This window comes from Ahaetulla prasina, chromosome 3, assembly GCF_028640845.1.
Source record: "Ahaetulla prasina isolate Xishuangbanna chromosome 3, ASM2864084v1, whole genome shotgun sequence".
NCBI lineage: Eukaryota > Metazoa > Chordata > Lepidosauria > Squamata > Colubridae > Ahaetulla > Ahaetulla prasina.
The window spans coordinates 179060055-179192424 of record NC_080541.1 but is presented as its reverse complement, the minus strand read 5'-3'; the positions used below and the strand labels follow the sequence as shown (position 1 = coordinate 179192424).

At 39.6% G+C, this 132370-nt stretch overlaps 2 protein-coding genes and 1 long non-coding RNA gene across 3 annotated transcripts; 2 read left to right on the top strand and 1 right to left on the bottom strand.

The window, feature by feature from the left end:
- Positions 1 to 25415: 25415 nt before the first annotated feature.
- Positions 25416 to 72953, top strand: SLC6A17 (solute carrier family 6 member 17). The gene is made up of 12 exons (XM_058176984.1): positions 25416 to 25956; positions 38413 to 38822; positions 49494 to 49651; positions 53330 to 53456; positions 54134 to 54315; positions 55467 to 55577; positions 56778 to 57019; positions 58196 to 58388; positions 60118 to 60310; positions 61552 to 61711; positions 61956 to 62118; positions 63576 to 72953. The coding sequence occupies exons 2-12, from the start codon at positions 38543 to 38545 to the stop codon at positions 63942 to 63944; spliced, it is 2178 nt and encodes a 725-aa protein (XP_058032967.1). The 5' UTR covers positions 25416 to 25956; positions 38413 to 38542; the 3' UTR covers positions 63945 to 72953.
- Positions 42185 to 83099, bottom strand: LOC131195229 (uncharacterized). The gene is made up of 4 exons (XR_009154382.1): positions 82981 to 83099; positions 61237 to 61330; positions 53627 to 53779; positions 42185 to 42941 (listed from the first exon to the last, which is right to left on the bottom strand). It is a non-coding gene; the product is annotated as an uncharacterized LOC131195229 (long non-coding RNA).
- KCNC4 (potassium voltage-gated channel subfamily C member 4) lies at positions 83038 to 125768 on the top strand. Its single transcript, XM_058176985.1, has 4 exons — positions 83038 to 84411; positions 99241 to 100183; positions 107195 to 107380; positions 121894 to 125768. The coding sequence occupies exons 1-4, from the start codon at positions 83764 to 83766 to the stop codon at positions 121911 to 121913; spliced, it is 1797 nt and encodes a 598-aa protein (XP_058032968.1). The 5' UTR covers positions 83038 to 83763; the 3' UTR covers positions 121914 to 125768.
- Positions 125769 to 132370: the final 6602 nt, after the last annotated feature.

The following is a 132370-nucleotide window of genomic DNA, read 5'->3' as shown; positions in this document are numbered from 1 at the left end:
GAGGGAGGGGTGGGGTGGGAATAGGCAGAATTAAAATTATCACAGTTCTTTTCTTGGCCCAGAGAGCAGATCTCTGGCAGACCTATTTGTTCAGTCCTGACTTAAAGAAACTTACAGTCAAGCAAGACGTATTAGTTGTCCCACACAAGAACACAGAATGCCAGTAAATGCAGGAATGATTACTGGGTAAAGGAATGAATTGACTCCAAAACTAGAATTTACAATTTATATATTATATACATTACCATTCTTTCTCACCCACTCAAGTTTGGGGACATTTTTTCCCAACTCTTATCATTCATTAATCATGCAGATATTTGGAATTGGGCCTTTCTTCTATGCAAAGATGAGATCTATATCGAATGAACTGGAGTGGAACTTGTAAGCATTTTAGTGGGGTGGAATTGGTTAGAGAGAATTATCAGAGCTGTTCTTTCTGCATGTTGTTACTGTGTGTAGTATAAATATCAATCATGAGAAGGCCTGCAGAATCATTGTTCTTAAGGCTAGAATTTTGAAGGAGTTCCTGTGGAAGAGACAGATTCCACAGTTTGGTATAAGAGCAAAAGACAATGTCCAGTCTCCTAAATCTGGCAGGGGAGGGGACTGGTTGTTGCTTCTTTATGGTATTAGATCTATGCTAGTGTGAGAGATCTGTTTGGAGAATCCTTTTTCACTTTCTTCAGAGAATCAGATTAAATGGAAAAAGTTCATGGAAGATGGCCGGATAGCTCTACCTTTATCTCTTGAGATGAGGGAATACTGCACAAAAGATGGTATTTTGTAGGGTAAGGTTTTAACAGTATGTGAAAAGACTAATCCTTGTGCCATTTTCTTTCATTGTATTCAACCATACCAGCATTTTGGATGGGGCTACTTGAAATCTCAAAATATTTTCTTTAATTCGGTGGGAATAGAAAACACCTCTCTTGGCCCCTGAGGGCCTCGGCGGCGGCCGGATTCGGGCGCTGGAGGCAGGAGAAGCCTTCCAGACACCTGCCGCACGGACGGCTCGCCAGGGGTCTCCCAGCCGACATACAGGACTGTGGGGACCGATGCTGGCGCGTCCTAGGCTCGGCGGGGTTCGGAGGCCACAGGCCGCGGCCATTATTTTGGTCGTCGCCTGGGCCGCTGTGCCCGGTGACACCGGGGCATTGGATTTATAACTGCAGCAGCCTGGTGGTGAACAGGGCACGGAGAAGAATTGAGGAGGAGAAGGGAAGGGAATATCGGTAAACGTGAGTGGACTGCTCCGGAGTGCGGGGGGGTTTTTTCTCCCCTGCGGTTGGAAGGAGCACGAGTTATTCTGGAGAGAGGAGAACTTAAAATAAGAAGATTACCGGTTTTGTGGAGCTCTGGAGAGAAGAGGTGATGGAGAAATTTAGGAGGGAAGGTTTGAGGCCCCTCCTTCTGGGGAACAGTGGTGGCGTCCAGCTTCCGCCTTCACTATGAGAATTTTGATGACATCACTTCCCTTCGGCTTCCTGGTTGACTAACTGTACTCTGGACTCGTTGCTCCTGTGAGTGCCCCCTGGTGGATCCGGAGGAAATTACAAGGATACCGTGCCTGCCTGAGGATTTTGTATTTTTTTCCTTAATGGCAAAAGGTCAGAGACCAACTGCTGGAGAGATGGAGAGAATTTTGGAAAAGTTATCTAATATGGACAAGAAATTGATGAAATAAGAGCAGAAATTGTGACTATCCAAAAGGATTTAAAGGATACTCAACAAGTTTCAGCAGAAAACAAGCAGAAAGTGGAAGGTTTGGAGGGTGAGATGCGGCACTGCAGAAAAGAGAGGAGACGACAGGCAATGCTGTGCTTGGACTACAGATGGATAAAATGTCTTATTTCCTTAGGTTTCAAAATTTGGAAGAAGTGGACCAAGAAGACTTGAGAGATGTTGTGACTAAATTGTTGGGAGAATTTCTTGGGAGAGGTGTTGATTTCATGAATTGGGATGTGGATCGAGTTTATAGAGTTAATTCAATATGCACGCACGCATGCAGTTCCCAGAGAGGTTCATGTCAAATTTGTGAGAAGAGAGACGAGAGATGAAATTCTTAGAAAACATAGGAGTGGGGCACTGATTTACAGGGGCAGGGAGATAGCCATTCTGAGGCAGATTCCCAGACAGGTACGTGAAAAAAGAAAGAAATATTATTTTTTGTCAAGCAAATTGTACCAGAAGGAGTGGGCTTCAGATGGCTGATGCCAGAGGGATTGATGATTTTCCGGGAGGGCATTACGAAAAAAATCAGTACAATTGCGGAGGCTACGGCCTATGTGGAGGAACACAAAGCCTTCCTGGAATCAGATGACCCAGGAATTGAAGAAGGGGAGGTTATAGATCATGGGGCTGAAGCGGCTGGCGCTGTTATGCCCTGAGTTGGGTCAGGCTGAACCCAGAGTTCTGAGATCCAAAACTAGGAAGTGATAAAGATATTTGGGATTGTGTTGGTTTTCCTTATTCTCTTTTGTACGATATTCTGTTTATTCTTGACTCTTCTTTATTACGTATTTAAAATTTGCAAACTTAGCTACTTCGTGTCACCTGCTTGCCTTATGGCTGTTGTATGTGTTAAAAAATTTGAGTAAAATTCTTATTTTAGATAAGAAAAATGAAAATTTACCATACCTGATATGTATTTGTATAAACCTTTTTTGACTAATAAAAACTTTTTGAATAAAAAAAAAAAAAAAAAAAAAAAGAAAACACCTCTCTTGAACTTTTTATTTTGATACGGTATCTATATTAGCCCTCTCCATAATGTTTCTTGTTCAGGTGTACATATAATAAATTATGTATGGCTTTAATATATTTTGGAAACCCCTTATCTTCCCATGTCTTCCTTCCTTGGAAACTTAGCTTCAGCCAAGGCACAATTTGTTTTTTAAAAGTGTGTCCAAATCAGCCCAAGTCATTTTTTTTTACTGAGTTTAACTAAAGTGTATGGAATCTGTATGCCAAGTGCAGAGCATTTTGCTTGAGGAAAAGCCTCTCTTTCTGCTGCCTATAATCTTATTTTCTCTTCTTCCTCCTCCTCTTCAGCAACAGGCTCAGGTTTCAAGAGCCACTTTACTAGGTAAATTGGCTTCCTAATTATAGCAATCATGGTGCCACTTCTGCTTTGATTCTGAAATTACACTCTCCCTTATTTTCAATCCCATGGAGAGAAACAATTGAGTAGTAAATTTCTAGGAATTTACACCACCAATTACCATTGGCCAAACTTTCAAAATATAACCTTAAACACAATTTCTTTTATAGCTGGTGTTGAGAAATGGAAGAAAAAAACAACCCAGCATTTTGTTCACTTGGGTTAAGTATTACAGTTTACGTATGCATTAATCCTGAACCATCCTTAATTATTCAGTTTACAGAGTATGAAAAGAAGGTGTCAACATCAGGCTTTTTGGGTGTGTGTGTGTACAGTTTCCCTGTTTTATTCACAATATTTTAAGGACGGTACAAATGACTTTTTCTTCTGTTAGCAATCCATTTTTTTCAGGGGGCTTCCTCCCCATCTTTTCCTCTACTTTCTATTAAGAGCTGGCCAGACTAGAAATGACGACAATGTGAGTTCTATTCCTCTATGCATGAAATTGACTGGGTGACTTTGGGACCATTATGTACACAGTTTTGTGTTCTAAAAAAATAAAAGAAATACAAATCGAACAAGGATGAACAATCCAGAATATTTTTATTGTGACTGTTGCGGGTTGGCCATCCACAATCACTCCAAATGATGTCCATATACAGTGCTAAGCCAGGGCTTCTTCTGAACAAGCTCTGGGGCTTGGTATTCATATAATATAACTCTAATAGATTATATGCACGTTCATTTATTGTGTTTAGGTAGAGGTGCATGACCTAAAGCCTCAGGGGCCCCATCAATTCTTTTAAAATTGCTACTAAATTGTAAATGTTTGTGACATAATTAGAAAATTGTTAAATATACATAGACATGCTAATTGTAATTTCAATTAAATGTAAATGAAATCAAAATTTGTCCTGGCTGCGCATGCTGCTTTGCCTTGCCTCCTTTAGTTTTTGGTGCATAACTCTATCCTATTACTCAAAATCCAAGTCAATATAGTAGGTTTTTTTTATTTGTTATGCACCCAAAACTATGTAACAACTCAAAAGAAGTTGTGAATCCTGCTCTCAGCTGAACACAAACTCTGCTGATTTAGCAGTGTGTAGGGGTACTTATTGTGTTTTGCTTTTCTGAAATTGTCAATAATGATAGAACTAAAGTTACATAAGACAGGGAGCCTATGGGAACTAAAAGAAAGCAGTCTTGTACACAAACAGAACATTGCTACAATAACTTTGTTCTGTTTACTTTGGCCTTACTTTTTTATACCTTTGAATAGGAAATGAGACTCTTCTCTTTCAATATAGCAGTTGAAACAGTAGGCTGAAAAAATACTGATATTTTATGATTAATTAAAAATATTGCCTTCTCTTATATATTCATTATTTATGTTCATTCATTTAAAGAACTTTCATTTATTCTTTTTATAAGGCTTTAGTCAGGCATCGGAGGGTTTCTTTTATTATATCCTTAGTAGCTTCGTTCATATCTTTAATGGGAGATATGATCCACTTGGATTTTGAAAATCCAAGTAAAGTTTATAAATTCAGAATCACGACCATTAAGCTAAATCACTATCATTTGCTTTTTCTGTGCCTTTTCCTGCTATTAATTTTTAGTCAAGGACTGTCTGGAGCCTATCAAGCAAAGCACTGTTGATAATGGGGGTTGGGGAGTGATGTCAACTCTAAATGTCTGGAAGGAGAGGATCTCTCTTGACCTTAAGAATTCAAAAGAAATAAATGTTCCTGAAAATCATGCTCTTTCAAGGCAAAGTACTGTAAGGAGAGACAAATTATCAAACAATTCTATTGGTCCTGAATCCATCCTATACTTAGTGAGACTTTAAAAACAGCACATTGTATCACAGAAGCAACCAGCAAACCTGATCACAACCCAACCCACTCTGTAATATGAGCTCTTTCAAGTTCTAGTGAAATACTTTGGAGCATCTGTAAGGAAGATGGTGCTGCAATTGCCGTGGGGAGTCTTGCTAGAAGAAACTGGGTTAGGATCTTCAACATAAAAGAGATACAAGGTCTAACAAGTTGATTTTCGGCCCCTAAGAGGAGTGGTAAGTAAAGGCAAGCAACTTAATGTATGCAGGAGGACAGTGCTAAGACTATTGATAGTATGAAGCACAGGGGCATGTTTACATGCATAGGTAAACTGTCTTGTCATAAAAGGGAGCTGTTTGGAGGAAGCAGTGTGTCCTTTGAATACTTTTCTCCAAGGGATGTATGTTTCTTAAGTTTTCCCTGTCAATAGGTACTTCAAAGTCCATTCTTCCAAGCTTATCCTCTTGGTGAGGGATCAGCTATTATGGTGAGCTCATCATATGTAACTAAACAGATCTGAACATATGCCAATAAATCTTGTCATATTAAATGAGGAACACAAAAGAAGAATAGGTTAGCTGTGTGACACCACTGCATTCTCTAATGGCAGTTTAATTCTATATATAATGTGTCGGTGTAGGAGAGTCAGTGATGGGTTTCAAATTTTTTTACTACCGGTTCTGTGGGTGTGGCTTGGTGGCTGTGGCATGGCTTGGCGGCCATGGCAGGGGAAGGATACTGTAAAATCTACATTCCCTCTCCAATCCAGGGGAAGGTTACTACAAAATCCTCATTTCCTCCCAATCAGCTGGGACTTGGGAGGCAGAGAATAGATGGGGGCGGGGCCAGTCAGAATTTTTACTACCAGTTCTCCGAACTACTCACAATTTCCACTACTGGTTCTCCAGAACTGATTAGAAGCTTCTGAAACCCACCTCTGAGGAGAATCCACATTTTTTTGACGAAGAATGCAGTGTTTGTTCCCTGTTTCCATTGAACATTTTATATGATCGTTATAAAGAATGTACAGGCTGCCACCTTTCACTCTCTCAGCCTTTCTGTTACTCTGATGCTTATATGCACAGTATATATACAACTTATACATCTGGGTACAACATCAGTCATCTTAGAAGAAGAGAAATTGCCCTCCCCCGCTTCCCTTCCCGAAGAGATAAAGACTTTGTTCTTTTAAAACAGTATTTCTGGGAATGAAATACAAGAAGATGGAGGAAATGAGACAAATTTCTTCAATCAATAAAAGAAAAAGGTACACCAGGTTGAAAAAAATGAAAGGAAGCAGGAGATTCTGGCTTCAGTCATCAGGTCATCCTAAGAAATATGAAATATGAGAAATATGAACTCAAGTCTAATAATTGTGTATTAAATTTAATTTTTGTTATTCTGTGTGCTGAAGTCACTTTTTGTGACTTCACAACTTTGAACTGTCACTAAGCAAACAGTCAAAGGCTACCTGTATACTGATACCAATATTAGTATGCTACCAATATTAGTATATTAATATTAAATATTTCCAGAAAAAATTCTGGAAGAATAGGTATACTCCAAGTCCCTTCTATTCAATATTGTCATCTAAGGCAGGGGTCTCAAATCTTGGTCCTTTTAAGACTTGTGGACTTCAACTCCCAGAGTCCCTCAGCCAGCAAAGCTTTGCTGGCTGAGGGACTCTCAAAGCTTTGCTGGCTGAGGGACTCTGGGAGTTGAAGTCCACAAGTCTTAAAAGGACCAAGGTTGAAGACCCCTGATCTAAGGAACTTAGACTGGGACTAAGGAAGCATGACATCTCTATCATGGCCAACATCCTCTGAAAAAGCAACCCCCTTCCCCCATCCAAGATTTCATCAATGCCCTCCCTCTGAGTGTTGCAAAACACCTTAAAATCCTCGCTTTGGTCCCAGGCCCAGGTTTCATGTGTTTATGGAGCCCCCTCACTGATTCTATTTGATGTTATCTGATTGTGTTAGTCCAGGTTACCTATTTGTTTTTAACAGTTTTTGTTGTATTGTAAGCTGCCCAGAGTCTTATCAAAGTGGGCAGCTATAATGAATTTACAATAATAAACTTGACCACACCATATGAAATGAGTCATCATTGCTCTCAGTTGATTCTGAGCACATTTGTATAATTGTCAGCCTGTCACTTTTTAAAAACCACACTAAACACAACCTTGTGTAAGACTGGCTGGTTAACTTGCAGTATAACAATCAGCTCAAGTGCATCCAATTTTCAGTTGCTTCCTTTGCTTGATGTTTCAGCTGGTCCCCACTGATCACAAATGCAACTTGTTATCCCCAACCTCTGGGACTCTCTTTGTCAACCAAGCTGATTAGTTTGCAAATTCCTTCCTGCTAATGGTAGGGGAAGCTTGCAAGGGTAAGCAGGATAGTAGGGAGAAAAGAAGGTAAGAGTTTTCACGATCTATCTATCTGTATCAATTCTGATTACAAATGAAAGTATAACTTTAAATGATTCTACCAGTGCTTTGGAGGAGTTAATGACCCTGTTAAGAAGTACCTTAATAATGTTAGAACAGTAAAGAGTCTAAACTAGGTTTTCCAAAATAGGTGTACCTCCTTTGGAGAGGGGGCGGGGAATGGAGTCCAGCAGAAGTGTGAACAACTTTTACTTTTTTATTTTGTACATTTTTATTAAAAAAATAAATTATTCATATTGTTCTCAATGTTCATTTGTGTTTATTTTGGATTTTTAGGGGAGATATCTATATTAAGATTAAGCTAAAATATAAAAGTTTAGGAACCCCTCGTCTAAAGTTTCTCCTTTATTATCCTGCTTAAAAATCTCTTTGGGAGGGAAGGCATTCATTCAACTTACATTGTGCCTACCTCATGATGATCCTAGACAGCTCACAAGAATTGATAAAAACAGAAGATAACATCATAGTCCAACACTTGGAAGGGTCTTCCCAGCCTGCTAAAAGAATAAAAGGTAGCAATTCCTTGTGGGAAAGTATTCAAAAAAGCTGGCTATCAAGAAGACACTTCTCTGAAGTCCTATCGTATGACAACATTTAAGGGAAGAGCTCCAAAGCGCATCCACCCTATCTATCCTAATGGGATAGGTTGACAGCACCACCACCAGATGGATTCGTAACTGGCCGACCAACCGCACTCAACGTGTAGTCCTCAACGGAACTACATCCACATGGAGGGAAGTATGCAGTGGAGTACCCCAAGGCTCTATTTTAGGCCCAGTACTCTTCAACATCTTCATCAATGACTTGGACGAGGGGATAGATGGGGAACTCATCAAATTTGCAGATGACACCAAGCTGGCAGGAATAGCCAACACTCCAGAAGATAGGCTCAAGTTACAGAAAGATCTTGACAGACTTGAACATTGGGCGCTATCTAACAAAATGAAATTCAACAGTGAAAAAAGTAAGGTTCTACATTTAGGCCAAAAAAACAAAATGCACCAGTACAGTATATGTGGTACCTTGCTCAATAGTAGTACCTGTGAGAGGGATCTTGGAGTCCTAGTGGATAACCATTTAGATATGAGCCAGCAGTGTGCAGCAGCTGTTAAAAAAGCCAACACAGTTCTGGGCTGCATAAACAGAGGGATAGAATCAAGATTACGTGAAGTGTTAGTACCACTTTATAATGCCTTGGTAAGGCCACACTTGGAATATTGCATCCAGTTTTGGTCGCCACGATGTAAAAAAGATGTTGAGACTCTAGAAAGAGTGCAGAGAAGAGCAACAAAGATGATTAGGGGACTGGAGGATAAAACATATGAAGAACGGTTGCAGGAACTGGGTATGTCTAGTTTATCAAAAGAAGGACTAGGGAGACATGATAGCTGTGTTCCAATATCTCAGGGGCTGCCACAAAGAAGAGGGAGTCAGACTGTTCACCAAAGCACCTGAGGGTAGAACAAGAAGCAATGGGTGGAAACTGATCAAAGAAAGAAGCAACTTAGAACTAAGGAGAAATTTCCTGACAGAACAATTAATAAGTGGAACGACTTGCCTTCAGAAGTTGTGAATGCTCCAACACTGGAAATTTTTAAGAAAATGTTGGATAACCATCTGACTGAGATGGTGTAGGGTTTCCTGCCTGGGCAGGGGGTTGGACTAGAAGGCCTCCAAGGTCCCTTCCAACTCTGATGTTATGTTATGTTATGTTGATACCTGCAAGCAAAGGTGGTCCTACAAATTATGTGGCTTTTTGCCATCTAGGGCAGGGGTGTCAAATGGAGCTCTATTTTCACTGGCAGAAGCACTGCGGGCCAGTCCTTCACTGTTTCCAGGGTGGCCCCACAGGCCAGATCTAAGTACCCCGCAGGCTGGATCTGGCCCCCGGGCCTTGAGTTTGACCCCCCCCACAATCTACGGCCTTAAAAATAATAATCAGAACCTTGAACTGCAACCAGAAAGCAACTGGAAGTCAATGGGAGGAAGGAATAAGGAAGAGATCAATATGGAGGAAGAGTGCAAATGAGTGAGTGAGTGAGATGCATACCTGGGCAGTTGCCCACATTGTTCATTGAAATGACCCCTTGGGTCACCAAAGTTTGCTCTCCTGAGTACTCCAATTGTTGCTATGTCCTTGGACATGCTCCAGCTAACAAAGTAAGAAACTCGACTCCTGGTGGCTCCATGGAAAAACAACCATGTACTTTCCTTGGCATCAGCATTCACATGGCTTACCCAAGGTTTATTGGATGAATAAGTGATAATAGGATGGATTTTTAAACACTCCAAAGTGTAAATCTTCATTTACATTTTGCCATAACATGAGTGAACCCAGTTTGCTTTTGTAAGGTAAATGCCATGAAGAGTCATATACTTTGTCATATTATAAAGAAGCCCACTGCCTGGAGAATCCTGGGAGTTGAAATTCACACATCTTAAAGTTGCTGCGGTTGAGAAACACAGCTCTATATAATGCAGTGCGTAAGTTGTCTGATCTACGGAACATCCAGACCAGAAGCAGCTGTGGTACAATGCCCTTGCAGTCTTGACTAGCCTGGCCGATAGTGCAGCTGAACATAGTGGGAATTAATAATTCAGCCATATGGTTGGAATGGAAGTAATAGTTCCACCGTATCTGCAGGATCAAGAGCTCCTCACCTCTGTACAATTTAATTGTACAATTTAATTTTTATATAACCTGAAGCAGGGGTGAAATCTAAAAATTTTCCCTATTTCTGTGGGCGTGGCTTAATTGGTGGGTGTGGCTTGGTGGTCAGATGACTGGGTGGGCATGGCCAATAATAAATAATAAAAATAATTAACAAAGTATAAAAAACAATAAGAGGTACCAAAAACCAACTTTCACACTTTACACACGCACAACACAACACAACACAACTGACTCACACACAATGTAAAAGCAGCTGTACTTCACACTTCACACAGTCACAAAAAGCTCAAAAAGCTCAAAAACCAACTTTCACACTTTACACACACACACCTCACACACACACACACACACACACACACACACACAATGCCACATACAGCTTTCTGAGATTTTGTGTGTTTGTGTAGGTAGAGTGAAACACTACAACACACACCAAATCTCAGAAAGCTGCACAAATATTTTATTTTATTATTTTATTTTATTTTATTTTATTGTGGACTTCAAATCCCAGAGTTCCTCAGCCAGCAAAGCCAGCCAGTTGATCACCGAGGAAATAGATTAACTAAGCAATTGATTCTGTCTGGCTGAAAGTGAAACTGCTTTCGGGCTGGAAAAAAAGCCATGCGTTCATCAGTAATCAGGGAAGTGCCTTAGAATCTCTACTCTTACTTATAGAAAACATGTTTTCTACAAGTAAGAGTACAAGTAAGGTTCTGCTGATGAGGAACTCAGGTGAGATCGCCAGAGGAGACTTTAATATATTTTTTTTAAGTTTAAAGTCTCTGCTGATCTCAGCTGAGGGGCGGGATCCTCAAAGGCTTTTTTTACTTTTAAAGGCATGTTTTGGCTGAAGCAAAACCGGCTTTTAAAAGTAAAAAAAAAAACCTCTGCAGATGGTGCAGTTCAGCAGAGAAAGGGGGCGGGGCCAGGGATTTTTGCTACCGGTCCTCCGAACCAGCAGCCACAATTGCTACCGGATCGCGTGAGCCGGTCCGATCTGGGAGCATTTCACCCCTGGCCTGAAGTAATATAAGAAGCAACCCAGACCCGACTTTAGACACTTGAAAAGGATGCATGCTGATATAAGGTATCAAAGGAAATGAGCTTGCTATGTGCCTCTGCTCTAATAACAGAGCTCCAGACATTGGTAGCAGTATTATACCTTTCTTAGCATCATCAAACTATGCAACTTTTCCTAGGAATAGAATTAAATTGGCAGCAACTGAGTAGTTAATTAGCATGCATTAATTCTGTTTGTAAACATCAAATCCAGTAGAGTACATGCCACGGTAGAGACCGAAACCGTTTAAATGAACCAAATGTATTTTTTTTTTTAAAAAGTGGTGCAGATTGTTGATAATTTAAATCAAGTTCTGAGGCAGCTGGTCTAATTTCTGTAGCATCATAACCCAAGCATCAAAACGGCACAATAGAAGAGAACCTAAATGCAAGTCCCAGCATGGCAAGCATCCTTGGCTTTGTCTCAGAAGCTACATATCATGGGTAGATAACCAGCTGATGTGTACTATAATGAGCCCAAATCTTCAGATTCGTTAATAGTTGTTAGTCTCTATTTTCGAGGCAGCTCAATTTCTAGGAATATGATCAGCAAGTTACTCAAAAGAATACAATCCCAATCCCGACACAATTATTCCATTTAATTCCAAAGATACCATTCACAAAAGGGACTGGTCTGAGACATTTGGTACTGGCAAGGATGCTTCCCTCTTCCTTCCTTCGGAGACTGTGTGGACTAGCGGGTAACTCTTATTCCAATTCTGGCAAGCAGACTGGGCGGGGAGCTCTCCCTTTCTTACTACTGCTTGCTGCTTACACCCTAGTGGGTTGGAGGGAGTACAAATAACAAACGTAATAACCAAAGAACAGATTGGCTTTCTTTCACAATAGACACCATTCTTCAAAATGTTTCATTTTTCTGTTGATTGTACTAGCTGAAGGCCAGCCACTTGAATAAAACCAGATCAATCCAATATTCCTTGTTGATTTACGAAGTGACGTGGATAGAGGAGCTGGGTGCCTGACACCTGAAAAACACTCCATCTATAAACACTTGATATTGGGAGGTGGGGTTTCTCACTGAAAACTGAATAACAGAATCAAGCTGTCAGTTAGGAAGAGCGCCAAGAAGAAAGATGGGCAGTTGGATGAAACACAAATTGAGAAATCTGTCATCCCAGCTCTCACCACCCACATTTTTCTTTGCTTTTCTTCTCCCGAAATTTATCCACATTTAACTGGAGCTGGGATGAAGCAAGGTCAGGCATCAGTAATTACCATTCAAAGCCTTTTAGCTATTGTATTTTTATATGTTTGTAATATTTTACTTAGGTAGTTTTATCTTTTTAACATTGTAATCCACCCAGAGATACCTTGTGGTGAGATGGGCAGCCAATAAATCAGATAGATAGATAGATAGATAGATAGATAGATAGATAGATAGATAGATAGATAGATAGATAGATAGATAGATAGATAGATAGATAGATAGATAATGATGGATGAATGGATGGATGATGGGTGGGTGGATGGGTGGACAGATGGACAGACAGACAGACATGGATAGATAGATAGATATGGATGCAGTGGTGGGATTCAAATAATTTAACAATCGGTTCTGTGCCCTAATGATTTCTTCCAACAACCAGTTTACCAAATTGCTCAGAAAGTTAACAACTGGTTCTCCCAAAGTGGTGCGAACTGGCTGAATCCCACCACTGTATGTATATATGGATAGATAGATGATAGATAGATAGATAGATAGATAGATAGATAGATAGATAGATAGATAGATAGATAGATAGATAGATAGATAGAAAGAAATATATTGATTGTGTGTCTGTGTGTAGAGAGAGGGGGGAGGGAGAGAGAGAGGGATGGAGGGAGAGGGTGGGAGATAGAACTGAGCAGAACTTTAGTTGTGACTTCCAGAACATCTTGGCAGTACATTTTACTGTTGCTGTCCTTTTGCTTACCTTCTCCAAGATTTTGATTGAACTGAATAAAAGAAAGTAGAAAAAGCTTGATGAAAAAGGATCAGCTTCAACTCACTTCACTTTCCTGTTGGGCAATAGTCTACTGTGAACTAAATCTAGAAGAAAAGGAAGCAAGTAAATGTACAGCAGTGACACTGCAATGAGGAAGGTCCACTTGGAAGTTCAACTCACAAAAGAATTTTGGCCACTGATTATTCAGATTATTAGCTGGGGAAACCTGGAGGAAAATTTTACCTAACTTTGTACACATGAAACCTTTCCATACTTCCACCTCTTACAATACTAGACACAAAGTATCAACAGTAGAGACCTTCAAATTTCTAGGTTCTACCATATTGCAAGATCTAAAATGGACAGCTGACATCAAAAACGTCATCAAAAAAGCACAACAAAGAATGCTTTTTCTGCACCCACTCAGAAAGCTCAAACTGCCCAAAGAGCTGCTGATACAGTTCTATAGTGGAATTATTGAGTCTGTCATCTGCAACCCAACAAGACAGACACAGACTTCAGAGGATAATTAGAACTGTAGAAAAAACAATTGCTACCAACCTGCCTTCCATTGAGGACCTGTCTACTGCACGAATCAAAAAGAGGGCTGTGAAAATATTTACAGATCCCTCACATCCTGGACATAAGCTGTTTCAACTCCTACCTTCAAAACGATGGTACAGAGCACTGCACACCAGAACAACTAGACACAAGAACAGTTTTTTCCAGAACACCATCACTCTGCTAAACAAATAATTCCCTCAACACTGTCAAACTATTACTAAATCTGCCCTACTATTAATCTTCTCATTGTTCCCATCACCCATCTCCTTCCACTTTATGACTCTAACTTTGTTGCTTGTATCCTTACAATTTATATTGATATTGTTTCCTGATTGCTTATTTGTACCCTATGACTATCATTAAGTGTTGTACCTTAGAATTCTTGATGAATATATCTTTTCTTTTATGTACACTGAGAGTGTATGCACCAAGACAAATTCCTTGTGTGTCCAATCACACTTTGCCAATAAAATTCTATTCTATTCTATTCTATTCTATTCTATTCTATTCTATTCTATTCTATTCTATTCTATTCTATTCTATTCTATTCTATTCTATGATGAAAATCTAGTAGAGGTGGCTGAGGGCTAAACTGCCTGATTAGATATCAGGAAATCATCCTTCCTCAATCTGATGTCTTTCAGATCTGTTAGAGTAATTAATTGACTGACTGACTGATTGATGATGTGCCATCAAGTCATTATAGACTCTTAGATTTTCTCCACAGCAGTCTGTCCCTAGCCTAGTCTTTCTGGTCTCCCAATGGTGCAGGCATTACCGTTATAACTGAGTCCATCCATTTTGATGCTCTTCTCTTTCCTTCCGCCTTCTCCAGCATTAAATCTTTCTCCAGAGAGTTGGGTCTTCACATAATATGTCCAAAGTAGGATTATTTGAGCCTAGTTGGTTTTTGATTTTTTTTTTGTGTGCCTCAAATAAGAACTCTGGTTTGAGTCAGGATTAGCTGCAAGAATGTCCTCCTAGCTTGATTGCAAGTAAAGGATTGCTTTTTAAAGTATTTTATTCACTGGAGATTACTGCTCGTTAGCATATCTGAAGGGGGGGCATGATGACTCAGCAGTTAAAGACTCTGAGCTTGTCAGCTGGAAAGCTGACAGCCTGGATTCAAGTTTTAAGTACCTTGCAATGGGGTGACCCCCTGTTATCTGCCCCAGCTCCTGCCCACCTAGCAGTTTGAAAGCATGCAAGTTGCAAGTAGATAAATAGGTACCTCTTTGGTAGGAAGGCAATAGCATTCCATGCACCTCAGCGTATAGCCATGCAGGCCACATGACCACAGAAATGTTTTCAGACAAAACTGGCTCCCTTGGCTAAGAAGCAGAGAATGCACCGCCCCCTAGAGTCGGGTACGACTGGACAGGGTAATCCTTTACATTTAGCATAGCCAGGTAAATGGCATGCCCATTGTCCATGCTTGTTGAGAAATTCTGGGAACTATACTTTCAACATATCTGGAAAGTACTAGAATATATACAGATCTAGTTATCTTTTTGGTGCAATATGAATAATAATTGCTACTGAGTTCTCCTTTCCCAGTCTCTCACTTCCCCCACTGCTTTCTCATGGCTTATTTTGAAGCCATGTCCATGTTTCTTTTCCCCTTCAAAATCAGGAGTGTAGTATATTATTTAGATATTGCTCTACTTCAGCTCTGAGTTTCACCTATTATTGTACAGTACATAGTATTTGGGGCAGCAAGATCTGGAGGAACCCAGATTCCAAATCTCTTTTTAAAAAATTCTCGCTAAAATTCTGCCTCAGAAATAGTTTGATTGAAGTCTCCTGATAATTAAAAACAAATCTGTTTTATGCTCATTAAGTGGTTAAGGCTTAGCTTATTTTATTAAGCATATGTCTTATTTGAAGCAACTTTTGTCCTTCAACTCTGACCACATACTAAGAATAAGAAAGTTTGGTGTGGTCCTTCAGAATACAAAAGGGTCTGATCAAGGAAGGAAATGTCCTTTCCTGCTGAGAGAAGGACAAAATGGAAGTCAAACGTAAACTTCTCTCTTTGCCTATGTTGTAGTTTATCGTCACCATCCTTAGTGCCTTGAAATGAGAATAATAGAAAGAGCAAGCTCAAAGGTTGCAATCTAATCCCTGAACACAAAATAAATCCTGTTGAGATGGAGAAAAGTGTGACGTCAGGGAGAGGCTTAAAATATACTAAGGTGGGGGGGGGGAGTGAAAGAAGAAATCACATGATGGTTGTGTGAAACACGAGCTGCCTTTTTGAAGCATAATCTAAGCAGGAAACCTCAAGATGAAAGAAGGCAAAGAAAACTGCAGGTTTTCAGACAGGAAGATCTTGATTGCTCTCCATCTTCTTGTCCTTTTCCAAGGACATTGGCAGCATCTAGATCACCAGCATGAAATAATTTATTCAGCATGGACCTCCTGTACAAGTACTACATTAGTTCCCATCTGCTTTGCTTAATGTGCCAGTTAGTTAGCAAAGCAGGAAAAGAAACACATATAAAAAAACCATGAGCTGTTTTTGGAAAATAAAACAGTAGCCACAAAACTGGTTCACATTTCATTGCCTTCACTTGTTAATGATTGGAGTTTAATATGATGACCTTCAAATCGCTTCTTTCTTTATTAACTATGAATTAATTCTGGGCTTTTCCTTTCTATCACATTAACATCATCACTGCTAAATTATTCTTTATAGCCTCATATGACCTTTAGCAATGTAAGTTTGAACAGAACAAAATAACAGAGTTGGAAGGAACCTTGGAGGTCTTCTAGTCCAACCCCCTGGTCAAGCAGGAGACCCTATACCATTCTAGACAGGTGGCTGTCCAGTCTCTCCGTAAAAGCCTCCAGTGATGGAGCACCCACAACTTCTTAAGGCAAGCTGTTCCACTGGTTAATTGTTCTCACATTTCTCCTTAGTTCCAGGTTGCTTTTCTCACTGATTAGTTTACATCCATTGTTTCTTGTCTTGCCTTCTGGTGCTTTGGAAAATAGGTTGACCCCCTTTTCTTTGTAATAAACCCTTGTGACTGTCAAGGACCAAATGTGATTTTAAATGGAACTTTGGCCTGTCCCAACAAGGCATTGCAATATTTATAGGTAGCTTGCTGCACTTCCTGGTCCCTATTCCCACAATCATACCCTGACTGAGTTAAGCTAAATGGGGGGTTAGATAGTTTGTGGTCCAACATATTGTAGGAAGACAGCCATTATCTTAGCATGTTGTATGAACAAAGCCATGACATTAAATAATATCTCTTGTTTAGGCAGAGCATGATATGTGGACATAGGAATCATTTTCTTAACTCCGTTTTAGAGTTTAGTAGGTTGAGTGAATGTGGCATACAGTATATGGTGAAGTGATATGATTCTTTTGCAGGTTTCAATTACTGGAATTAGACCTGTGAATGCTTTGATATCTGAACTGAAAAACCAAGTTTTAGTCCTACGCTGCATGGGGTTAGATCTAAAGCCCATCTAGTCCAGCATTGTTTTCCTTAGACAGCCAACCAGGCATCTAGCAAAAGTACAAAAAGGCAGAAAGGAGGAGAATAGCACAATTTTTTACACGTAGTTGCCAGAAACTGTTACTGAGATGTTTCCTATTATAAATTCCACAGCACCAGTTTCTTACATCTTGCAAAGTCTGAAAAAGGTGCATTGAACCTCCATGTGAGGCTTTAGATGAGATTATGTATAAGAGAATTCACTAAATATTCTTTGATCTGCCAAAATGTTTAATTTAAATTGATTCTACTCTAAAAGCAAGGATAGCAAATGGATTCTCAAATCAATCTGGAAACATTTAGGACATGCACAGTTTGAAGCAGTTTATTATGTATTTTCTGATAGGTCCATAGGTTGAAACCAACTCCAGTTATATCCCCTAATCAGTGAAAATGAATCTGAGACCAGTATTAATTACAGATATAATCAGTATAAAATAATAATATACTATGATGATCTAATCTTGGCAATTCTCAAACACCTGATTCTTTCACCCCTGATCAAACAAATTGTAATTTAATGTATTTTCTTTGATAGCATAATTGTAATGACTGGAATTTGGAAAAGCCGCCATATTCATATGTTGCTTGTCACTTTCATAATGATGAAGTCCAAGGCCAATAATGTACCTGGGAAAGTGATTTCCTATTTTGCCATTATGTATGAACCAATTAGATCTTATTTACTACGTATCTATCTGCCTTTCCCTCACTAGTTGCAGTTATCCAGGCATTTATCAGGATGTTTTCATTTGGCTTTTGCAGTTCCCATTGAGAGATATAGAACTGCTCTCCTTTCTTTCTGCATTTCCTCATTTCCTGTCACTTTGCGGCAGCTGCAGCCACATGAAGGCACTAGATTAGGAAAAGGCTCACACTAGACTAGAGCAATATCAGGAAGGATAAGTAGAGCATTGATAAGAATTTGGAGGCAGGGATGGAAGTGGCTCATCATGCACTAAATGCGAGGTACGCGCATGCATGCAGTACACACCAAAAGGAGGCATGGGGTAAGTAGAACAGCGCATGGGGGGTGATCAGCTGTGGCGCACAATCTTTTTTTTAACTTTTAAAAGCATTTTTTTACAACCTATTTGGCCGAATAGGTTTTAAAAAAATGCTTTTAAAAGTTAAAAAAAAAAAGGCTCTGACCATCAGGCAGCTCAGCCTTTTTTTACCCTTATAAAAGCATTTTTTAAAAGAAGTGGCAAGCAGGCAATTGGGTGGGCATGGGCGGGGGGGGCAGGGATTTTTGCTACTGGTTTTACGAACCACCTGCCACCATCGCTACCAGATGGGTCGATCCGGTCCGAACCGGGAACATTTCACCCCTGATCCCATCCAAATAATTGGATGGTGTGGACTTCCCTTAGAAAAGACCTTCATGTGTATCTTTAACATGTTTAATAACTTGGTTGTCTTATAAGCAAGAACCAGTGAAGATTAAAGGTCATCAGATAGTAGAAGTGATTGCCTTAGATTGCAATCTCTGTCTCAACTTCTCTCTATAATTAAAAAGCTTCAGATTGGTACAGGCAAGGAAACTGGAGAAGCCTCACTTTTCTTCCCATTTACATTTAAGGGGCTCTTGGGATTAAGATCTGGTAGTCCTCACTCTAAGAGTGAGATTATTATTCTTTTTCTTACCTGAAATTAAAAACATACAGCACTTCTTCCTTAGTGGTATGTATACAGAATATTAAAGGATCAGTGCTTTTCTCTTTGTGTTTTGAAAGTTGTTCTTGACAATTTTGAAATGTTCAGTTTTCAATGTTATGTGTTCCCTAACTCCTTCCCCTCCTTTCTGTAAAAAAATTGCAATGAATGAATGGTGGATGGTCATATGATTCTATTGCCATGGAGACAAATGGCAGCTGCAAGATTCAAGAACCAGGATGACAAAGAGGGCGGCCACATATCCTACAAATTATTTATAAGCTGCTATTTGTAAATTTATGAACCTGCATCTCAGTGTTCTGTTTAATTGTCACCTTGTCTTAGGTGGATCAAGGCATAGGATTATTTTTACAAATGTTGTACAAATCCTCGAAGTTATGCATAACACAGTGGCAGGAAAATGATTATAATATATGCCTAGATTGGGCAGTGTTGTGATTCACAGCAATGTCCTTTCTCTTCAACCCAACTTCTTAGAATCCTGCAGATGTGCCTTTTAGGCTCACACTAGTGGCAGAAGATTGCTTGAAGATATTTTGCTATTTTTAATAGAACTGCACCCTTCCATTTGAATTTCCATCAGGTGAATTCAAGGCTGCCTGCAAACAACCATCATGCATTACATGATACACTGAATAGTGGGAAATTCCACTTCAGCAGGTTCAAATGCAAAAGGGCTAAAGCAAAACTATATTATCTGTCCATCAGGTAACAGGTAGAAACAGCTGAGACCTAGGAAAACTAAATGTCAGAGACCAAATCTGGAGGATGGGATTTCTCCCTCAGGCAGGCTTTTCAAAAGAAACAAGAGCATATTTCTTTTTTTCTTTAGGGAATTGTGTTGTGCCTCAGAGGCTGGCTAAAAATGTCATCAGAAGAAAGTCCCCAGCCAGCCACAATTAGGTCTGGACTAAGGGGATTTCACAGCAATTAGACTCAGCTCTGGTATAGTTGATAGAGTATGGCATCCATTTATTCATGGATTGATAGCTGGGCACATGTTCTGGTGTGTGCAGGCTTGATGGACACTAGGACAAGAAGGGCATTGGTCTTGGGTCAATATGGACTGAATCAACCTGATTAGAAAGTGTTTCTTCTTTTTTTTTCCCTTTTCAACTTTCTTCTTGGTCTATGAAGTTGCTAATTTAGCACCCGCTCCCCCATTCTAAAAGAAAGGGGTTGCAATTTACTTCCTTCCTGGTAAATCAGTGGCAAAAGAGATGCTCTCTGGAATAGAGTGGATGGTGGCAACATACTTGGCTGCCTCTCCCCAGAACTGCAGAAGAGTTGTTGCAAGAAACTTTGGAGACCTGACAGGGAAATCAGTGTGGCTCAAGCTCCCGTATCCCATGCAAATGCATACATTACAGTTGACCAGCATTTATTGTTCTTCAAATCAGATGGCCCAAAGCATCATTTGCAAAGGTGTGAACTATTAATAGAAGGAAGGAGAAGCTACATGACAATCTATTTTCTTCTTCTTCAGCTGTAGCCTTTAGAAATGGGGAGGCATGTAAACCGAATAACTGAAAGAAGAAAGACTGGAAAGCATAAAACCTGGCAGCAGGGGTGTGTGGGAGAACATACATACCAGTGGTGGGTTGCTACCGGTTCGCCTCGGTTCAGGTGAACTGGTAGCGGCGGCGATGGGAGGCTCCACCCACATGCCCAGATGTCATCAAATATGGTCTGCGCATGCACAGATGTGGTATGTATGTGAGCGAAGCAAGAGTGTGCGAGCGAGCAAACCAGTGCAAAGATAAGTGAAACCAACCCCTGGTACATACTTGAGTGTGTAGTTGAAAATCTCAGGGATATATAGCACCTGCAGGCCACATTGACTTATGGCACCACTTCCACCTAATAAAATCATCTGAATTTTTAGAATGGTTTGGAACGAGGGTTGGCACTGGTGCCCCCTCAGCTTTGGCACTCTAGGACAGGGGTCTCCAACCTTGGTCCCTTTAAGACTTGTGGACTTCAACTCCCAGAGTCCCTCAGCCAGCTTTGCTGGCTGAGGAACTCTGGGAGTTGAAGTCCACAAGTCTTAAAGGGACCAAGGTTGGAGACCCCTGCTCTAGGACAATTAGCTTAATCCTGTCCCAGAACTACCAAATATTTTTTTGTCTTCTCACTTGAAATCTTAAGAGATGTTGGTATCTAGGCTTGATCCATCAGAGTTATTATCATATTTTCATGTGATCAATGAAAAAGGATAATATATATTTACATACAGAAAGACACATTTTGAAAATGTGCAGTTCTTAACACAGCTCCTCCCTATTCCGAGTGAGACTGCTTTTGGCTACGTCATGGGGAAAATATAGTTCCCATGCGTACTAAAAATATATTTAATTTACTTTTGTATATTGCATTTGCCAAATTCATGCAAATATGACAGGGAGATAAAATTATCATTGTGTGCAATAAGTACAATGTCAACTCTTAAAGCATTCCTGGTCTATTTTCTTTCTGGCTAGGTAGATAGTTTCATCTTATCCCATCTCCATTCTTGGTTAAAAAAAAAGCTCACAATTTGGCAAATAGTTAAATCAGAGGTCTTCAAACCTGGCAGCTTTAAGACTTGTGGACTTCAACTCCCAGAATTCTCCAGCCAGCTATGCTGAAGTCCACAAGTCTTAAAGCTGCCAAGTTTGGGGACCCCTGAGTTAAATGAACGCATGTATATTGTAGTAAATATTGCCAAGTAAATAATCTTCTCTCCATTCTCTCCTTGGACGGTCTTTATTTTTGAAGTGTTAATACGTCTGCATGTTGAACCTAGTATCTAGTTTTTAAAGCAGAATCAAGAAATTGTCTGGTGATGCTATTATTGTAAGAGATTTTGGCTAGATACCCACAAGATATCAGGCTATTCAGATATTTCTCCATTTACAATCGTTCATTTAACCACCTTTCAAAGCTACAATGGCACTGAAAAAAATGACTAACAACTGGTCCTTGTGTTTCAACTCCTACCCTCAAAACGACGCTATAGAGCACTGCACACCAGAACAACTAGACACAAGAACAGTTTTTCCCCGAAGGCCATCACTTTGCTAAACAAATAATTCCATCAACACTGTCAGACTGTTTACTGAATCTGCACTACTATTAATCGTTTCATAGTTCCCATCACCAATCTCTTTCCACTTAGGACTGTATGACTATAACTTGTTGCTGGCAATCCTTATGATTTATATTGCTATATTGACCATCAATTGTGTTGTAAATGTTGTACCTTCATGAACGTATCTTTTCTTTTATGTACACTGAGAGCATATGCACCAAGACAAATTCCTTGTGTGTCCAATCACACTTGGCCAACAAAAAATTCTATTCTATTCTGTTCTATGTCCATTGCACCATCCCTATGGTGCATGTGATTAAAATTCTGGCACTTGGCAAAAGTTTACAAAAGTTTATTTACAAAAGTTGCAGTGTCCCAGGGTCACGTGATCACCATGTGTGATCTTCCTATCTGGCTCCTGAGAAGCAACTGCAGTGGCATGGCAAAGAGGATGTAAAATTGGGCCCCACTCACTTAATAACCAACTTGCTTAGCAATAGAAATTCTGGTTCCCGTAGTGGTAGTAAGTGGAGGACTACAGGTGATCCTTGATTTATGAGCACAATACAGCCCAAAATTTCTGTTGCTAAATTGAGATATTTGTTAAGTGAATTTTGCCCTATTTTATGACCTTTCTTGCTTCAGTTGTTAAGCGAATCACTGCAGTTGTTAAGTTAGTCACCTGGTTTCAAGTGAATCTGGCTTCCCCGTTGACTTTGCTGGTCACAAGGTCGCAAAAGGTGATGATCACATGACCTTTGGACACATCAACCATCATAAATAAAAACCAGTTGCCAAGCAGCTGAATTTTGATCACATGACAATGGGGAATCGGGGATACCGAAAAAGTCGTAACTGTGAAATATGGTCATAGGTCACTTTTTTCAGTGCTGTTGTAACTTTGAATGGTCACTAAATGAACTGCTGTAAGTCAAGGATCTGTACCTGGTTTATGTACATGTAATATGGTTTATCTGATTTTAGCTTATTGATTTATGCAATGATTCAGTAATTTGTCCATTTTCTTGGCATTTCCCCCTTGCAGTATAAGTCAATATGCCACTTTTATCTCTGATAAAATATCTTTTTTAAAAACAGAGCTTTTAAAACTGCCTTTTCTCTTGTAAAGAAATGAGATTGACAGTTCAGCTTTAGTCTGAAATGTGACACCTATTTACAAGAGGCAAAGAGAGGGAGATATATTTCTAAAGTAAAAAGTCTAGTTAATGTTAAATTTTAAATTTGCAATATAAATCATACAATGCAATTTTTTTTCATTTAAGCACCACCCATTTGTGAACATAACTACCTTCTTGAACTGACATGCTACTTACAGCTTATTTGCCCTTTAACCCCAGCCCCTTCTTCACTGTCTCTTGAAGAATTCAGAGCCATTCACTTTTGATTCCAAAAGTTTAATATTGGATTGCAAAGGCAGAACCTGAAAATCCAGCTATGAACAGAGAAGCAGACTAGGGATGAAGACAAACTGGACCAGGTCAATTTACAGCAGAATCTGGCCTATCGTAGATAAGGGATATCAGAATGAATTGATTACATCAATATTGTTTCTTCTCCTTTGGTGGTCTTCCCTCAGATTGTTTGCTTGCTTGACAAAGTAGAGATGTAGATGATCCCAACTGGCAAGGAGGGGGCTCCACGCCAGCCTTCCCAATGGCTTCAGTTATACCTCCCATAAACCCCAAGCAGCAAAGCCTTGATGGGATGTGGTTCTTGGATTGAAGATCACCTGGGGTTCAAATTCCTGCTGTCCACCTCACCAGGTCGAATTGGTTTGAAAGAGGGGTCAAAGAGGCCACCTATGTCAAAATTGAATTGACTCAGCCTTCCACCCTTTATAAGGTAGGTAAAATGAGGACCCAGATTGTTGGGGGGGCAATAAGTTGACTTTGTAAAAAAATATACAAATAGAATGAGACTATTGCCTTATACATTGTAAGCCGCCCTGAGTCTTCGGAGAAGGGCGGGGTATAAATGTAAACAACAACAAAAAAAGAGTGGCCCTCTCAACAAAGAGGGAGGGATATGACATCATCTATCTCCAGTGTACAACACTGTCCTATCAACAGTTCTAAGCAGGCTCCACACCCATTTGCATTACCCAGGTGAGCCTGATGACACAGATAAACCCCCAGGTGGCCTCAATGACTCTCTAAAAAGAATGCAAATGACCAGCTGTCTGCAAGCAGTATAAATCCTTCCATTCCCCATCATCCAGCCAGAGCTGAAGAAGCTTCTTGAATGAGAAGTGAAACGTCTTCAAAGAAAAACAAGAAAGTCCTGAAAAAAGCACCTTTGGGACAACTGTGACCTGGATGGCTGGGAATCCCCATAGACATTTAGCTATGCACTTTGGGATGAATACCTCCAAATGGTGCGGGAGTATGATTGTTTCCTGATTGCTTATTTGTACCCTATGACTACCATTAAGTGTTGTACCTTAGAATTCTAGATGAACATATCTTTTCTTTTACGTAGACTGAGAGCATATGCACCAAGACAAATTCCTTGTGTATCCAATCACACTTGGACAACAACAACAAAAATCTATTCTATTCTAAACAGTTTTCCAGAAAAATTGCAGACTACCAGAACACTTCCAGCAGTTCTAAAAAGGTTCTATGCCCATTTGCATTATTCAGGTGACCCTGAGGACAGGACAAACCTCCAAGTGGCCTCAACCAGTCTCTAAAAGAATGCAAATGACCAGCTGTCTGCAAGGAGTATGCAACCTTCCATTCCCCATCAACCAGTCAGAGCTGAAGAAGCTTCTTGGATGAGAAGCGAAAGGTCTTCAAAGAAAAAACAGAAAGTTCAGTTGCCTTTTGAAAAAACACCTTTGGGACAACCATGCCCTGGATCAGGGGTCTCCAACTTTGGCAATTTTAAGCCTGGCGGACTTCAACTCCCAGAATTCCCCAGCCAGCAAAGCTGGGAGTTGAAGTCCGCCAGGTTTAAAACTTGCCAAGGTTGGAGACCCCTGCCCTGGATGACTGAGAAAATCCCCACAGACGATTGATTGCCAAAGAAATCCCCCTTATTCGTAATCAGGCAGGAACGCTTAGGTAAAAGCCTGATTTGAACGGCCATCAAAAATTCCCCCACGTGCTTAAGGAGGCAAGGTTAGCTCTCAGGCGAATTGTTATTGGGGATCCTTTTCCCCGCAGTGTGCCAAAGCGGCCCAAGGCATTCTGGGAAAATCCCGCCTTCCCCACCCCACCCCCGAAGCATCAGGTGTGGGGATGCCGACAGTCTCGCTGGTGGGAGCGGCCGCCTGCTCAGCCAGCTGATTTGGGGCGTCGCTTTGGGTTTTGGGGAATAGCGCCTCAGCGCTCCCGCCAACCCCCCGACCGCTTTTTTTTCTTTTTTTTTTTTTTTGGCGCTCCGTCCCATTAGGGCGCCGGGCTGATGTTGCCAAGAAAAGCCCCGCGCTGTGCCCACTGACGCGCATCGCTAAGTGACTCAAACCTACGTCACCCCCGCCCAGGCAAAAGACGTTGCGCCCCTCCCCGGGTGAAGAAAGCCTCTCCGAAGCGCTCTCTCTCCTCACGACCCAGGCGCTCCGGGCTAGACAGCCACCGAGCCAACCGGAGAGGCGGAACCGGGCCGGCTGCTGTCCGCCGCCCAGCGCTAGCAGAAAGGGCTTGCGAGAACCGCACAAGCCGAGCATTCCCAAGGGGCCAGAAGGAGGCGGGCGGGGAGCCGCCAGGAGGAGAAGAGAAAGGGTCGGGCAAACGCGGCACTGTGCGGTGCGCAGACCTGAGCAGCTGATGCGCGCGTCAGAGCCCGGAGCCTTGACGCCACTCGCTTCCGAAGCCCCAACTCCGCTCCGTTCTTGGGCCAGTCGCTAAAGCAGGTGCTCGGCGGAGCCCCTCAGCGCCTTCTTTCCCTCCCTCGCTCCGGGCGTTTGTTTATTTATGTATTAATTTATTTTCCTCATCACGGAGAAGTTCGTTGTGGCATAGGGGGCGACTGACAGGATTTGCCGACGAGCAGCTGTCCGCAGCTGAGGGAAACAGGCGTCTGGTGCCTTCGCCTTTCCCCAGGTAGGTAGGGGCAGATGTCTGCTCCGCGCTCCCTCGCTTCTCTCATGTTTCGCCTTCCACAGATTCTCTTCCCCAGCACAGGCAGGCAGGCAGGGAGGGAGGCAGGCAGACAGACTCCTCCGGCATATTCTACGCACGGTTCTCTCGGGAGATAGACGGAAGACGGAACTCTTCTTAGTTGCTAGGCGAGAACGCAAAAGGTGATCTTGTGGGGACAACCGAAGGGTTGACGGTGGAAAATGGCACAAGTCCCTCGGGGAGGGGGGGAGGGGGGAGGTGCGCATCACCTGAAGCCTAAAAATAACAAGTGATGCGGAACCGAAGGACCCGGGCCTTGGCGCGCACCTTTGCGCCGCGGGAGTAAAGCAGGAGGGGAGGTGTCGGAGAGCAAACGGCCCTTCCGTGAAGCCCGAGGAGAGGTCTCCGGCTTCCTCGGAAGCGCTCCGTCCTTGTGATGAAAACCCCAGATTTGAAAAACGGAGGAAGGAAAGAGTGCAAAGATCATCTCCGCTATCAGAGATGTATTTGACCTTGATCTTAACATTGAGAAGGGAAGGAGAAAGCAGTCCACCCTCTTGAATTAAAACGGGGATGGAGCTCAAATCCTGTGCCTCAAGTTCTGCCTTCCTCCCTATTAGTGATTCATAGCAGAAGTCCAATCAATTCAAGTCCAATCAATTGAGGAGCTTAAATATGGACTGAAATGGGGGGGGGGGTATTAACATATTTGGCTTACCGTAGGTTTTTTTTTTTTTATGTGCATTTGTAAAATGATTTGTTGCATCCAGTTCTGAAGCCAATCGAAGGAAAAGCGACGTGCAGGTATTTTACATTTAATCTGATGCAGAATAATTTAAGAGGTTGAAAGTTAAAATGCTGCGAATTCTAATAAAACATAGTGAGGCTTTAGGAATTACAGGCCTTGATGTCTTTTCCTTTTAGAAATAGAATTAAAAAATAGAGACGTTCAAGAAATTTTCTAAAATATAGGTCACTTCTTTTACTTCTCCTATAGGCTAATAATGTCATACAACATCACATATTTAATTGTCTAGCCAATTATATATATGGTAACTAATCTGTGGAAATGTAACTTGTGTGGTTAGTTTATGGTTCTGTTTGTCTTCTGAATCATGTGGACACAAACATTCCGTTGGAATGGTATGTATGAAGTCCTATCACATGTTTGTCTGAAATTAATCTGGAAAGCCTCTGTACTTCCTTGCTATTCCCCGTGCAAGATGGGCAACTAAATACGACTTCAGTATTGATGACAAGATAGCACTTTCACCTGCATTTCAAAATATCAAGCTAGGTTGAGGAAAATGTAGTAGGCCATGTAGCATCTATACTTTTGTTTTCCAACTATTTATTGTTGCATGCCATACTCCAGTATATGCTGTCTATGGGATTGTTTCATTGTGTCTAAACAGAATTGGCTCTGAGCCAGAATCAAATATTGATGTGGACTTGTTCTTGTGTACTTTTGTGACCTGGATGACTTATTTAAATGATATCTTCTGAAACCCAGGTGTCCTTAGGCTACCAATGTTCCTTACATATCCCTCCTCTTCCAATGATATATGGACATTTTGGCTTCCAGTCTACCCTGAATGCGTGTCAGATTCTGATGTCCTTGTGGCTACTTAATTATATATCCTTCACACCAACATTCCCCATTTCTCACTCCATAACATTAAACATTCTATCTATTATTCATGCCTTGATTTGCCTGGACAGGGAAAACTTATGTATCAGGAATACAAAACGCCTCTTTCTCATTCAGAAAACAGCCTTTCCTAACCTAGGCAAAGGGTATTGAGTTTGGAAAGGCTATTTTAAAAAAGTTCATCATTAAGGGCATCCAGGTTATGCAGCCCTCTGAACAAATGAATTTCAGGGCAACATATTACTATGAATCAACAACACTTTGTGTCCTAATGATTTACATACTTAAATTGCAGATTGTAAACTTAGATAAACCTCTCTATAATAATTAAGTAGATCCATTTTGCTGCACAGTCAGAATATCTTATTAGCCTGAAATCTATTTTAGCTGTTGATAAATATTCTTTTAAAAAGATTTCTCTGCCCAATTCAATGCCCTCAAGGAAATAATAGACCTTTCATGTGACTGGGTCAGAATATCTTCCAAAGAACCCATTCTTTAATGTGAGAGTCAATATTTACAGGGTCTAAGAATTCTGGGACTGTTTCAGCAATTCACTCAGTGTGCTTGGACTAATCCTGTTTTGATCCAATTTCTAAAATGATCCACGGTGATGGATCACACAAGATTCTTTGCTGGCAAGAGTGCGATGAGGGCGAGCTAAAAATGGCTCAGCACTTTGCTTAGTTAAAAGTGCCCAATACATTATTAAACATACAGAAGCATCGCTGGGGGCCTGTGGGAATCATCACGTAATTCAGCAGAACCATCTCCATCTGCCTGTCTTATCTTGTCCTGCCACACAAGTGTCCTTTTTTCCTTTCGGTGACTGCATGTCTTGTATCTGCAGCAGAACATTTTGGCCTTCAGGAATCCTAGATCTCAGGGTAGTGCTAATTATGGAATACGAGCTGGGGCATCTGGAAAAGAATACTAATCCTGGGAATATTAATACATACACAATCTTTCTTTTATATAACATAGTTTCCAAAGTCTGCAGTGGAATTGTCTCTCTTTCAGGATCAGCTAAAATGTCATTACAGACAAACTTATGAATTCTCTACAGCTTTTCACGGGGTAGAGATGGCAATAAAGGGGAAGGTGTCTTTGTAATAAAGATACAAAATCAGTGATGGTGCAAGGTTTAGGATGAACTTGGGGAAAGGATGTACACTTAGCTGGAGTATACCTTCCCAGGTATCATGCAGGTTATACCTCTAGGGATAATAGTACACATCAAATAAACTAATTGCTTCTGTCTGAAAGTATATAATTACAGTATCCAATTCTGTTTTCAGCCTTAAATAAAATTTACACATTACATGTAATAGAAGGACAATAAAATACAATGTTAATTTTTATATCACAAAGATGGTACTTAATTTAAAATATGAAACAATGTTAGCACAGTTGGGAAGTAATAGCTAATAGATCTAAAGCAATGGTATTTTAAAATTTACTATAATTAATAATGATGATGATGCTATTTTCCTGTTAAATGCCCTGATTTTAACACTTAATCCCTGCGACAGTTTTCCATAGAAAGAGGCATATGGTTTTATACATCAGAATGCCAATTATTTTTTCGGCTTCAAGTCAAAAGTATCATTTTGTAAATATAATCATAGCATTTAGTAAGTCATATGATTAGTGGCTTTCGCTGCCTTCAAATAACAGGGTCATATGGTTGGAGCTCATGAATGCTCTCTATAATGCCAACAAGAAGTAAATATAGATTGTGTTAAATGAATTGTCTCACTTATTCTTTTTTAGACCATTGATGTTCCTGTGGAATTTTCTTCCTTCTCCTTTTAAATGAGAGAGTAAGGAAAGACTTTTATAAAAGCCTGTGAGTGGGGATTGAAAGCATTCAAATATATTTTTCCAATTCAATTAACTCATTGTTTCCCTGCTGAACCTTCATATTTTACATTATTAATTAGGCATTGGCTGTAGTCAATAAAATAGAGTAGCAGTGGAGTTGTGTAAACTGTGATACTTTCTATTTTTAGTAGTACAATGATTAATAAAAAATGTGCATTTAGCATGTAAATAAATACTTTTTAAAAAGTGTGTTTATACTTACAACAAACTTGCAGGATAGGTAATTACTATTAATGTTTTACATAGAGAAGTAGGGTTGGGAAATTATGTTCTCAGGATTACTTGAATTAATGACTAAGAAAGGACTTTCCATCTGATCTTCAAGGTTCTAGATTCTCAACAATTTCCCCAAACTGGTGCCCATCAGATATGCCAAGACTACATCTCTGTAGTTCCAGATCAACATAATTGTGAACCATATTAGCTGGGAATTCTGAAGGTGATATTTCCACCCTCAGTGAGTGCAAGAATATTATTGTTCCTTCTTTGAAAGATATTCTATGAAACTGCTAGTGAGATCAAGGAACTGTGTAGATAATATGCTTTTAAAAATTGCATCAATTAAATACATTATGAGAAAGACTTGGATATCACAATCCATTTAAGCTTGCAAAGCGGACAGATTTAATATATATGAATAATAAAAGCGAGACCCATGTGTCAATCACAATACATTTGATTAATATTTTTAGAGAAAATATCATAGCACTTAGGAGTATTCCAAGGTCATGTGTTGAACAAGTAAGGGTTTAGAAGAAAATGCAACCGATTTGTACATTTAATGTAATCTATATAATAAATTGTCTATAGGGCTTGACTTTCGATACACCCTATATTTTCATAACTGCATAATTTATTCTAATCTATTTAATGATGCTGAAGAGGCAAAAGCAAATCATATAATTGAAAAACCATCACTCACTGCTGTGAAACTTGCTCCTGGATATTTGATCAAGGATTGTTTTTAAAGTTATCTTTTTAATCTTAAAAGGCTAGCAAAACTTTTCCTCCACTGACAGCTGAGATGTATTACTATGCCAAATTCCATGCCAATTCCTACTCATGCATTTAAGAACTGCAGGTACAACATTTATTCAAAAAATAGCCTTTTGTGTACATTTGCTCTAAAGCAGACGTTTCACAGGCAATACTCCCTAAAACATGAACATGTGAATCAAAAGTGCTATACAAATTAGTACACCTTAACATGCAAAATGTAGCTATAATGGTAGGTTTCTGATCTCTCCATCTATAAAAGGACTTTATGGCAGTTCTATATGGGGTGTTTTTTTGAACAGCTCTCACTTATCTAAACCTGATTGTGGATCTCCAACTGGACTGTTGCTGAAATAAATAAATTGGAAAGCAGCCTAATTTTCTTTCACTGTTCAGCTTCGTTTATTATGTCAATACTTTTGTTTCTTTGTTCCACTCCTGGCGGATATAATAATATTACTATGGCTGTTTCACAGTCAATACCATTAGCAAACATTTGTTTAATAGTTTAATAGTTTTCTCTTCCCCAATCTCCAATCAAACAGGACCATGAGCTGTTTTGACTGCAAATCATGTTTTGACTGCAAGTTGAAATCCAGCACAACAGAAGACTATAAAGTTGAGAAAAGTTGCATTCAAAAGTAAGAGGAATTATGACTGCAATTACCTCAGTGTTAGAAACTAGTCCTCAAAGTTGTGCTCTTGCAGCAATTTGGATTGATACTATAAGCTAGGATATATAAGTAGGTACAAAGCATGTAGAAAGAGATTCCTTATGTGTATTTGTTCTACTTGGTTGCAGTGGAATTATTCAGAAGACAATAGCTACATACAAATCTACACACAGCATAGATAGACTTATGGGGAAAGGGGAAAAATTAGACTGCTTTAGTCATACTAACAATACCTACTAATTACAATAACATGCTTAGAATTCCTGTATTACTATTTGGAGAGAAAAGCAACCTTATTCTTATGAAGAAAAGCTGTCATTTTTAAGTGGAATAACACTGAAGTAATTTGCACCATGGTATACAAATAGCTTTATAGAATTAGGGGGAAAATAGATATAAAGGCTTCTAGTGATACTAGACAAAAGTAATAATCAAAGCTCAGCGGCGGTATATAAAGTATGGCCAAGATCTGAAGCCAGGAAACACCTGTTGTAAGTGGTGATTCAAAGTAGCCAATTCTATCTTGATGGAATGATTTATGATTTGTGTTTAACTACTTAAGAACTACCACACTTTATTCCTTCTGCATGATCAGTACAAGCTGAACATACAGTATTTTTCTGGAGATGAGTCTAATGAGATACTAAAGTTAGCTTTGTTATGATATACTAGCATTGTTTTTGCACTGTGTGATTCTGAATAGTGCATTTTTACCATGATTACAGAAAAGAGCACATTGAATGCTTTAAGGAGTCATTGAGATTGCAATAATTAAGCATTTGAATGGATATGCTCATTAAAGAAAGAAATAGGATAATATAGAGAAAAATTGGAGCCAGTGATAATTTAAAATGGTGTATTAAAAGAGAAATACAGGGAGACTAGCCCCAAAGGTTGGTTCCTAGAATGATTGCTATAGTAGTCTTGCAGCAAAAACGAATTAGAGTGTACAACTTTTATTGTGGATTACTGCCAATTTTGCCAGATTCACATGCATCTGGTACAATGTACTGTGATCCATGAAAACTTATGCAATAATACATTTGTTATTCTTTTAATTGCCACACTACTGATTATTCTTTTTATTACAGATCATTTCCTTAGTGTAATAATAGCTTTTGCTAGAAGAATCAGTACCAAGGACAGTTCCATTCTGATTACAAAACTTTATTGATTAGGGTGAATCTGCTATATTTTTCTTATCTCAAATCTCAAATGCATTTTCTATGTGGCTGAATGAATGGATTTATTTATTCATTTTACATAGCTGCCCATCCCATGAATGTGACTCTAAGTGGCAAACAATTGAATTATAACTACTTTTCACTCTGTCTATGAATAAGTGATTCTTAAGACTTTGCCAGCTAAGCTATAGTAGTCTGTACTGCCACTCAATAATAAACAACTGTTAATGTCTGGTGTTCATATAAGTAGTTGGTTATTGTCTACTCTAATGAAAACCTGTAAAAATGTGAAATATATTTTTATAGGTTTTCATTAGAGGGGACAATAATCAACTACTTATATGAATACCAGACATTATCAGATGTTTGCTATAATGTTAAATTTATTTAACATTTGACAGCCCAACTGTAGGAAACAATTTAAACAACACTTTCTAATAATTGTCCTTCAGCTAAGGTAATTGACCCAGCATCTGAATGTAATTGTGAATCTAAACATTGTATGTTTCCTGAATATCAATAACAAACAACATGCATTAATAATATAATTACCATTTTTACTATCAGTTGTTTTATATCTTCTGTCTGCTCTGTACATTGAGATGATTCTTGAGTGGGATATTCGGCCCAAGGGAAGTATAAAGCTAAATTTTATATCTTTTTGAATAATACAATGACTTTATCACAGAACCTTGGAATATTTTGGAGAGGCAGTATAAGATATCCCCTCTCAAATATTCAGAGAGGGAACATCTTAAAAAAGCAGATATCTGCAAGAATGTTCAACCAGTTTACAGCAAAAAATAAAATTTAAAATTGTATACTTTGATAAAATGTGGAATAAATATTAATGTATGTAAGATGAGAAAAAAAAACCCATTGTATATTGTTGGGATAATGAACAGAAAAGTGAACATATTTGTACAGAATTTTCAGAAATCAGATCAAAATTTCCAAATGCATAGTCTGTGATTGTTTCATAGGTTTATGTGAGTTATTCAAAAATATAAGAATCTATTAAAACAGAAGGGGCAAATAAGTCTAGCACCAATTTTGATTGGTTGTATTTGTGAAAACCAGCTCAAATAACAATGACTTCCAGAAATGAAGTGCCAGTGGATTTCTGTGGCCTCACAAGGGAATAAAAATGCTTAGCAATAAAATATTTAGCTGTTTTGCTTCCTCACCTCATTATTTCATTCCTTTTGAGAACTCACATTTTCGCATCCAGGTCCATGCTATTTTAGGCTGCTGGTTGCTAAGATACATTAACAAGTCTTTGAACTTGCTGTATCAGTAGTACCTGGGACTGATACATACAACCAATTGCAGTAATTTCCTTCAAATTAAATTAAAATGTGCAGTAGAATTTAATTTGGTAAAGATTTAGGTTCTCTCAGTGCTTGTGGCATTCATTGCACTGGTGCACAGCTTTTGCTTAGTGTGATGTAACAGTAATATTTAAGCCATGCAGTCTTTAAAGTAGAACAACTAAAGAATTGAGAACTCTCCATAGCTATCATATTTAGGAACATTAATTCCCAGAAACAGATAGAAAACTCTCTCCTCTTCTTGCTGAATGCTGATATTGATTTAAAATATTACACAATATTGATGTTTTCATGTTACGCACTCAGTGAGAAGAATGTTTTGCTGTATAGTTTGCTGAAACTATAATAGTAGTTTCCCTTTTCTTATTTCATAGTGTTAAGAACACTATGTTCTTAAGTGTTCGAAGAGACACTTGTTCGGCAAGCTGAGACAAAGAGGCAGTTCCGGAACCAGCGAAATCTGGGGGCTGGGCAGGGGACAGAATTTATCTGCCCTCAGTGTGGGAGGGATTGCCACTCTCGAATTGGCCATTTTAGTCTCGCTAGATGCTGTTTTAGGACCTCTTTCCAGAGCACGATACCATAGTCTTTTGAGACTGAAGGATGCCAGTGAAGTGTTAAGAACAATTGAACAGTCACCTTCCCATCTGCAAAGCACAAAAAACACATTACAAGGAAAACAGTAAACTGGATCATTACTGTCACTTCTATTGTAGCTAAATCATTAAAGGAATCCACAAGAAGAGCATACTTTCTCTTCCTGTTTAAGATTAGTTTAAATGGAATTCCATCATGAAAATCCATCTTTTTGTATGTGCTCAGATAACCTAAGTAACACAAGATTGCCTTTGGGTTTAGTAAGGTCAGGAAAATCTTGGTTACTAGCTTTGTATCCCTTAATAGTGTTAAAACTTTATCTAACAGCCAAGCCATTAGAATGAGCAGGACCTATTGTATAATAAATTAGGCTTGAGCACCTCCCATCTCCCTTTTGGCCAGGATTTAGATTCAGTTAACTTATATATATTAGTTTCAGTTAGCTTAATATAAATACGTATATATACACACTAACAACTGTGTGTGATGTGTGTATAAATAATATATTGATCATTGCTCAAATTATCTTACAAGTTGAATAAGCACTTAATGTAATGACAAGCAAGAATCTCCTAAGTAAAACTAAAATTTAGTTTATTTAATCTTCCAGGAGAAGGGAAAGTACATGAATATGATTAATTTTTCTGTTCCAATCATGGAAAATTAGTAAAATGCTACATAGTATATAAGTGATAAGGTATATACTAATATTTACTTAGTGAAGAGAAGAGAAGAGAAGAGAAGAGAAGAGAATAAAAGAGTTGGAAGGGACCTTGGAGGTCTTTCCGGCCTTATGCAGGAAACCCTATACCACTTCAGACAAATGGTTATCTAATCTTTTCTTAAAAATTTCCAGTGTTGGAGCATTTACAACTTCTGGAAGCACGTTGTTCCACTGATTAATTGTTCTATCTGTAGGAAATATCTCCTTAGTTCTAAGTTGCTTCTCTCCTTGATTAGTTTCCACCCATTGCTTCTTGTTCTATCCTCAGGTGCTTTGGAGAATAGCTTGACTCCCTCTTCTTTGTGGCAGCTCCTGAGATATTGGAGCACTGCTATCATGTCACCCCTAGTTCTTCTTTTCATCAGACTAGACATACCCAGTTCCAGCAACCATTATTTATATGTTTTAGCCTCCAGTTCTCTAATCATCTTTGTTGTTCTTCTCTGCACTCCTTCTAGAGTCTCAACATCTTCTTTACATCGTGACAACCAAAACTGAATGCAGTATTCCAAGTGTGGCCTTACCAAGGCATTATAAAGTGGTATTAATACTTCACATCATCTTGATTCTAATTTCTATCCCTCTGTTTATGCAGCCTAGAACTGTATATACACATATAACCACAGATTAGGCAACCAGATTAAGCAACCTGGCTATGTTCCTATGATTTAAAAAGAAATAACCTGATGTACTGTGTAAAAGATGAGATATAATACATTAAACAGTCTTTTGCATTACTGGTAAAGTTTCTACAGGTTTTATAATAGATTATGAAGTCTTTCAGACCACAGAGTATTTTAAAAAGATGAAAAAATATGCAGTATATATTATAGTAGGTCCTATTTCATGAAAATGTTTTAATTAATATCATAATTATTACCATAGCAGCACCAAAGAGTATTCAAAACTGTAAGGAAATTAGATTGATTCTTTAATTCTTTAATTCATTCATATGTAACATTGAAGAATCACTTAAATTAGGTTTAGGTAAAATAGGTTTTAGTCTTCATTATCTTGATGTTGCAGTGATCAATATCAGGTTCATTTAATTATTACAAAATATGGCCATTAAATTAGCTAAAAATCAGATCTAACTTCAACTAAACCTGAAATCCTGTTTGCGTTCTGTTTCCTGCAATTCTTCATTAAGGAGGACAAGGAACCTAGTCAATAGTTTTTCAGTTCTCTGATCCTGGATAGATCTCTTTTTCATATATATTTTGAGTACATTTGCTTGGACTTTGATTGAAGATGGTGCATATTAGATGTTCTTTTTGGTGAGAAGTTGGTGAAATAAATTAAGACTGATTTATTAAAACCAAAGCACAGGGATTCTATGGGAGTAAGACCAATTCCTCCCATAAATCCATTCCTATTTCTCTCAGATGCAAAACTTTCATTCAATTCCTGGATTTTCTGAATTGCCTATCCTATATTAGAAGCACCAATTTTTTTCTTTGATGGATACATTTGAAATTTTGAAAGCATTGTTGTGGGGACTCTCACAAAAAGGTAAGCATGGGCAGTGACAAAATATCTGCCTATTAGAAGGCTAACTACAGGGACTCCCCTACTTACAACAGTTCACTTAGTGACTGTTCGAAGTTACAACGGCACTGAAAAAAGTGACTTGTTACAATTTTCCATACTTATGACCGCTACAGCATTGCCAGCATCATGTGATCAAAATTCAGACACTTGGCCACTGACTCATATTTATGATGGTTGCAGTTTTCCCGCGGTCACGTGATCCCCTTTCGCGACCTTCTGACAAGGAAAGTCAATGGGGGAGCCAGATTCACTTAACAACCCTGTTATTAATTTAACTGCTGCAGTGATTCACTTAACAACTGTGGCAAGAAAGTTTCTTAAATGGGGCAAAATTCACTTAACAAATGTCTTGCTTAGCAACAGAAATCTTGGGCTCAAATGTGGTCATGAGTTGAGGACTACCTGTAGTGGGTTCCTCCTTATCACCCCTAGCTTCCCACCCTCCTAACAATGCCTCTTGGGCTTATATATGAGATGTTAATTTTGTATTTTAAAATAGTTTTAAAAATAATATGTATAATATCAGATGGAGCAGAAAGCCTTGTGGGCACCAAAGAGGCTGATGATGATGGGGACCTATTGGTTATGATTTTGTAGAATAAAGTGAATATTATATTGAGGAACAGTCTCAATTGCTCCCAGCTATGCGCAAGCAGGAAAGTGCTAGTGAAAACAGCTTTTTAAAAATCTTGTTTTAAAATACGTTTTCAGGGAAATGAAACTGCATTAGTTTTGAAATAGTTCAGAATCAGGAACTCAGGTTGCATACATTGAAAGGCAGGGGCTGTGCTCTATTCAGTTGGGGGAGGGTTTTCTGTTGAGAGATGATAGTTCTTGAATGGCAAAGCCAAGTAATCAATGGCTTCACATGCAATGCCAAACACTTTACAGATATTATCTGTAGTACAAATGTCACGGGCAATTTAACAGAAGATTTCTGGCCATTCTAGTTCCTCTGATAATGTCAGCAACAAAAAGATAACTTTAATGTTGGCTGCTCTAATGCGAGAACTGCCAAAGCTTGGTCTGTTCTTTACTGCTGCAGTATTTTAACCTAAATAGCTTCTGACACATTGTTGGCATTGCACACACTTTGGAAAAAAATGTTAGATTAAAAACTACTGTAAATCCTCAGGTTTTCATTGTTTGGAAAAGGAGGCATCAAAATAAAGGGTGGCTGGTTATGAAGTTGTTTTGTAGCTGAGTGGGGAACTATGGATCATGTATGACCTCAAGCCCTCTTTTTTGTAACCCACCCCACAGCCCACATGTACTGAATTTCAGTACCAAACCAATAAGAAACCGAAACAACTATCCAAGGTTTTGTTGGAAATAATGAAAAACATGTGCGTGATCTTCCTTTAGGCTTGAAATGAAATGAAAATTTCATACTCTTTTTACTTATTATGCCCAAGACACTGAATGTTCTCAAAAATAAATAAAATACTTGATACCACTATTGGAATAACCAATTATCCCAATATCTGTACCAAGAAAAGCTACTACCTGTCCTTATTGTGCAAATACATTAGCATATTGTATATAATGGGATGACTTCTACAAAAAAATTCTATGTAGAAATTCTGTTTCCTGTATCCCCTCTCCAGCCCTATCTTTTATGGTTCCACCAAGAATTGCCAAAATCTTTTCAAGCATTGTGGACTAGGAAATTGTTCTTTAAGAATGAAAACTAAGACTTATGGACAATTGACTCTTATAGCCAATGTCTACATTTGCACTGTGTGATTGAAGATGATGAAACACACATGGATGGGTTAGCAGTGGAGAAAGCGGTAATGCACCCTACCATATTTTAATTTGGTTTCCTTTTTGTACTATTTTGCAGGTCTCACACAAATGACTCAGATCTGACGTGTTATCCCCAAAGCCAGCACTTGCCCTTTTAAAGTTTTATTCCACTGGGCCTTGGAATAAATCTGTACTTAATCTATAAGTGGCTACACCAGAACGTCTCAATGCCTAAGAGCAGCAAAGTAACTCAGCGAGAACAGAGCAATGAGCCTGTCACAGAATCAGTGGCTGATCTACTGGCTCTGGAGGAACCTGTGGACTACAGACACAGTGTCTTAAATGTGGCTTCAGAAAATTGGAACAAACAGCAGGTTGGGGAAGAAGCAGATGATGACAGGCCAGCATGGAACAACAAGCTACAATACATTTTGGCTCAAATAGGCTACTCTGTGGGACTGGGGAATGTGTGGCGGTTTCCATATTTGTGCCAAAAGAATGGTGGAGGTAAGTGATCAAGGAAGAAGAAACAGTGCTCAACAGGGAAAGTATCTGCACTGCTTCTCTGCTCTAGTGTAGAGGAAAGGAGGCTATTTTGTCTTGAAAGCCATGATTCGCATGCTATATTAACTACAAATGTACACCTTTCATCCTCCATTATTAGCTGGGCTGACCAGATTTTCTGGTTTGAAAGCCAGAAGTTCTCCATCCTTAGGTAACCCAGAGGGATTCTTTAGTTTCAGAGGAGAATCTTTTCCAACTTTCTCTGTAAAGCAGATAAAATTTATGACCTTCTATTGAGCAACAACTGTTCCCTTGACTGTATGGTAAAGCACCTTACTTTGAGTGTATGCCCAAGTTTTTTCTTCTTCTTGTATTTGGCTTGTATTTCGTCTGCTTATTGCCTCCCATCATAGAATCACCAGAATCACCCTTTAGGGGAGATGGGCAGCATAGAAATGAAATAATAAATAAATAAATAAACCCATAAGTCTGGATTGGCTCACGATAATAAAACCAAGATCTATAAAATTCATAAACCATAAAAATAAAAAACAAAAACCTGGCATCTGAGTCATCCTGTTGGGATGGCCCACAACCAGCTTCAGGAATCCTCATATCTGATACCCTTGAATAATCAAGAGGGTTATAGAAAAATAGAAGCTGTTACCTTAAATCAAACCCTTCGTGTGTTAACATAAATTATTTCCCTAGATTATTTTGTAATTCCATCATGAACAAGTTCCTTACTTGTTTACTTGTTTTGGTAAAAAAACAGTATCTGAAACCACAAAGGACATTTTGCTTGATTTATTGGTGATTCCTTGATTATACTAGCAAATCCATGGTGAAAACAAATGAAACCATGATTATCTCAGAAATATTAAATAAACCCTCTTTATTAAAAACCTCTAAACCAGTAATAATTTTAGATACATTAACCCAGTTCAGCCTTCTGTGATTTAAATTTGTCAAGTTAGTTGTGATACACAATATTCATTTAACTGTTTAATTTATATTTCAGCTATATAATAATTTATGATTTGTCATCTTTTAATTAATGTATTTTCTATTATATGGTTCTTTTATTTATTTATTTATTTATTTAGATTTTTATACCACCCTTCTCCCGAAGGACTCAGGGCGGTGTACAGCCAAATTATAAAAACAACACAATGTACAATTAAAGCAAAAACTTAAAACAAGCATAATCAATAAATGGCCGAAATTTAAAACGATCAAATTTAAAACCCTTAAAATTCATAAATAATAACCCCGATTAAAATTATTTAGGATTAAAATTTTTATCTTTCCAACCCACTGGATAGAAACAAAATTATGGCTAAGGAATCTGTCAGGAGGATAATTCTCTAAAACTCTTTTTTTTTTAATTCAAAAAGTTTTACAAAAAAAATTCCCCCCCCTTTCCCCCCAACCCCTCTCCCTTCACTAATACCCTCCCCCCTCCCCCCTGACTTCCCGGAACAAGCACAAGGTATAGTTAAAAATAAAACAAACATATGCTAAGAAAATTTTTCCCCAAAACTATTATACCAATTTTCCCCTCTAGCTCTGACTTCCTCCTAACATAACCAAAATCCTTCAGAAAATAAAAAAAAAATTAAAAAAAATTAACAATTAACAGTAATAAAATATATAAATCAATAGAACAAATTAATCCTAAAGTATTTAAAACCAACTAAAGCATAAAAATCCAATCCAATTCAAAAAATATCTCCCTTATAGCTTCTATAACCATATAATTTCCCCCCCGGGTCTTTCTTACATAAGATCTTTTGAGAATATTCTATTTAAAATTCAGTGCAACACATTATAAAATTTCAATACAGAAAATTACAATATCTATTCAACTTTAGTCCTTCCTCATCAAAATCCAGTATAGATCCAAATATCTAGTCTTTTATGATATAAAACATATAATCAACCCATTTCTTCCAGATCTTCCTCACAAATTTCCGGGACACTAATATTTTTGTCTATTAATATTTGAAAAAAACCTTGTTTCAAGGATAATACTTTTGTCTCTTGCCATTTTTTTTGATGCATTAATCTCTGTCTTTCCTTCATTACTCCTTTTGAAAAGTCAGTCACAATATTTCCTAGTAGTTCCTTATGTCCAGGAATTACTGCCGTATATTCCATCAGTCCAAAAAGAGAACTCTTTGAAAACATTAACCCTGTGAGTTTTTCCGGTTCGGGAGACAGCCTCCTGTAGCACAAATTCAGGCATTTCATCCAAACTATTTAAAGAAAACTTCTTTACATCAACTTGTTTATTCACGATCATATCTTCATATTTATCCACTTTTGTTTGTATCTCCTCCATTCCATTTTCCAAGTCCTGATTACACTGGTTAATTTCCTCCAAGCTCTCATCCAAAACGTCCCCATTTTTTATCAATTTGTATTTTTGAATAATTAAATACATACTTTCTGTGTAATCCTGTATAAAGTCATGAATCCATTCTTCTGAAAGAACCTTCATGACAAAGTTCCTGAGAATCCCCTTGTAAAATACTTAAACAATGTAATATAATCCAACAATCCACAGTCCAACACAATAAGATAAAATCTCCATTCAGTTTCGATTCCACAGCAAGGCTCCCTTTGATGAATCGCTCTGCTTTCAGTTGCTCTCAGACGCCATTTTAAACAATTAAAAGAAGGGGGGGGATTTCTCTTTTTAGGTGGAAGTCAGGAAATCAAAAATACTTGCAAACCAATAATTGTTCACTCATGCTTCTTCCGTCTGCTTTTAGAAATCCACAAAAAGAAATCAGTTGTTAGCAGAAGTGGACACCTTCCTCTTTTCCTGCTTTTGCAGGAGCGCAGTGAATACTGGAGATTAAGAGAGGATTAAAAGGGATTCGACCATTCGGGACTTTGCATAACAAAAACAAAGCCCCTAGGGGAATCTACCACTATCCCCCCCCTTGCTCTTTCTCTTTCCACCAGAGAGGGAAATTGAAGCTGGGAACAGCTGTTCGTTGCTGTTTTCACTGGCTTTTACCATATTCAGTGCGGAGTGCCATAAATTAGCACCCAGCGAGAAAGGTGGCGCCACCCAGAAGTCTCTAAAACTCTTGAAAACTAGCATGGAATCTAATTTGGTGGACAAAGCTAGAAAAAGAAAGATCAAGTCTGAAAATGGGCTGTATCCTATTACTGTGATTTGACACAAAGAAACATGGGCTTTTCCTATAGAATGGAATTTAAGAACTCATGCTTAGCACTCTGTTGCTATCTTGGGTTTTTTGGGGTGGGGATGGGGGGCTAGTATTATATTAATGTATCTCTGAGAGCAAAGAAAAGATTAATTTTCCAGCAGGGGAGAAGAAAGAAAAAAGTGATTGCTTATATTTTCATGCTACACTTCATCAGAAATATAAAGATGAACATTACTTTCAATTTTGAAATATTCCCCATGTTTTAGTGTATTTTACAGTCTAGTTAAGGCTAGTAAGTTAACAAGAGATAAATAATCGGGCACCCACTAGAATCCCCAAAGATGCCACACACATCATGTCATCTCACAAATGGCAGAACTTTATTATAATATCATGTATCATTATGCAAATGACATATAAGTACATCATTTGTGCAATGTGTCAGGACATGTGTGATGTCACATACTTTTTTCCCACGGAACTGGTCCCTGGTACCCAAAAAGTTGGGTTGGGCATTTTATAGTTGGATAATATCAAACATGGACAAGCTAAAAATGTGATTAATATTTATTTATTTATTTATTTATTTATTTATTTATTTATTTATTTATTTATTTGTCAAACATGTACAAGATAGCAGGTATAGGTATAAACATAAACATAAACAAAGGAAGTAAGTATAGATAAATGAGGACAGGTGCTTATGCACGCCTCCTTTATGGACATCTTAGGAATGGGGTGAGGTCCACGATAGACAATTTGAGGTTGAAGGTGCGAGGGTTTGAGGCTGTAACAATGGAGTCGGGTAGAGCATTCCAGGCATTTACCACTCTGTTGCTGAAGTCATATTTTCTGCAATCGAGTTTGGAGCAGTTTACCTTGAGTTTGTATCAATTGTTTCACATCCCTCATGTGATATTGATAGATTATACTTGTCCTGCAGAATTGGAAAAGCAGAGGTTTACTTCAAGTTAAACAAACTGTTAAATAAAAAAAGTGTGCTGATTATGTAAAAAACAATCAAGAACGAGCATTGATGCAAGTTCAAAACTGGAACTTGCTTAATGTACAGGAAACTAAAAGGGACTTATCAAAATAGTATAATAAAATATGAGCAGAACACTAACAAGGAAAAGCATTACATGGTCGATTCCTACAAAAGTTTGAAGGAAAAGTGGATAAAATCTGCCAATGACTTATAGTTGGGACATTAAAAACAAGAGAAACTGAAGCTTGTTTGTTAGAGGTACATTGGATGCCATATCAAAAAATCTTGGACAGCACTTAGAAAATCTGCACATTGACAAAAAATTTATCAGTCAATGCTCACACTGCTTGGATATATACTATGCCAATACCTTATGACATCCTAGATTCTTGGATAGAATTCAGTGCGTATGAAGGCCAGCACCAGCTAAAGAACTGACAGCTGTGATTTCCCATTATTGTGAACAGGTTCTTGAGAAGTATTTGATATGTGGATAAAAATGCCAAACCCAATCTAAACATCTGGCTGACTGCAACACTAACCACAATAAAGATAGTACCAATAGTAATAGATGCCTTGGGTGCAATCCTAAAACATCTGGAGCACCATTTGAACATCATCAGCCTTGACAAAATCACCATCAATCAAACACAAAAGCAACTTAACTTGAAACTGCTTACATCTTGCGACGATACCTTTAACAACATCAAAAAAACATTTGCCTATCCCAGGTTCTTGGGAAGGACTCAGTAGGTGGCCAAAATGCCAAATCCAATCTAAATGTCTGGCTGTGTAACCAACCATAATCATTATTATATTTATATGTCCTCCCCCACACTCCCAACAACTCTGGAAAGTTTAAAATTAATAACAAAAAGTTAAGAATGAGAAACAATTTTAAAAAACCACAAAAACAGCACAAAAAATGATGGCAAAGAAAACAACTTGGAGGGTAACAAAAAGGAAGAAAGGGGCATTGATTATATGGCATGGGCAAAGAGCCAGGTCTTTAGGGCTTTTCAAAATGCTAATACAGTGGGAATCATTTGAATTGGTGGGGTGGTGGGGCTTCATTTCTTTGAATTGTAACCTTATTTTTTTAACTGGTTAAGTACCCAGAGTACTTATTATTATAATTAACATAACACATATTAATGCATCACAATAGAGTTGGTTGATAGACCAATAGCAAATTCCACAACACCCCTCCCCCCATTCATCGTACACCTTCTCTCCCCAAATTTTAGTCATAATTTGTAATTTGTATATTTTTTTTGCAATTAGATATAGAGTATGTATCTATATGGCTTTAGAATAGAATAGAATAGAATAGAATAGAATAGAATAGAATAGAATAGAATAGAATAGAATAGAATAGAATAGAATTTTTTATTGGCCAAGTGTGGCTGGACACACAAGGAATTTGTCTTGGTGCATATGCTTTCAATGTACATAAAAGAAAAGATACCTTCATCAAGAATTCTAAGGTACTTAATGATAGTCATAGGGTACAAATAAGCAATGAGAAAACAATCAATATCAATATAAATCGTAAGGATATAAGGAACAAAGTTACAGACATACAGTCATAAGTGGAAGGAGATGGGTGATGGGAACAATGAGAAGATTAATAGTAGTGCAGATTTACTAAATAGTTTGACATTGTTGAGGGAATTATTTGTTTAGCAGAGTGATGGCGTTCGGGAAAAAACTGTTCTTGTGTCTAGTTGTTCTGATGTGCAGTGCTCTATAGCGTCGTTTTGAGAGTAGGAGTTGAAACAGTTTGTGTCCAGGATGTGAAGGGTCTGTAAATATTTTCACAGCCCTCTTTTTGACTCGTGCAGTATACAGTATTTTGTGTTTGTATGTCGAAGATACCTGCAGTTTCCTTTCCTTTTAAAAAACTTGCATTCAATCACCTGCACTTCTAATGCTCATTTTATTCTTTTGAATTGCAGTCCAGCAGATTACGCTCCACTAATAATAGAAGATGCATGGAATTATATTGTTTATTTGCTATGAATCATTTGTTTTTGGTTCGATTTCCAATCATTTTGATTTTAAACCATATTTATTATTAGTCACCCTAAGATTTTCTTTAATATTTAAAGGCTGACAATCCAGTCTCTACATAAATAATATAAAGTACAAACATACATATAATTATCTGAGAACACTTTTATTGAGCATACTCAATAAAATTGTACTGCCATTGTCTTGAATGTTGCCTTTTGTGCTGAACATCAGGCCATCCCAAAGCTTCATCTGTGAAACATTCTTAAAATATGTTTATGCAGGTGTTTTCAGTCTATGGGTCTCTGGTTATATGCAATCCTAAGCAACCACTTATGAAGCTCACCTTGGGCCACACAGCCCTTTTTCACTGTTGTCTATATTTCTAGCTGTCTGCTTATTGGTGGGCCACCAGAGAGTGCTGTTGTATTAAGAAGGAACCTTAGCATATATTTATTTTCCAAGCACAGTTTTGGAGAAGAGGAAATGTGTGTGTGTGTGTGCGCGCACACACACACACGCACACATACACACACACACACACACACACACACTCACACACCCCTGCATAGAATTTGACTGACCTTTTCATTCAGTATTGATCAAAGTATGAAGCAGCTTAGCAATGAATGGTGGTCCTATTGCTATAGGGAATGTGATGAAGATTCATTTAAGATAGCTGTGTTTATGCTTTAAAGGTATTTCAGGGTTATATTGTTTTCCTGTGACCATGGGGGCAACATGCTGTTATTTGTTTGGTTGGTGGGACTTTTAATCAGATGCAACCAGTTTGGAGCTTTCACAGGGGTGAGAAAGATTTGGGGTTGGGGGCTAGCTTCCTCAGACAGAGCCTAGGCAAGCATTGCGCCAATAGTATTGTGTGGGTGCCTTATTTATTTATTTTTCCTCAAACTGCTTATCCAGCTATTCTGAATGTGAGGGAGGTTTTTAAATCCTGCTGATGCTGAATGTGGTTGGAATATTAATAGGAGAAGGGAGGGCTCACTTTATGTTAGTGGGCAACTTCCAAGTGTTCATATTTTTAGATTTTCTGATCAGCTATTTATATTTCTCAATCTACCCAGTTAATTCTTTTCTGTCCATTTAACCTAAGAATTATAGTGCTGCTATTTTAAGTATCTTTTATGAAGGAGTTCATCTAGCATTTCCAGGAATTGTTCTTTTTCAGCACAGAGCTACTATGGGGACAATAAATGCAAAAGGCAGCAAATGATTATGGTAGATGTGAGGTTGATGAGGACATTGATTGGCTCGGATGGCTTGATGAGCAATATTTTGCTTAACCATTATTTATTAAATAAATCACATCTGGCTAGGCTCACACCACATGCTGTGCTACAAAATATGTATAAAATGTACATTGCACTGAATCAGAACCAGACAAGGCTTATGATGGCTTAGCACAATCATTGAATGTCTAGCTGAAAATGAAACCGATGATAATCTTACCAATATGTACATACATTTATTGTAAAAAGCTTATTCATCCATCCACCCATCAGTTTAATTGCTGCTGAATCACTGCGGCCCTTGAATGGTTTATGTATCCGATTTCCATTTCTAACATTAAAAACTCATTTGACAAAAATAAACAAAACTAATTAAATATAAAATAATAATTTAATTAAAAAGAAAACAAAAAACAATAAACTCAAAGAGCAGATTCAATAGACCTCTAGGTCTTTTTCTGCCATCAGTTTTCTATGCTTGTAAAACTTCCTGCTAATATACAAATGTTATTTAATGTTCCCATGTTTCTACTCTCTCTAGTGCAATTTCTAAAACTAACACCAAATCATCTGCAAATACCCTTAACTATTAACTTAACAAATAACATTAACCCCCATAAGTCTCTGATCTTATGTCTCTATTCAGTACCTCAAAAACCAAAATGAACAAAAGTGGAAGCAGTGGACATCCTTGTCATCTATTTTGAATTTCCCAAAGTTTTGTTAATTCTCTATTAACAATTATTTGTTCTTTCTGAAAAGTACAACTAGATCTCACCCATTTAATAAAATTATCTCCAAGGTTCATACAGTATGTTTCAGAATTCTAAACAAAACAATCCAATTCAAATAGTTAAAGCCCTTCTTTGTATCTATGTCTTTTAGATACAAACCTTCATTAACCAACTCATGTAAAATTATTTTCAACCTTTGAACCAAAATTATGGCAAACTGTAATCCTTCTTCAGTAAAGATATTAGTTAATTGTTCTTTGTTCAAGTCAAATCTTGTTCCTCTTAAGACATTAATGTTATATTTTCTGCAATTAATCTGGTGACATGCCCTTATCTGTAAGTTGTTCTAGTGAACTCCTGCATCCTTCTCCCAGGTTGGCAACTTTCTTTATAGTTGCCATGGTGAAAAAATGAAAGTGTGTCAATTTCTGTGCTGAAAGTAAAAGGCAGGCTTCTCTTTTTTTCTGTTTTGCTTCTATCCTTAACACTTTAGTCCCAATTATCTCTCCAAGACTGAGTGGCTGTGGATGCCGGCATCCCGGTACAGTCAGCTGCAACTGCTGCTGACTGTTGGGGGCGAATCATTGGCTCCAATGGAGAGGGTGCGCAATCTGGGCGTTCTCCTGGATGGACGGTTGTCTTTTGAAGATCATTTGGCGACCGTCTCCAGGAGAGCTTTTTAGCAGGTACGCCTGGTTCACCAGTTGCGCCCCTTTCTAGACCGGGATTCCCTATGCACGGTCATTCATGCCCTCGTCACCTCTCGCCTGCACTACTGCAATGCTCTCTACATGGGGCTTCCCTTGAGGAGCACCCGGAGGCTCCAGTTGGTCCAGAATGCAGCTGCGCGGGTGATAGAGGGGGAGCCACTCGTGGCTCTCATATAACACCTCTCCTGCGCAAGCTGCACTGACTGCCTGTGGTCTTCTGGGTGCACTTCAAGGTGCTGGTTATCACCTTTAAAGCGCTCCATGGCATAGGACCGGGATATCTTCGGGACCGCCTTCTGTTACCATATGCCTCCCACCGACCGGTGCGCTCCCATAGAGTGGGTCTCCTCAGGGTGCCGTCAGCCAAACAATGTCGGCTGGTGACCCCCAGGGGGAGAGCCTTCTCTGTGGGGGCACCTACCCTCTGGAACGAGCTTCCTCCTGGACTCAGTCAACTTCCTGACCTCCTGACCTTTCGCCGCGAGCTGAAGACGTATTTGTTCTTCCGAGCAGGACTGGCATAAAATGGGTTTTTAAATTGGATTTTAATTGGGGTTTTATATTTATATTTTATAATTTAAATTATTGGCCATATTGAATAAGTTTTTTAATTGGTTTTACTATATTGTATTGTATTGTATTTTATCTGGCTGTTAACCGCCCTGAGTCCTTTGGGAGAAGGGCGGTATGAAAATTAAATTATTATTATTATTATTATTATTATTGTTGTTGTTGTTGTTGTTGTTGTTGTTGTTGTTGTTGTTACAGTTCCACAACATAGCTCATATTATTCTTTTCTTCTTGTTTTGTAAAATCTTCCAACTACTACTGTCCTTAAAAACAATCAACATTCTTATTATTTTCAAGGGCACTTTTGTCAGGAAAAAAACCCACCTATTTTTTAAAAATCTCTGTCCCCTTTGTCCGCTTAAAACTTTCCTAGATCACAATCCGCTTAAACTTTTGACTTTTAAATTGACATGCCTTAAAATAGCATCTACCCCCCCTCTTAATTTGAAAAGTAAGCTATTCACCAAAATCTTCACTGCCATTTGGATATCTCTCTTAGGTTATCTCTCTTATGTCTGTAAGGCTGAACAGCAGTTAAGGGCACATTGTAAATCCCTTGGCTGTTGGCTCCCAAGCCACTCAACTTGCAATTGGTCACAAGTAACTCAGTTCCTGTGGTCCTCTCATGGGGAACAGTTCTTCCAGAGTACAAGTGGGCGATCACCTGATTCCTCCAGAGAAATTTCTCTCAAAACTGTCTCCTGGTGTGCTCTGCTGTTTCTGCTTGTGGAGCCTCTGGTGGAGAAAATTAACCAGCTATATCAGACCACACCCGGAAGCCCCTCTTAATTTTTCTTTTAGCCTTGATGTAAATATCTTTCTCTTTGCAGAAAATCTACATCCTACTGCCTGTATTTATCTGAAATGTGGTAGATGTCATTTCCTCAGAGAGACTTTAATGATCTGCAATTTTAAAACAGAAGCAATTTTAAAAGAGATGTGACCAGTTGTTTATTTTTCCATTTCCCGTTGGGGAAACATAAAAAGCCATGAAGCAATGTGATAAAGCAAGGTTTTTGCTTCAGAGCTGAATAAAAAATGTGGCCTCATTCTGAAGAGCTAACCAAAGCCACTTGCTGTCTGAAATCCCAAATGGGTTTTTAAAACTTTGCCTCATGCATGCTGTTCGGTCTGCCTACAAGTGTTCAGGGCCAGATGATTTTTTTCTTGTGATCTGTAGCAGAAAAAGAAATGTCTCTAATTAAACATTCTTTTCCCTTTCAGGTGCTTATCTAGTCCCTTATCTCATCCTGCTCATCCTTATTGGAATCCCTCTCTTTTTCCTGGAACTGGCCGTAGGGCAGAGAATCCGCCGGGGCAGCATAGGAGTGTGGAATTACGTTTGCCCTCGATTAGGTGGCATTGGATTTGCCAGCCTCTTAGTGAGTGATTAGATGAGTTTATATGTCTTATACAGGCTATAAATGGGTGGATAATATTATGTAGGTGGTTTTGAAAAAAAATAATCCAGATCTAGTAGTAAATTTGTGCATGATTTACAATAGGTGGACCATAATTTCATAACTCCCAGTTATCTAACAAACAGCTAAAAAGGAAAGGAAAAAACCTGGAATGATTAGCTCAATAAATTCTTCTAAAATTTAAGGAGTTTGGGTTTACCTGGATAGGGTTTGTTTGTTTGTTTGCAACTCTATTCTATACTGGTTCATAAAATAAAGCTTTTGTGAACAGTATACAGATCTGTCTGTTGATTCATGTCAAAGTTCTAACAGGGGAAAAAAAGAAGATAATGACTGGCCAGCAATAATCTAGCAGATATGTTAATAAAGTCATTATTTATAGCTAAGGGTGACTAATTATGAAATAATAGAATAAAAATATGTTGATATGTGGAGTCAATGAGGGATCTGAAATTCATGTTTAGAACACTTTTAAAAAAACAAGCAAAAATCTGCACAATGTCATAAAGGGAATGTCATGTAAGTTAAATGTGTTATATGTTCTACTTGTGTGTATCAACATTCATAGCCTTCTCCTAAAACTCCATTTTTTTTCTGATTAGGAATTTAGGAAATAATCAGGCTGTTAGCATAAGAAAAATAATAAGCCATTTAGGTTGGAGACATTTTATAAAATGTGCTGACTTCTAACTTCTAAACAGCAGTGTGACAGTACATTACCACTGCAAAACAATTAATTCAGTATTGGAGAAATATTACAAGTCATCCTGAAAAGTATTTATTTCTAAGTGAAATGCCTAAAATGTCAAGCAGTCTAATGGAGGCAAAAGAAATATGATCTTGCTGGAAGATCTAAAAAGGAATAAATAATGAAATGAAAACTAGGGGAATTATGATGAAGTGAAGAATAATGTTTGAGTTCATTTTGCATATTCTCCTACTGGATTTTACAATATTATATAAATTGTAGTTAATGCCGGAACTTAGCTCATTAGGAGAATGGCGCTGGTGGAGAGCACCATTTTTCAATGGGAAAGATGGCAGATTGTGAAGTTGTACATGAGTTCCTTAATTTAACACCATCAATTTTCAGCAAAAATCTCTTCCATAAAAGTTCCACTGACTTGAGGATTATCAGAATAATGTAACCATTCTATCAGCATTTTATCTCCGAACTACACTTTCTTGCTATTATTATTAAATTCAACTTAATTGAAAAAAACATGAAGTCAAAATTCAGAATCATTCATCTTTTCAAATTATTTTTTCTGCTTTATTCAACATTAGATTTCTCTTTTGATCTAATGGCAATAGGTCAAGGTCATCAAATTTTAATTAAGATAAATTTCTGTTTCAGCTTGTTTTTATTTTAAATTTTGCCTGATAAATATTTTACATTTATCTCAAGAGCTCTTTTATAGTTTGACAGTTGCCATCTTTTCAATCAATGTTCCATAGGAGGATCATAAGGCAGAACATCCCCTGCTGGATTACTCCTTTCTGAAAATCAGTGAGCAGTTGGCAAATGGGAAAATACTACAATCTTTCAATCAGAGAGTTCTATGACCACATTAAACCCAACAAATGCTGGTTAAAGATCCATACAGTGGGTTAAACTTCTATAAACAAAGGGATTCTATGACATGTATATTATTGTAGTACTCATATAATTTATCTGCACTGAACTTATTCCATATCTGCTTTCTTGGAAAATTCTGATTCAAAATTATCCAGATATTCAAAGGAGAAAATACATCAACACCCAGATAGGCTTCTGCGTCACATTTAATGTACACTCACATTTCTTGCTCATGCTTGGTCCTGTTAGATCTCTCAGCGGCTTTTGATACCATCGACCATGGTATCCTGCTGCGGCGGTTGGAGGGATTGGGAGTGGGAGGCACCGTTTATCGGTGGTTCTCCTCCTATCTCTCTGACCATTCGCAGACGGTGTTGGCAGGGGGGCAGAGGTCGACCCCGAGGCGCCTCACTTGTGGGGTGCCGCAGGGGTCCGTTCTCTCGCCTTTCCTGTTCAACATCTATATGAAGCCGCTGGGTGAGGTTATCCGTGGTTTCGGGTGGATTATCATCTGTACGCTGATGATACGCAGCTGTACATTTCCACCCCGAACCACCCCAACGAAGCCGTCAAGGTGATGGGCCGGTGTCTTGAGGCCGTGCGGGTCTGGATGGGGAGGAACAGGCTCCAGCTCAACCCTTCCAAGACTGAGTGGCTGTGGGTTCCGGCGTCCCGGTACAGTCAGCTTACGCCATCACTGAATGTGGAGGGGGGGAAATACTGACCCCCAGCGGAGGGGTGCGCAACTTAGGCGTTCTCCTGGACGATCGGCTGTCCTTAGAAGAACACTTGACGGCCGTCACCAGGGGAGCATTTTATCAGGTTCACCTGATTCGCCAGTTGTGCCCCTTCCTTGATCGGGACTCCTTACACATGGTCACTCATGCCCTCGTCACTTCCCACCTGGACTATTGCAATGCTCTCTACATGGGGCTCCCCTTGAAGAGCACAAGGAGGCTCCAGCTAGTCCAGAATGCGGCTGCGCGGGTGATAGAGGGGGCACCAGGTTGCTCCCATATAACACCCATCCTGCGCGGCCTGCACTGGCTGCTGGTAGCTTTCCGGGTGCAATTCAAGGTGCTGGTTACCACCTTTAAAGCGCTCCATGGCTTAGGACCGGGGTATTTGCGAGACCGCCTTCTGCCACCGATTGCCTCCCAACGACCTGTGTGCTCCCACAGAGCGGACCTCCTCAGGGTGCCGTCGACCAAACAATGTAGGTTGGTGGCCCCCAGGGGGAGGACCTTCTCTGTGGCGGCACCAGCCCTATGGAACGAGTTACCTCCGGGGTTACGCCAACTCCCCGACCTCTGGGCCTTCAAACGTGAACTAAAGACTTTATTATTTCACCGAGCGGGACTAGCCTAAGAATGTATTTTAGCGAAATTTTAATGGGTTTTTAATCGGTCTTCGACCGTTTTAGTGATTCGGCCACTAAATATTTGTTTTTAAATTGTTTTTAAATAGTGTTTATTTATTATATTTATATCATAGTGTTATGTGTATTTTAATATTGGCTGTACACCGCCCTGAGTCCTTCGGGAGATGGTGCGGTATAGAAATGTAATTATAAATAAATAAATAAATAAATGCGCACTACTCTAGTTCTTTCAATGGGTGAAATAGATCTATGCCATCAACTGAGTGAAAAAATGATCTACAGTCCCTGGATTAGATTGGCTCTTCGGGAGCATTCTGTTAGCATATAAATGCTCCCAGATCCATGGCAACTTGGAGAGTAAATGTGTTCACAAAACTATTCATAATGAAAATCCAGATATGCGATATACTAAATAAATAAATAAATAAATGACAATGTGCCATTTTCTGGGATTCACTTTAGAACAGGGGTCTTCAAGCTTGGTCACTTTAAGACTTATGGACTTCAACTCCCAGAGTTCCTCAGCCAGCTTTGCTGGATGAGGAATTCTGGGAGTTGAAGTCCACAAGTCTTAAAGTGGCCAAGGTTGGAGACCCCTGCTTTAGAAGGTCCTCTTCCTTGGTTTGAATGAAATATTATTATGTAATAGCTAGACATAATTTCAATTTCCTTTTGCCAGGTCTGCTTGTTTGTTGGACTCTATTATAATGTGATTATTGGATGGAGCATCTTCTACTTTTTCAAATCCTTCCAGTATCCTTTACCTTGGAGTGAATGTCCTATTTTAAAAAATGGCTCAGTGGCAAGTGAGTAGCCTGTTTTTGCAATTCTCTGTATAGGGGAAAGAAGATAAGGCAAATTTCCATTCTAATTGTTTACTTTTTATTAGAATAATAAAAGCCATAATGATAATTGTTGAAATAGTACTTAATGCTTCTTCCTCCTAATCCCACTTAGATCGGTGGGATGTGCTCACCTTTTTTCTTCCTTCTGTGAGAAGCACAAAGTATTCATTTGCCTGTATCTGAAAGTAATAACGTTGCTCTCTTTTTCTGTGATGTTGAGAGTGTAGCATAGCACAGGCTTCCATTCCAGGAAAAAGACAATAGCTCAGGTCTGTTTCATCCTGCTAGAATAAAAGATTGTATTAGCTGGTAAGAAATAGTTTTGCCCAAAGGGTGTAACCGAGACACTTTGGAAGTTAATGGAGCATTTAATAGACCTTGAACATCTTCCAGCACATAAATGAATCCTTTATAGTGAATATAAATCACCCCATTTATTTAATCTTTAATTTCGGATAGCAACTTTCTCCCCACGTCCATTTCTGAAAAAAACCTGTAGGCATATTTTCTGATGTGTCCTACAGATTGGTTCTAAATAAATTCTACCTCACTTAGCTACACCTGAGGCATGTCACTATCAAATGCCAACTCAAAGATCTGTAGGAAGTCTATTAAACCCAAGTTCTTATCCTCTGCAGTCATAGAACCGGAATGTGACAAAAGCTCTGCAACTACTTTCTTCTGGTATCGTGATGCCCTGGATATTTCCAACTCCATTTCAGAGAGTGGTGGACTTAACTGGAGAATGACCTTATGCCTGCTGATAGCTTGGAGCATTGTAGGTTTAGCTATGATCAAAGGAATCCAATCCTCAGGAAAGGTAAATATCATGGGTGATGGGCTGAAACAGAGAATAACAGGACTTTTAGAATTGATTGATAGCCCTTCTTTTAAGTCTATAAGTCAGTAGTCATCCAGAGTGTTGAAGTGAATGCTGAAAACATGCAGATTTTGTCTAAACACTTGTCCTGTGCTTTTTGGTAGTTATTTAAAAGACAAGCATGTGAACAGGCCCATGGCAGCCATGAGGATTATATTTAGCAGAGGTGGCATTCAGCCGGTTCTGACCGGTTCTGGAGAACCGGTAGTGGAAATTTTGAGTAGTTCAGAAAACCTACAATAGGACTGGTCCCACCCCCATCTAATCTCTGCCTCCCGAGTCCCAGCTAATCAGCTGGGTCTTCTTTTGTTGCCCTGCACAGGGAGCTGGAAAGTAGATTAATGGGATGGGGTAGAAATGGAGATTTTACAGTATCCTTCTCCTGGAGTGGGGTGGGAATGGAGATTTTACAGTATCCTTCCCCTGTCATGCCAAGCCATGCCCACCAAGCTATGCCATGCCATGCCATGCCACGCCCACCAAGCCACGCTCACAGAACTGGTAGTAAAACTGTTTGAATCCTACCACTGATATTCACCATTATCCAGTTGTTTCAGGAACGTCTCCCCCCCTCTCTCTCCTTCCTTCCCTCCTCCCTCTCTCCGTCTCTCTCTCTCTCTCCCTTTTACACACACACACACACACACACACACAAAACAAGATGAATGAACAAATTTATTGTAACAATTTTTATAGACTGTGGCTACTTCACCAATGTAGGGATCTGATACGTTTATTCCTATTTAAAATGCTGCAAGACACCATAACTCTTATTTCAACAGAGGCTCACAAACTTGTTTACTGGTGAATGTATAGCCATGTCCATGTTGCTTTTTTGGCAATGTATGGAAGGAGTTGCCATCATCTTCTTCCAAGATGTTTTTCAGTTTCTCAGTCTAGTGGACTGCCCTTCTGGAAATCATAGTTCTGTTTACAAGGAAGGCTATGAATACCCAGAAGATAATTTTTCTCATCTCATCAAATAACAATTCCCAACATTTTTATAGAAATGTTGTGACACATTAAAAACACTGATTAGGGTTGATGCCTATCGATGTTACTGCTGATTTACCTCACATCCTCTCCCTCAGGTGATGTATTTCAGCTCTCTCTTTCCATATGTGGTGCTGATCTGCTTCCTGGTACGGGGTTTGCTTTTGAGAGGGGCAGTAGATGGGATTCTACATATGTTCACTCCTAAGGTAAAGACTTTTTAATACCTTGACATTATTAGTTCGTAGCAATTGTTCAGACAGGTGCCAGAAAGATTTACTTTCACCTCCTTCCTAAAGCTGAGAGTCACACCAGTTGGCTTTGTTCCTATTAAGGTGGGTCTCCACTCTATATTCACCCTGAGAGGTACGATAGATTAGGCTGAGGGAGAAGAGCCTTCAGAGGGTCACTAAATGTACAGATAATACTCGACTTACAACAGATCATTTAGTGACCATTCAAAGTCACTGGAAAAAGTGACATGACCATTTTTCACACTTACGACCATCGCAGCATCCCCATAGTCATGTGATCAAAATTTGGATGCAGGGCAATTCATTCATACTTATGACAGTTGCAGTGTCCCAGGGTCACTTGATCACCTTTTGTGATCTTCTGAAATCAATGGGGAAACCAGATTCAGTTAACAACCTGTTACTAACTTAACAACTGCAATCATTAACAACTGTGGCAAGAAAGGTCATAAAATGGGGCAATAATAATTGTCTCATTTATCAACACAAATTTTGGGCACAATTGTGGTCGTATGTCGAGGACTACCTGTAGTTAAAACTTAAGGGAGATTTTCTGTCTCTACTCTTAGTTATGCCATAAGGCACTTCCCCCCCCCCCATTTTGGTACATGTCAAATATGTACGAATAATAATTCAGTTGTTAGATATTATCCCAAAATGTTAGTATCCACCTTACGAAAATTTCTGCATCATTGAGTGCATTTTTTTATATTGTTTGGGGATGTTTTAAAAAATGCTTTGGGTAACCTTATTTTTAGTTTAGTTGTGATGCTGCTCCATTGACAAATTTATTTTACAGTTTGTAATTTGATGGCTACTTATGGTTAAATAGTGTTCCAATGAGTAACAGTAGAATACTAAACAGCAAAATTGTAATTCATCAGGTAAAAATCATATAAAAATGATGTATGTTTTTTGACTGTAAGCTGTCCAGAAAATATAATTTACTGGGCAACATTAATATATAAACACTCCAAACTAATAATTGCCTGATTTAAATAGATCTTAAAAGTGCCCCACCTTCTTTGGATTTGCCCATTATAATCCATAATTCCATTGGCATAGGAGAATGTTATTGGACCCTTGTCAGCATATATACAAAAAGTATACATACAACGATGACTTGACCTTTCTGTCTATCTCTCTTTTTTGCAGCTTGATAAAATGTTGGATCTCCAAGTATGGCGAGAAGCTGCTACTCAGGTCTTCTTTGCCCTTGGTCTAGGTTTTGGTGGAGTTATTGCCTTTTCCAGTTACAACAAACAGGATAATAACTGCCACTTTGACGCAGCCCTTGTCTCCTTTATCAATTTCTTCACTTCCATCTTGGCCACATTGGTTGTTTTTGCTGTGCTGGGCTTCAAAGCCAATGTCATGAATGAAAAGTGTGTGGTTGAGTAAGTACCCCCTTCTTTCTCTGTCCAGGTGATTTGGGCAGGGAACTCCAGCACATACAATTATAATTTCTGAGATGCAGCTTTATTCTGATTTGCAATTTCAGTAATCTATCTATTTCTCCTCCAAGTGGATTGCTATCTCGAGTTTACTTTGAAATTCATCCATTTTATTTTCTAATTTTAAATTATGTTGCTTAATTTCTTCAACCTCCTCTTCCAATAAAATCACATTCGTTGCCAAACTTTGTACTGCCATTACAACTCCTTCTTTAACTTCTTTATTTCCCACTTGAATTTCTGATATCTGCTCTTTCATTTCAGACATCACATCAGTTATTACTTTAAATTTTTCTTCTATAAAGCCTTTTAAGTTCTCTTGTAACGCCTCTAAATTCAATGTTCTAGTCTCTGCTGTATGAGCTGGAGGCACCAGCTGATAAAGTTCCAGAGCTCTTTGTTACAGTAGACTTTAATTGTTTGGCTGCCATCTTCTATAAAATTATTTATTTATTTATTTCCAACTTAATATTCACTTTAAATCTTCTTAACTCTGAAACACAGTCTTTTAAAGCAGTATTTAAAAATCTCCCTAGATTCTATCAGCAGGCAGCAAAGAGTTAAAGCAGCAAGTAACATGCAAATTACCAAGTGCAGACGGCAAACGCTGAAAGTATCACTTTCGCTTTCCACTCGTTAACTTGTTAACAATTCGCCTCCATTTTCTTGCTGTTTTCAAGCTTGTTACAAAGTAACAGGGAATCGGCTTAGCTACTTGCATAAAGTTCTCCCACTTTCGTTCTGTCCGGTATAATCCTTTATTGTCCAAAATAAATCTCAGCGTTTGGTCGTGGTGATTGGTTCCACCAAAGCAGAAGAATCCTCGGATCTGGAGCACTTCGGGTTACTGGAGGGAACTTAACCCTTCAAACCCCTTTTTCTCAGGGGCTTTAGGGAAATTCAACCTCTGCCCTCAGCTCACCTCTCCTTCTCCCGAAGAGGGGGTTTTCCGAACCGCTGGACAGCAGATTTAAGCTGTCCTAGCGATTCCACATAATCCAGAGGTTGGTGATCGTAAAGATCACCGCCATCACCTACGGTGCCAAACCGGAAGCTGATTCATTGTATGTTGAAACCCTGAGAATGTCTCTGTTAAGTACATCTTTTTTTCTATTGTAGGAATGCTGAGAAGATCCTGGGTTATCTGAACACAAATATCTTAAGCCATGCCCTGATACCACCCCAAGTGAACTTCTCCCATCTCACAGCCAAGGATTACACTGAAATGTATGCTGTGATAAAGACAGTAAAGAAGGATCAATTTGAGAAGCTGGGATTGGATCCCTGCCTGCTGGAAGACGAGCTTAATAAGGTATGTTTAAAGACTGGCATTTTGGGCCATTTTAATTCCTTTGAAAAGAAAGAGATGAACTACAGGAAAAAGGACACATTATAGTTCTTCCAAAGCAATATCTCTTCCAGAATGAAGAAATGATCAAATATTGCCCAGAAGTCAAATCCCTTATATAAATTGACTGTAGATATTGGTTTGGTAAATGACGATAAGTTCTTAATGTGGTTTGTTTTTGACATTGTCATCACTTTGTTCTACTAGAGACTGAGGGCTAGGTTAGATGCAGCTCCACCCAGTCCCTGTACAGGTAATCAACCAATGCAGTCTCAGTACTATATCCAAGTCTGACCCTAACTGAAAGAATTCTAGATTAATCTGTTTCCTCTAGGGCTCTCTGAAGCTGTAGTCTTATCACCTGTCCATTTCGTTGGGGTCAACTGGCACAAACTCATTCCAATAACTAGGCAGTCCATGCATTGATCAACTCAACTGGACTTACACAGCCAAAGGCCAACTTAGATCTGAACTGTTTAACTTTACCTGGCAGATATCTAGAACATTCCTCATAGCGGCCTCTGATTCTAAGCAGTGACTAAAGTTTCAGATCTATAGGATCCAGAGGCATCTTTGTATAAGAAAGGTGATATAACCCTCTTACATTTTGTTTTGAAATAGGCGGGCTTCCCACATAATTATTTTAATCAAAAGATTTAAAGTAAAGCCAGGTGAGGCAAGGAATCTTGGAAATGCCAAAGAAAATCAGCCAAAGAAAATAATGGTGCTCTTAAAAATTATTGCTTGGCTATAGGGCACGGGTGTCGAACTTGTGATGTCACATTGTTGTCACATGACCTTTTTTCCTCCATTAGGAGGAAAAAAGTCACTACTTTTTTCCTCCTTCATTAAACCAGGGGTGGGCGTGGCCAGCGCATGACACATCCAGCCTGCGGCCCACAAGTTTGACACCCCTGATATAGGGTATAGCAGAGCAGGGATACTTTTGCTAGTTTATCATAGAGACATGATACATACGAATGGCTCAGACACATTTTGTTTTTGTTGTTAATGTAATTTATTGTAGCAGAATTACAACAGCAAATGCCTCCACCCACAATTATGTCATTGGTTTTTAATGTTCTGAGGTTTCTAAAATCTATTGCCAGTTAGCACCATTTCAAGGGGACTGAGTGGAAACATCTATGATAAGAAAATGCCATTGGATGTCAAACCTAATGGGAAAGGAAGTTCATGAATTTTCTCACTGTGTCATAATTTTTCCCAATGTGTTGGCCATAACTTATTGAAATGCTGGGTTTCCTTTCTCCACAGCTATTGAAAGAAAGAGGTTCAGGACTTATGGACCATGGGTGAATAAATGTGCTTGGGTCATTTGAAGTTAATGATATTGGGAAAACTTGAGGAATAAATACTCATCCCATCATATCTATGATATACATGCAATATAAAGCCAGAGTTTATTTTCTCTCTTGCAGAGCATGTATATATAGAAAGCAGCAGATGCTTGTGCAATGCTCAGTACATGCTTGCTTTTGCCTCTACTTATCCACATAGGAAATTCCCCTCATTGGACCAGAGGGTAATATGTGATTGGCTGTTTGGCTCTGAAAGCTTGTAGTTTTACAGACAGAAATCCATTGACAAGAATACACACCCACATACACATCTGCTTTTATAACATTTTCTGTTGTCAAGAATAACATAAGCATCTTCTTTTGGCTGTGTACAGTCAGTGCAGGGAACTGGCCTCGCATTCATAGCTTTCACAGAAGCAATGACCCACTTCCCAGCTTCTCCTTTCTGGTCAGTGATGTTCTTCCTGATGCTGATAAACCTGGGTTTGGGGAGCATGATTGGGACCATGGCTGGCATCACTACACCCATCATTGACATGTTCAAAGTACGCAAAGAAGCATTAACAGGTAAGGCCCTTCTCAGGGAAATGCAAAGAGTCACATGGAGAAAACTGCAGTGTGAGTAATAGGGCAGTTGTAAAACCTGTGGCTTCAAGAGATATATTAGAGCTGTTCACTCTGGGCCCATTAAACTGCCGGTCTCCTGTCTCTTCTTCCAACATCCTAATTCAGACGCTTAATCAATGTTGCTACCAACACTGTTACTTTAAAAAGAAGGAATAGCTTTTTCCTTTCAGCATCTGGGAAGTTAATTTTACGATCATGAGGCAACAGTTAATGTTATTAGGAAACATGGTTTACAGAACAGTTTGTGGTAAGTAGGTCTGATCTGTGTTTGGAAAGCGGTTTGGTGACTACATCATACTTTAAATATAGTTACTTGGAAGTAAATCTTCCTGGTTTCAGTGAAATGTACTGTGATAAAATAATATATGTAATTGCAGCCCAAATGTAGCATATAAATGGGGGGGGGTTGTCTATGGGCTTGACCTTGAGTTCAACTCAACTTGACCTTGAGTTCACCCAATCTACACATTCTTAACTGGAAGCATCTCTAATCTGTAAGTGTTGTGATATGTTCCATCTGCTGATTTGCTCAGGTAAAATTAAAGACATTTCTCTGCAATACATCACATCATTAAGTCAAGTTTCTCCCAGACTTATTTATAGCAAAATTTGTTTTACCTTTCTCTAAAGATAAATTATACTATTTGTCCCATGATACTTTGCAAGCTTTTGCATGTTTACATGGAAGCAACTCCTATGGAAATAATCCCCATTTTCTGCAATGGCTACTTATTCTCAGGGAAGCATGCACACTGAAATCATGTTTTTAAACAGAGGAACACTAAATGCTATGCTCTGTTCTTCCTTTAGTTAGCTTCCCTATAGGGATTAAGAGGGACTGCTTAGCGTAAGAGAATAGTTCTTACCGTATATATAAGAAGTTCAGCTGGATCCTGCATTTGGACTGTTACATTCATTTGCCTGTTTTGCCACTGAATGCACATGCCAATTCTGTCATGCCTAAACATACAATAGAAGTGCATTCATTTATTCCACAGTATGGACTATATTCATGATTTGTGAACTTCTATTTAGGACTTTATTTTCTGTGTTATTTTTTGGGGCTGTATAATTATATCCATAGGACAAACATAACAAAATATGTTAACCAGACCAACATAACAGCCCTTGCATCTGAGAGAAAGTTATGTGTGTTAACAATTGTCATCTGCTCATTACAGTTGGCTGTTGCATTTTTGCTTTCCTCGTGGGGCTGATCTTTGTGCAACGCTCAGGCAACTATTTCGTCACCATGTTTGATGATTACTCTGCAACGCTGCCACTCACTCTTGTGGTAATCCTGGAGAACATTACTGTGGCTTGGATTTATGGAACTAAGAAGTAAGAATTCTTTCAAAAGGAATCAGTGGAATTGATGCTCTTATATTTCTTCCTTCTTTTGCTTCTAAAACCACTTTTTATATAATGAGCTTACTTGATCGTGAAACCTTCAGATTTTTTTATTCTTTTTTAGTTTTCTAATGTCAGCAAAGTTTCTTGATTTCTGAATTTCTCCATCCAGTGTGAAATAAAAAGACAGAAATCTGGCATTTGTGCTTCACCTGTTCAATTTCTTCTTTTTTAGATTCATGCAGGAATTAACAGAAATGCTGGGTTTCCGGCCTTCTTGCTATTATTTTTATACATGGAAGTACATTTCACCCATCTGTATGGCTGGCCTGATGACGGCCAGTATAATTCAACTAGCAGTCAATCCACCAGGTTATAGTGCCTGGATAAGAGAGGAGGTGAGTCTGCATAAATTATACCTCAACATTTTCAAATCCATAAACTGTGCATCAGCATGAAACCAATCCATTTTATTTGCATAGGCTGCTGCCTATCAGTTGATCATAAACAGTGTGACAATAAGTAATAAAGCCACTGAATCCTCAGTGCTGATGAAATTAAGTAAATTCTAGATCAGGGCCCATATACATTAAGCCAAAAGAACTCTTGTTCTGACAACAGTATGCTGAGTGTACATTAGAGGTCCAAAGCACTGTGATATTTTCCGCCCCCTTCATGTAATCCAGTGGTAGTCAACCTGGTCCCTACTGCCCACTAGTGGGTGTTCCAGCTTTCATGGTGGGCAGTAGGGGTTTTGTCCGATACTGAAGCACTTTCCTTTTTTTTAAAATTTAATTGACTTTTTAAAAAATTTTCATAGCATTATTTAAAAACATTTTCATTAGGTTTTCATAAAATTCCCCGTGACAATTTACATTTCTGAAAATATACTATTTGTATTGCCCACGCATAAGTTTAGTTCACATTACGTAAGTGAAACTAACAACTAACCGCAAACAAAAGAGCCTCGTCCCAGAATAGCTCGTGCATCTCTCCCCACACCATCCTGCTGTAACAGACAAGCAGAGCTGGTAGCCGGAGCCCCCCCCAACCCAATCCATGATGCGCGAGCGGCATGCTCAGACGACGATACACGGCGCATTACTGTGGAACCAGTGGGCGGTTAGAAAATTTTACTACTAATAGAGATACAAAAGTGGGTGGTAGGTATAAAAAGGTTGACTACCCCTGATGTAATCCTTCAAGATAGCACCATTTTTACGTATCACAGTTTCATACGCTTTAAAATAATTATGTTTTGGCAGGGCACTACGAAGACATTGACTGAAAAATGATTTAAGCATTTATTCTTTTGGCAGGAAATTCCTAGATTATGAAAGTGGTCCTAGATTATGAAAGCCACTTTTTTTCATATCACTTTTCAAACAAAAGTGACTTGGTTGAGTTGGGTGGCTATAGTAATAAAATAAATCCTCACTAGTCAACAATAGGAAAGGATTGTACATATATTAGGGAAAGAATAAAGGTAAGGTAAAGGAGTCCCTTTGGCTTTTACTCTGCCAGTCATAGCCGACTTTAGACTACTAGAATTGTATTTTTATATACTTAGAGGTGTAAGCTACCTAAAGTGAATAGTGAATAGGAAGCAGACAAAAGGTTGACACGGAAAAGGAAGAACTTACCTATATTAAATGAATGGAAAGGAATATTGTTTACTGGCAGCAGTTTCATTCCTGTAAACATCTCCTTTCAACGTCTGTTCCTTCTCTAAAAGGTGATGGACGAGGAATGGTTTTATGCTTGCTTTAGTTCCAAAGAACTACTAAACTAATTAACTTAATGTATCCCTAATACCAATAATATATGCCAAATTACTTTTTCCTTTTCGTTCCAGGCGACAGAGAAATTTCTCTATTACCCCAAATGGGCAATGGGCATACTTGTGTCTCTGATCATCTTGGCCACCCTTCCTCTGCCTGTGATCTTTGTCCTCCGCCAATTCCATCTGCTGTCAGATGGTTCTAATGCTCTGTCAGTCACATACAAAAAGGGGCGTATGATGAAGGACATATCCAACTTAGAAGACAATGATGAGACACGTTTCATCTTGAGCAAAGTTCCTAGTGAAACCCCTTCTCCAATGCCTGCGCATCGCTCTTACCTGGGCCCCGGGAACACATCCCCAATGGAAATGAGCAATGTTGCCAATGGACGCTACAGCAGTGGGTACCTCATGGATACCACTCCTGAATCTGAACTGTGACCATCAACCAGTAGCCTTCCCCTACTTCCCGGGTGAAAGAGAAGATAGTCCTGAAGGAGGACATCCATTCTTTTTAAAAAAAAGCTTCCCATCATGCATAGCAACCAGAGGTAGATGATATCAAGTGGTAAAAGGTTGAGAAGGAAAGTTGCTTTCCTTCTGGTGCTCTCCAAATGAAATACCAGAATTTTCCTCAGTGAATAATAGTAATCGTAGGACATTGCAATAAATCTTATGGGCAAAAGGGAAATTTTAGCTAATTGGTATTGAAAAACACAGATAACCTGTTTCAAAAAATCTAAGATTGGAGGAGAGAGATGGAATAAGGAAACAGCCAAAACAAGAAAACAAGAAGCAGCTAGTTTCCTGACTCTCTCTCTCTCTCTTTCTCCATCCCTTACTTTTAGTTAGGAGAAGAGGCTTTTATCCCATAATTACCACTATTCATAGCACAAGATTTAAAAAGCCCTATATGTATTCTACCAGGACCATATCCAAGTTGCACAGTCTTAGTGAAGAGTTCTTACAACTCTTCACTAAGATACATTTTATGTACACAGCACATTAGAATGCTTGTTGTTGCATTATGTGAGATTGGTGATGTTATTGCTGAAGATGGATAAAAAAAACCCTGAAAGGTGTTTATTTCAGTGAAGCTGGCCGTGGTATGCATGCTGCTGAGACTCACAGTGTTCCTCTATCACAAATTCAGGTTTGTGCCATGTGTGTCAGTCAGAACCGGAACATAGCTCTATTAGTGTATTTTTCTAGAATTAACAATGTCATTCATGACATTATTTACAGAACTCTAATTAAACACTGACATTAAATGTTTTATGAAATATAGGGCATAGTAAGAATTATTCTAGTAGCAGCTCTTTTCTACAATAGAGATGGAGAGAATCAGTAGCTCTCCAGGCTGTTAGATTTCACTGGCATCAACTAAGAAGGCTAATGATAAGGAATGCAGGGAACTGCAGTGCAACAACATCTGAAGGGCTTCAGGTTCTCTACTCCTGTTATGTGGGCACACACTAAATACATGGGAGGATCTTCCTATATTATAATTTGGGAAGGAATGACAAGCACATTAAAAACATTGATAGCACATTTCCTTCAACATAGCACATGGGAATTATGCCCCCCCCGGCCAAGATTAAGTGTGGTGGGATTATCAAACTTTCTAAACTATGTTTTGTATTTTATACCTAAGATAATTTAAACATTTTCTTCAAACTGTTACCTCTAACTGCAGTGAGGAAGATAACAACATATTATCAATCATAGTATCAGCTATTGATAGAATTGGTAAGAAGTCTAGTGGCAGAGTTCTTGCTTCCCACTTAGTCACATTCAGTTAGTGGTTCAAACAAGCAGTGCCAATTTTTAAAACCAGTTTTTAAATATTCTCCTCCTCCAAAATTGTACAATTTATATGTGAGAGTTAACTGTTATAAGTCTTTACAAAGTTATTCAGATAAACCATATAATTAATGAACATTTTAAACAACTTCCCTCTTTCCTTTTTATTTTGTCCTTCTCTAGTTTTGATATTTAAATATTCCCCCGTTTGCAACTTGTGAACTGAAGTACCACAGTCTGATTTTTTTAAAGTAGAAAATAATACATATAGGGAGAAATATGTTGCAGCTATAAATCATTTTCAAAAGATGCTTTAAGAGTTCATTTGCAGAGAGCTGAGTGGCTAGATCTTGAAGAGATGTCTGTAATGGTACAAAAGATTTATAGAGGCTACTTTAAATGTGATTACTTCTCTATGGCCAGCTGTTTGTTAGTTTCTGAGACTAATGCTATACACAATTCTCTAGGAGTAAACAAATACAAAAAAAAGAAAAGAAAAATCTTATGCTTTGAACATTATTGAGAGCCTGAATCTGCTGGAATATTAATCACCAATAATACCTTTAAAGTTGTGTCTGGGCATTATGAGAAATTAAAAAGGTGATTAGTCAGTGGATACTCCTTATGATATTTTCAGAGTATTGGTGCCTGCCACCATCAGTTAAGGCTGATTTTTATCTTGCTTTGAATATACAACATATCTTAACTTTACAAAGTCTTTACTAAGTGGCAGAATAAAGAAATAAGGTTTGAATTTGTGTTCGGCATAAATCAGAAATTAAACAGAAGCCAAGATCTGGTGTCCTAACTCCACCTCATTCTATTCATTGGGCTTCGGGAGCACAATGTGGCCCAACACTGAACAGTATATCATAATGCATTAAATGAATGTCAGGAACCCCAATTATCCAGGATGTATTCATTATGCAATAGTGGAAAACAACTAGTTTATTCCCATAGAGGCAATGAAGTGTCAGTGGGGAAATGTCAAGATGTCAAGAAAATGATGAAGAATGTCCTACTTTCCAGAGACTTAGCATTTTTACAGTAACATCCTTTCTAGAATGTTTCCTGATGATTTGGTTTGCCTGTATCACTGCATTTAAGGAGGTCACCGCATTTGTATTTATTTCAGCAGACAATGGATTCTCTTTTTGTTCTTGGGGTTCAGATTTGACTTCAGAGTATTTAGGTAATCTGGAGGGTTATGTATAATTATACTTCAATTTCTCCTTTTCCACATACTATATTATTTAAGTAAGCCTGTGATATATTACAATCTGAATAGACAATGGAAGTAGCTAAGTTCATATTTCAGTCTGTTTCTGGTCTTTTTTTAGTTCAGTCATAAAGTATCACATTATTGTACTAGTTATTTTATCTGAGTCCTACAAAAGCACCAATTTTGCAAAAAGAAAAAGAAAAGAAGCCATTTTCTATGATAGTTCTACATGTTTCCTAGTCAGGAATAAATCTTTAGAATATTAGTCAATATAATTCCACTAGAATCAGTTACATTAAATGATGGCTATTGGAAATCTGGTCCAGCTGCTACAGATGACAGGATTATAGAATTAGGATAGAGTTCATAAATAAGAAAGCTTGCCTTTGAGATAAGGAGAGTGTCAAGTCTGATCAATGCTCAGTATCGGTCATTCTGGCTAGGGCTGATGGGAATTGGAGTTCACAAATATCCTGAAGATCCTTTTTAAAAAAAAATATAGGAAACCTAGTACCTCAGCACCAGCAGTAATGTGCTATGAAGTCTCTTTTCATGCAGGTCATGCGTTGGTCCCAAGCAAATAGCTTATTCTGTCAATGGGTTTTTTCTAATGGTTAATCTTCCTTTTACTTTTTTTAAATCAACCTGTTCATTTAGATCCTATATATAGAAGGCATATTAGTGCATCATTTGTATGACAACCCTTGAAATATCTGAAGTTGTAGTAATCTCTTGATCATTTGTTTAGGTAAGCCACTTGCTCAAAGAAGCAAATGGGTACCAGTGTATGGCACTGTTTTTCAATTTCCACTACAAGGTTGGCTAATGTACTCCAACTTCCCTTCATTCTTTTCTCCAGTCATTTATGCAGATATATTACAACAAGCTAAGAATATGAATCAAATAGTATGCAGAAGCACTTGCAATCATTTTTAAGACTATAGGAATACTTTTCACTCCACCCACGGGAGTTAAATACTCATTCAGATATTACCTTGTTAACATTTCCCTATATAGTTCTATATTCCAAAACATGAAAATTCGAAAGAAGACAACTTTCAAAGCAGTTAATGATCAGGAGGATAAGAATTATGGTAGTTTCTGTTTTTAACTATCATAGACCCTGAATTGGTAATTATGACAGTTGTACAATGAATGTTAAAAAGGCTATTTCAGCCCTAACTAATTTTTACACATGACTATCTGCTATAGAGTTTTGCATACTTTGAAAAAGATTTGAAAGAAGTGCCCAGAAAGTAGAAGCTTCTATGCTATTTCTTAAAACAGCCCTAACTTTTTAAGGCTCCTATATAAGTTTAAAGAGGGATGTAGTGGCTAAGACTGAGCTTGTCAATTGAAAGGTTGGCAGTTCAGCGGTTCGAATCCCTAGTGCCGCGTAACGGGGTGAGCTCCCGTTACTTGTCTCAGCTTCTGCCAACCTAGCAGTTCAAAAGCATGTAAAAAATGCGAGTAGAAAAATAGGAACCACCTTTGACGGGAAGGGAACAGTGTTCTGTGCGCCTTTGGCATTTAATCATGCTGGCCACATGACCACGGAGACATCTTTGGACAGCACTGGATCTTCGTCTTTGAAACGGAGATTAGCACCGTCCCCCAGAGTCAGGAACGACTAGCACATATGTGCAAGGGGAACCTTTACCTTTATTATGTAAGTTTAAAGAGCAGCATCTTTCTCCAAGTTCGCACAGAGAGCTGGACTGCTTTAACAAATAATAGTACTATACTTGTCTGATTTAGAGCACTTGCATCCAATCTTTTTCAAAGCATGTGACGGTTCTATAGACACTACAAACAAGTCTTATATAGATCAGTGAAGTTTATTTTCAGGCTACAAAAGAAAAGTCACAGTTGACTTCAGGGTAATTAAGATAGAGTAATTGTCACTGCTGGAGTCAATTAATTAGAAGCAATGCTGCAGTTAAAGAGGGTTCACAGAGTGAACTTTCTCCTAGAAATATCTTTTGTGGTGACTACTGTTTTAGAAATTAACAATATTAGTTGGTTAAGATGTGAAAGACAATCAGGGTGAGCTTGTAGTTTTCATTAAGCCTTCTTACTTTTTCTTCATTATACTACAGACACTGACAGTTCTAGGACAAAGGTTCTTTTCAGAATAGTGTTATAATTATTGGTTTCAGCAGATTTTTGTTTCCTGTTCTTCCTTCTGAATTCTCTGTATATCTTTGACAGGGATCATGTGAGCTTGTGTTATGAGCAATTAAGTGGACTGTTTTCTTTTTTTATAAAGAGATTGTAAACATTACATTTTAAGATGGGGATACTTGATTTTTTTATGAGTCATGAAAAAAAGAATCAATCAAGAAGGGATAAAAAAAATCTTTGCTAGAAGGTTCCATTTCTATCTTTTTTATTTATTTTTTGATATTTTTCCCCCTGTGGCCTCCATTAATGGGAAAAAAATATTGGCCAGCCTCTGTTGTCTAGAGATCATGCAAAATGTGAAAAGCAATCATTGAAAAAGCTAATTGTTGAATACAGAGTTTCCCTTTCCTGTCCATATTGTTCTCTTGAGGACTTCTTCTTTTGCATGGAAGGAAGTTGTCAGAGATTCCCAAAATTCTTGATTTGCTCTGTGCACCTTGGGACATGTCTGAAGTGCCATTGGGCTGACAAGAGCTAATTTCACGTAATGCCCCTCTACTGGCTTCTCAAGAAGCCTGTCTAGGGAAAGTGTTTCCACAATGGATCCACAGCATTTACTTCCTTCCTTTTTTGTGGTGTATGATCAGTGGCAGTGGGAAGATGAAGAAACCTATATTGGTTGTTTGTACATAAAATATATATATAAAGAGAGAAGACAATAATCTATAGATTCTATTTCTATTGTATATTTATTCTGTAAATGTTGGTGTAAATTCTGTTAAATGAGAAACATATTCCAAAGTGATCAGTGAAATATTTTCATTCTCAGTGCTGTACAGATATATTTTATTGTACATTTGATATATTTATAATTTTTTAGTGTCTGATTAGTGACCACATCCTGCTGAGCTGCCCATGGGGTGGGAGGGAGGGGGTGGAGCACAAAAGGGCACTCCTGTCATTATTTCTGTGAAAATCTGTAACAGTATTTCATTGTGGCATTTTGCTAAGCAGCAACTGGGGTGTGATGGGAATAAGTGTTAGACGCCTTGAGCAATTGATCCATCGAGTCTCTCTGTGTTAAGACTCATATCTGCTGTTGTGCTTATCTTTGTTCTACTAGAGTTAGTTTTCTTCCTATAATATAATCTGTTTCAAGGCCATTCTGTTGCTTTTGTATGGATATTCTATGTCTGTGGATTTGGACCAAGGTAAATGTCTGGCTTATTCTGACAGGATTACTGAAGCGCTGCGTTAATTTGTGACCTGTGTTCAGCTATATTGCCAATAGAATGAGCCCAAAATATGGTCATGTACTGTATGCTGCTAAACTAAAACATAGAAAAGGATAATGGCGGAGGGGATATCATCTTCTGTCAATGTAGAATAATGTAGGGCCTGTTGCTTAACAGATGTAGGATCATATATGCCCAATCTTTGTAAAACAAATAGCAAATAGAAGTTAATGAATATGCTATATTCCTGCTCACTTGATGGAATGAGCCTTTCCAGCTTGGTGCCTTCTGGATTTATCAGAGTTAAATTGCTGTTATCTCAAGCAACATTACACTAACCAACCTCAAAGCTGGCAATTATGGAAAGTGAGATTTAACTCAAATAGAAGGCTCCAGGTAGGAAAGGCAGACTATTTTCTTCCATTCATCACTGGGCTACCCCTTAGCTAAACCTTATCTAGCCACTTGGGATAGGCAAAAAAAACCTACAGCTTTTGTAAATACAAGTATCTAGAAGAGAATCGCTACCTGTAACCTATCTGGAACATGTCTGATAATATTCATGTTTCTTACTAAGAATAAGCCCAGCAATCTAAGAAAATGCTTTTAATGCTAATACTCCTACTGATTTTATGTGCTTCCAGAAGTAGGAGACCATGAGAAGATTGAAATGGCAGGCAACTTCATATAGATTCTCCGTAAGATTCCAGGAATGAAGCAATGTCTTTGCAATTTAAAAGTCTTGTCTGAAACAATCTGCTATACAGTACATTTCCTATATCTTGGTCCAAAATCAAAATATTAAATTTCTTGGAGCCAACCGTATAACTATTGTCTTGGAAACAAGTTGTGGCCTCTAAATTTTGGGGGCTTCCACTTTGATCAGCCTTTCCAGCATTGGAATGATGTAGTTCTCTTATCAAAAATACCTGATGGGCAACATGCGGATATTGTAAACCACCCAAAAAGTGCCCTAAAGCAGGGCTCTCCAACCTTGGCAACTTTAAACCTGGTGGACTTCAACTCCCAGAATTCTGGGAGTTGAAGTCCATCAGGCTTAAAGTTGCCAAGGTTGGAGACCCCTGCCCTAAAGTACTATGGGGCGGTATATAAGTCTAAGTGCTATTGCTATCTGAAAGCATGAGTTGCCTGAACCATATTCATGCTTAAGGTCCAAATGGATCCTCTAACTATTCGTGGCTCACCTATGACATCATAAACTGAGCCCAACTTTCTGCCATCATGAGTTGATCCTTCTAGTCAGTGAGTCAATGTTCCCAAGATATACCTCATTCTAGGTTCTAAAAAAGACTTATAAAGCAAACAACGAATGAGGATGTGATGAATCCCAGTGGGATGATATGTGGTTAGATTATTATGAGGTGAAATGGAATTATTATGATAGAAGTACAGTAAGGAGGGGGTGGCAATATTATCTGTCTGATTCTATGCAAAGATAGGCACGCTTAGTTACTATATATGGCCATGGGATGGCAGCATAGAAACTTTTTTTTGCCATCTATAAGTCGTCTAAATTTTGTTGCTCACATACGGTAATCCTAAACGTGCGTCAGATTATTCTGTAAAACAAAAACATAGTGGGATTATTTTATAGTAAAGTCAGCAACATTGAACACCAATGGCAGCCTCCTGAAATTAACTCAGCCTTCCTTCTGATAGTACCGTTTAGATCAGGGCTCTCCAACCTTAGTAACTTTAAGACTTGTGAACTTCAACTCTGGGAGTTGAAGTTCACAAGCCTCCCTCAACTCTGGGAATTGAAGTTCACAAGCCTTACTAAGGTTGGACAGCCTTGGTTTAGATGAGATGTGATTGCAGCTTCTAGAATTTGTAAGCCATCACACCAAAAGCTGAGTTACTTCAAGATGGTTAGTATTTTCAGACCCAAATGTTACAAGTCTGAAATTTCAACCTCAGAACTGAGGCTGGTGCTTATCAGTTCTACAGTAATTCTATTCTGGATGTTTTTTTTTAACCAGCTGATCATTTGTGCTTTGCCTCAATGTTCTAATATTCCAGTCAGTCTCATTGACTGTAATTTTGAAATTAAGCACTGCTTTCAGATTACTGAAACGTTCTGCAGTTTTTACAAAACATCTAGCAAGAAAAAAAAGCAGCAGGAAGTTCAATAGTGAACCTACACTCTTAATGCATAATCTTCCCACACACCTCAGGTGGCTTTAAGAAGAATATGTTTAATCTGTCAAATTTTACTAGGTATTCTTTTTATAGTATTTAATGTAAGGCTTTTTAAAGTCCTACTGGGTCCTATAGGCAGCTACAAATGGTGCCTACCATAAACGTGTAGTAATACTTATTTAACTCTCTATGGTATGATTTCTTGGCTCCCACCAAGGAATTTACATCAACCTACTATAGTCCATAGCCCTGTGTCATAGAGTATATAGACGATATCATAAGAGTATATTAGTAATAGAGAATTAACGGGAAAACCCTTTTTTTAAAAAAGGAAGTCTCACATATGTCATCTTCATTTACAATCAGAAAACTGCAATATTATTGAAACTGCTGTCAGAATAAACTTTGATTGCCTGAATCTATTGATGTTATTCAAAACATCTTTGGGACAGAACAAATATACATTGATTTTACAGTAATCCAGAAAGATGGAGAATAATTAAATGCTATATTAGTCTATCTCATGGAAAAAGAGTCAGGATGAAGGTAGTGTAGATTTAAGTTTATATTGCAGCACTGGATCAATTGGCTCCCAGACTTGCATCTTGAATCCATGCTGAAAAGCCTGTACATGAAATGAGGATGGTGAACTTGAGGAAGGAGGCTGCTGGATTTTCTGAATTGCCTGCATAGAAAAAAAAAACTAGAAAACATATGGCTCATGAAACTGGATGGGGGTGGGAGTGAGTGGGAAGCACAATTTGTAGTGACTTATCTCATATACACCATAGTCAGTGTAACTACTATCCCAAGCACCCTGTGTCAGCAGGAAAATTCTGTTGTATGGGAGAAATACTGTAACAACCCATAGCAGCCTGCAATTAAAAGAGTTTCTTCTTTACCTTGCATTGTCTTCTGGACTCTCTCTCTCTCTTTTTTTTTTGGTCCCTTGTTTCAAAAGGCCTTGTTCACAGGTTCTTGATAAAGAGCTATAGCGGGGAGTACAGTGGTGGGCTGCCCCTGGTTGGGACCGGTTCTATAGAATCGGTAGTAAAACCGGCGGGAAGCTCCACCCACTGACCCAAATGTCATCAAAACTCTTCTGTGCATATGCAGAAGAGCATGCGCGCACGCGGACACAATGCGAACCAGTAGTAAAGGTAAGTAGAACCCATCCCTGGGGGAGTACCATGAATGTTTCCATGGTGTGATACTGCTAAACAAGTTATAAATTAAACTTGGTTACCCACTCATCAAACCAATCTCAGGAAGCCCGTTTGCCTCCACATTATACTATCCATTTTGGTTTACATGAATGTTCCTGACTCTGTTCAAAGATATGTCTGAGGAAGCCTTTCCCATCCAAGTGCATTTCCAGGGTGGCAGGGAACCATGGAGGGCATTTGGATGTAGACATTTGCCGTATCAATGGACCTCTATGTTGGTAGAAAACCATTTTGCCCTCACACATCAGAAGGAAGATACTACTCATTCAGCTTCCTTCATAAGTGGCATCTGAGAGGCTGGGAAAAGATCCTACCAGGGATGGATGGCAGCACTCTACACAAACTCTGATGACATCTGGTCACACATGCCCCGTGTGCCTACTCCTGGTCCCAGATACTACTATCTTGAACAGAAGGCATGATTTGTTCCGAGTGCCTCACATAGGTAGCAGTGCTAGGTAGTTGTATAGGCTCAGACTGCACAGCCTGAATAAAGTTGTATAGGCTCAGACTGCACAGCCTGGAAAATGTGATACCACTCTTGAGACTTAAATAACCACAAGATGTCTCTCTGCTCCAAGGATGTTGATCAAAGCTCCAACAAAGCTTGTTGATTTTATTCCTTTCTAATTGCAGTTTTGTGACTTTGGCATAAAGAGTGCAAAAGACCATGTATTTTGTAAGAGAAGAGGAGCAAATCTCCAAGATAATTTAAGACAATTAACAACAAAGCAACGATTGCTTATTTGTACCCTATGACTATCATTAAGTGTTGTATCTTATGATTCTTGACAAATGTGCCTTGTCCTTTTATGTACACTGAGAGCATATGCACCAAAGACAAATTCCTTGTGTGTCCAATCACACTTGGCCAATAAAGAATTCTATTCTATTCTATTCTATTCTATTCTATTCTATTCTATTCTATTCTATTCTATTCTATTCTATTCTATTAGCAACAAATATGATTAGGGGGCTGGAGGCTAAAATATATGAACAATGATTGCAGGAATTGGATATACCTGGTCCAGTGAAAAGAAGGACTCTGGGTGACTTGATAACAGTGTTCCAATATTTGAGGAGCTGCCACAAAGAAGAGGGATCAATCTATTCTCCAAAGCACCAGAAGGCAAGACAAGAAGCAATGGATGGAAACTAATTAGGGAGAGAAGCAACCTAGAACTAAGATATTTCCTGACAGTGAGAACAATTAACCAGTGGAATGGCTTGTCTTCAGAAATTGTGGGTGCTCCAACACTGGAGATTTTAAGAAGAGATCGGACAGCCATTTGTCCAGAATGGTATAGGACCTCCCGCTTGAGCAAGGGGTTGGACTAGAAGATCTCCAAGTCCCTTCAAACTCTGTTATTCTATTAATAAGTAACTTCAGGAACTACCAAGTATGTTGTTCAACAGCACAGTTGAAACAACTTTCTCTGGCCTTGTTGGGAAATGCTATTTGGAAAAGAAGGGGACTATTATCATAGTAAAGACAAATGGCATGAAAAATACCTTTGAACTATAAGTTACAGAACAAAATAATATCATTATCAGTCTTCCTAACTAGTGTTTCCTAACTTACCAGCCTTGTTGGTCACTTACCAGCCTTGTTCTTCTCAGAGGTAATCCTGTCTACTTCCCTTTTGATATTTTTCATTCCTTATCTGCCAAGTGTTAATCAACATTTTGTAACTAATTAACATATGCAATTTTCATGGGGCTAATTCCTCCCTGAGGCATTTTTTTTCACCCATACACACAGAAAAATAAACTTTTTGTACTGATGCAAAATTGGGGTACCTTACATTTGTGCATGGAATTTGCATTGATAAGATCCTAGTTGACAGGATGTTTGATAATCACTTATCTCCTCTACAACTTAAGAGAACCTCAAAAGTTTTAGGAATTGTATCTGGGGCTGTTACTGTTGTTCTTCAGCATCTGCTGCTTAAGGCAGTTACAGTTTATTGATTTGCTGATCAGGAGGGCTGGCCCTGGCTACCAACATTTTGCTTCGATTAAAATCTTTCCTGGTCAGCTTAACATGTTTGTCTGCTGTTGGGGCCTATCTCAGAAAACAAGAGAGGAAGATGTGTTGTTCTAGAATTTTTAGTCTTTGACAAGCTAGAATGCACAATCTGACTTGTGTAAGAAAGAGGATGCACCTGTGAGATTCCAGGAAAAGATTAAGGTTTTTTATGGAGCTGCTAATTAATAGAGGTGACTTGCATCCTCTTGGACCCTCCTAATAACCTTTTCCTGTTCAAATCAAAACTGAGGTGCAGCTCTACAAGATAACAATCTAAAGCCCAGGGAGTTCAGTTTCACATGCTGCTAAAGTACCCAAAGTTCTCTCATTCTGAGACACTTCCAAACAATATCCTTTATGACACAAAATAAACTAATGGGAGACAGGTGGGCAGGTAAACAATTGTGACAAATCTTTACTGCTAGGACAAGCATGATATCAGAGCCAATTAAAAGAGGGACAAAACCAAACAAAGGGGAGAGACTGTAAGAATCTAGAAGATTGTTGATGATTCACTTGGCCTCTCATAGTGCTAAATTCCTGCCTAATTTGAGACAAAAAGGCTCTGGATTCTACTCTATCCAGGTCAGTGTTTCCCAGACTTGGCAACTGTAAGATATGTAAACTTCAACTCCCAGAATATTCCAGCCAGTGGAATGCCCCATGGTAGATTGGAGAAATCTGGAAGCCGAAGTCCACAGATCTTAAAGTTGACAAGTTTGAGAAACACTGGTCTAAGTACTCAGTCACATCTTAGAATAATTGCATAGAAATAACTAAACTGAAAAGGCAGCAGCAACGAAGTAAGCTTGCTTTCTCTTGGCTAAGTGGGGTATATTTAACATTTCAGGATTTGTTTATATTTCTGGAGATTAGTCAAGCAATAATGGTATTTTTGATGGATCTATGCTTAATCACTGTCATCACAATCTTTTCTACCCTAATAATAATTCCACTTCATTCATCCCCTTCAGCTACAGCATATCTCAATAGAACTTTTCTTATTACATATACCTAGGCTACTTCTTATTGACTTATTTAATTATAGCCTTAAACAAACCTACTTGCTCTCATCAGGCAAACAAATTCTCCAATGTCAGTGATGTGAAGTTGGTTAAAAAAGATGAAAATTTTCTCAATTTGATCTCAGTCTTTGGAATTCATATTCCCTTATTAATGTTAATGTTAAGTTCCAGCTTAGGACGGATCAAACAGCAACAATAATCAACGACCTAGAAAAACTGCCATTTTTATAAAGGGCAAGGAAGAAGAGTTGAAATATAAACAAGTGATTACCAGCATGCTGTTGCTGCTATCACCACAGACATAATATTACTGTTGTACAGAAAGTTTTAGGCCAGACAAGAGGCAATCCCATCACAGCAAGGTAACAAGGATGTGTAATGTCCCAAAACTGTTTGGGGATATAAATATTCTGCTATTGATTTATCTCTGCTTTTGGTATGGCATGCTATTACTCACAGTGCTCCAGTGATGAAATCCTTTGCCACCGGTTTGCTGCCCACACATGCGCGGGTGTGTGCCAAACACACACTGTGCACACGCATGCACAATGTGTGCCAAATGCATGCTGCGGGCATGCACATGTGCAGTGCGTGCCAAATTATGCTACATGCGTATGAGCAGTGTACACCAAACATGCATTGCGCATGAAAAAGGAGGCTTGGGAAGGTAAGTAGAACTGCGAGGGGGGGGGAACAGCTGTGCTGCGCGATTTAGATTCACTAGAAAGCAGGATTTTCTGCTTTCTAGTGATTTTAAATCGCGTGGCACAGCTGATCATCGGAAATATCGATTCGGACCAACCAGTAGCTTTTTTACTACTGGTTTGCTGAATCGGTAGCTTTTATCACTACTGGTTCACTTGAACCAGGGCGAACAGGTAGGATTTCACCACTGCAGTGCTCCTAATACACCAAAATCTGTAATATACACAGTTCGCACCTCCCCCCATCTTCATAACATCCCAGAGAGTCTCTCTGACATGGGAAGGTTAGACTTTTCTGATTATGGAGATATATGATATGGTTTCAATCTATATTTAATTTTAGGTGTAATTTATATCAATGGTATCTTGATCATCACTTTGGTCACTGATCTGTCTAAGTTTTGTATGAATAAAGTAAAAAGCTAAGTATAAGTAACCAATATGAGTTGCGGAAACTCATAAAAATCACATCAAACAAAGTTGGACATACCCTGAGCCAGTTACCTCTGGAAAATAACTATTTATGGCAGATAAGTTGTACGTACAATTCACACATTCTTTTATGACATCTGTTCATAACACAGGCTATCCTGCACTATTGCATACTTGCAACTCACAAGGAAAATTAGTTCCAGCTTTATGGGCCAGCACATACATAAAAGATGTATTTTAAGCAATACATCAATTCTTATGGGGAAGGATGAAATGGATTCACACTGCTCCCAACACATATCACTGCCTAATGAAATATGATTATTCCTTCAAGAGCAGTTAGACATGGCTACAATACTGGCTTTGCCCTTGAATTAGTCAAGGTCCTTATAAATAAATAGAACTGAGCACTCTGAATAAATACCCAAAATGAATAGATAATAATAGTGTATTACCACGGTTACTTCTCTAGGAAAGTCTAAGAAATTTGATAGGGAAAGACTTATGCTGAGAATTAGTATATAGTGAAGAATTTTCTCTTCTGAGAATTTCAATTGTTACTAAACAGTTAGCTTATTGGTAGACTTTTAATGCTATTTTACTGCTAAGGTTGCTGTACTACCTATTAATTATATTTCTCAATCTGTTGTGTAACTTTTGATTCTCTTAAAAATATGAGTATTTGTAAATTCAAACTATATTAAAATATTAAGAGTTATATATGTAGGACATTATTCTAAAACTTGGAATTATAATGTCAGGAATTCTGAAGTGGGCTGAAGAATTATTTGGAGGTAGTGAAACACCTAACTTCCTTAACAGAAAATTCACCATATCCTATTCAGCCAGAATGGAACAGAAAAACAACATTATCCAAATAAGGAGAAACGGCATCAAAATGGAAGACCCACCCTTCACATCCACAAGAAATCCTGAATGAGCAGATACTCACTAACTAGGTGTCTACTAGTGATAGTGACAAATATTGCAGTCTTCTAAGACCATCTAATCCTAGGATGACTAAATGTGTGTTATTATCCTTATCCCAGCAGGAACTGTTCAAACAGGCTGAATATGGGTCAAGACTCAGATGAGGTAACAGTAGCAAGTGGTCACTGTCCAGCCATAGGTCATCTGTAAATAAAATTAAAAAGATTAAAGAGACCATAAAAGATCAAGACTTAACTGATCGACTTTTATGGGCCCCCTATAGATCAACCCAATTAAGGTCACTATTTACTATGTAAAGTTAAAACTTCTGATGATGAATAATAGATGCTTGCTTGCTGTGTTCATAACCTGTTCTTTACTGTAGTTCAGCTGACCACCAATAAAATCTTTGTTTTACGGTTATTGAAATACAAGGAGAAAGTCTTATCAAGTCTTGTGTCAAAGTCACCCGCCACCATTAAACCAAAACTTGGATATTCCTAAGTGAACTGAGAAATTTAGATCTTTAATTTAGCCCAGCATTTGGTAAAAAAAACAACCAACATAATGGGTTACATTACAATATTGCATTTGGCTAAACTAACTCCAGCAGCTAAACACCGTGTGTATCAACACCTTCTCAGATACAATTTCATGTGGCACTGCAAACAGCATTAAAGGGGTTCACTGAGTAATCATGTAATATTATATAATATGGGGTGCGGGCCTCCTGTAACAAAATAAAAGTTTCTTTAGAATCTTATGTCCTGGAAATAAGGATCATCCTTCTTTGGCCTTCTAACCAGCAATGTTGCAAGAAATCAGGAAGAGTCCCTTTGTCCCTTGCTCAGGTCTGAGAGTTGGCTCAAGATTGAGACAGTTGTTCTGTCAAAGGAGGCTCTGCCAGATAGTAATAGAATGGATTTGTCAGATCAGCTGTATAGCTAGCTTAGGTGGAGATTGGAATGATCTTCGATGGTAATCGAACTTGAGACTCAACACGTGGTGGAAAATATCACATAGCAGAAAAAATTGCATTTCAATTGGACAAAAGCACTGAAATCACTGGCGCAATTAATTGTCTTTGTGCGTGTTCCTGATTATACTGTATCTAATGGATGTCCAGGCCAGTAGGGGTGAAGATATTGGAGTAGATCAGAGGATAAATAGTTCCCATGGGACGCTCAGTGAAATCGGTATGAGAGCTGTGACTGGGATCAATTTGCCCCGAGTTGGAATTTGTAGCCAGATGGAGGAAATACCAACTTTTGTTATAATGTTTATTTGGATCTAGAACAGGTTTGGGGGAAGGCATATCAAATAAAACAAAAATCTTTCATACCAAAGCAGTAGATTGTCTGTGATGCCACAACTAGATACCTCTCCTATCTACAGGAGGTTTCTATTGAGCTTATGCCACTAGCTGGCATCAATGCAATGGAGAAGACCCGAATGAATAATTTGTCTAGACCTGCAAGGACATCAGCTGAAGAGCTTCTTCTGTCATGCTCTCCTGGAAATGGAGCTATAAAGAAGTAGAACTGCAGTCTGACAGTGGACATTCACTATAGCTCTCCAGGTAGAACAGAGCAATCCAGTCAAAATTGGCATGATTTAAATAGGAAGTCTTCACAGCAAATTGCCTATTCACTCTTATTGGCCCAACACACAGTGGAACTTTTTATTTAGTAAATTTTAATGCCTTGTCTTCTGTAACCTAAGAGGAAAGATATAATCATACCCACTTTGCAGAGTGAACCTGAGGCTCTAGCCTACCTGTTCATTCAATGTCCTTTCTACAGCAACTTCTGCCCTACCTTCATAATGTCTTTCTACCTGCTCTGTTCTTTGTCTTTTTATTGTTTATCTAACATTTCCAGGATGGTTGCAACATTTATGCCAGTTGCCATTATTTTAAGCAAGGAAACATTATCCTACATTATAGTATTTTATAAATATACATTTTCTTATGCTTTATATATTGTTTTATGTTTTCTCTGTTACATTTCACTGGTCACAAGCTGCAATAAAGTTACATATTCACATATACTATGTCTGGTTGCTGCTAGGTAGCAATGTGGAAATAAATAAATAAAATACATATATATCTTCTAGTACAGTGGTAGTTTGCCCCCGGTTTGGACCGGTTCTATAGAACTGGTAGTAAAACCGGCAGGAGGCTGAAAATAGCCATCATAGGCGATTTGCGCATGCGCAGAAGCTCAGCGCGCGCACGATTCCATTGTGAATTGATAGTAAACGTAAGTAGAACCCACCCCTGTTCTAGCGTAGTGGTGTTAGTACTTTACTCATAAAAAAGAATTTTTAAAATTTATATTTATTAGTATTCTATCAATATCTATGGGTTCTGCAGTTTGATCCATTTTCTTTCTATTAATCATCTCAACACCTCTGTCTTGCAATCTTCTTAAAAAGTTTTTATAAAACGTGGTCACCAACCACAATATCTCAACCCCAGCTAATGAGAATTTTGAAATATCAGAGGCAGAGCATTTCACACATTTGCAAAGGAAGAAAGGGAGATTTTGGTAAGATCAGTTAAAGGAGAATGTAGCTTGCTATGATTCATAAGTTTGTAACTGAAAATAAGAAACATCCTTATGATACATTATATAGCACATTTATGATGGAGTTGACACCCAAGAGTAGAACATACACTGTACCTATGGAAGATCCCTGGTTCATTTCCCACACTTCCAGATGGGGTGTGAAACACCTGGATTCAGTAGGCTAGATGAATAGGAGAATAATAAAATGAAGGGTTCAAAATAATCTTGAAGATATTCTAGCCCAACCTAGGCCCAAGTATCCAGCCTTTGTTTGGGTAGGTCCACAAAGACCACAGGGGCCGGGATAGCTCAGGCAATAGAGAAGCCTGTTATTAGAACACAAAGCCTGCAATTACTGCAGGTTCGAGCCCGGCCCAAGGTTGACTCAGCCTTCCACCCTTTATAAGGTAGGTAAAATGAGGACCCAGATTGTTGGGGGGGCAATAAGTTGACTTTGTAAAAAATATACAAATAGAATGAGACTATTGCCTTATACATTGTAAGCCGCCCTGAGTCTTCGGAGAAGGGCGGGGTATAAATGTAAACAAAAAAAACAAAAGAAAAAGAACAGCCCACCTCTCTTGATTTGTAAATACCTCTTATAGTCAGAGCATTTTTCCTAATTTGCATCCAAAATCTGCTCCTTGAATATAAACCCACTGGATTAGCTCTCTGACCTTGTGTGTAAAGTAACTTCCTCTGTGCCATAAGCATTTATTGTCTGCAATTCACTTTTTGTATATAACATGGAGTATTCCGTCTTGGGCAGGCATACTAACAAGTCAAAAAGGAACGAAATGCAAGGCATCAGTAGCAACAAGGAATCATAGCCGTTGCCAGGCAACGCAGACCGCGATTGGCTGGATGGACCAAAAGTATGGACTCACTTCTTCTCTAAATCCATCTCTCGTGTTCTTCGTCGCTATTGGTATAAAACTAATAGCGCTTCTTCTGAAACGATTCAAGGTTTCAGATTTCTCATTTTCTTCATTCGATCAGGGAAGGGTTAGGATCTCCTTCGGAACTAGCGCATTTGTACTACTGAGCGAAAGAGGTTTTTTTACCCGTTTCCTCCACTGCTTTGCTAGATAAAATGCAAAAGGAAACACGCAGCGAGCCTCGCTCGTCCCGATCGTGCAAAGGCAGAAAGCATCTTGCCGGCTCCCGCTTGGCTTGGAAAACGGGCGGGGCTGGGCAGGGCAGGGCATGGCCCGGGCATACACGAGCCCGAGTATCCGGGCAACAGGCAAACGCAAACAAAGCCATTCGGAGGAAACCCGGCGAGGCTACCAAATCCGCGCCGCCCTGCAGCGAGCGCCCTCTCTGGGCTGCAACAGAAACGCGTCTGTTTGGCTTTGCGCTTCCTGTGGCTTTTTCGGCTCGGCGGTTTGGCTCGGCTTTGCAGTCCGGACGCCGCCGGCAACAGGTTGCTTTGTGGCAAAGAAGAGCCACGCGGGCGCCTGCTCAGCAGACTCTCTAGCTCTCCCTCTCCCTGTCTCGTCTCCCTCGCCTCCCGCCTTTGCTCGCGCAGCAACTTGTGGATTGCACCGAGCTGCCCCTCGCGGCCAGCCCTTCCCTCGACAGCCCCTCCCAGTTCTGGAGGAGGGGAAAGCGACGCGAGAGAGAGAGCAAGAGCCCAAGTCGCCCGAGCGGTTCGCTCCTTCCACTCCCTCCTCGCCCTCTCACAGTTTGAAAATGAGACACCGCCAAGCGGGCTCGGGTTGTTCCCGCTTTCTCGCCAGCGCACCTGACGCCCGACGAGCCCGCCCGCCCCCTTTCGCCTCGGCCGTGGCAAGACCGCTGCTCTCCCGCTTAGACCCGATGGTCTCCGACGGGAAGCGGGTCCCCCTGTCGGAAGCCTGAACCTCGGTTATCCAAGCCACCCGGACGGAGACAGGAGCCAAGCCCCGCTCGGAGCCTCCCTGCCCTTTGGCTCTCTGCCATTTGCGACGGCGGAACCCTTTCAGCCGAAGAGGCAACTGCCGAGGATGCGCCTCGGTACATCGGCTTTTCTTACCGGCTCTTCGCCTCGTCCGGGGAAACGGCCCGGGGGCTTTGTGCTGCGCTGACGGGAGGGGGAGGAGGGGCGGGGGTCGTTGTTTTGTGTCTTCCGATTCCCTGGAAGGGAAAGGCGGGCCATCGAGCGAGGGCTTTGGGAACGAGGGGGAGGCAAAGGCGAGACCCGGCGAATTGGTGGCGTATCTCGGTGGGGGTGCGTGGGAGAGAGAGAAGCGTGTTTACCCGAGGAGGGCTTCCGAAGTTTCAACTCGTCTTGGAAAGTCACGTCGAGCTTCTCTTCTCGACTTTGCGAGACGGGGCTCTTTCCCAACCAGCGGCGGAAAGCAGAAGAGGCGTTTCTCCTAGGAATCTCTTCGGGTTGGTATTTGAGTCTCCGGTGCCTTTTCGCTTGGCCGGGAGCCTTGTGCCCTGGATGAATTGCCCGCCCCGCCGCTTCAGCTCTGTGGCCATTTGCTTCCAGCCCGCCCAACGGCAGATACAAATCCTTCTGCTATCTTGGTTGGCCAGACAGGGCCGTTTCCTTCCACGGCGGGGCTTTTGCTCCCGGTTCACTGAGGCACTTGTTGCAGCTCCTCGCTGGGCTTTGGAAGGGCTTGAGGAGATTTCCTTTCCTCCTCCCCAAAAATAACGGCCGGCGTTCAGCTGAACACCCATTTCACCAGCCCCCTCAGGGCACAACTGGGGCAGGGCCTCTCTCTGCTTCTTTCCCCCCCTCCCCCCTGCTTCTGGACCAGAAGGAGAAGGGTTATCAGAAGCACTTCTGGCCCACCTAACCTAATCTATGATCAGCTCCGTGTGTGTCTCATCTTACCGTGGGCGCAAATCAGGGAACAAGCCACCCTCCAAAACATGCCTGAAGGAAGAGATGGGCAAAGGAGAAGAGTCCGACAAGATCACGATCAACGTGGGCGGCACCCGGCATGAAACCTATAAGAGCACTTTGCGCACCCTGCCTGGGACCCGCCTGGCCTGGCTGGCAGATCCCGATGCCCAGAGCAATTTTGACTTTGATGGGAAAAGCAATGAGTTTTTCTTTGACCGCCACCCAGGCATTTTCTCTTATGTCTTGAACTACTACCGCACGGGCAAACTACACTGCCCGGCGGACATCTGTGGGCCCCTCTTTGAAGAGGAGCTGACCTACTGGGGCATTGATGAGACTGATGTGGAGCCTTGCTGCTGGATGACTTATCGGCAGCACCGGGATGCGGAGGAAGCCCTAGATATCTTCGAGAGCCCCGAACCTGGCAGCGGGCTGGCTGGGGAAGAGACTGAAGATGAAGGGGCCCGGGAGATGACCCTTCAACACCTGGGCATGGAGGATAGGCCTCCTGGGGCCTCAGGAGGAGGAGGAAGTGGCTGTTGCCGGAACTGGCAGCCTAAGATGTGGGCACTTTTTGAGGATCCCTATTCATCAAAGGCGGCCCGGGTGAGTCAGTAAGAGAGGGCAGGGAGAGCCGGTTTCCTAGGGTGGATGGGTAGGTGGGTAGGTATGTGCCCCACTTCTAATGCCTAGGATACAATTGGATGCCCTTCTGATATGTAGGACTACAAGCCCCATCATTCCCAGGCAACATTACCAATCACCAGGCACTGTATTGTAGCATATCTGATTGGGGAAGATTGAATGAATTACTTGGGTATGGGGACATGCACAACAAAAAAGCCCTCCTCCCTCCCTCAGTATGTTTCTTTGCAGATTTACTACTGTAGTTGCTTTACATTTCAAGCTCTCAAAGTTTTCAGTGTAGTTCTTCACCTGAGAGTGACCCCTGCTTGCTCTGCTGCTGCTTTCCTTCTCTTCCTTTCCCCTTTATTTGCCATTTCTGATACAGGGAACAACACGTCATGCTCTTTTTCATTGTGTATGTGTTTTTATTGTGCATGACGAAGACTTAGCTGTTTTATGTTCCCGTTATTTATCAGTACTGCACACAGGTACTCTGCAGACAAGAACAGAGCTTATATTTAGGGGTCTTTTTGGAGGTTTGGAAAAATCTGCTTACCACCGCACCCTTGGAACAGAGTTTTTTTTTCCTCCCATTGAATCCAACATTTGACAGAGTTTGGAGAAAGCCTAATTAAATCCCCCCACCTTTGTATATTCTCTTTTTCTAGCTGCAGGATTGCCAGATGCTCTGAATTTACTAGCGGTGTAAGATGTAGTGTACCTCAGAAGAGGGATAGTACTGGCAGATCCCGTGGTATTAGTTAGACATTTCTAATTCTCCATTATTAAATAATAATAACAGGAAAATGATTTTTCCATTGAAATTAGGTAGCTAATTTCTGTACTCTGAATTAAGTTTGGTGCAGAAAATTTCCTCCTAAACTGTGAGACATCCAACAGGAGCTCCATCAAGAAAGATTTCATTTGTCCAAACAATTAAAATTCTGTTGTGTCTGCATGTTTACATACACGTACACCCACACAATAAACATCAAAGAAACTTACTAGACTTACTTTTGTCCTGTATTTTTCATTCTATTCTGCTATATGCTGTTTTTCTATAGTTTTCCCATATCTGAATTAATTTACCCTTAATATTTTCAATAACATGCAAACAAATCAGCAATACCTTGCTGGTACAAATTGAGATCTGCTAGAAATCCCTGTATTAGTCTTCTATAGAGATTCTGTTTCCCTTTTTTTAAAGAAATAAACACTTTGTGCATTTTAATAGAAATATATCATTTTTATTCCCAATCAAGCTTTTTAAAGTTTATTTTTGCAATACAAGCATATATTTTACACTCAAGAAACAAATATCCATATATCTGCTTTAGAACATAGAATAACAGGAATGGAAGGGACCTTGGAGGTCTTTTAGCCCAACCCTTGCTCAAGCTGGAGAACCTATATCATTTTGGACAAATGATTGTTCAATCTCTTTTTGAAAACCTCCAGTAATGAATTTCTTGTCACATGGTATATGTACATTCTGCCATACATATTCTGAGCTTTCCATCTTGTGTATAACACTTGGATGAAGAACATAGTAAGATTTAAAAGTGTAAACTCTGAACCTACTTTTGCTTCTAATAAAGTTCACTTCAAAATATATATTCCATAGGGAGGGTTAACTGGGAAGTGCCAATAACATTTATCCAAAATATTTTCTTTTACCTAAATTCAGATAATTTAGGCTTTTATATCCCCAAAAGATTAGTTTTAAATAGAATTTATAACTATTTTATTCTCAAAAGTCTTAGATTTCCACAATTACCGTTGATTAGAAGATATAAATAGATTTGTTGAAAACCATCTTCTGGATTTTTCTGCATCACCTTTGGTTGAATCTTGCCTACTTAAGGGAAAAAAAACCACCTCTTATTATTCTTCATGGCCAGGTGATAAAAACTTGATCATAGGTGAGAAATAAACAATTTTGCTAATAAGGATCACCAGTATCTAGCAAATGGAGAGTGAGGACAGCCTCCTTCCAGCTTGTTATAAATCCATGAAAACAGGGCTATTTCTGTTCAGTTTTCTCTCAGTAGCTAATTACCTTTTTAAACCTTGCTGTTTCTTTTTTAAAGGAAAGAATCAGTGTTATTAATTAGGAAAATATTTCAACCTGTTGGAGAAGATAAAAATAAGTGACCTAATGCCAAGGTCAGTTAAAGAATTTGGAAAGAAACATGGATTTCCAGGGCACAGAGCCATTACATAAGAACATCCAACATTGCCTAAATTAAAGAAGACAAAATATATATTAGCATCTGACCAGCCTGTTCTGGTTGATTCCACTGCACTCTAAAAGAATTGACAACAGTTGGCAATTGTGGTTCAATTCTTCATTTCCAGGCTTTTTTCCAACTATGATAAGGATTTTAAAAAAAAACCTAGGGAAAAAAGTCAGCAAAGTTATCTCAACGTTTATCAAATATCATTACTGAATTAAAAAAAAATGTTTAAGCAGTGAATAAAACATGAATGGGATGTCTTGCAAAGTGCTTTTATCATTAGCTAGTGCAGAAAACCCCTTTTTCCTAAGAAGTTCTAGTGTAAAGGAAAGTCATGTGAACACCTTGTGACAACTTCATCCCCAAAATATATCTATTTGTTCATACAGTCGTCTGCCTTCCATCCATCTCTCATTACACAACAGCCATTTTGTTGACTCCCACCTCTCTTCATCTCCTCGTAGGGCAGTGGCCCCCCAATCTTTTGGGCACCAGGGACCAGTTCCATGGAGATAGGTTTTTCACAGACCAGCAGGGGTGTGGTTTCACATGCTGCGTGCATCCTGCAGGTGGGGCTTCGCTTGTTTGCACAGACCAGTTTCTGGCATGCCGCGGACCGGTGCCTGGGGGTTGGAGAGTCCACAGACTGGGGGTTGGAGAGCCCTGCTGTAGGGCACTGTTTTTCAAACTTGCCAACATTAAGATACTGGAACTTCCAGCTGTCAGAATTTCCCAGTTAGTTGATCTTAAAGTTGCCAAGTTTGAAAAGCATTGCAATAGACCCACAGAGGGCATAATATAACCTGCCAGACAGAATCTCAAGAAATCTCCATCGTAATCCTGATTGTGGGGTAGTTTCTCCAAACTGGCCATGGGGAGAAAAACACCCTCATCCTCCTAGCAAGGCAAACAAACCCTTTCATGAGGGGAAAAAGAACAAGCGAAGGAAACAGCTGTCCTTAATCATAAGGAACCGCATAGGGAGTTGATGGAAGCCCAGTAGTGGAAAATGGCCGAAGACAGGAATTTAAGACATATCTTTGGTATCCAGGACAAGCAACCAAGATAGGTAGACCACAGAAACATCATTCCATCCTTCCATCATGTATATCAACATGCAAGTAGGACTCTAATTGTTAGGAACCTCACTGTTTGTGTAGATATAGGAGCAAGTGTGTGGAGGATTTCGGAATTTCAGCATGAGAGGCAGAGGTGGGTTTCAGCAGGTTCTGACCAATTCTGGAGAACTGGTAGCAAAAATTTTGAGTTGTTCGGAGAACAGGTAGTAAAAATTCTGACTGGCTCCACCCCCATCTATTTTCTGCCTCCCAAATCCCAGCTGATTGGGAGGAAATAGTGATTTTGCAGTATCCTTCCCCTGCTACGCCCACCAAGCCACAACCTACCACTGATGAGAGGCACCTTGGACTTTCCTCCCCACAGGTATCCTTGATGGTTGTGATACCAGAACTCCAAGGGTGAGTTCTGTAATGGAGAATCATTGCAACACACTGGTACACATCTGATTCACACATGATTTGCTTAATTGTTGTTTGCTAAATGGATCATATAAGCGTTGTCTTATATTTCAGTAAAAACTGGTTATCTATGGAATGACTGGAGAGCAAATGAGCAATGGTTACATTGGTAAGGAAAGTGTCCAGGCTCCATTCTGCCTGGGGACATAATTTCTAATTTCACAGTTTGCTCCTAATCCTAGATTAAGTGAGTTGGTTATGGTCCCAGCAGGTAGGAATGTTTCTAGTAATCTAGTGCAATTTAGATACTTGTTGAGAATAAAGCTTGGCTTGAGTAAGGCTTTATTTTTATTTTATTTTTGTTATTAGGGTTTTACCATTCTTTAATTTTGATCTTGATTTTAAAACACTCTAATATTTTGTAGTGTAGTTATTTTTATCCACTGAAATAGAAAGGTAACATATAGCTGGATTAAACAGAAGCAGTTAAGACTCATATACATAATAGCTGTCAGGGTTCTAAGTAAAACCCCCAATGAAAGAAGACTCTGAGGCTAGAAGTTCCTCAAAGTTCCATTTTATTAGAAATGTCATATTGGCACATCTGGGAAAACCCAAATCTGAAAGCTTCCAGGTTCCTCCACCCAAAAGAAAGTGCAAGTCCCTGCCTCATCATGGCCATCACATGGTCCAATCCAGTGGGTTTCTACCGGTTCACCCTGGTTCGGACGAACCGGTAGTGGCAGCAGCGAGAGGCTCCGCACACCTGCCTGGACGTCATCATGCATGCGCAGAAGGGCCGTGAGCAAAGTGCAACCGCACGCACTCACAATTCCCAACCAGTAGCAAAGGTAAGTGGAACCTACTACTAGCTCAATCAATGCACGGTCCCAACTGAAGATGCCTCCCAGTCACACCATTCCAGGTGCAGGGCAGGATGTCCTTGTGTTGTGACCCAGGCCCAAGTAGATAGTAGGAAACTCAGTCAGTGAAAAAACAAACAAACTTTATGCGGACAGCTGAGAATTACTTCATTCCCAGCGTAGTTCAACTAAATTAAAGCAAATTCCTCCCAACACAAATTCCTCAGTCCTATCGCAAACCTTGGTCCAGTTAGGCAAACTGCCAAAGGTCTTTCTTGGCAAACGTTCAGAAGTCACAAAAATAAATGCAAGACGTAGATGAAGAAGAAGATGAAGCTACCAACGTTTTCTGGCAAAGCCCAAACACTGTTGCTGGTCTGTTTTAAGCCTTATAGGAGGAGCCAATCATCTCTTGGCTCTATTCCCAAGTTGTCCTCTTTGCTTGAGTTGCTCTTGCCTTCTGACAGCTCTTCTCATGGCTGCATTAGGAACAGGTTCCTCCTGTTCCTCTGCCTCGCTACTATCAATCTCTGGAGGCTCTGGAGTCCGCACCTCACTCCCTGATGGTCCTGGCCCCACCTCAGCCTCATCGCTGTCTGACTCCATTGCCAGCTCTGCAGGCTGCTGGCGGACCACCACACCTTGACTCTCAAAGAAAAGAAAGTTATTATGGCTAGATATCAGCTAGATATCTCTCCAACTCCATACAATCCCCCCTCCCAGTTTCCCACAGCACTAAATTTAGCAGACCTGAAGATCCAAAGTAAAAGATGGCTTCCAGGACTGACAGTATCACTCATTTTAAATGTATACACAAATGTACAATTATATTTCTTCAAGAAAGTTAAAAACAATATTCCACAATGCTTTCAAGGTTGCAGTGTGTTTGACTACACTAACGGTCCCTTTCTAAGTTCATAATGGAGAGGGGGGCAGCTATTACATCATTTCTGTCCAACTTTTCTCTAGTTCAAAAGCACCTCTGTAACACAATTCATTTTTTCTTTTTACAAGACTGATTTGCTAGATTTCCAGCACACCGTGGGTAGTGGTAGTTTCACTGTTTATTTGTAAGTTAGAAAGCCTGCATGAATTGATTTGGATAATTTATGCCATGAGTTGTTATAATAGTAAGAAAATAGTCTCATTTGCCTTGTGCAAGCAGTTTGGGTGTCCATGGAACGACTGTGAGCCATGATGTGAGATGAAGCTTCTCCATTATTGCTTTCAGGTTTTGCGACTACCCACCACATAAGACACTGAGACTAGCCCTTTGGCACGCGAAGTTTTTAGATGGTTCAAAAGAGCAGGCAGCTTTGGAGCAATTACATCTTCCTTTGTGCAGGGTGTACTGAATTACTCTCCAAAGTTTATGATAAGCAGTTTGTATATGAGTGATGGATCCTTTGTAGTTTTTGTTGAAAGATGAGGCAAATGGCAGATTGTTGGGGACAATATGCTGACTCTGTAAACCGCTTAGAGAGGCTGTAAAACAGGGGTGAAATCCAGCAGGTTCTGACAGGTTCTGGAGAACCCGTAGCAGAAATTTTGAATAGTTCGGAGAACTGGCAAATACCACTTCTGGCTGGCCCCAGAGTGAGACTTTGGAATGGAGACTTTGCAATAACCTTCCCCCAGGAGTGGGGAGGGAATGGGAATTTTGCAGTATCCTTCCCCTGCCATGCCCACCAAGCCACACCACTAGGCCATGCCCACAGAACCGGTAGTAAAAAAAAATTAGATTTCACCACTGCTTTAAAGCCCTGTGAGCGGTATATAAGTCTTAAGTACTATTTATTTATTTATTTATTTATTTTTATTTTATTTGCATTTATATCCCGCTCTTCTCCGAAGACTCAGGGAGGTTTACACTATGTTAGCAATAGTCTTCATTCTATTTGTATATTTATATACAAAGTCAACTTATTGCCCCCAATAATCTGGGTCCTCATTTTACCTACCTTATAAAGGATGGAAGGCTGAGTCAACCTTGGGCCTGGTGGGACTAGAACCTGCAGTAATTGCAGGCAGCTGCTGTTAATAACAGACTGCATTAGCAGTCTGAGCCACAGAGGCTCAGAGCCACAGAGGCTCAGCCACAGAGGGTATTGCTATTGGAGGAAGAAAGATAGTCCTGGCTGGTCTTCAGCTGCCACTGCAGATAGTCTTTGCAGAAGCCACCCAGCTAGAATCATGATGGACAAGATTGAAAATTTGACAGGAGAAGGCAACTCTAAAGCAAAATGAGATGAGTTTAAGGAAACTTGTTAGGTTCTGGAAGTAACGAGGCTGGAGACCAGGGTAGTGACAACAGCTCTTTAATATAGGGTGAACCCAGCAACAGGCTGGGGAAAAAACCTCTCCTTTTATACAGTTCTGCTGGAGACTTTGTCCAATCAGCAACGTGCTGATTTCCCGCTCAAATATTTAAAGGTACATACATGAATACATAACACTCCTCCCCTCCCAGAAAACACTTTGCCTCTATTTACATATTTATTTACATGTTATTTTTCGACGTAGTCACGCAAATAACCTGGGCGTCTCCTAGTTCTTTCTGACCTGCGCGGTTCAGTTCTGGGTGGTGTTTTGAGCTGGTCGGAGGGGCTGTTTTCTCCTCCCAGCTCTTTCTCTGGGCCAACGGGCCCTGGATTATTGGCAGCCTCTTTTTCTTGGCCATCCGGCCTTGGATTACTTTTGTAATTTTCCCTGCTGTTTCCCTCGGGAACCTGATGGCGTCGCTGGAACTCTGGGACCTCAGCTAAGTCTTGCGCCTCCCCCGGGTCATTGTCAGCTGTGAATTCAAACGGATATTGGTCATGATCTGTTTTATTTGGTTCGGTTTGATCAGTTATTCGTTTCCTTATCTGATCTATGTGGCGCCTCCACACTCGATTGTCTTGTAGCTCTACCAAATACGATTTTGGGCCGGTTGTCTTTATGATTTGTCCTGCGAGCCAACTAGGGCCGTCCCCATAGTTTCGGGCCCACACCCGGTCGCCTATGCCCATTTCCCTTGTTTTTTCTAGTTCCCCCTTGTAACCCTCTGGTGTGTAATGGGGATTCAAACGGTCCAGTGGGCACCGGAGTTTCCGTCCCATCAATAATTTGGCTGGGCTTCTGCCTGTAGCCGTGCTTGGGGTTCTGTGCTGAACGGCCAGAAAGAAATCTATCTTTGTTTGCCAGTCACCTGGCTTGAGCCTGGACAATGCCTCCTTAGCGCTCCGGACGGAACGCTCTGCAAGGCCATTCGACGCAGGGTGGAAAGGCGCAGAGAGGGCATGTCGGATGCCCTCCTCTGCCAGGTATTCTTCAAACTGGGCTGCCGTGAATTGCGGCCCATTGTCGGACACCAGAGTGTCCGGCAACCCGTGAGTTGCGAATAGGTGGCGCAGGGCTGCGATTACTGCTTCGGCCGTAGTGGATTTCATGAGTATGATCTCCAACCATTTAGAGAATGCATCAACAACCACTAGGAAGCGTTTGGCGTGGAAAGGGCCAGCAAAATCAATGTGGATTCTTGACCAGGGCCCTTGGGGCTTTTCCCATTCCCTGACTGGGGCCGTTGGGGGTAGAGGTCTGGACTCTTGGCAAGCCTGGCATTTCCCTACCCTCTCAGCAATCTCTGCGTCCATGAGTGGCCACCACATAGCTTCTAGCTAACCCTTCATCCTTACGATCCCTGGGTGACCCTCGTGGAGGAGGTCCAATACCTTTCCCCTTAATTTATCAGGAATTATTACACGATCACCCCATAACAGGCACCCCCCTTGAGCCGAGAGCTCATCTCGTTTTTTAACAAATTCTTTGAACCGTTCGCCCGGCGCAGCGGGCCACCCTCTCTGTACCCAACCGAGTACAGTCCTTAACACAATGTCCCGGTATGATGCCCGAGCCACTTCCTTAGATGTGACTGGGCCAGAGTCCAAAGAGTCAATAAGTAGGATGGGCGTTCCCGGAGTGGGGTCTTCGGTTGCCCCTGGTAGTGGGCATCGGCTTAACGCGTCCGCATGCCCCACTTCTTTTCCTGGTCGATGCTGCAGCTTGTACGAATAAGCGGCTAAGAATATAGTCCATCGGGTCAAGCGTGGCGAAAGTGCCACAGGCGTTGGGCGGTCGCCAGCCAGTATCCCTAGTAGCGGTCTGTGGTCAGTCACGATTTCAAAATCCCGCCCAAAGACATATTCGTGGAATTTTTTAACCCCTGACACAATGGCTAGTGCTTCTTTATCTAATTGGCTGTAGTTTCTCTCTGGGGAGGACATCGTTCTAGAGTAGAAAGCTATAGGGGCTTCTGTGCCGTTTGGAAGTCTATGGCTGAGTACAGCCCCCACCCCATAAGGGGAGGCATCGCAAACCAGCACTAGGGGTAATGAGTTGTGATATTGGATGAGCAGGCTATCACTTGAGAGCAGGTTCTTTACTGCTTCAAAAGCCCTATTTTCCGACTTCCCCCAAGACCAGACAGTATTTTTCCCTAAAAGCCTATGCAGCGGTTCGGCAATGGTTGCTTTGTTCTTTAAAAAGACCGCGTAAAAATTCACCAACCCCAGGAATGCCTGCAGCTCTGCTTTGTTTTTGGGCGCTGGAGCCTTCCTAATTGCCTTGACCTTGCTCTCAGTAGGGTGAATTCCTTTCTTGTCTATCCGGTAGCCCAAGAAATCGACGGATTCGACCCCTATCTGGCATTTGTTTGCCTTGACTTTTAATCCGGCTGTCCGGAATATGCCCAAAACCTTTCTTAAACGCTCCCCCAATTCCTCTATGTTTTCCCCTGAAATTAGGACATCATCGAAGTAGGGTACTACCCCTGGGAGCCCCTGCAGTAGTCGTTCCATTAGGTTTTGGAACAGCCCTGGTGCCACACTCACCCCAAATTGCAATCGGGTGCACTTGAAGGCCCCCCTGTGCGTTACAATCGTTTGGGCTTCGGCTGTGCGGGCGTCTACGGGCAGTTGTTGGTAGGCTTGGGCCAAGTCTAACTTTGCAAAGACTTGCCCTTGCCCCAAAGAGTGCAATAAGTGTTGCACCACGGGAACCGGGTAAGCGCTTTTCTGTAAGGCTTTGTTAAGCGTCGCCTTGTAGTCAGCGCAAATTCTAATTGACCCGTCCGGCTTTATTGGGGTGACGATTGGCGTCTCCCACTTTGCGTGATCGACTGGCACCAAAATCCCCTGATTTATGAGCTTATCCAGCTCCTTATCGATTTTTGGTTTTAGGGCAAAAGGGACTCTCCTCGCCTTAAGCCTAATGGGGGCTACCTGGGGGTCTAAGTTGAAGGAAATAGGGGTCCCCTTGTACTTGCCCAGGCAGTCCTTGAAGACATCTTCGAACTCGTTAAAGAGAATGTCTTTCAGGTTACAGTCACTTCTGTAGATGCCAGTCACTCCCATGCCCAGGGCACGAAACCAGTCTAGTCCCAACAGACTGGGCAGGGTCCCTTCGACGATCGTGATGGGCAGGGTCTTCTTGTGTGGACCGTACTCGACTCGGACGGAGGTGGTCCCTCGAACAGGGATGCGATTCCCCTGGTAGTCGTGGACTCGTAGCCGTTGTGCTTGCAGGTGGCGCTTCGCGACGGACGGCAACGACTTTGCCAAAGTGTCCCAGGACATGATGGTGATCGCTGATCCCGTGTCTACTTCGAGCCGGCACCGTACTCCCTCTATTTTTGGTTTGGTGAAGATCTTCTTCTCCACTTGGGTCGAGGCGCGGCCTATGACCACAGTTGTTTGGTTGGAATCCGCGCCTTTTTTGTTTGAGCCAATCGCGGGTCGCCTTGCCGATTCCGCGCTCTGATTGGCCGATTTGAATTTTCGGCGGGAAGGTTGGGCCGCTCGACAAACTTGAGCTAGGTGCCCTTTCTTCCCACACCGCCGACATGTCGCGTCCTTAAACTTGCAGCGTTGGCGCTGGTGTTGACCCCCGCAGCTTCCGCATTCGTCTCGGTCCCCTTTGTCGCGTTTCTCGGTGCGGCAGACCCCTTCCTCATCTTCACCGTCGGATTCGGTCTGAACCTCCTCCTGGTGCACCGGAGTTGCCTTCGCGCTCGCCTTTGGTGGGACCGGCTTCTGCAGTGTCTCTGCCGCTTGGGTGGACATTTCATGTGCTCTGGCTTCGTCCAGAGCGTTGGCCAGCGTCAGGTTGCTCTTTGCTAGCAGCCGTCGCCGCAAACGGATGTCTTTGACCCCTCGGATGAGTTGCTCGAGGAGCACCTCGTCTAGGTCGCGGTATCCGCAGTCCTTGGACGCTTTTCTTAGGGCGGCCATGTAGTCACCGATGGATTCGCCCTCCAACTGCCTTCGCTCTCCGAATTCAAACCGCCGCACGTATTTGGACGGCGTTGGTGCGAAGTGGTTTTTCAGTAACGTCTGTAGAGTTGGCCACGACACCGACTGCAACGGCGATGGCTCTGCCAGGGCTTCCGCGATATCAATGACCTCCGGACCACAGTGGCTTAAGAAATAAGCCCTTTTTCGGTTATCTGGAACTCCTTGCAGTTCGTTGGCTTCTAGAAAGCTTTCGAAACGGGTCATATACGTTCCCCATTTCTCTTTAGCCGGGTCAAACGGTGCGGGCGGAGTGTAACTGGCCATCTCCGCTTTTCTGCCCTGAGTTTGCTGGGTTCGGGTCTATCGTGCTTCAGCTCGGTTCTGGTTCTCCTTAGCCTCGATATCCCACCCTCGTCGCCAATGTTAGGTTCTGGAAGTAACGAGGCTGGAGACCAGGGTAGTGACAACAGCTCTTTAATATAGGGTGAACCCAGCAACAGGCTGGGGAAAAAACCTCTCCTTTTATACAGTTCTGCTGGAGACTTTGTCCAATCAGCAACGTGCTGATTTCCCGCTCAAATATTTAAAGGTACATACATGAATACATAACAAAACTAAAGCTATTTTAATTAATTGACAGGCTAGTAATAACTTTTTATAGCAATTGAAACTGACCATTTCTCCTAAAGATACCTATAAGGTCCCATTTTGAACCTTATATAGAGCATGACACTCAGCTTTTGCCCATCTTGTTTCATATCATGTCGTGCCTAGAAGTGAGGGGACCATTTACAACACCTTTTGGAGGGATTGAAACCCTTCAGCAAAGCACTCCTTTGAACCTTTGCTCCACCTTTAAATTAAATTAAATTGATAGCATTCTAAATTGATCACTGTAATACTATACTGTACTGGAGCTAAATAGCAAGGCTATCCACAAGCCCCCATTGGTTCAGAAGGAGACAACTAAATTACTGAATTTATAGGACCAATTTACACCAGAGTTCTTTAGCTAACGAGGACTGGCCATTACACTTTCCTCTGATTGTATGCCATGTCTCCTTGTTTAAAAAAAGATGGCTTAGAAATCACAGCTGTATGTAGTGTTTGTTTACAGTGCTCTCTCTGGCTCTGGCTTGTTCATTTGGCTTTTGGTAGCTTGTTTTGACAAGCCAAATTTCAGATAAATAGAATTGTCCAAGGTGTTAGTTGTATTACTTCAGGAGGAACAAGTGGTTATGGCTCATTTTGAAAAAAATCTGGTTTAGTGTGTTACATAAATATAATGGATAGCTTGGTTCCAGATTCAAGAATTGAGCTTTGATTTATAAATGCTGTTTGTTTCTAGGTCAGGGAAGTAAAGAAAATTGAACCTCTAATATGCTTCATCATCTCATATCAAGTTATTTTCTTTTCACTGAAAGGGGAAGAACCCCTTGGAAATGATCACAGAAATGATCACACAAGGAAGGCAATTTTTGCCACTATTTCTGATACATATTTTACTAATACCAAAACACAAGTTTTGCCAAAAATCTGTTTATTTTTGGGCTGCTGATTTTAAATTAATTTTAAATTAAAAATGTTTTTATGGAAGCGTACTGTTACCTTAGCAGAATTATTTTGACCTGTCCTTTTATATAAGTATATTCAATAAAGAAGAAGAAAAAAATAATAATTCTGGTTTAGTGTATCGTATAAATATAATGGGTAGCTTGTTTCCAAACTTAAGAAATGAGCTTAAGAATGCTAAATTAAGAATGAATTGTTTTATGGTTATTTTTAGTAGGCTTTTTTGTGGGACCTTGGAGGAAAAGATAGCACAGAGATAAGTTACTAGCATTCTTTTATGCACTTGTACCTTCAGACTACCATGTCCATCCAGAAAACATATATGCTTTTGTTATATTAATGATCTTTTGAGTTCATGTCCACACTACGCAACTGTAATGGTTATAGGTTAACCAATGTCATAGGGAAGAATTGAAAACCTCTTGGCTTTTGCAACCTGTTACTAATTCAGTAAAGGTGTTTGGTAGACTGGTTTTTCAGTAGGTTGATGAAAATGGTGCATATTTGTGTGTGTTTGTTCTTGTACTCGGTTTACATTTGCCCCAGTTATGTAGGTTTTGAAATATCCTGCATTTTGAGGAGCTGCAGCCAAGAATTTTTCTTTAGAAAACAGGCTGGAAATGCTATCAAGGGGGTATCATTAAGTAGGTCCAATGTCAAATGACATTTAAGGAGATGGATGATTTTTTTTGAAGTGTGTTTAAGTGTTATTTTCTTAAAGCCTCAGTGCAATGGATCATATTAAGTTAGATCCTGTATTTAACAGTGTTTTAAAATCAGATTAGATACAGAGTTTGCATTTGATAATCACTGATTGCACAATTGGAAATGGGACTTAGTGGGGAAAAGATAGAAAACAGTGACTCTGTCTAACAATATAAATTGGCAATTATTTCCATAACATAGAATAAAACAGTTCTTTTTCAATAGTTATCAGCATTTACTTTTAGAAATTCTTCATTTTCAAAACTTGTTTGATATGTGATGTGGGTGGTTCTTGATCAGAGAGGCAAATTGCAGCTCCCTTGGGTATTTAACTAGTTTTACTATATATCCAAACATAATATATTTGCACACATATAGAAAAAAGCAAAATGAAAATACATTAAGTGATAAATGATCACATTTTATAAGTGATATATAAGTTCTATCCCCTCCCCCCCAAAAAAAAACCCATGTTGTTGGTTTGATTATGAAAGACTTTTAGATTATTGTTGTAAGTAACATGAAAATTCCAACTAGTAGCAAATCAGTAAAACTATTATAGGTAGCAAATAGTCTCCTGGATTAACAAATAAGGAACATGATTGTAAACAATAGCCTCCTTATTCTTTCAAACCATCAGAGCTTTTCTGCCACTGTTCATGAAATAAAGCAGAGAAGTAGCTATCTTGCATATTCATATAAGTGTTAATTCCTCCTTTTGTTGGCAAACTAATCTGCAGAGGAAAATGAACATAAATGAGGCTGGAGCACAGGCAAATGTAATCAGTCGCAGCTGGGCAATTGAATTTCTCTGTTTATTGTTAGTATCAGGGAAAGGTGTTGGAGTAACCTTTGGGATAGAAGGTAAAACCAAATCTGCCAATAAATTTTACTGCTAACTGTGAGATGACAAATTTCATGCTGCAAAAGAATTGAACTGAATTAAGAGAAACTGAATCTCATTTGCTCAGTCTGTGTCTAACACCTGGGTACAAATATATTTATTATTATTCCTATTACTTTTGCATACTTTAGTGAGCCTAACGTAAAAATAAAATATATAGAATTAGAACATGAATTGTTTGTTTTTTGTATCTTATGATTTATGACTTATCACTTTGTTGTTTGTATGGACGCTGAGGGCTTATGCACCAGAGGTAAATACCAGTGGTGAGTTACTACCGGTTCACTCCGGATCTGGTGAATTGGTAGCGGTGGCAGTGGGAGGCTCCGCCCACCTGCCCGGATGTCTCTGCGCATGCGCAGAAATGGCATGCGCATGTATGCGCATGCGAGCGCAAACCAGTAGCGACCGAAATAGAAACCCACTACTGGTAAATACCTTATATGTCCGATCACACTTGGTCAATAAAGAATATTCTATGAATAGTTCTAATAGGTATATTGAAAACTGGTATCTTCAAATTTGATGGTCTACAATGGATCATAGGAAAAAGAAGAAGAAGGCCCTATAAACTGTGTAAGGAGTCATTCAATGATTATTTCTCATCCTAGATTCAAATGAAGCATGCTTCTTTATTCCAAGTTTTCTTTGTAGTGATTAAAATGAAAAACGAAGAGAATAATAGTTTTAAAACTTGTAATCTTGTTTCTTAGGTTGCTTTTCTTCTCCCACAGTTTATTTTTAATCTTTGAGCTTATGTTTTCTCTTCTTTTTCAGATCATTGCTTTTGCTTCACTTTTTTTTATTCTGGTATCCATTACAACTTTTTGTCTGGAGACACATGAAGCCTTCATCATAGATACTAATGTGACTGAGACCCTAGTAGTGGGCAACACGACTGAGATTGTTGTGATGAAAAAGATGGAGACAGAGCCTATTCTCACCTGTATTGAAGGAGTTTGTGTGCTGTGGTTCACTTTGGAGTTTCTGGTGCGCATTGTTTGCTGCCCGGATAAATTGATCTTCATTAAGAACCTTCTTAACATCATTGACTTTGTAGCCATTCTACCCTTCTATTTAGAGGTGGGACTCAGTGGCCTATCATCCAAAGCTGCGCGTGATGTGCTGGGCTTCCTGAGGGTAGTTCGTTTTGTCAGAATCCTCCGGATCTTCAAGCTGACCCGCCATTTTGTGGGACTTCGGGTGTTGGGCCATACACTCCGGGCCAGTACCAATGAATTCCTTCTTCTCATCATCTTCCTGGCTCTAGGAGTTTTGATTTTTGCTACCATGATCTATTATGCCGAAAGGATTGGTGCCAAGCCATCTGATCCTAGTGGTAGTGACCATACCCACTTTAAGAATATTCCCATTGGATTTTGGTGGGCAGTGGTAACCATGACAACTTTGGGTTATGGAGACATGTATCCCAAAACCTGGTCAGGTATGTTGGTGGGAGCTCTTTGTGCCCTGGCTGGTGTTCTTACCATTGCTATGCCTGTTCCAGTCATTGTCAACAATTTTGGAATGTATTACTCATTGGCTATGGCGAAGCAAAAGCTCCCAAAGAAGAAAAAGAAGCACATACCCCGTCCAGCACCACTTGACTCTCCAACATTTTGCAAATCGGAGGACAACTCACCTCACAACAGTATTCAGAGTTACAACAGTCCTTTAGCGGCAGCAACAGCAGCTGGGGTGATGGAAAGGAAAAGATCAGGTGAGATGTAAGATTTCAGGCTAAACAAAACCTATAAATAGTAGTGGTAGAAAGATTCTGGACATAAATTTGTGGATGTATAAAGCAATGGCTCTAGAAGAAATATATGTTATGTAAGATTATTGTGTATATGGTGTAGAGCAGTGTTGGGTTTCAAAAATTTATACTACCGGTTCTGTGGGTGTGGCTTGGTAGGCGTGACATGGCTTGGTGGGCATGGAAGGGGAAGGATACTGTAAAATCTCCATTCCTACCCCACTCCAGGGGAAAGTTACTGCAAAATCCCCATTACCTCCCAATCAGCTGGGACTTGGGAGGCAGAGAATAGATGGGGGCAGGGCCAGTCAAAATTTTTACTACCGGTTCTCCGAACTACTCAAAATTTCCCCTACTGGTTCTCCAGAACTGGTCAGAACCTGCTGAAACCCACCTCTGGTGTAGAGTTATCATCTGGATAAAGGTATGTTGTTTGGGGTGAGTGCAGATAAATCTTTTAATTATTAATCTTGCTGTATTTATAATGGTGTCCACAGGAAGAGAATTAGAAAAGTGGGTTCACTAGGCCAGACTGAGTTTTGTCCATTTTAGAAGAAGATGAATAAATGTAACCTGTCTAACAAGGATAATATCCCACCTACTCTGGACAACAGTTTGAATCTTGCTATCATAAACTTCACCCAATGGCATCCATAAGGTTTCCAGAATCCAAAATTATTTGGTGTCAACAAAGTTGGTGTATTGTGCGCCCCTCCGAATATGATTTGGCTTCTTTCAAGTTACCATTTGACACCAATGGTTTTGTTAAGTTCTTTGGTTCAAAAATAATTAACTTAAAAAAACCGTAACATTTATTGAGGAAGACTGTTTTTTTCAGGATACTAAAGCTATTTTAATTAATTGACAAGCTAGAAATAACTAATCATAGCAATTTAAAACTGAGCATTTCTCCTGAAGATACCTATCAGGTCCCATTTTGAACCTTATTTAGAACATGATAGGCAACTTTTGCCAACTCTAAATTTTGGACAATAGCACTTGTAATTTCCAGATAGCCAGTGTTCTGGCTAGAAAGCATCAAATTATTTTCCAAAATATTGGGAATCACGGTTGTCATTCATTGCACTGCACAAAGGGTTAAATTAAAATTCTTTTAAAATTTCATGTCAGTTTTCTTCCCCTTTTTGTTTAAATTAAAATGCCTTATGATCAGTGGTGGGATTCAGCCAGTTCGGTCCGGTTCGGGTGAACTGATAGTTAAATTGCTGGCTGGCTCTGCCCCTTCCCACCCCGCCCCTTCCAGGAGTCCCCACACGCCCTATTTTGGCTCTCAGGTAAGTGCAGGGAGGCTTCCTAGGCCCAAAATGGGACATGGGAGTGCAACATCCCCCCCACGGCCTGTTTTCACTCCCAGAAAGGTGCAGGGAGGCCTACTAGGCTGAAAAGGGCCGTGGTGGCTCAAGGCTATAAGAAGCCTGTTATTAAAACCAGCTGCCTGCAATTACTGCAGGTTCAAGCCCTACCAGGTCCAAGGTTGACTCAGCCTTCCATCCTTTATAAGGTAGGTAAAATGAGGACCCAGATTGTTGGGGGGGCAATAAGTTGACTTTGTAAATATACAAATAGAATGAGACTATTGCCTTACACACTGTAAGCCGCCCTGAGTCTTCGGAGAAGGGCGGGATATAAATGTAAACAAAAAAAAAAAATGGGTCGCGGAGGGAGGATGCTTTTGCTCCCAGGGGGGTGCAGGAAGCCGAGTGCTGCCTGTCACACCTCCTGGCCACTTCCACTATGGCCACACCCACCCAGCTGGTCATTAGGGCAGAGAACCGGTTATTAAATTGTTTGAATCCCACCACTGTTTATGATCCAGATCCTAGTATGGTGGAAAGATGGCTATGGATAACCACTAGGTGGCAACAAAGAGATACAGGAAAATTTGACCCTTTGTTGCCATCTATCTATAGCGAGGGTGTCAAACTTGTGATGACACATCATCATGTGACGTATCACAACTTTTTTCCCCTTCGCTAAAATGGGGGTGGACGTGACCAGCGCATGACACATCCGGGCTGTGGGCCGTGAGCTTGACACCCCTGATCTATAGTTTATACTGTACTTTATACAACAGATATGATAGCCTTAGTTAAGCCAACTATAGACAATTTTTCAATGCATTGGGTTACTTTTGACATCTTTGGGCAACTCAAGGACTATAGTTTGTGGGGCTGAATTTCATGGATAGGGCCAGAACACTGGATGTTTGTGACTCTAGGAGAAGCTATGGGAACATCAAAATTTTCTTTCTTTTGTAAACCATGATAAATGTATTTTTGGCGAATATACATGTCCCAGGATAATGTTGCAGGATCCAATTTGGGTCGGTCACCAGGACAAGAGGTTTTGTCTTCCGAGCTTTCGGACTCATGCTGGAGCCCATTTTCAAGGAACCTCTGATGCAGCTTGGATCCTGCAATGTATTTTGGATGCAATGTTATAATTTTCATGTATTTCTCACCTCCAAATGGCAAGAAAACTCTATTGATTGTTTGGCACTGCAATATTGAAATTTAATCCTGTAATTGGAAGAAGCACCGGGACACAGAAAAGGGGTTCAAGGGTGCTGAGGGGGGTGGGTGTCTTTGATTCACAGGTTATCCTTCATATTAAGCAATCTCTCTCACTCGTGCTTTTTCTCCATTAAAAAGGAATCCTCTATCTATTAAGAGCAGGATGAGGTAAAAGAGTTCAGCAGGAAAACCCTGGGTATAGGAGAAAAAGGTTGAAAACCTCTGCCATGCTCCTCACATTGCTATGCCAACTTTAAAAACAAAAGAATCCCACTTGTGGAATCCGAAAACATGTTTAGCATTTTGTGAAGCTTTTGTGAAAGCTGACAGCTTGAGCTTAAAAGTGCCAAAGAAAATGCACAGCCTCTAAGTGCCTACTTCCTCTAATATGTAAAGTCACGCTCTTTGCAATCTAATGTTGCATTTAAGTGGTCTAGCAGGCCTGCTCTGTTTGAATGATCTCCATTCTTCTTTAGCATTGATTAACCATCTGACCTTTTCTACAGCAATAAGTCTCTGAGGGTTGTCTTTGGAATCCCAAAGTCAGTCAGGCAACCCATAATGGTTTGTTCTCTGGAATGGGCAGCTAAGAGCCTTCCAGTAAGTGACTCCAGAATGGATTTAACGGGGTGTGGTTGCCATATACATAGTTGCATATCTCAAACTCAGATGTACAGTGGAATCAGAGCAGCCCAAGGCATTTTGGTATCTGAAGAAGAGGAAAATAGCCCCTCCTTTTCATATGTCTAATCCAAAAGCTGCTCTTTTGACGCTTAATACAAAAAATCTCATGCTTCCCTTTTTCTCTAATTAAAACTAATTATTAATAATGAAGTAAGACTGAGTAGGTATGTTTTACAAGCTGTATGTTTACTTGATGTACTTTCTTACTCATCCCAGCACACTAAACCATAAAGTAATCACGTGCACTGGGTTTGTGCAACATTTGCATACTTGGCTCTTTTCTGGTTCGGTGTGTATAGTCGTGGGCGTTCTTTTGGTTTTGTCTTAGTGTATTATGACACCTGAACCATACCACCATGACTTGTTCTACTAGCCATGGTGAAAACAAACTATGTTTAGTGGGATGGTAGATACAGGCTATGATATATATGCTGAAAATAATAGGGTCTCATTTTAAAGAATTCAGTGTTGGAAACAATACTTTAATTCAGGGGTCTCCAACCTTGTCAACTTTAAGCCTGGCGGACTTCAACTCCCAGAATCCCCCAGCCAGCTTTAGGACCTATAAGGCTTTTTGCTACTATTAACCTGCTAGACTACTTGCATCTTAGGGCAGAAGGATTAGAAAGTAAGACAAAACTGGAAATTCCTTTTTTGATATATTAGTTTATATACTAGTAGTTTATACTGGTTTGCTGGTGTGATATGTTGTGGGAAGCAGCAAGGAGCAGAGATTGAAAACAACAGTTCTTCTGTTGATGTGAGGGTGATATTTGAGGGTTTGGACAGAGAAGCAACAGCATTTCTCCCTGAGGAATTCCCAGTGGCTGAGGGAACCTCTCCATCATCACCAGTTGTGTCTAGGTGTTGATGGCATTTAGCAGCAGCTTAGCAGAATTGAGAAGAAGGGGACTTATTCTCTGGCCTGGGAGATGGGATGGGCTAGGACTGCTGCGGCCCTTCAGGCCATCAAATGAACAGCAGCTAGGACAGCAGAGTATCAAGGGTGGGCTCAGGCCTTGGTCTCCATCTGCCACTCTGTCCTCACCTGCAGAGGTTGCTTCCTTGTATGCCTCATCATAGGGCCAGGCCTGAAAGGAGTTGGCCTGAATGGCTTTTCTCTGTATTTCAATAACAAACAAATTTAAAGTTCTAAGAAGCACTTTGTTTTTCCCTAATGCAACTCATGTAACAGAAAGCAAATCTTTTCATTATTTTAAGACTTCAGATTCTTCGTTTGTAATTGAAAACCAATGAAATAATTTCAGAGATTGGATTAACAGACTGTGCTACATTGCTGGGTAAACATGGTGACTAAGCCATAGGTCTGATTCAAAAGTCACATTTAATCATTGTTTACTGAATAAGCCCCATTTAGAGAGATTCATACTGCGCTAAGGTGCAAGCCATAATTTATCACTCACAAGGATTGGTTTCACACAGGACATAAGTGAAAACTAAATAAAACATATCTGGGCTTAATTCAAATTGTGTACTCAGTCTATAACATCTTTTCCACACACACCCCTCATCTATTGTCCTCCCAGTGTGTTGGAACAATAAACCTGATTTAGTGTTTTGCACAAGTCATAGGCAGTGTTCTGTCCCCCCACCTCAGGCACGAGAAATGACTCAATTAGCCAGCAATTTAGTCCACAGCAGCTATCAGCTCTGGCAGCAAACCAGCGAGCATCTGCCAAGGTGTTCTGTTATCTTTCTTGATGCCGACGTGTCAACCAGGAAGTCAGGAACAAACAGCACTTCAGCTCAGGTTTTCTCCAGGCAGTTTGATTTGTTCATCACGAAGTAGTATAGCAGCCCCTCCTGCTTTTATACCCTGTGGGGTGTGGCTCTGTGACTCAGCACTTTCTAGGCCTGCCCTACCCCTGCTTCTGTTGTTCCTGCCTCTCTTCTCTACGAAACCTGGGATCTAACCAGGACTGATTGTCCACAGCTGGGTCTGGGAGCATTGCCTGGGCGGGGGGAGATACAAGAGACAGAGGCTTCATTACTTCCTCCACCTGGCCTGCCTCTGGCTCCTGGAACTGAGCCAGAGAGGCTGGCCCTGCAGAGAGGAGCCCTGACGGCCCTTCCCCCTCACTCTCTGAGTCATCCTCTGGCAGGGGGCCAGGCCCGGGGAAGGCTGGAGCCACAACAGGCAGATTGTATTTCTTGTTACTTGAAATAAGTTTGATTCCAAATCCTGTGAAATCTTTCCTCATCTTATGGCTTGGCAGATGTGTTGAGATTAATGCAGTCTGGGATTTCAATACATTTAATATACTGCTATGTTTCCCCGAAAAATAAGACCCAATCCAAAAATAAGCCCTAGCATGATTTTTCAGGATCTTTGTAATATAAGCCCTATCTCCCAGAATAAGCCCCAGTTAAGATCATCAGCCAGACGGACGCATTTAGTACCGTATTTCCCTTAAAATAAGACCTAACTGGAAAATGAGCTCTAATGCGTCTTTTGGAGCAAAAATTAATATATGACCCCGTCTTATTTTCTGGGAAACACAGTAGCTGAGGAAGGCTTCTCTGTTACTAAAAAGGGAATTAGGCATGGTACAACTTTCACCAGTTGCAAAGACTGAGCTTCTCTATGAATCTCCCAATAAGAAAACCAGGAAGTCTGAGATTTGAGGTATGAGCAGATCATTTGTATCATTTTTTTCAGTCTCAGATAAGGAATATTTATGAGATGTAAAGATTTAGCCTAGAACAACTTTATCAGTACTAGAGTGTTAACGTTTACTATATTATAAGTGATATCTGGCTATACGTTCATCATGAGCAGAATGCTGTTTCTAGAAAACTATGGTTTCTGTGGAAACCATACTGCAGTCACCATAGCATTAATGCACGGTATATGTTTATAGACATTTTCTGTAAGCTGTGTCTCTTGAAACATAGGAGTATATAGGACTGATGTTTTGACACTTTCCCCCCTCAATATTGGTGCATTCACGAACATGTATTGCTGAAAGGACTGAATGCAAAACTCCACTCAAGAAGGTGAGAAATTTAACAGCAACAACAACAACAACAACAACAGAGCTTGAAGGGACATTGGAGGTCTTCTAGTCCAACCCCATGCCCAGGCAGGAAACCCTATACCACTTCAGACAAATCCTTATCCAACATCATCTTTAAAATTTCCAGTGTTGGAGCATTCATAACTTCTGGAAGCAAGTTGTTCCATTTATTAATTGTTCTGTCAGGAAATTTCTCCTTAGTTCTAAGTTGCTTCTCTCCTTTATTCGTTTCCATTCATTGCTTCTTGTCCTGACCTCAGGTGCTTTGGAGAACAGCCTGACTCCCTCTTCTATGTGGCAACCCCTGAGATATTGGAACACTGCTATCATGTCTCCTCTGGTCCTTCTTTTCATTAAACTAGACATACCCAGTTCCTGCAACCGTTCTTCATATGTTTTAGCCTCCAGTCCTTTAATCATCTTTGTTGCTCTTCTCTGCACACTTTCTAGAGTCTCAACATCTTCTTTACATTGTGGCAACCAAAACTGAATGCAATATTCCAAGTGTGGCCTTGCCAAGGCAATATAAAGTAGTATTAAATAAACCTATTCCAATATACTTTGGAAATGTCACTAAAAATGAAAATGCTGCCTCCCCGGATAATGTCCTATAATCTTTTATATATAAATAAATTATTCATTTTCCTGTTGGCAAAGCAGGTGCAGATTTGGCATATTCTGGCTCCAAAGGTTGATCTTTCTTTCTTTCTCCTTCTAAGACACCAAACAGAATGGAGATGCCAATGTGGTTCTGTCAGATGAAGATCAACCTCTTTCGTCACCCCAAGAGGAGAAGCATCTCATGAGGGGCTCGAGTACCAGGGACAAAAACAAGAAAGCAGCAACCTGTTTTCTCCTGAGCACTGGAGATTTTTCTTGTGCTGCTGATGGCAGCATCCGGAAAGGTATGAAGGAAATTTCAAGGTCTGTGTTTGTGAATGGAGGGAAATCTGTGAAATATTAAATAATGTATAGTATATGGGGCAAGTTTTGCAGTTGGCTATAACTGACAAACAATGTCAATGCTAGCTACTTTTAAAAGTCGACCTCTCTGCACTTTCTCGGTCTGTGATTGAGCTGATTGGTAGAGACCCAAGTTATATTCCTACAACCTGTCCTAAGCAATAGTAAACCTAAAAACTATAGCTTTTCCCTCCCATTTTGCTTTTGCCCTGGTTCTGTCGGTTAATTTCTTTTCACACTGGCTCTGGCTAGCAAGAAGGTAAGGACTAAGGGGAAAAAAGAGTGGGAGAAGCAGCAGTTGCCTTCTTCCCTCTGCATCGTAAAGTTTAATTTATTATAATTAAGCTTATACAATAAGGACCTTGGTTTGTGATGTCCACATGATTCCCCCCCCCAACACATGTGATGACTCTGCTCATGGGAACAATACCTTCTTCTAACCTATATCTTATTCAGAAGAAGAACCAATACATGGCTAAAGCATTCCTAAACCCCTTATACCTACAATCTTTTGTTTCATCTTTAGCTGTTGAGTTAGCAAAATCTTATCTTGCTTGCCCTTCAGAAGGTCAGATAACCCTCATGGTTTCCAACTTCATGCTGCTTGGGAATTCTGGAAGTTGTATATTATCCTTCACATCATGAAGTACCTGGTTGCAGAAGGCTGGCTTGAACCCTGTACGACATCTAATGGAATTGAATAGTTCTTGCCTAACTCTTTCTTTAGCCTTCATGAAACGTTGGGAGATAACATCTTTGATTATGAGATACCAACTGTATTTTTTCTTTGAATATCAAATCCCTCTTTCCATTTCCATTTTTATTTTTAATGTCATTTTGCATTGTATTTTGGTGTATTTTATCCTGTTAGATTAGACACATATCTGGCACTATTGTAAAACCCAGCAAAGTGGAGGGAGGAAAAATAGTAGGGTTGGAAGATGGGATAATAAAGTAAAAACACTGCATTGTATGTACATAACCATGGCAGAAAATTAATGATTGTTGAACAAAGCATTTTCTGATTAAAAATAAATCTGAAATTTCATTTTTAAACAAGCCAGCACACAGAAAGAAACAGAGGGCAAAAGTAATCAGCAGTGTATTTGGTACAAAGTCATGTAAAGAGCTTAGAGTAGATATATGCTTGTCTTAGAGGCAAGATGTCAATGTTTCTTTCACCATTTCTTTTTCTTTTTAACATCTACCCTTACAAAGAAGCTTAATCTCTATGGAGATTCTCAGTCATCCAGGTCATGGTTGCCCCAAAGGTACTTTTTTCAAGAGGCAACTGGACTTCCTTGTTTTTCTTTGAAGAAGTTTCGCTTCTCATCCATTCCCATTGGAACATCTTCAAAGAAAAACAAGAAAGTCTAGTTGCCTCTTGAAAAAAGCACCTTGGGGACAAAGAAGCTTAATGTTCTTTTTCTTGAAACATAACTCTAGCTTTATGGATCAGGTGTGAACAGCCTAGCACTGTAGAATATATGTATTTCTATAAAATCCAGCTTAATTTTGGAATCTCCAGATGGGTCTGAGATAGATTTCCAGTCTCAAAATCTAGAAAGTCTTTGCTGGTCAATGTAGATGTTGTTGAGCTAAATGAATTGATGGGTTATAAAATGGCTTCCTGAACTCTAGACAAAGCCTGTTTTAATATCTGCAACATCTAGCTATGAAGCTCACACTATGCCGGTCCTTTTGGATTCACACAGCAGACAGGGACATATATAGTATGTGCAGTCATCATAGATGGCATGCCACAGTGAAGACATGCATGTCCTGGAAGAAACAATTTGTAAAGAAACTTTGTAGAATATATTAATACTCAGATGCGGGTGAGGGAAGTTGCAATCAAGTCAAAGTGGAACACACCAAAAACATACCAGCTTTCATGCTTCAAGTAGCCCTCAGCTTAAAAATGTTGCGAAGAATCAGGCCAAACCTCTTAGCTGCTTGGAAGAGAAATATATGGGCTGCTTGATTCTGTTTATTTCAATGTTACTCCTTTCGCAAATTATCCCTAAAGAAATTAGGCTTTTAGGAGATGAAAGCTTGTCCATCCCTACTTTTAACAGGATAGGATAATTTGGGACTAACAAATGAAAGACATATTTAGGGGAGACTGTTTTAAAGGGCAGTGGAATTTGTGGGGTGAGGATGGCAAATGGGGGCAGGTGATGTTACACGTAATAACCTTTTAAAAACTTACACTTTGAAAAAACTCTTTTATGGACTTTGGCAATTTACATAATTATCATTTCTAAAGGGCAGGTGAACAAATTATGAGAATCATATGCAGTCAAATATACAATGAATATGCTTGTTTGCATAATCTAATGTACAATATGAATTGCTCAAATTCATGCCTATGAATATAGAAGGATCTGATGTAAGTAAATATCAGATAAGAGCATATGGATAGTCCTGGCTTCAAGCCATGATAGGCTTCCTATTTTCATAGTTATGTGGAATCATGAATTTCATCAGGTTCACATTCTCCCAACTGTTGATAGCTGCCCACTCTTGTAAGTTTTAGCAATCATAAACTAAAGGTAAATATGTGAGCAGACACATATAGTTACTGAAATGAGTAATTGATCATAAGGCTAGGTAGTTCATTTCATGTGCATGGATGGGTTCCTATATTACCACTTGTAACTGTAAGTAGCTGCACATGGAGAATGCTAAACTTCTAAAACAGTTGGATATGAGAGAATAATATCTCCTGTCTTTCTGTGATGCATCCAAACAGATGATTCTTAGGAGTACGTCTTTAATCTTTCTCTTTATCTTTAATAGACTTCTTTTCATGGTTAAAAACATAGCAAAAATATGGGGAAAACATAGGAAGTTACTCAGCCTATGTTTGAGGCAGGATAGTTACACAATAAAGGCTGCACTAAATGCACTAATGATGGCACAGATCTCTTTATGCATCCAGTCAGTTACTTGGCAACAAACAAATGCATTTTATGCATTTAGAATGACTTTAACTAGCATCTGTACATGTTGCTGGAAAGTTGCCTATCTAATTTGTGCTGTTAAAAATCAGCACAAAAAATTATTAAAACAAACTCTTCATAACCATTTATCATTTTCCTAAGCTTAGCTTGCCTCCAGACCCCATTGCTTCTGCCTACTGTAGAGTTTCATGTTTGTTCCTTCTGGACACAAATTCCATTTAGAAAGATACAATTTGGGGCAATATGATGATCTGCCAACACCATACCTACATTTGCATATTCTAGGTTAGTTATAGTTTGGTCTCATCCTTTTTGAAACAACCATACTTGGAGGTGATAGGCAACCTGTGGCACTCTGGATTATGCTGTATTACGTAATTCCTAGAATTATTGGTTAGCACTAGAAGTGCTGAGAGACTGTATATTTCCACAGCATCTGAAATGTGCTGCTTTCCCACGGTTTGTACAGATGTAAAGATACAGTTGATTTGATATGAAGATAAGCTATTTTTATATCATTCCGTGAAAAAGGACGGCTGCCATTTCAAAACCTTTATTTCATCCATTTGCTTCTTGCGTTAACAGGTTGCCGTATAAAACCTAAACCCAAAGTACAAATATAAAACTCAAAAGGATGCTCGTGATGCCAGAGCACAAAATGTTCTATTTTGTTCCTCTGCTGCTCTTCTTGCCCACCTTGCTGTGCTGTGTACTGTTAGTTTGATCCAGGACAGACTTGGGAACAGACAAAACAAGTAAACTTTTCTCTTCTTATGTCACTGAACATTATTCAGACTTGGTGAAGTCTGCCATCGCTATTCACTCTTTTCCTTCTTCTCAATCTTCTTCCTCTCTCTTGTCCTTCAGAAGTAAGGAGGGGACGACACTATGGGTCTTGATATGACTCATCTGGCTTTAGGATGCAATTGTGAAAGGGTTTTTCACTGAGAAATTGAAAGCCAGTGTTTTAAAGAAGAGCATAAGCTGTGTCTGGTTGTTATTAAAGTCAAGAAGCACACATAACATTTTCACCTTGAAGTTATCATTGGGCAGAGACTTTCAATCCCAGAAAAAAAAATCTGAAAATAATAATAAAGGTTTCTAGGAGATCTGCGTGGAGGGTCTCTAATATTCTGCTCTCTGCCTGCCCTATTCTGTTTTGAAGGTGACCTATTTACCTCAGGTTCTAAAGCATGGAAGGAGGTAGATAAAAATGCAAGATTTTCACCACGTGTATAAGCCCTATACTTTGATAGCTGTGAATGAATTCCTCTGCCTTGTACTGTGAGTAATATGCTGTTTAAATCCAGCAGGTTTGTGAGGCATTTGTTCCATAACGGTGTGTTTTGGCATTGTGCGATTTGACTAATTAAGTGTATTCATTTGCTTATTAAGCTTTCAATTCTCAGTAGGTAATGAGTCATGCAATAAATATGCTGAACGCTGTATACTTTATTCAGCTGAGGGAAATAATACGGTTTCAGATAATCGGTGTACTGTAGTGATAAGGCAATGATATATGTAGCACCTATTTTCATTGGGGTATCTGAGAAGAAAATATCATTATTTGTAATGGGCCCAGCTATGGACCAGACCCAGTGTGGGATACCGTGTGTCAGTTTTGCAATCTGAAAGCCACACATAGCCTGCATTTCATTGCTTCATCAGTTTTGTGCGCGTTCCTCCTGTGCAGGCTTTTATGGAACTAAATTGGATTGAAAATAGCGACACTGTAGATTGAAAACATTTCCTCTGGTAGAACCACAGTGTATAAACATTTCTGCAAATATAAGGTTAAAACGTAACAAGTGGCCTAATTTAACACAAAGGGTAGATTCAGAGTCCCCCTTTATCTGAAAAGGTCAGTGAAATCTTTATTTCAGCTTTAGATTCAGCCAGACCAAATGTTCTGGTTAATCAAGGTGCAGAAAACTCTGTTCAAAACAGGAGGATAATATAATTAACCATTAAAATAGAATTTTACCTCCTGGAGTCACCTTTGCAATGTCAGTGCAAATAAAAGCAATAACTGGAATACAGAATCTAATTGCCTTTTATTTATAATTTGGTCATGTATTTAATATAACTTATTCAAAGAATGAAGATTATAATTCTCAAAATTATAATTCAGCATTCCATTATCACTTTTCTAGCCAAAGGCTACTGTTCCCTTCCAAGCCTCTTTACAAATGTGATTCTGCCAAAAAGACTAAAAACCAAAGAATTCATGAGGATTATTAATTCATGTCTACAGTACTCAAAAGGAAAATACAGTCAGGTTAATGTAAGTATTATGGGACTGCAGCTAGAATATGCTAATAATGACTGACTACAAAAGAGAACAGGACTTTTCAGTGCCTTAACTACAATTATTCTTGATTCCTCAAAACAAAGCATACTTCTTGAAATTCCATTTATTAAACAGAGTCTGTCCACTTGTGCATGACAGTACAAAGTGGTTTGAGATGGCAGCTGCCACAACATCCTTGATTTAGTTTTAGAACAGTTTGAGTGTTCATTTTTTCTCACACATATTTACATAAAATTAAATTTTCCTATGACATAATCATCTTTTGAAAATGAATGTAAAAAATTTCCAGTGATTTTTTAAAATCAATTGTTATCTACCAGGCACGTCTTTACCCCAGAGATTTTAAAAGCAGCTGATATAAAAGTAAAACAAAGATTACCCACTTATCTAAAGAAGATCATTCTACTTTGCCTAATTTTGGATACAGGTAGTCCTCAACCTATGAGCACAATTGAGCCCAAAATTTCCATTGCTAAGCAGAACATTTGTTAAATGAATTTTGCCCCACTGATGCAATCTTTCTCACAACAGATTTTAAAAAATAATTGCAGCTGTTGTGTTTAGTAACACAGTTTTTAAGTGAATCTGGCTTCCCCATTTATTGTGTTTGTCAGAAGATTGCAAAAGATCACATGACCCAGGACACTGCAACCGTTATAAACACATGCCAGTTGCCAATGACCACTGGAATACAGGTAGTCCTCGACTTACAACAGTTCATTTAGTGACCTTTCAAAGTTAAAACAGCCCTGAAAAAAGTGACTAATGACAGTTATGACCTTTGCAGCATCCCCATGATCGTGTGATCAAAATTCAGATACATGGCAACTGGTTCATATTTATGACCGTTGCTGTGTCTCAAGGTTATGTGATCCCCTTTTTTGCAACTTTCTGACAAGCAAAGTCAATGGGGAAGCCAGATTCACTCAACAACCAGGTTACTAACTTGTCAACTGCAGTGACTCACTTAAGAACTGAAGCAAGAAAGGTCATAAAACTGAAAAAAACTCACTTAACAAATGCCTCACTCAGCAACAGAAATTTGGGGCTCAGTTGTGGTCGTAAGTCAAGGACTACCTGTACTGCAATGGTTGTAAGTGCAAAAAACCCCAGTCATAAGTCCCTTTTTTTCAATGCCTTTGTATCTTTGAATGGTCACTAAACAAATGGTTGTAAGTTGAGGACTACCTGTATACAGTGCATATGATCAAAGTGATTGCTTGAATTGTTTCCTTGTTGATAATGTATAGAGCCATTACAGGAATTCCTTAGAACCCTTCCTGCTATTTCTGATTGAAGAAATGTTATTTTAGGAACCCTGTTTGCTCACACTTTTCCTTTGTGCTGCCTCTCTCAAATAATACCCAAACCAGCGGTGCCCTTTAGACCTTTATGTCTGATCAGGATAGTAGGGTTCTATGGAACAGAGAAAGTACAGTAGGTGCCATCTAGAAATCAAGTAGCTAACTTGTATAATATCTGAGACTTGTGCCTGCAAATGAAATATTGTAATGTTTTTCACTTTGTAGGATATCAGAGAGCAATTGAGGGAGGCAGGAGCAAAATTTTCTATCTTTCTCATTCATATGCAAAGATACATTTTTGTCTTTCCCTAGTTTGAAAAAATAGTTTTGCACAAAGTTGGATTCTGATTTGAAAGTTGCTGTTTTTAATTTTACAACATTTTAGCCAGGGGTATCGTAGATTTGTCATACTTTATTTTATACATCTTTAGATCCCATTGATTCATAACAAGTTCCTTCAGGAATCTGCATTTTTAATTGTCAGAGGTTAGAGAGAACAGCAAAAACAATTGTCCACTAGTCTTACATTAAAGCAAACCTATGATTGATTGATCAGTCGATTAATTTTTTATGCTGTCCATCTCCCTTACAGGGTGATTGTTTTGCAGCAATATCTCCCTCTTCTATGACAGACACTGCCCTTTGGTCTTGAGCTCTAGTGCACTCAATGCTCAGCTGATTTTTGCTTTGGAATTTTTGATGGTCTCTCAGTGTGTTTGTTTGGTTGCAGACATTTCATTACCTGGCTAGGTAACATCATCAGGCCTAGTGAGTGTGAGGTTTGCTCTCATTTTATATACAGTAGTTTGACCTACCAGGTGTATTTTTTTTTTCCTTTGGCAGTTCTTATCAGAAACTATAAAGGAAAAAAACCACACACCCTACCAATTCTGGCACGACTACGGCATATAATCAGGAAGCAAACCCACAGATGCTAACACTGATGTTATCTAGTTGGATAATAAAACATCTGTAAACAACAATAAAACTTAGAAAGCACCAGAGACTCCATTGTTCAACTCTGGGCTACAGATATTCTCTTCCATTGGAAGCTTTGCTTTTGTAGGCTGGTTCAGGTAGGCAGGAGGTAAGGCAAAAAGAGATTTATGAATGATTGGAGGGCTAGTACACCTGAGTAGTGATGGTGTAATGGCCAGCAGCTATATAGATTTGGGCTTTCGCTATTCCTTGATTGGTATCCAGTGAGTTGTGCAAAATTGTTTCTTGTACTATTTGAAAGCAAGTTTCTTATCTTCCAATTGGTAAGTAGCAATTACCTATTTTTATAGCATTCAACAATAAAATAAAGGGTATGCACATGCTCTTAAGACCTGGATTGAATTCAGCCGCAGTCATCTTACTCATTCCTGATTAGACAGCTGTGGCCTTTTCTAAGACAGGAAGTTTAATCAAATTACCCCAGTGAGATTTCACCATTCCATGTATATGTTTTACAGACAATTTCCTCATACTTATGCAGGAAGCTTGTAAGGAGGCAGTAAAAAACAACACAAGAATGATTTTGTTGTGCTAAATGATTTGCCAATCTTTTAAAAAGCAACTTGGATTGTGGGTTGAAGAGGGGCGCAGGATGGTGTGTAGGGGAATAATTAGGCTCCACATAGGTAAACATAGGTAGATAGAAGTTGTTACTTTTTTGGAATCTGGCACCAGGCAGAAGTTGGGTGTGAATCTGATCTCTGCTTAAAGCCGGGATAAATCTTTACCCTTCTGACATTAAGAAACTTCAGTTCACCAAGTATTTTTAATCAGCAAGGACAATATTGTTTTGAGCCAGTGTTTATTAGAAGTGACATCTAGCCCCACTATGCAATTTTTAGACTTGGCATTATGCAACTTTGTGTACAAAGCATGACTAATATCCCTGCTGCTTTGAGAACAAAAACTAGGATTAGGGAGTAAGACACCAGAAAGCTTAGCAGAAGCTTTTCAATAATGATAAGACCAGCCCTGATAAGTGAAGAGAGCTCTGTTAGATATTAATCAAATGGATTCTGCTAACTGTTAGAAGTGTTCTTTGAATTGTTATAAGAAACTAACTGTTGGAAAGCTAGTGGTTGTTGAATCCTGAAGCTCTTAAACTCAGATCTCAGTTTATTATGGTATTTCCTTCTTAAATAGGAAGGAGAACAAAACTATATGAATGAATATTTACAGACTACCACTATTTTTGTTCTCCAGTTTTCCCAAAACAATTCAAAGACAACTCATGATCATCTTAATTTCTGTTCTCTTCACATTCTGAAGACACAAGGATACCTTGAGTCATTCAGAGTTCATCTCTAGGAAATCAAAAGGGCGGTACAAAAATATGAACAGCGTCCCATTCCCTGAGTTATCATCAGTCCTGGATCAACAAACATGCTTTCATCTCCCCTCCACACAAAAGAGAAATGAGTTAAATTGATGGTGCCTGCATCCAGCTGTATTTTCAGTCTGTGTTCTGTACATTTGATCGTTTACAAATAAACACTGAATAGTTGACCTTAAGAAGACATTCTTAGCTGTACACATGCCATTCCTCGATTGCTCTGAAAAGCCTCCTGCAAGTTACCACGATAAAACTATAGCATGTTAGCATTTCTGCAACCAGGGCTTTCTCCATTATTTCTAATCATTCTTGCAAATTTACTAGGGTAGCTGGAGTGGGGTTGGGAGGAGCAATTGTCTGGAATACTTACAGAAAAGTACCAAAAACAGAATATAGACGCTGCACAAGGGAGGAGCTGTAGAATGGTGGCTGCTTTGAGATGTGTTGAGGCAAGGCTTCTCAGCAATTAGGCTACCTATAGAATGAAAACATTACAAATGGAAATTTTAGCTGTAGCTGAGCCAGCGACACAGATGACTGTGTGGGATTGTACAGGCACAGAGTTGATTTTTGGAATGGTGCAAAGACACTGTATAAATCAATTGTACCCATATACATACACTGTTTTATGTAGATCTCTAGTAGGAAAGCAAGGCAGATATGAATTGACGTGCTGGTTGAGTGAAGAGGTGCAGAACATCTGTTGATTTGAAAGGCCCCAGCATGTTTTGCCTGGCATGTTGACAACTATGATTCAAAACTGAGTGTTCCTTAGCCCTCCATAAATTCTACAATATCCAAAAAAAGATGTAACATTTTCAACCTGATGGGTCATCCTGGTGGATCCACAGAGGAAATGCCAGTAGACATTTGCATTTCTGATCTTGGGCAACATTATGTTTCCAGCAAATTATTCAACCACAATAAAGCTAAAATAGCTTGGCTGCTGTGCCTCCATCATATTTATCAATTAGAAATACATTGATTCTAGTCATGGAGCCTCCTTTGACAAGACTGACACGGACAGACCAGGCTCCTGGACAATTAATCTGATCCTTTTAAAACACAAAACACAGCTTTTATATATACCGTTGGGTCTTTATATACCCAACTCTATATATAAAGTTACTTTGTCCAAAGACACAATGGACATGTGAAATAGTTTGCATATGAATATTTAATTCTTAAATACCTTTGTTTTCTCAGAGGGGCACAAGGAGAGTGGAGAAAATGGAAATTACGAGGGTGTTAGCTAGCCAATTTGCTTAAATGTCATAGCAGTAATTGAGCTGCCCAGAAATCATCTGTGTTAATGGTTTTTCTGCCTTGTCAGTAAGATTCCTTTTGTGCTTAAAAGCAGGACATCAGTTAGTGTTTGCTTATTGTAATAAATAGATATTTGGATCAAGTACAGTCTTAGAAAAAGCAAGTCTTTAATTCCTGCAGCATTTATGGAAACACAGAACCATCAATCTGAGTTGTCTCTCAAATGTTCATCCAGTTTTACCCCTTTCAGCAAATAACCAAATATACCCAAAAGATTAAGCTACAAAGTTATATGTGTGCAAATGCCTTGGTCTGAATGGAATGTATTAATTTTGTATAAGGGTTACTAGGTATTGTTTTTTTTAAAAAAGATTCAGGACTAAAATAAAAATTAGTTCAGTTTGGGGAGTAGATTCTGAAAAATACAGTTTCCTGTATACTTATTGGGAAATATCCTGCAGAACTTATTTTCGAAGGGACATGCAGAAATTCAGGTTGCAAGTTCCTTATTCTTGCAATCTCCACTTCTCCCTCTGTCTCTCTAATAAAGCAATAGCAGAGAGGCACCTGGTTGATGCATGTTAAAAATCTCAACAGATTCAACTAAGATTGGAAAGACTCCAGCCTGGCATTCTAGATTGCTGCCGGTGGTCTGTGCAGATAATGAACTGTGTAGGCCAATATCTGACTCAATATAAAAACAGCTTACTGAGTGCAGTGACCCCATGTATCAGCCACCTGAGTTTTGCAAAGCTCACCCTTTGCAGCAATTCTATGTGAGACTTTAAAATCAAAGCAAATATAATTAAGTTACTTTTGGTTCTTATTCTCATTGTAGATTACTTGAATTTAATTGTTCCTAGATACCTTCCTTCAGTAAAACAGCGACATGATGAAAGGAACTGAGGGCTGGTTCACTTTTATAGCACTTGCTTTGCCTATCTGTGTGTAGCTATGTATGAAGCATCTGTGTACTCTGTTGTGTGTAAAAAGTACACTGTACTGCTATGACTAAATAACATTTATATTGTTTTTATGCAAGATAGGGCTGTCAAGGTTCCAACTGACCAACCCAACCAAGCCAGCAAATCGAGACGATCAGATCTGTTTAAGCATAACTTTACTGAGTACATCATTTTGGCACACGTGAAGCAAAATCAACTCTTAACGAGTTCCTGCAGTTTTTGCCAATTAAAGAATGATTTTTTTCCTGCCCTCCCTCGACCAGGTCATATTGTCCAGTTAGGTGTTCTAGCGTCACTATGGCAACTCCTTCGGGCCCTTGCCAAACATCTGTTGAGATGACCTTGGTTCCCAGGGGTTTCTTCTTGTTGTCTGGGCTGGCATTCCAAACCTCCCCGCTAATAGTCTGTGGCAAGCTGAGAAACGAAAGGATGGCTGCGACCTCAGGGCACGTTTCAAAGTTTGACAAGGGCCTTCTATGTATTTTGAACTGGTTGACTATTCCTGTTTTATACTTCCCCCCCTCCATCCATCTATTACAAGCTGCTCTACTAACTTGGAGTTTTAAGATCTCAGTTGCTAAGTTAGTGCTTTGATTGTCAAGGACTGAAAGTTCAGACTGCTGGGAAATTTATTTATTTATTTTATTTTATTTATTTATTTCAATTTTTATACCGCCCTTCTCCCGAAGGACTCAGCCTAGTAAAAATACAATGTATAAACATTAAAAAGAAATTAAAAAGAAATATTATACATGGCCAAAATTTTAAAACCATTTAAAATCATAAGACATAAATACCCCAATAAAATATCAATCCAGTCCCGCTTGAATAAATAAGTGCGTTTTCAGCTCACGGCGGAAGGTCCGAAGATCAGGCACTTGACGTAAACCAGGGGGAAGTTCATTCCAGAGCGTAGGAGCTCCAACAGAGAAGGCCCTTCCCCTGGGGGCCGCCAGCCGGCATTGCTTGGCGGACGGCACCCTGAGAAGGCCCTCTCTGTGTGAGCGTACGGGTCGGTGGGAGGCAAAAGGTAACAGCAGGCAGTCCCGTAAGTACCTGGGTCCTAAGCCATGGAGCGCTTTAAAGGTGGTAACCAAAATCTTGAAGCGCACCCGAAAGACCACAGGAAGCCAGTGCAAGCTGCGCAGGATTGGTGTTACATGGGAGCAACGAGTCGCTCCCACTATTACCCGCGCAGCTGCATTCTGAACTAGCTGCAGCCTCCGGATGCACTTCAAGGGCAGCCCCATGTAGAGAGCATTGCAATAGTCCAAGCGGGAAGTGACAAGGGCATGAGTGACCGTGCATAAGGCATCCCGGTCAAGAAAGAGGCGCAACTGGCGCACCAAGCGTACTTGGTGGAAGGCCCTCCTGGAGACGGCCGCCAAATGATCATCAAACGACAGCCGCCCATCCAGGAGGACACCCAAGTTGCGCACCCTCTCCGTTGGGGCCAATAACTCGCCCCCCACAGCCAGCTGCGGCTGCAGCTGACTGTACCGGGGTGCCGGCATCCACAGCCACTCCGTCTTGGAGGGATTGAGCTTGAGTCTGTTTCTCCCCATCCAGACCCGTACGGCCTCCAGGCACCGGGACAGCACTTCGACAGCTTCATTGGGGTGGTCCGGGGTGGAAAAGTACAGCTGAGTATCATCAGCGTACAGATGATAACCTGTTTCGCCCCTAATTATCTGTTAATGGGTTCCTTTTAATTTCAAAGAAGAGGCTGCCCTGCCACTTAAAGCTATGAATTAAAAATCCACACATTTAATTATCAGCTGGATGTTCTTAAACTTAGACATACCATTCCCTTTGTCTGCACCCATTTTTTAACTGGTAATGTAAGAATACCATACCATAACATTTCTTCTTTTCCAAACTGTGAGTATGAATATGTATCCTGTACAGATAGTCCTCTTGTTACAATCATTTGTTCAGAGATTGCTGAAAGTTGCAACAGCACTGACTTGTGACAGCTCCTCACACTTATGACAATCACACATCCTCACAGTCACATGTTCAGAATTCAGGCACTTGGCAATTGGCATGTATTTATAATCAATGTAGCATCCGAAGGTGCTACATCATCATTTGCAGGCTTTCCAGTCGGCTTCTGACAAGCAAAATCAATGGTGAAATCCAGATACTCTTAATAACCGCATGATTCACTTAGTAACTGCAGTTATTTGTTTTAACAGCCATGGCAAAAAAGGTCATAAAATCAGGTGCAACTCACTTAACCACCCTGCTTAGCAATGGAAATTCTTGCCCCAATTGTGGTTATAAGTTGAGAAATATCTGAGTAGCTTGGTTTCCAGTTTCTCCAAAAGGAAAGGATATTTTCAGGGACTAATTAGCCGTGGTGGCGCAGTGGTTAGAATACAGTAATGCAGGCTAACTCTGCCCACTACCAGGAATTTGATCCTGATGGGCTGTATTTAGTATTTCTGTAAACATTAGGTGCCATATTCTACATAACCTACACTACTGAAGGCTGTGTTATAAGTCTGTTTGCTGTTCTGTACTTCATTGATACGGAAATGTTTTGAAACTGCATGAATTAATTATCCCCTCTTTATTAAGCCTCAAGAATAGCATTCTTACTATATCCTTTGATTTAATTTACAAGGTCCTAAACTTTTATTAAACTAATGCTAAAGTATATGGTCACTGCAGATTTAAAGATTTAACGTGTTAGCCAGAAACAGATTTGTTCCAGAACAATGTTCGTACAGTCAAAAATGTGGGTGGGGGAGTCACCTTTCTTTTTGTGAGTCGATGCTACCTTGTGATGATCTGATGACCGTTCTACTGGTAGGAAATGGAAATGTGGTATGATAGAAGTTTCTAGATATTAGCTACCTAGAGCTAATAATGAAAATGCTCTGTCTGTAGTTGGTCAGATATGGTGCTCTCAGTTTCCACTGTGCTTTTGTCTTATTCTTCTTGGTCAGCTAAGCCACCCTATGTGCATCTGGGCATTTTCGGAAGCCTTTAGAAAGCTGAATGAATCATCACTGCTCTTCCCTTTGAAGCAGCTTTGGAACCTCCAGAAGAAAGCTCCCATTTTTCTCGCTTCATGTAGCTATAAATAAGTTTATTTTAAACCTGTTCAAGTCCCAGTAGTCAATGGGAAGCAAAAGGTATTTAATAGTGTGTCAGTGCCAGATCTATTCAATCAAAACTAACCCCAAGGCAAACTTTGGTCATGAGACAAAGACCAACTTAAAAGGGGAATTGGTTGGATTTTATTTTATTGCCTGCTTGTAATCTTTTACTGTGAAAGAATCTGAAAATCCTTGTTTTTTCAGGACTCTTGAATCCTCAGTGACTGTCACTAGAAGCTGGGATTGGCTCGAGAAATTTTCCTGTTAAAAATGTATACAAGGAGAATGTAAGCTGGAAGGACCCATCTGTTTGCTGTAATCCTGCTTGCTGTGTATTCAATATATAAAAATGTATCTGAGACATCCAGGGTTACTCCATACTATCAATGTCGAGATGGGCTGTCAACCAGTACAAGCATTTGAACTGTTTCACAATCAGCGTTTTATTGTGTGGACCAACTTGTTGGCCAGCACTGCTGCTATTTCACTGTAGAAATGTGAATGGTTCCTGGACTTCATTACAGATGGACACCGCTAATCTTAGATACCTTCCAGCAGACTCCTGCAGATGCTTCAACATGTAAGTGCCAACCTAGCATTGTCTGCAGATAGTATTTTGTTTTAGACTCTACTGTGTGTATTCCTGGCTTCTTCAGTAGGAAATTCCCTTTCTGTATATGATATCCATGGAACTATTTGGGAATTTGAAGCCACAAGATGTTGCAAGGTGAAAGTAGCTTGTGGATGTATTTAAGGAAAAAGAAGAACCATTAGACTGTTTTCCCCCCAGTGCTGTTACTGCATTCCCAGACAGCATTTAGTACTATTATCTTCTGTGCTGTACACATGGCTCTTCTTGTCAAACTATAAAGAAGTCTTAATAAAAAGATCTGGGAACTGAATTACAACTTTGGGTATTTTTCTGTTGCCTTATTAAAAATAACTTGTTTGATGAACCACCACAACTAGGATAAGGTTTCACTGGATTGTCATGACAGTGATATTGTTCTTGATTATCTACACAAGACCCTTTGCATCCATATCATAGCCTCTCACACTCTCCAGGAGTCCCTGAGGAATCAAGTCTCAGAAACAGTTTGGCGCAGAAACAGGACACTGGTCTTCTCAATGTGTTAACTGCTCGATAGCCCCTTTAATTGAAAGTGTTCGTACGCCACTGTATGTTAGCTCTTTCTGAAATAGCCAACAAAAGTTAGGCTTTCAGACAAGATTCTCAAAAATGAGACCCTCAGTATGAACAGCTCCAGTGGGACTGCCATAAGTCACCCAGGAAACAACTGTCCCTTTCCCACTCAGTAATGCAAAGTATTTCACTTTGATCTTCTTCCAGTGTGGCCACTGGCATTAAGTGTCTATGCCAGGGGGTAATAGAGAATTCTGCTTTGGGCATAGTTTGTATATCACACATTTCCCCAACTAAAAACTTTCAAAATGCCATAATGTGTATTCTTCCTTCTGTTAGAATATGCAGCCTCATGTTTTGGGTGGAAGTAAGCCCTGTCAATTACTCTCCTCTCTCAGAAATGACATTGTCTGTCTCTTAGGTATAACATCTCTGATAAATCTCTGAACAAGATATCTCCACTTTTTTAAAAAAATAATAACAATAGTTGCATAGGTTTTGGGGGACTTAGCCTAATCCTTCCCACTCTGGCAATTTTCTTTCAGAAGCTACAATTTCTTTAAGGGTAGGGGACAGGTAGCATAAAGTTATCTGCAGATTTTCCCTATTAGATCATGAAGCGGTGAGGAATTATTTTAACCAGAAAAACAGCTTGGTATGGAAAAATTAATCTTTGGTTGCTCTGTCTACAATTAATATAAAAAAACCAAAAGTCTAGATGCACAGTGCAGGGATCTTCCAAATTACATCTAATTTAGTCCATCTAAAGATATATAATCTTCAGTTTACATAGTTGGCAATAGTAATAATAATAAATTTATATTTTTTACAAGAAACTTAAAGAACTATCAATGCCTCTACTGTTATCCACAAGGCCATTGGGAAGAAAATATTAAGCACATTCCTTAACCAAAGATCACACAGTATTTATTAATATTCAGTTATATTTTGTCTTAGCTCAAGGAGATTATGGCTTCCCTGCTTCATTATTCTCAAAACAGCTGTAACCTTAAAAAGGTAGGTTAGATTGAGAAACAACTTGCTCCCAATCTTCATATGGGTTTCCTGGGTTTGTGGGGATTTCTCTGAATTTCTGGATCTAATCAAACATGTCACATTGACTTTTTGACCCATACAGTAGACTTATTTCCTGTTTTGAAATCTTCAACAAAAGCTTGCTCTATAGGTGCTCGGTTTCCTATTTCAGCCAATAAGAGTTGCATTCTAAGAGATTTGACTCTGTTTGCTTGCATAACCAGCCTCCAGATGCCATTAAGCACACTCAGTTTTCACTTGATTGTTTTGGAAAATTTCCTCTCAATTTTTATTCTTAAAAATGTGTTATTATTCTGAAAAACTTGCAACACTGCCAATGTGGTGGATATCCTGTTTGGCTGCAAAAGCAAGACCACACACACACACACACACACACACACACACACACACACACACCTACCTTTAAAGTCTGGTAGAGAAAGGGAGTCCCCTCTAAGAAATAAATATTGACTTTAAATGTAGACGTATAAACATCGTTTCCATTAGATGGGTTCACTGCGATTTCCATTGACTAGAATAATCATATAGTGAGTTACGAGAGACATATATGAGACATATATTTGGTCCAGTGATTAAAATACCAAGATAGAAACCAGGAGATTGTGAGTTCTAGTCCTGCATGAAAGCTGGCTGGGTGACTTTGGGTCAGCCACTCTCTCTCAGACCAACCCACCTCAACAGAGTAATTGTTATAGGGAAAATAGTAGGAGAAAGGAATGTTAGATCTGTTTGTGACCTTAAGTTATTTATAAAAATAATAAAGGTGGAATATTAATGTCTGTAAATCCTTACAGAATATACACAAAATAAATATGAAAGTTGGGAAAAAATATTCCTTTGTGGATCAGGGAGAAGATTCTATTGCTCTCTGTCAAAACAAAAGTGAAATGAAATGTTTTTAAAGGATTTAAATATTTAAAACTGAGTCCCTCCCAGCCTGTTGAACCCATCATTCCAAGCCATCATGACAATTGATGGGAGCTATAGTCCAACACTGCTGGAGAGTACCAGATTGAGGAAAGCTAATTTAGTGAAATACCAGGTTTCAGCTCTTCATCAAAAGCAACAAAACCAAGCTGCACTGCCAGCTGCATGTTGCAGCATCCGTACATTATTATTAGAGCAGTTTATATACCTTCCAAAACTACTATATCATACTGTTTGCCAAGCAGGAGGTCCTTTTACATAATAACATGAACCCAAATTGCTAAGTAAGATGATTGCTTGTTTGCATGTGTGTTAAATGCAGAGTCATCCAAGCAAATGGGATTGAACCACTGGGGAGCATTGCCTTTTCAACTCCCCACTCAACTGGTTTTTATATTATGATCTGAGAGATGTACATTCCGTGGCAGGCATTATTTTCCCTATAGCCTCCTCCAGTCCTGGCTGCTACCATTGAAAATGTTTTGAGGGACACTGCTGTTCCTCAGTCTGCTTCAGTTATGCTTGGTAGCCTGGCTGAAGAGAACTCTATGGAAAAGGAAACTCTATGGGGAAGGATAATTGAGCTACAGATGGGATAAAGGAGAATTGTTAGCTTCACAAGAGTCCAATGTGAGATGGTGCATCTTCTAGAGTGCCAATTTTTTACTAAGAGAGCAATATAAACCTTCTATTTCAGGGGTGTCAAACTCAAGGCCTGTGGGCTGGATCTGGCCCATGGGGTGCTTAGACCTGGCACATAGGGCCACCTTGGAAACAGCGAGGGACTGGCCTGCAGTCCGCTGGCAGCAAAAACAGAGCTCCATTTCCACTGGCAGAGGGTTGCAGGAGGCATTTGCAGCTGAAAGTGGACATTAGGAGCCCATTTTCGCTGGCAGAGCGCTCAGGCCACCACAGGTGCCCCTGACATGAGTAAAATCAAGTTGGCCACGCCCACCCTGGTCACACCCACCCCGGCCCCCTGAGATCAAACACAACCCTGATGCGGCTCTCAATGAAATCAAGTTTGATACCCCTTTTCTTTTCCAATTCTGCTGTAATATTCTTCTAATCTGTTCTCAGTGGAGAAGTTAAGACAGGCAGAAATGAATCTCTCAGTTCTGATTTAAGCTTCATATTTTAGCAACAGCGAATAGGCCGAAATGAATACTTTCTGACTCCCATTGCCTTAAAAACCCAACACTTGGAAAGCTACACAGTTTGGTTTGGCTGCTAGCACCAAGCACTCTCATCTGAAACTCCTGCCATCAATCTGGGCGGAAAAAACGACAGCATCAAATCCTAAACAATTGCACTATGGCATCTGGCCAAGAATCAATTACAGATAAAACTTCTCTGAGAAGTACAAAAAGAAACTATCTAGTTCCACTGAGATGAGGAACAGCTATTTGTAAGTCAGGATGTCTTGAAAACAGTGTCACTGTTGAATCGGTAATGGCTTTGACTGCTTTGCTTGGGCACTAATCATATTATATTGCAGGGCCTTTTTCTAAGTTTGCTACTGATCAATAAGAACAGCTCAAACTGCCTTTTGAAGAGATTAGAATCATTCTCCATCTGGGACCAGACTCCTTGATGGCTGAGACAAAGTTATAATTGCAGGTAGGTCTAAATAGCTCTTCAGCCCTGAATGCAGCTCACAGGAATCCTAGTACAGCTGGGTAACCAAATGGAGTTCCAGGGTCCTGTTGTCTATCTCTCACCTCTTTATTCTTGGATGGCATTTTATATAAAGATTAACAATGGCCAAATCCATACATTATGTTAAATCACGACCTCATTAATTATCATTTGTTGAACAACTCCTGCAAAGAACGATATTGCTTCGTATATTCCATGAACTCGTATAATCTTCCCCAAACTTGGCTATTGTCCAACAAACGTATTCTAGATTTTAGGCAAGTGCCATGCTAGCTAATAATTATCATGATCCTACCTAAACCTGAAAGGACATTACATTGGGAACTCTGATTATGGAAGACTACAAGATTTGGCCAGCAAATATTATGCAACCAAGAACTGGTTGCTCTAAATTATAAGGTTGATTCTTAAAATGTCTCCTAGTTCACAGTTCTTTAAACCCAGAACTTTGAAAGAGAACTACGGCAATGAGCAAGCAAGTTACTTGCCCATCCTCACACCCCCTCCACACACACACACATTCCTCCCTCCCCCATGCAGTGAAAGCCAGATGCATCTGAGTTCAATCAGCATTCATTCATCCATCTCAGATGTAATCATTTTCTTCTGTTTATTTGCTTGTAAAATCCATAGGCTCTGGGAGTCTTCGCTCTTACATGCCAGGGTAGGGAAAGGGAAGATGCCAAATAAGATAGTGGTGGTAAGAACTTCCAAATCACTTACAATACTGGACAACACAGTATCAACAGTAGAGACCTTCAAATTTCTAGGTTCGTTCATATTGCAAGATCTAAGATGGACAGCTAACATCAAAAACGTCATCAAAAAAGCACAACAAAGAATGTTCTTTCTGTGCCAACTCAGTAAGCTCAAACTGCCCAAGGAGCTGCTGATTCAGTTCTACAGAGGAATTATTGAGTCCGTCATTTGCACCTCTATAACTGTCTGGTTCGGTTCTGCAACCCAACAAGAAAGACACAGACTTCAGAGGATAATTAGAACTGCAGAAAAAACAATTACTACCAACCTGCCTTCCATTGAGGGCCTGTATACTGCACGAGTCAAAAAGAGGACTGTGAAAATATTTATAGACCCCTCGCATCCTGGACATAAACTGTTTCAACTCCTACCCTCAAAACGATGCTATAGAGCACTGCATACAAGAACAACTAGACACAAGAACAGTTTTTTCCCCAAATGCCATCACTCTGCTAAACAAATAATTCCCTCAACACTGTCAAACTATTTACTAAATCTGCACTACTATTAATCTTCTCATCGTTCCCATCACCCATCTCCTCCCACTTATGACTGTATGACTGTAACTCTGTTGCTGGTATCCTTAAGATTTATATTGACTGTTTCCCTATGACTATCATTAAATGTTGTACCTTATGATTCTTGACAAATGTATCTTTTCTTTTATGTACACTGAGAGCATATGCACCAAATTCTTTGTGTGTCCAATCAGAAAAATTCTATCCTATCCTATCCTATCCTATCCTATCCTATCCTATCCTATCCTATCCTAGTCTAGTCTACAGGAAGGCAGAGGTAGAATAGTTAGACCCAGAGATCTATGGACACAGCCTCCCCTGCTGCTACAAGAATCCAAAATAATTATGTGGCTGTCATATCGCCAGAATATTGGGTTTAACTATGCCATCAGGTTTCTCTGATTTACAATTTTTAATCCTAATTATAATAGTCACTGCTCTTTAGTTTTTTAATTCTGAATGGAAAGAGGCATGATAGTTAATATGATTCATTTGTTGAAGACAGAAGAATGCAAGAGGAAAGACTATATAGTCCCAAAACACGTTCCCAGTTGCTCAGGCGTACACTTCCAAAACAGAACAGTGAATACACAAGAGCATAACTGAGTGGAAACAAATCAGTAATGAGGAAGAGAAATAAAAATGCCAACCATTATGTACAGTCAACGTTTCCCTGACAGAATCTCAGTGAGCTTTCCTTAACATGGAGATGAGGGAATGAGAAAAACATATTTGTTGAACATTTATATGCCAGGCATCTGTTAAGGCATAAAGCCTCTGCAAAGGAAAAGCATGTGTTTCTGCCAGCACAAAGAAGGATGTTCTTGAGTGTGCAAGTGTCTTTCAAGTGCAAAAGAATGAGGAAAAAAAAGAGCAAAACAGAAAGGCTTCCTTCGTTGTGCATCTGGACAGAAAACTAAGAACTTTACACTTTAAGTGCATTATAAGCATGAAAGCAAAAGACAGCATCTGGCAAGTGAAGGATTTTTCTAAGGGGAGTTCATGCAATGGACTCTGAACTCTATTCTCTTGCCCCATCATCCCCATCATCCCAAAAGGTTTCAGAGTCAAGGTTTTCCATGGTCAAATTAATTCAGAACATGCATACAGAACTTCTTCAGCCGGGCCTTTTGAATGGCTTTAAGGACATCTCAGTGTTTATGCATGTATGTTAGTTATGGTTTGACTGAGCTGCTATGATTTTGCCCTTTCTATTGTTATTGTGTCTTTTTTAAATATAATTTTATTGAAGTTTTTTTTTAAAAAAAGGGATAGAAATCAATACAAATTAATGCAAAGTGGGAAAAAGGAAAGAAAAAGAAAGAAAACATGGAGAAAGGTAAAAGTGCAAGAAAGAAAAGAAAAAATAGAAAAGAAAGACAAAAATACAAATGGTAGCTGCAATCTTCTTTACAGCAGTTTGTAAATTCAACTATCAATTCACCTTTTATTCTATGGTTACAACATAATTCTCTTCTTTCTATTGTCTATCCTGTCTAACTGTCAAAACCATAAATCATATGTTTATTTTATTTTGTTTTATACAAGAAATCCATAAGAATTTCTAGTTAGCAATAAGCACAGATATTGTATATTTTTCTTATTAAAAAGCCAATGTAGCCATATCTGCAAGTTCTATTATTTTCACCAACCACTCCTCCATTGCAGATAGTGCCACATATTTCCATCCTTGGGCATACAATATTCTTGCTAGTTATTAAGGACCAGAAAAAATCCATGATATTTTTCCTCTTTTTAAAAAAAATAATTTTCATTAAACAGTTTGTCTTTAAAAACAACACAAAAAACAATCACACATGTATAAAAACAAGACATAACATATTAAACATTACATAACATTAATGATAATTTTACAGCATTTCTTATTGACTTACGTATTTTGCTTTTGTAGTTCTCTATTTTTCCATTACTGATGTCATATTATCCAATATGGATTATCCACATTGGGTGAAATGGTGGATATAAACAAATGAATAAGCATTATATAAAGACCTAGAGAATTATGAAAAATACAGGTGTTCTGACATGGGCAGCCTAATGCTGCTAATGAGAAATTGTAAATGTCAAAATCCATAATTTCAGCAATAACTGGAAAGAAAGCAAATGGAAAGCATAAGCTGAACTCAGAAGGGAATTTATATGAGTTTTAAATGGAGATAAACTCTCACCATTAATATAGGGGAGAAAGAAAATAATACCTGCTTGTTAATAATATTTTACACTTACTAATAATAATAACTTACACTTACTAAAAATCTCTTACAGTTACACACTTAACAACTTCTTATCCTTTCTCCCAAAGTTATTTCTAACAGAAAATATTCTGCAGAGGTTCTAAGTGAATGTATTCCAAATCGGCAATTTGCTCCAGCTATTTTGCCTTCTTTCCTAGATCATATCAAACGTTATTTTTCTGTAAACAAATTTCCAGAGTCTACAAAAACCATTTTTGTATAAATATTATTAAAAGTTAATAAACAATAACAATAAAAAAGAAAATTAAAAACTAACAAAAGTTAATACAGAATAAAAGAAATGAAAAAGAGAAAGAAATGAATGGAGAAAGGTGCAAAAAGAAAAAATCAAATTTCTTTTGCAGCATATGCAAGTATAATTACATAATTTGCTCTGACTCTACATGTACAAAAAACACTCTTTTTTCTCCCAAAGGTGCTTTTTCAAGAGGCAACTGGACTTCCTTGTTTTTCTTTGAAGATGTTTTGCATCTCATCTAAGGAGCTTCTTCAACTCCTAGCCTGGCTAGGTGGCTCAGTGGCTAAGATGCTGAGCTTGTCGATCAGAAAGATCAGCAGTTTGGCGGTTCAAATCCCTAGCATAGATCTCCTGAGTGAGCAGGGGGTTGGACTACTTGAACTCCAAGGTCTCCTCCAACTCTGTTACTGTTAAAGCTCTGACAGGATGGTGGGAAATAGAAGGATTTCATTGGAATGGCATCCTTCCAGAATAAATTCAAATTAATTTTATACATTCTATATAGTTTATCAGCTGTCATGTATCAACAGAACATCATTTTATTAAAAATAATTCCTTAAGACTAGAATACATAGAACCTGAGCCATAAAGGTTTATGGACACAGCCTAGATTTGTATTTATTACATGTTCTCAAAATAGCACATCACATAATGATTTTTAAAGCTTAACCTCAGCTTCACTGTTCTATAAATATCCCTGCCACTCAAATCTGAAATCTTGTCCTTCGGATTCCAATAGCCTTCTGTTTCTCAGCAACATCCACTCTTTCATCCAAGCTAAGCAACAGAGAACAGAGCATTGCTTTGAATTAGATAGACCCAACACTCCTCTTTCCTTTACTTCTTGTACTACCTTATATTTAACTTGTGGTTTCTCCCGCCCCCCCCCCCCCCCCGCGCCATATAAATTTAAATATATCCAACTTTCATAAGAAAAGTCTATTGATCTCTCCATTAGTTCTTTGTAAAACATCACTTTATCCTCATTTGGGAGCTAGAGTCCCAACACCATAGTGTTAATTCCATGAAGATTAATTTCTACCCCAACAGCGAGGGCCTCTGGTGGCTCAGACTGGTAAGACAGTCTGTTATTAACACAGCTGCTTGCAATTACTTCACGTTCAAGTCCCACCAGGCCCAAGGTTGACTCAGCCTTCTATCCTTTATAAGGTAGGTAAAATGAGGACCCAGATTGTTGGGGGCAATAAGTTGACTTTGTATATAATATACAAATGGATGAAGACTATTGCTTAACATAGTGTAAGCCGCCCTGAGTCTTCGGAGAAGGGCGGGATATAAATGCAAATTAAAAAAAAACAAATGTAGATGTAGATGCTCATCAGTCAAAGTTGAGGATTAATATACAAAACAACTCCCTTTCGCTTTTTTATACCTATCAAAATAAATGCTTTGTAAGTCAAATATTTTATATCTTCTTCTTCTGATATGAGTTTCTTGTAGGTAAATAATGTCTTGTTCTAATTTTTTCGAATAAAGACATTTATTTTCTCCTTTGAGGAACATTTGCTCCATTTATATTCCATGTTAAACATTTGTAATTCGTACGAAGGCCAAAAGTTTAGATAAGTCAATACCTGTAGCATTTAATTCAGGATCAGCTTTTTCCTATTGCATCTGTTGTGATGTTTCTGTAGTATCCTCTGAGAATTCCATTTGGACCTCCTCCAATTTAAATCTTTCTTAGAAACTCCCTCACCTTCTGAACAGAATTCAGTCTGAATCTATGCCTTGCAAAAATAAAACAAAAGAATAAAAACACATCTTCCAATTTGCATTTCAAATCAAAATGCAATTTTTATTTATTTTTATTTACCAGCCAAGAAAAATATTCTTCTTTATTACATAGAATTCTAATAGGAATTTCTTTCAAAATAATTTCATCTGTATTATCCATTTTCAATATTTTATTAAAATGCTATTGAAGGCAAACGAAATCCAGGAGGAAGAAGAACATCATTGCTTCAGAATCTAAGGGACTGGTTTGGACAAAACTCAACAGCACTTTTTTGTGCAGCTGTTGATAAAAATAGGATCGCCAACACGATCGCCAACATCCGATGATGGATATGGCACAAAAAGAAGA

Bases quoted from the DNA above. Each gene is read 5' to 3' on its own strand.
- KCNC4 (XM_058176985.1), top strand. From the start codon at position 83,764: ATGATCAGCTCCGTGTGTGTCTCATCTTACCGTGGGCGCAAATCAGGG. The intron at 100,184-107,194 runs GTGAGATGTAAG...TCTCCTTCTAAG, and splicing joins GATGGAAAGGAAAAGATCAG to ACACCAAACAGAATGGAGAT. The intron at 107,381-121,893 runs GTATGAAGGAAA...TTGTTTTTTCAG, and splicing joins TGATGGCAGCATCCGGAAAG to GACTCTTGAATCCTCAGTGA.
- SLC6A17 (XM_058176984.1), top strand. From the start codon at position 38,543: ATGCCTAAGAGCAGCAAAGTAACTCAGCGAGAACAGAGCAATGAGCCT. The intron at 58,389-60,117 runs GTATGTTTAAAG...GGCTGTGTACAG, and splicing joins TGGAAGACGAGCTTAATAAG to TCAGTGCAGGGAACTGGCCT. The intron at 61,712-61,955 runs GTAAGAATTCTT...CTTCTTTTTTAG, and splicing joins TGGATTTATGGAACTAAGAA to ATTCATGCAGGAATTAACAG.